Raw genomic sequence first — 144,179 nt, forward strand, 5'->3', positions numbered from 1 at the left:
ACCAAGTCAATTTTAGAAAAAATCGAGGTGCCGGCGAGGTGGGCGGAAAAATCCTGTATGTGGGGAATGGGGTAACGGTCGTTCTCCGTGACATTATTTAAACGGCGAAAATCCCCACACGGCCGCCACCGACTGTCGGACTTGGGCACCATGTGTAGCGGAGAGGCCCAGGCACTATTCGAGCGCTGCACAATGCCGAGGCGCTCCATAGCAGCAAACTCTTCCCGAGCGACGGAGAGTTTCGCGGGGTCGAGGCGGCACCGACCGTCGGAATATAATGTTCAACCCCGTGCTTCGTTGCCGTGTTTGAGAAATTAGGAACAGTCAGTGAAGGGAACTCAGAGAGCAAACGCTGAAAAACATTCCCAGAAGTCACCAAATTAGCCAGATTCAGGGGCTTGATGGCGCGAGTGAAACAGGGCACTGAAGAAAAAGACTGGGCGTCGATTAACCGTCTGTTAACGACATCGACCAGCAGTCCGTGAGCACAAAGAAAATCAGCGCCCAAAATAGGTACAGAGCTAGCGGCAACAACAAAGGTCCATTGGAAATCCCGACCATGAAAACAAACAGTCACGAACCTTTCCCCGAACGTTGCGATGGGAGAGCCATTAGCCGCAATAAGCTGCGGTCTGCAGCCCGCTGCTAAACTGTCGGCGCCGGACGGGGGAAGGAGGCTCTTCTGGGAGCCGGAGTCGACCAGGAAACGTCTCCCGGAGCGCAAGTCTTCTATGAAGAGCAGTTTTTCTTTGTCGCCAGCGGTCGCAGCCGCTACAGCGCGCTGTCGGGGCCCGTGTCCCAGGGTCGGAAAAGCACAAGGCAGCAAGCAGCGGCGCGCTCTGGGGCCAAAACGCTGATGGTAGAAACAGAGGTCCCGTCCGCGGTGTCGCGGTGCCGCGACCTTTGCCGCCAGCGAAGGAGCGGACACGTCGGGGCAGGTCAGCTGGGAAGTAGAAGGCGCCGCCGGCGAGGCTGGAACTAGGTCGTGATCGTGGAAAGCGCGGGTAGCCAAGAGAATACGATCCGCGTCCTCAACCAGGGAGCGATAATCCTTCGTGCCCAGAAGCGGAGAGTTGGCGAGGCCGGCTCTCACGGCCGCCGGCAGCTGTCGGAGGAAGATGTGGGCGAACAGGAATCCCCCGTCGTCCGGACAGAGAAAGGACAGCATGCGCTCCATCAGTTCGAGAGCCGTACCGCCACCCAGGCCCGAGAGGGAGAGGAGCTTCTCGGCTCGCTCTGCGTCGGAGAAGGCATAGCGCCGAAGAAGCAGCTCCTTAAGGGCGGCGTACTTCCCTCGGGCGGGTGGGTCCCGGAGGAGAGTCAACGCACGACGGCTGGCTAGCGGGTCAAGAGAGGCCACCACCTGGTGATATTTCGTGTCGTCAACCGAGATGCCACGAAGGGCGAACTGAGCCTCCACGTGCACGAACCACGACGGGGGATCGTGAAGCCAAAAGTCCGGCAGCTCGAGTGGCACAGCAAACGCAGCTGCAGCCGGAGGCAGAGGGCTGGCGGCTGCTGATGCATCCAGAACGGAGTCGGTGCCACCATCGGACTGCAGCATGTTTGAGTCAGGGGTCACCAATGTGGAGGTAAACACAGACGACACGAGAGCTCTCGATTAACACTCCTCGTTTATTCCTCATCACAACACAACTGAACACTTTTCCCTCCAAAACATAGCAACAACACTTCCTGAGAACTGGGTGTGAGTGGAGGCCTCCAGTGGTCCACCACAGACCAATCAAAATGATAAGTAGTATATATACGGTATATATTTTTATCGGTTGTTAAGAGACGTTGTAATGTTGTTTGTGCACTGTTCCGTAAAAAAACCATAAGCAACGTAATTTGTGTGTTACCGATACGTACGTATACTTAAAGGTAGCCGTGTTACAGGCGCTGTTCGAGGAAAAAAAGCATTTGCAGTATGTATTTTTGTATGCTACCATAACATTTATGTTACCATGTTTATGTTACCTTACGGATTAAATTAAACGTTAAAAATCCTCACGTGTAATATTTCTGTGTAAATATCTCATATTACAAGTGAAACACATACGGCTTAAAATCCGGTGCGGCCTGTACAAGTACAAAATTGATTTTCTTTCTACAATTAGAGCATGCAGCTCTTAATCAGGTGCGCTCTGTAGTCCGGGATTTATGGTAGTTTTTCTGTATATATCCAGACGAGTGCACTTGACATGAAGTACAATATTCTTTATTTGTTGGACGAATATTATGTGAAGGTTTCTTGTTGTGTTAACAGATTTACTTCTTTTATTTCTTATTTAGCTTTACCATGCTTTTTATTTGTTTGAGAAGGTAAGTAAGCAAAAATGGTTACATGTATTTGACAATTTTAGTACAACTGAAATCAAGTATAATCTGAAAAAGTCTACCTATATACACACACACACACACACACACACACACACACACATATATACAGGGTGGGCCATTTATATGGATACACCGTAATAAAATGGGAATGGTTGGTGATATTAAAGTCCTGTTTGTGGCACATTAGTATATGTGAGGGGGCAAACTCCTCAAGATGGGTGGTGACCTTGGTGGCCATTTAGAAGTCGGCCATCTTGGATACAACTTTTGTTTTTTCAATAGGAAGAGGGCCATGTGACACATCAAACTTATTGGTAATGTCACAAGAAAAACAATGGTGTGCTTGGTTTCAACGTAACTTTATTCTTTCATGAGTTATTTACAAGTTTCTGACCACTTATAAAATGTGTTCAATGTGCTGCCCATTGTGTTGGATTGTCAATGCAACCCTCTTCTCCCACTCTTCACACACTGATAGCAACACCGCAGGAGAAATGCCAGCACAGGCATCCAGTATCCGTAGTTTCAGGTGCTGCACATCTCGTATCTTCACACCATAGACAATTGCCTTCAGATGACCCCAAAGATAAAAGTCTAAGGGGTCAGATCGGGAGACCTTGAGGGGCCATTCAACTGGCCCACGACGACCAATCCACTTTCCAGGAAACTGTTCATCTAGGAATGCTCGGACCTGGCACCCATAATGTGGTGGTGTACCATCTTGCTGGAAAAACTCAGGGAACGTGCCAGCTTCAGTGCATAAAGAGGGAAACACATCATCATGTAGCAATTTCAAATATCCAGTGGCCTTGAGGTTTCCATTGATGAAGAATGGACCCACTATCGTTGTACCCCATATACCACACCGAACCATCACTTTTGTTGTTCCAACAGTCTTGGAGGATCCATCCAATGTGGGTTAGTGTCAGACCAATAGCGGTGGTTTTGTTTGTTAACTTCACCATTCACATAAAAGTTTGCCTCATCACTGAACAAAATCTTCTGCGTGAACTGAGGGTCCTGTTCCAATTTTTGTTTTGCCCATTCTGCAAATTCTGTGCGCCGATCTGGGTCATCCTCGTTGAGATGCTGCAGTAGCTGGAGTTTGTAAGGGTGCCATTTGTGAGTAGCTAATATCCGCCGAAGGGATGTTCGACTAATGCCACTCTCCAGTGACATGCGGTGAGTGCTACGCTGTGGGCTCTTGCTGAATGAAGCTAGGACAGCCACTGATGTTTCTTCATTAGTGACAGTTTTCTTGCGTCCACATTTTGGCAAATCCAACACTGAACCAGTTTCACGGAACTTAGCAAGCAGTTTGCTAACTGTAGCATGGGAGATGGGTGGTCTCGTAGGGTGTCTTGCATTGAAATCTGCTGCAATGACCCGGTTACTGCGTTCACCAGATATCAACACAATTTCGATCCGCTCCTCACGTGTTAACCTCTACAACATGTCAATGGCTGTGAACAAAGAGAAACTTGTAAATAACTCATGAAAGAATAAAGTTACGTTGAAACCAAGCACACCATTGTTTTTCTTGTGACATTACCAATAAGTTTGATGTGTCACATGGCCCTCTTCCTATTGAAAAAACAAAAGTTGTATCCAAGATGGCCGACTTCTAAATGGCCACCAAGGTCACCACCCATCTTGAGTAGTTTGCCCCCTCACATATACTAATGTGCCACAAACAGGACTTTAATATCACCAACCATTCCCATGTTATTACGGTGTATCCATATAAATGGCCCACCCTGTATATATACAGTGGCTTGCAAAAGTATTCGGCCCCCTTGAACGTTTCCACATTTTGTCACATTACAGCCACAAACATGAATCAATTTTATTGGAATTCCACGTGAAAGACCAATACAAAGTGGTGTACACGTGAGAAGTGGAATGAAAATCATACATGATTCCAAACATTTTTTACAAATAAACAACTGCAAAGTGGGGTGTGTGTAATTATTCAGCCCCCTTTGGTCTGAGTGCAGCCAGTTGCCCATAGACACTGCCTGATAAGTGCTAATGACTAAATAGAGTGCACCTGTGTGTAATCTAATGTCAGTACAAATACAGCTGCTCTGTGACGACCTCAGAGGTTGTCTAAGAGAATATTGGGAGCAACAACACCATGAAGTCCAAAGAACACACCAGACAGGTCAGGGATAAAGTTATTGAGAAATTTAAAGCAGGCTCAGGCTACAAAAAGATTTCCCAAGCCTTGAACATCCCACGGAGCACTGTTCAAGCCATCATTCAGAAATGGAAGGAGTATGGCACAACTGTAAACCTACCAAGACAAGGCCGTCCACCTAAACTCACAGGCCGAACAAGGAGAGCGCTGATCAGAAATGCAGCCAAGAGGCCCATGGTGACTCTGGACGAGCTGCAGAGATCTACAGCTCAGGTGGGGAATCTGTCCATAGGACAACTATTAGTCGTGCACTGCACAAAGTTGGCCTTTATGGAAGAGTGGCAAGAAGAAAGCCATTGTTAACAGAAAACCATAAGAAGTCCCGTTTGCAGTTTGCCACAAGCCATGTGGGGACACAGCAAACATGTGGAAGAAGGTGCTCTGGTCAGATGAGACCAAAATGCAAAGCGCTATGTGTGGCGGAAAACTAACACTGCACATCACTCTGAACACACCATCCCCACTGTCACATATGGTGGTGGCAGCATCATGCTCTGGGGTGCTTCTCTTCAGCAGGGACAGGAAGCTGGTCAGAGTTGATGGGAAGATGGATGGAGCCAAATACAGGGCAATCTTGGAAGAAAACCTCTTGGAGTCTGCAAAGACTTGAGACTGGGGCGGAGGTTCACCTTCCAGCAGGACAACGACCCTAAACATAAAGCCAGGGCAACAATGGAACGGTTTAAAACAAAACATATCCATGTGTTAGAATGGCCCAGTCAAAGTCCAGATCTAAATCCAATCGAGAATCTGTGGCAAGATCTGAAAACTGCTGTTCACAAACGCTGTCCATCTAATCTGACTGAGCTGGAGCTGTTTTGCAAAGAAGAATGGGCAAGAATCAGTCTGTAGATGTGCAAAGCTGGTAGAGACATACCCTAAAAGACTGGCAGCTGGAATTGCAGCAAAAGGTGGTTCTACAAAGTATTGACTCAGGGGCTGAATAATTACACACACCCCACTTTGCAGTTATTTATTTGTAAAAATGTTTGGAATCATGTATGATTTTCGTTCCACTTCTCACGTGTGCACCACTTTGTATTGGTCTTTCACCTGGAATTCCAATAACATTGATTCATGTTTGTGGCTGTAATGTGACAAAATGTGGAAAAGTTCAAGGGGGCCGAATACTTTTGCAAGCCACTGTATATATATAGAGATATATATAGATATATCTCTATATATATATGTGTGTGTGTGTGTATGAAAAATAACTGACTGATGACAAACAAAAAGAAGATCAAATTTTAAAAACTGACATGTCGTAATACGAGGAAAATGAAAGTAAAAACCCACCAGTCATGTGACTCTTACAAGATCAGCATATTTATCACACTTGATTATAGATGAAAGGCATGCAGCCCCAAAATCTATTTCTCATTATGGAGATGGTTTATACTGGTGACACCAGTCTCCTGTGAGTGGCCTTGAACTCATAGCTGCCAATGTCAGCTGTAAATATATGTGGCCTCTGAGTTGGACACGTGTCACATGATCCCAGACAATCATCATACAGCAGATCCTCGTCCCATACTTCAACATACACATAAATAGCATATAGGATTTAATATACTGCTGACCTACTGATAATATGCTCGAGATTTTGCACTATAAACAATAGAGACAATGGTAATTCAATTCCAATTTCTTACTTAAAATAAGGGGGAAATGTGCAAGATTTGCATTCAGTGCTTTATTACAGACGTTGACATTATTAAAGCATTCATATTAACCCAAGTCATTACCTTAAAATTTTAAATATACCTGATTACAATGATTAACATACAATTAGTTCCACCTAAACCTAACCAAATAGAAATAAATAACCTCAGTTTAAAAACAGTTAAAGTTAACTGTATATTAAAGATGTAAGTAGTGCCAAGTTCTAAAAATTGAAGTCAGTACATCAAACCTGCAGTCTGTCTGTTGCTAGAATGGTATTAAAATTCCTTAATTATGGCCTTTGACCTTACATGTAGTCTGGGTTCACTGACCTGTCCAAGATTAAAATAAGCATTCCACCCGGGATAATTTGATTCAATCAAATGAGTCTGCTGATTGATGGAAATGGCCCTCAGTTTAGCATAGCCGTGACTAGGAGAAAGACACAAAGAACATTAATATTGTGGATTGTATATACTATCTCTAAATCCTAATCCCTGACCATGCTCTTCTCACCTGTCAGTTGGGCCAACATGATCTCCTTTCAGAGTCCAGGCTCGGATGATTTCCACAGTTAGCTTCCCCCTCCAGGCGTGTTGAGGACAGTAGTTGGAATCCTGGTTAGGATTCACTGTGTGATTTACTCACGTCGTTATCCACTATGTACTGCTCTATGGCAGCCTTCATTCCTGCCTTCTTTGTGCCTTTCGGCATCAGCTGATACATTGGGCGAGGAAAGTAGGAAGCAACATCTGGATGATCCTTCAGGCTGTTCAGCCAGTTTTTAAAACCCAGAGAGTCATCATATGCAAGCGAAAACTCTCCCAACCAGCCATTACCTCCTGCCACATTCGTGTAGTGTTGGTGGAGGCCAAAGCTGTACTTAGTGGCAATGTCCCGGTTTTCCAGGATGTTTTTGCAACATTCTCAAACAAAAGATGTATTCAGCTTTCCCATGCCAATGGAGACACCCATCGACAGGCAGGAGTGGAACTAGAAGACAAAACATAAGATGCTCAGTGGAATTTCGATTAAAAAGGAACATATGCCAAGAGAAGAGCTTGTGATGGTAGGCCTACATGTCATAAAACTTGTGAACCTGTGAAGTGTATATTAATTCAGGGGTTATTGAAAATTTCCTGCAAAATGTCCTAGGGTGTAGACCAGGGGTCGGCAACCTTTCTGATGATGAGTGCCATGTAAAATTTCCTCAGAAGTCAGTGTGCCATATGATTGCATTAGCAATACATTTCTCTATCTATATGAACAGTTACACATTATATAGAACCACTTTATAGAATTATATTTGTTCGCAGATGTTGGCAGCTATCAGCGAATAGTTATAAGCTATTTTGAAACAAAAAAAGACACTTTTTATTCATAACAAGAACTCCATAACAGCAAATGAACTGTACAACAGAAAATGCAAATGCTATTTATGGTCTCCTCACAACAATGATAAGAAAAATAAACTGGGCCAATATGGTATGTTTGTTAATACAGAGATACTAATGTTAATGTGATCTCTGGTCTCCCACTCAGAGACACAGGTCTCCGAGTGTCCAGCATTCAGACGGCTACCTGAGGACACTCATGTGAGAGAAAATCTGCTCACACAGATATGTAGAGCCAAATACTGTCAATAAGGCCTCTGCAATGTTCTGAAGACAGTTAAACTTGTCAGGTAGTGATGTCCAGCAGGTGACAATGAAAGCTCCATGAGCACGCACAGCTGTGGATTCCAGCTGCCTCTGTAGTTCTGCAAACTTTGACCCCCACAGAGTCGAGCTTTTCAGTTCAATCAGCTGCATTTCAATGTCGCATTAACTCAGCCAGTTAATACGAGACAAACCCAGCTGCTCATTAAAGCTTTCTGGTTTGATCAGAAAAGAAAACATTGGTCCATACACCTGAAAGTCCCGAAAGTGCATTGTGAATTCTGTCTCGAGTCTACAGATCCTGAAGTATTTGCAGTGTCGGAATGTGGAAATTTCAACATCGCTTGAAAAAAACTGCCAGCGAGCAACGTCCCTCTCACCGGTAGGCTAAGTTATTTTTAGCCAGTTACAAGTTGAATCTGGTAGTTGGGGTTGTTAGCTAAGATACCGTCATTAAGAAGCGGCACAACTAATGTGTCTATGCGAGCTGATTTGCCATGTGCACTGCTGGCCCGGCCATTTATTTTTTAATGCACCTTCTCAGATTAATTCACTGCGTGTCGTGCCCAGGGCTGGACTGGGACAAAAAATCGGCCCCGGCATTTTGACTAGAGACCGGCCCACCAGGTATTATAGGAAAAAGCCATAAAGCCATTGAATGAAAACAGACGCTGCTGTGGCAGTGATGTACGCTATCTTATTGGTATATGTATAGGTATATGATTTCTATACATTTTACATCAGATAAAAACTTTGGTTGTAAGATTCAGATGATTATTTATTAAAGCGAGACATTTTAAATGAGAATAATAAAGAAAAGTATTTCTTTGTGCCCCCCTTTCCCTGTTAATGCCCTACCTGCCCCCCTGGCAAAACTTTGCTAGACCCGCCCCTGCACAGTTACCAGCTGTCAGCTACATAGAAAAGGATGCTGGTGTTATTTGTCTCTCAGAAACAGCTCATAACTTCCCTTCAACTCATCCATGTCACCTAAAAGGTAAACCTGTTTCTCCATCAGCTGTTCAGCTCTGATGATTCAGTAAGGACATCTCCTGGTTTCATCTTCATGTTTCCCTCTCACCAGATAACCAAACCGATATCATGACCAGCAGCTTCACAGCTGTGGCTCCAGCAAACATCAGCTGATACTAGCAATTAATATTAAATAAATTCTAACAACAGCTGATCAAGCTTAAACGTGCTGCTGTTGGTTCGCGTGACATCCGCTGGTTTCCTCTTTCTGGCGCAAAGTGGGCGATAAACAAACGAGAGAAAAGCCGATCAGCTGATCATTGATCAGTTTCATGATTGAAGTAGCAACAGAAGAGGGAGGGGGAGAGAATGAGAGAAGAAGAGGCAGCTGACGGTGTAAAGACACAGAATAACTCCAGCTTTGTGTCTTTTTCCATTCTAGCTGAAGTCCGGGAGAAACTGTTCCTTTTCAGCTCAATAAAAAACGCGTCATATTTTCTCTGAATACGAGACGATTTCGTTTTTTACGGAACGGTTGGCAACTCTACTAACTAACCGTATGAACAAAATAAAGTTCAACATCAGTAACATCATAGCACCCACCCAGCTGTATAGAAACTCCGTCATGCTAGCTAGCACGCAGTACGAAAATGTCAGCATACCGAAAATAAACTCCACCTAAACTTGGTTTATATCTGACCCAGATAGACTGCAGGTCATAACTTCTTACCTGAAGTTCAGTTCACCTGACACTCGGACCGGCGGCCGCCTCGGGTCTCTCCTCCTCCTGCCTCCCCCTTTCCCTCATCCACCTGCTGGCCTCAGTGGAAGCTCCGCCATAGCCACCACCAAACAACTGAGTTATTTTTACACATCGGCCAGCATCTGGCCAATCCACCACCTCTCAAAAAAAAAACAAAAAACAACCCACCATCAGCCCATAAAAAAACAAAAAATCACTATCGGCCATACCGATGACTGGAAAATAACTAAATAACTATGAAAACTGTGACAGGAGACATGGACATGAAGCTGACCAGGTACATGCGACTGTGGATTATGACAGAAAACCCAACAAGACAATGAACCTGATCAGTACAATGATATCTGTGACATGACATGGCTAGACGTGAAACAAAACAAAGAACTGACAAAGACTAAAGAAAACACATAGACTAAATACACACAGGAGGTGATCAGGGGAAGTAGAAACACATGAGGAAACAGCTGACACAAATAAACATAATGGCTGTGTCGGCCTCTCTCGGTTTTTATTACCGCTAATCATTTTAAAGCTCAGTTTTTCAACCCTTACAATGTAACTACAGCCCAGCCCATGCAGCAGTATATTAATCACTAACCTGGTATTGTGGATGGATTATCTCAGTTGTTCTCCTGACTGAAGTTTGGTCCGTTTACAGCATCCTGCCATGCGATTGCATTTGTCTCTAACCATCGGGAACCCTCACGTTAACTTTGATCGAGTGGAAAAAAGTTAGCGTTCATCCTCCAGCTTCACTGTGCTAATGTTATGCTAACATAGCTGTGTCGCCAGCGATCATATAGCACATCATTATATAGCAGCTAGCCCAACTTCAGTAACCCTACAAACGTCACTGCTGTTTAGTTTTCTGTCTTCATTTATGTTGGAAGTGATAGCAGAGCTGTACGTTTGAATGTTTCAGAAATCTCTCAGTCAGAACATGCTATATCATGTTTAGGTGGAAGCTAGCGAGCTAGTATGTAATATATCTATATCACGGCTAAAGCACTTTCTGGATGGATGCAAACTGCATTTCGTTGCCCTGTACCTGTACATGTGCAATGACAATAAAGTTGAATTCTATTCTATTCTATTCTAACTTCCTGCTAACTTCTAACTCAGGTAAATTTAATAAATTCTGTTTTCATGGATGCCTGGATGTTAAACTTAATCGTTACACTTGGTAACCCAGCAACGCTGATCATTTTATTAAAGATGAAGGAATTTAGACAGTTTTTAACTCTCAGTGATGCCGCAGTGTTCGTTTGACTTAGGGACCTGCAGCGGAGTTTGGGCCCAGACGCAGCTAATGACGTCAGACGTAAAGACTGGATTGGACAGTCTTCTAACCCAGAGGCTCCCAAAGTGTGGGGCCCGCCCCCTAGGGGGGGCGCAGAGCCATTGCAGGGGGGGCGCGGTATGAAAAGAAAAAAAAAAAGAGCGCTTGGACACTGTGGACAGGTTTTTGACGGGGCTCCCACACAAACGCAAAGCAGGAGATGAAGCATCGCCAAATATGTTTGCAAACCAACTTCCTTCGAAGCCAAAGACTAGAAAATATGGTGAAGCATATCTTCCCTTTGGCTTCACCTGCACAAGTGCCAAGGTAGGTCTCCCCTGCAAAATTAGTTTCCCTGCGTCGGGAGCAGCGCTGGGCTCTCCAAATCACGGACAAACAGGATCCCAAATTCTTGATTTTTAGTTCACAAACACTTCTTGTAATAACTAACTACTCCTGACATTTTGGACATGTTAGCTCTTTATGCAGTAAAGTTACAGCGGGATACAAATAATATCAGGCTGATCCTGCCGTAATTTGTTCCTCCGGTTCAAATCAGGGACAAACAGTATCCCACAGCTGTTTATGTGTTTGAACCCATTTTGCACAGAGAGACATTTTTTGAAAAATGTATTGACAGCAATGTTGAATATTATTACACAGGAAAAAAACAACTACACGTAAAATAATTACACCGTGACGCCTCTGCCTTTCTAAATGGAGGGACAGTAACTGCGTGTGTATATGTAAGCATGTAAAACCTGCAGATAGTCAGATTAACAGTATTTTGTCTCTATCTGCCATTCTGCAATTCATCTCATGTAAACAATAACGTGGCGCACAGCGTGACGTGAAAAGAGGCACATACCTTTGACATTGCGTGACGAACTCTGTAATCCTCGCCCACACGTAAACGCAAAAAGGAGTTTTAAATAATCTCCGCTGTGAATCGCAACACCGTTTATGTGTTGACGAAAGACCCAAACGCATAGAAACAGCTGAGTTTTCAAAAATACCCGTGTAGGTGTGGACGCAGCGTAAAAGAGTTAGTAGTGTATTTTATTACTACCTGTAATTTATTGCCGTTTACTTGTATTTGCTTAATTGTTTACTAAATGTTCGAGGTGTGAAATAAACCGCAATGGAGTTTGTAAATAAAATATGGGTGTGTGTGTTTGGAGGATGTGTTTGTGGGGGGGGGGGCGCGAACATTTTTCTTGTAAAAAAGGGGGGCCTGGCAAAAAAAGTTTGGGAACCACTGTTCTAACCTTATTTCAAGTCTGCCCTTACTTCCGTGTTTTTCCAGTCGCTACCGCCACAGCGCAAAAACTTTAAAATGGACCCAGAAATGTCTCTCAGTTTTTTTGGTACATTTTTAATTCTCGAGGAGCTAGAAAAACTTTATCGTCGTCGCCGGCATGTTTTGCACCTTAGGCTCATCAGAGACTATCATATCCAGGTAAAATAGTTTACTTTAATCTACATGCATTTTGGAATTACTATAAGGAATTACAGTACTTGTCTGACTGCATTTTGCCAAGTGTAAAGTTCGGGGGAGGGAGCATTATGGTGTGGGGTTGTTCTTCAGGAGTTGGGCTCGGCCCCTTAGTCCCAGTGAAAGGAACTCTTGATGCTTCAGCATACTAAGGTACTTTGGACAGTTTATGCTCCCAATTTTGTGGGAACAGTTTGGAAATGGCCCCTTCCTGTTTTAACATGACTGACCACCAGTGCAGACAGCAAGATCCATAAAGACATGGATGAGTGAGTTTGGTGTGGAAAGCAAATGCTTCGAGAAGCTGGTCAGGGACTTCATCTGCTCCGCACTACCCGACTCACTGGACCCTCTACAGTTCGCATACCGCCACAACAGGTCCACTGATGATGCCATAGCCCTGACACTCCATGCTGCCCTGTCACACCTGGAGAAGAGAGACGCGTATGTGAGAATGCTGTTTGTAGATTACAGCTCAGCATTCAACACCATCGTTCCCTCGAAGCTGGACAGGAAACTGCAGGATCTAGGACTGAGCAGCTCCCTCTGCAGCTGGATCCTTAACTTCCTGTCTGACAGACGCCAAGTGGTCAGACTGGGCAGCACCACCTCATCCCCCATCACACTGAACACTGGTGCTCCACAGGGGTGTGTACTGAGCCCTCTCCTGTACTCACTCTACACCTACGACTGCACGGCCACTAGAAACTCCAACATCATTGTGAAGTTTGCGGATGACACTACAGTGGTGGGTCTTATCACCAATGGTGATGAGACGGCCTACAGGGAGGAGGTCAGCGCCCTGACCCACTGGTGTCAAGACAACCATCTCACCCTCAACATCGCAAAGACAAAGGAGTTGATAGTGGACTTCCGGAGGTGCAGGTAAGTACACACCCCCATCACCATCAACGGCGCCGCTGTGGAGAGAGTGAGCAGCTACCGCTTCCTTGGTGTACATCTGGCTGAGGATCTTACGTGGTCAGTACACATAGACAAAACAGTGAAGAAGGCGCAGCAGCGCCTCTTCTTTCTCAGGAGACTGAAAAGATTCGGCATGAGCCCCCGCATCCTCAGGACCTTCTATCGCTGTGCCATTGAGAGCATCCTCACTGGATGCATCACCACCTGGTATGGCAACAGCACCGCCTACAACCGCAAAGCTCTCCAGAGAGTAGTGCGGTGTGCTGAACGGATAATTGGAGGTGAGCTTCCTCCTCCAGGACATCTACAGGAAGCGGTGCCTGAGGAAAGCGGGAGGATCATCAAGGACCCAGTCACCCCAGCCATAAACTCTTCAGACTGCTTCCATCAGGAAGGAGGTTCTGCAGCATCCGGTCCCGTACCAGCAGACTGAGAGACAGCTTTTTCCACCAGGCCATCAGACTGATGAACACGTCATAGACACCTCACCCTCACTACTGGAACTTCAACATTATGCACTCCATACTGCACATTAATGCCACTGTTTTGCACATACCTATCTCTGTATATTTTATATTTTATATATCTTATTTTATTGTTTACTTTATTTCATTTGTAAAACATGTATATACACACTCACACACACACACACACACACACACACACACACACGCAGAAAAACATATTTAGTACACACTTTCAGTAATGTGTATACCTTTATATATTGTACATATATTTATTACTTTTTAGATTAGCCATTTTTATATTTTGCTTGTTTTACGTTATTGTATTTTTGCACAACTCTGTTGCTTGTGAAGCTCGCACACAAGAATTTCACTCACATGTACTGTACCAGTGTACCTGCACATGTGACGTGACAATAAAAGTGATTTGATTTGATTTGATTTGATTTGGAAGAACTTGACTGGCTTACACAGTGTGTCCTGACCTCACCCTGACAGAACCTTTGCAATGAATTAGAGCAGAGACTTCTCATCTAATATCAGTGTCTGACCTCACAAATGTGCTTCTGGAAGAATGATCAAAAATTCCCATTAACACACTCCTAAAGCTTGTAGAAAGCCTTACCTATAGAGTTCTAGCCATTAGAGCTGCAAAAGGTGGGCTGACATGATATATATTTTTTTATAATTCAAGTATTTATTAGATTTTGTATTTTATAACAACAAATGCAAAAATACAACAACCAAAAACAAGAAGCAAACAAACAAAAATCAAAGAAAAACAAGAAAAAAACCAAAAAAACTGAGGTTTTAACATCTGTGGCATTAAGCTCAAATGTCCAAGTCAGGCAGACATGTAGGTGCAAAAATTGTCCCAGTGTTCAAACGAAACTTCAGTCACATGACGTAACCTTCCCAATATCTTTTCACAAGCAACGTTCCCAATCATTCTTTCTTTCCACATTTTAAGCGTTGGAGTATGGGAGTCAAGGTGACATGATAATAAACTCTATGGATTAAGAATGGGACGTCACTGAAACTAATATGCATATGAAGGCAGACAAGGAAACACTTTTGACAAAATATGTGTTAGTGCTCTCTTGTTTATTGTTGTTGATGATGATGGAAATGGCAGCGACAAAAGCTAGAAGTTTTTCAGCACAGCAGAGAGAGCTCCTGATGGACTGTGAGCCAATAACAGAGATATGGTACAATGGTTTCTTTCACTTTGGTCAGTAGAACAACTGAGACAATATCTTTTGGGAGGGAGTAAGCTCATTGCATTTATATACAAATGTAATAAGATTGATGTCGCTATTCAGTTGTCAGCAAAAAATGTTAATTAACATCACTTATGTTCTTATTCAATTCAATTCAATTCAATTTTATTTATATAGCGCCAAAGCACAACAAAAGTCGCCTCAAGGCGCTTTATATTGTACAGTAGATCGCACAATAATACATACAGAAAAACCCAACAATCATATGACCCCTATGAGCAAGCACTTTGGCGACAGTGGGAAGGAAAAACTCCCTTTAACAGGAAGAAACCTCCGACAGAACCAGGCTCAGGAGGGCGGGGCCATCTGCTGCGACCGGTTGGGGTGAGAGAAGGAAAACAGGATAAAGACATGCTGTGGAAGAGAGCCAGAGATTAATAACAGATATGATTCGATGCAGAGAGGTCTATTAACACATAGTGAGTGAGAAAGGTGACTGGAAAGGAAAAACTCAATGCATCATGGGAATCCCCGGCAGCCTCACGTCTATTGCAGCATAACTAAGGGAGGATTCAGGGTCACCTGGTCCAGCCCTAACTATATGCTTTAGCAAAAGGAAAGTTTGAAGCCTAATCTTGAAAGTAGAGATAGTGTCTGTCTCCCGAATCCAAACTGGAAGCTGGTTCCACAGAAGAGGGGCCTGAAAACTAAAGGCTCTGCCTCCCATTCTACTTTTAAATACTCTAGGAACAACAAGTAGGCCTGCAGTGTGAGAGCGAAGTGCTCTAATAGGGTGATATGGTACTACAAGGTCATTAAGATAAGATGGGGCCTGATTATTTAAGACCTTGTATGTGAGGAGCAGGATTTTGAATTCAATTCTGGATTTAACAGGAAGCCAATGAAGGAAGCCAAAACAGGAGAAATATGTCTCTCTTTCTAGTCCCTGTCAGGACTCTTGCTGCAGCATTTTGGATCAGCTGAAGGCTTTTCAGGGAGTTTTTAGGACATGCTGATAATAAAGAATTACAGTAGTCCAGCCTGGAAGTAATAAATGCATGAACTCCTTTTTCAGCGTCACTCTGAGACAGGATATTTCTAATTTTAGAGATGTTGCACAAGTGGAAGAAAGCAGTCTTACATATTTGTTTAATATGTGCATTGAAGGACATGTCCTGGTCAAAATGACCAAGGTTCCTCACAGCATTACTGGAGGCCAAGGTAATGCCATCCAGAGTAAGAATCTGGTTAGATACCATATTTCTAAGATTTTCAGGGCCGAGTACAATAACCTCAGTTTGATCTGAATTAAGAAGCAGAAAGTTAGCGGCCATCCAGGTCTTTATGTCTTTAAGACATTCCTGCAGTTTAACTAATTGGTGTGTGTTATCTGGCTTCATGGATAGATAGAGCTGCGTGTCATCTGGATAGCAGTGAAAATTTATGCTATGTCTTCTAATGATGCTGCCTAAGGGAAGCATGTATAATGTAAATAGAATTGGTCCTAGCACTGAACCCTGTGGAACACCATAATTGACCTTAGTGTGTGAAGAGGACTCTCCATTTACATGAACAAATTGGAGTCTATTAGATAGATATGATACAAACCACTGCAGTGCAGTACCTGTAATACCTACAGCATGTTCTAATCGCTCTAATAGGATATTATGGTCGACAGTATCAAACGCAGCACTAAGGTCTAGCAGGACAAGCACAGAGATGAGTCCACTGTCAGAGGCCATAAGAAGATCATTTGTAACCTTCACTAAAGCTGTTTCTGTGCTGTGATGAGCTCTGAAACCTGACTGAAACTCTTCAAATAAGCCATTCCTCTGCAGATGATCTGTTAGCTGTTTGACAACTACTCTTTCAAGGATGTTTGATATGAAAGGAAGGTTGGAGATTGGCCTATAATTAGCTAAGACAGCTGGGTCTAGAGATGCTTTTTGAGTAAAGGTTTAACTACAGCCAGCTTGAAGGCCTGTGGTACATAGCCGATTATTAGAGATAGGTTGATCATATTTAAGATCGAAGCATTAATTAATGGCAGGACTTCTTTGAGCAGTTTTGTAGGAATGGGGTCTAAAAGACACGTTGATGGTTTGGAGGAATTAATTATTGAAGTTAACTCAGAAAGATCAATTGGAGAAAAGAGTCTAACTTAACATCGATGGTACTAAAAGTAGCTGTAGATAATATTACATCTGTGGGATGATTATTGGTAATTTTTTCTCTAATGATAAGAATTTTATTTGTGAAGAAGTTCATGAAGTCATTACTAGTTAACGTTAAAGGGATGGTTGGCTCAGCAGAGCTCTGACTGTTTGTCAGCCTGGCTACAGTGCTGAAGAGAAACCTGGGGTTGTTCTTATTTTCTTCAATCAGTGACGAATAGTAAGATGATATTGATATGGAGTAGAAATATGCAGTGTGGTGACTGTGTGCAGGCAAATGTTCTTTATGTACCTCATCTGAGGAGAATCTGATCAGTCTGGATAAATGGGTTCCCACAGCTGTGAGTCGTCTAAGGCGACCACCAAGATGAACTTTTAATGTAGTGCAACGTTTTAATAAAAAGTGTTTTTACTACTGAAATAGTCTAATTAACAGCGTGTGTGTTTTCACCTGGCGAATGTAATGTGTGCCATAGGCATCTATGACCTCGCTGTACTGAGCTCTGGTGGAGGAATTATAGTGACTTGGTAAACTGGCCACATCCCTGCTGAACTCAGGGCTAAGAGTCGGAGTGCTTGTTACACAGTAAATAGACAGAAAGACACTTATTAGTAAATTATTAGAAACTGAAGTAATGTAATAATAACGGATTGCATTTATATAGCGGTTTTCTAGGCACCCCAGCGCTTTACAATTCCACTATTCATTCACTCTCACATTCACACACTGGTGGAGGCAAGCTACAGTTGTAGCCACAGCTGCCCAGGGGCAGACTAACAGAAGCGAGGCTGCCATATCGCACCATCGGCCCCTCTGGCCAACACCAGTAGGCGGTAGGGTAAAGTGTCTTGCCCAAGGACACAACAACCAGGACAGAGAGATCAGGGGGATCGAACCGGCAACTTTCCGGTTACAGATGAGCTTCCCAATCCCCTGAGCCACGGTCGCCCCAAATGTTAATCTAAACTTGAGGTAAACTTGTGGTAATGCCAGGATGTTCACAGCTAACTGATAATGGCTACAGGTGACCATGTGTGTGCTGAAGGAGTAGTGGTCCTCTCTGGTCCTTTTTGTAGCAAACATATATACAAACTCATTTGTACTTATTCCATCCTGAACTTTCAACCTGTTCTATATTTCCAGTTTCATGTTTAGCTGTTTCCAGTTTAGGGCTTTGTTAGTTCTTCTTCTGTTCCCCTTGGCTGGTTGCTTTTGTAGAGTTTTCATACAGCCACAAATAAAGGCTTGTTTTCAGTTTAAAGCATTCTCCTGCATCATTGTCTGCGCTTGGGTCCACTCTCTCATCTCCACATGGTTTGCCTAGCAAACCTTGACACTTGTTCTTTGATGTGTTCAGCTCGGGAGGTTGAATGACTAATTGGAAAAGTGACGCGGGTTTAGCTCAGTGGGTGAGATCGTGTGCCGTATGCAGTAGGTCCGGTTCGAGTCTGACCCTTGGCCCTTTGCTGCATGTCTTCCCCTCTCTCTCTCCCCCTGCTTTGATAAGATAATTTTAAAAAGTATCTTAAGCACTTTTGCAAAATTTGCTTTTGGATATCATCTGTTTCATAATGTCTAATAAGCTTCATACAGTTAAGCACAATCACTTCAAGTGTTGCTGGAGTCTTCATATCATCAGATCTTTGTTTTCTCCGTGCACCGTGAAAGTAGGTGAAATTGTGCCTGAAAAATTGCTGTCAATTGTTGCTATCAATTTTTATGTTGCTAACACTGCTTGCACCTGCAGACACCATGCTAACGCTAAGCTAGCCAAGAACCCCCAGTGACGCTAAAGTTGAGGAACTGCTGACCCAAGCCCAGGACCGTGAAGTGAAGTGAGCCATCATCTGCAGCGAAGCCAGCCGCTGCTGAACTTCCATAGGTAACAAACTGATGACCAGTCAAGCTGCAGCCTCTGTTTCTATCTGTTCATGTTTCTACTGTAGAATCACCATGACGACCAGTTTCAAGTCTCTTTGTGCTGGTTTTCATCTTTGATTTGTGTTCATACCTAAGTACTAAGAGAAACATCACGTGTGTCCTCATTAGGATAGGGATTTGTGTTGATGTGTGGGCCTGTAGCCTGTAGCTTTATATTGCTAACTGGTAATTATGAGACAGTGTTCAGATCATTTTAATATGTAAGTAACATGAGAGTAACGTAACAAGTAGTATAACAAATGTCTTTCTTCAACCTAGAGGACACGGAGGATGGGGAGGAGGATGACGCCACCTTTCCTCCCCTGCAGTCCAGGCCAGCGAGTGGGGCTGAAGTGGCACTCCTGGTGGACAGCAATTTGTATGAGGTCTCACCTCACGGCATCTATTTATCAAAGGATGTACAAATATGCTGCACAGTCAGTATGCTCGCTTAATGCAGTCACACTGCTATCAGCATATCAGGCAGAAATTCTGGAAGACATGGGCTCGTGTTCCCCAAACTCAGCCCTCTGGGATGAAATCTGCATGGTTAATGATCTCATTCTTCGCTCCTCCAGGGGAGCAGTCCAAGAGTGTGGGCATGTAATGGGCCTTGCGGTCTCGGGTAAGAGAGCCTTGTGGCTAAACCTGTCAGGCTTAGGTGATGCTCAGAAGGCTGAGGTCATGGATGCAGCCTGTGACCCGACCAAGGGTCTCTTTGGCCCAGCCCTGGAGAGAATGAGAGAGACAAGCACCCGCAGAAAGCAGGAGAGAGAAGCATTCAATCTCTGCTTACTAAGAAAACCTAAACCACACCCCCAGCAGGTGTCAAGAGCTGGCTTGACAGCAGCAGCTGTGAGAGGGAGACAGAGTGGGGTCAGAATGCAGAGAGGAATGGGAGGCTCTGCCATCTGCCCAACAGGTCAAAGTAGAAAACCAAAAACCTTGGGGCAAGCCGTCACAACCCAGAGAGGGGAAAAAGAAACCTACAGCCTCGCACACTGGCAACATTCTGTGTCACCCCTCTCTTCTCACCCAAAAAGAAGGAAGGTGTTGGAAGGGGCAACCAAATCACTCCAAGGTTCAGGGTCTCCAGAAGTTTCCAGTTCACCAGGAGCACCCTCTCAGTCTCCTCCTCCAGTTCAGGGAGGACAGACGTGTGGACAAATGGCGCAGTGTCACCAGGCACTTCTAAGCACTTCTGTCTGTGTCACCAAGCACTGCCCAGAGTCACCAGGCACTTCACTGTGTTTTGGGGTTAACAAAAGAAATAAAATGTGCATTTCTGCAGTCAGGCAGTTTGCCGAGGGCAGAATGTCTCCCCAGTTTCATGATAAAAAAACAAAAGAAAATCACTGCTATTTCTCTTTGTCCCCACTCTTCCTGAGGGGGACAGCCCCAACTCCTTCCGGGAGACAGGGGTGATGTCATACTACCCCGTCTTCAGGGACCCTCTCTTAGCTCGGCTGAAGTGGTGGTGCACATCCGCAGTTCATCCCTCGGTCTTGTCAACCGTTTCCCATTGTTACAGTGTTACAGTTTGCGGTAAAACCATCGAGATTCAGCGGAGTGTTAACTTCAGTGGCCAGTGGCGATTCAGCAAATGTCCTGGAGGACGAAATATCCTCCCTGTTACACAAACAGGTGATCAGAGCGGTCCCAAGCGAAGACGCTCAGCAGGGCTTTTACTCCCGCTATTTCCTCATCCTGAAAAAGGACGGAACATCGCGCCGTCCTATCCTGGAACTGCGTGTGTTAAACAAGCATTTGAGAAAGTACATGTTCAGAATGCTCACACACAAAATGCTCTGTCGCTCAATTTACTGAGGCGATAGGTTTGTTACAATTGACCTCTCAGACGCATATTTTCACATCGCCATTTATCCTCCACACAGGAAATATCTCATTATCAGAGCATAGCGTATGAGTTTCAAACTATCCCATTCGGGCTATCCTTAGCTCCGAGGGTGTTCAGCGAATGTGTGGAGTAATCAGAGTGAGAGATCGGGGCTGTCATTGTTTTTAATAGCTCCACGGTGGCCATCCAAACACAGAATGGCAGAAATCAGCCAGCTTCTGGTGGACGAGCTATCCGCAGGGACCTTCTCAGGCACGTGGGGAGATACACTATCCTCACCCTGACCAGGTCGCTCTCTGGGCCTGGCCCGTGAAAGGTGGAATTTAAATGCGGCAGGCATGCCTTCGAAGGTTATTGAAACCATTCAGAATGCTAGAGCCTCCTCCACCCGTTCCATTTACAACAGTAAATGGTGGGTTTTTAAAGGGTGGTGCCATGAAAAGCGGGTAATCCCTTTTTAGTGTTCAGTAGTGGAGCTGTTGTGTTTCCTTCAGGACTTGCTGGACAAAAGGAGAGTTAACAACAAGACCAAGTGTAACGCGGTCAACTCAGTGATGAACTCCAATAACAACTCGTTCAACGCTGCAACAAACTTCACTACTAGCAATGTGTTCCACTCTGCAAGCATGCAAAGAACTGCAAACACCTGTTTGACGCCTCGACAAAGAATAACAAGGCCACAATAGCAACAGGAAATGCGAGACCACGACAGGTGCAACAACTCCTGAGATGTTCGTGTCCAAGAACAGGGCCATATCTTGGTCTTCAATCATGTACAGAGGACAAGAGGGGCCCATAGCGGCAGCAGCAACAATAATGGCATCCCATTGTCGTTCACTGTCCCAGCCCATCCCAGCCCCAGTCCCAAACATAATCTCAAACTCAAAGTCAGTCACTGAGGGGAAGCCCCACAAATTACGCAGCGGCACGGATCACGGAGTCCACGTTCCGCCAGTTCCTCACTCGGGATATCCTAGACGTAATTCTCGAGCACACAAACACAGAGGGCCTCCGAAGATACGGATGGGAACACTGAAAAAGTGGAGGACGACTAGGATGAGGACAAGAAATATTGATGAAAGGGATGACTGATACGACAACCGATGAGAGGATGAGAGGGATGGGTGAGACAGAGCTGCTCACCTACTTGAGCCTGCTGATCTTGGCTGGTGTTTACAAGTCTCAAGGAGAGGTTGCCACCAGCCTGTGGGACACGGAGAGCGGCACGTTGATGTTTAGGTCCACGATGTAGCTCAAAACGTTCTCAATTCAATTCATTTCAATTTTATTTATATAGCGCCAAATCACAACAACAGTCGCTTCAAGGCGACACCCTGGCTTTCAGATCTGCAAATAGGCTACATTTCTTACAAGTATGGTTACTAAAGGAGGCTGAAGAGTAGGTAAACACGTCTTAATCTAAACATTTTTAATTAAAGTTATGGCACATGGCCCCCCAGTGCAGTAAGGTCATCTTGTACCCATCCATCCTTCCATTCTCTTTGGCTTATCCTTATCAGGGTCACGGGGTGCCTGGAGCCTTGTGAGCAGCAGGGTACACTCTGGACTAGTGGTGTGTGCATTGATACTGATATATCGATATCACAGAATATGACGAGGACTTTATGATGAGACGAAATGAAGAGGAGGACAGGAACTGGTGCTGCTAGGGTGAAACAGCCATTGCTTGTGGAGCCCTTTGGTGGTGCAGGAAAGCACTGTCCAGGTAAAGAGAGAGAAGTATGTAGCACTGTTGGTGAATTTTGGAAAGGGGCTAATGTCTAGTTTTAGGTTTTTGTGTCGTAAAACTACAGAATTTAAATTAATAAAGATGTTTATGTAGTAAGGGGCATGAAAAAACATTAAGAAACAGTTTACATTAGATTTATATTTAACATATGACAAAATGCTGAGCAGCAAAATAGCAGCAAAATTATATTATGTCTAAAGTTTAAACATTTATTTCTGCCTGCACAGAGTGGATAGTCTAACAAATTAAATCATCATAAATACATTATTTTATAGTTAATGCTTTATTTTTTATTCTCATTACTTTTTATTATAGCACTAGGAATAAATAATAATAAGGGTAGGATTCTGGATCAGCACCACAATACAAACTTGTGGCCATAGTATATTAGAGATGGACCGATCCGATATTACGTATCGGTATCGGTCCGATACTGACCTAAATTACTGGATCGGATATCGGCCAGAAATAAAAAATGTAATCCGATCCATTAAATATCAAAAAAACACCTCACAAAACTTGCGACACGGCGTAACTCGGCTCATAACCGTAGCAGTCGGAGCAGTGTGCGTCACGTGATAGAGCGGCTGTGTGTATTTGTAGCCTTGCTACCAAACCAGCATTTCATCTCCGAGGAAGTTATCCCAGAGAGAAGTAAAGCAAGTGTGTAAGTTCATCTCTGAATGTTTGTAAAGCGTTCCCATGTTAAGCTTAACAACCGATATATGGAGCGACTGCCTCTCTCTCTCCCTCTCCTGCTGCTACTTCAATCATGAAACTGATCAATGATCAGCTGATCGGCTTTTCTGTCGCGAGTCCGTCTCTCTTCTTTGTTTTTGGCCCACTTTGCACCAGAAAGAGGAAACCAGCGGCTGAACAACAGCAGCACGTTTAAGCTTGATAAGCTGTTGTTAGAATGTATTTAATATTACTTTCCACACCAGGATCCTTTTCACGTAGCTGACGGCTGGTAACTGTGCAGGGGCGGATCTAGCAAAGTGTAGCCAGGGGGCCGATAGGGCATGAACAGGGAAAAGGGGCACAAAGACATACTTTTCTTTCTTATTCTTGTTTAAAATGTCTAGCTTTTAATAAATAATTATCTGAATCTTACACCCAAAGTTTTAATCTGATGTAAAATGTATAGAAGTCCATTACTGTATATAGTAACTGTTAAGTCTAATATACCCTAGTAAGCTATAGTACTTTTTCCTTTGGGAAGGTACCATCTGTGCAGTCTGCAATTCTGTTGAAGAAAGATGTTGAATCTATTTAATTATTCTTGAAAAATAATTTATTTCTGTGCATTTTTTTTCACCCTGCATCAAATTAAAGTTGATTACATCGATTAAGCATCATGAGGTGGAGGGTGGGGGGGGTTCCCTATTTTTTTTTTTTTTGCTGGGAGTTTGAACCCTATTAGTTAGGTTGCTTAATATTTCTGCTAAATACTCTTTAAAATACCAGAATAGGGAGGATGGAGCAGGTTTAAGTTTATTAGATTGATCAGTGTTGCTGAACTATGAAATATTTTGGGTGCAGTGTGTTTTTTACATACAGGTATAACAGAATAGCTTTAGTGTTGTTGTTTATTTAAACTTGAGTATGAACTTATACAAAATGCAGCAAGATATTAAAAAACAGTTTTATTGATTAAAAAAAACACTATATCGGATTCATATCGGTATCGACAGATATCCAAATTTATGATATCGGTATCGGACATAAAAAAGTGGTATCGTGCCATCTCTATAGTATATACAGTATTCTAGAGAAGGTCTAAAATGTCACTGTATGTGTGTTTGTGTTTTATGTGTATAGACGTTTAAAAAAAAAATATTACTGATGATATAACATTGTCCAGGCATGCTCTGTAAGGACATGAGTTGGGAGTTCTCCTTGTAATCGGAAAGTTGCTGGTTTGAGCCCCGGCTTGGACAGTCTCGGTCGTTGTGTCCTTGGGCAAGACACTTCACCCGTGGCCTACTGGTGGTGGTCAGAGGGCCCGGTGGCGCCAGTGTCTGGCAGCCTCGCCTCTGTCAGTGCGCCCCAGGGTGGCTGTGGCTACAATGTAGCTTGCCATCACACGTGTGTTAATGGGTGGATGACTGGTTGTGTAAAGCGCTTTGGGGTCCTTAGGGACTAGTAAAGCGCTATACAAATACAGGCCATTTACCATTTGCATTTTATTATTATCTCATAACACTTAATCACACTTTAATCAGCTACCATCTCTCCTGTGGACTCTTTAATGTCTACAGGCTCAAATCAGCACAGCCCTGCCCTCCAGCACTATCAGCAGCAGGAGCAGCAACTCTTCAACAGCAACATTGTACCCATCAGGTAAAACATAGGCTACATTTGCTTTGCATTGTCCCCACCTGGTGACAATGATATAGTATGATGTGATTCCATATTTGATTCTTGATGAATGTGGGTTGTTGTTATTCAGCCTGGGTCTATGTGCCCCATTTTAACTTTCAAACATCTCTGCACAGCCCTGCTCTCGATCCTTTAGTAAAATCAAAACCTTTAGAAGTCTTTATTCAGGATTGTACTCCAGTAATTGGTACATCCTGCTCCAGTCTGAAGTCACACAAAATAAAGACTCACAGAGATTATGAATGCACAAATCACACAAATGTGTTTCACTTTTCCAAGGTATATTGTTTTAATGTAATTAAGGTGTAAAACTTACCAAACATTACTATATTTAATGAATTAAGTCACAATTATATTGCTATGCTTTATCTTAAAAAAGAAACATTATTCTTGTAAAACCTGATATGCTATGCCTTTTCACGTTCTTTTCTTTTGGTTGTCTTGTTAGCAGACCCATTATACTGACACAAACAGTAAAAGAGACTCAAAAAATTACAGAAATACTAAGTAAACACTAAAACTGCACATCTCATACAATAAGGCTTTGAAAGAATGGAATATTGACAAAACATAGGTGCACATCACACAATGTTCCTGACACCTGTAAAACAGGAAGGCATAAAAGTTATTACAAATGAACAGCTGGATTTGAAAATAACCCAAAGAAACATTAGCTCACACAGGTTGTCTCACAAACATTTGAGACAACCTGTGGCTACATCCAGGGTGACGATTCTTTAGTGGTCTACTAGTTTGCAGAAAGCACATTAACTAAACAAACAAAAAAAAAGTCTTTTGACAAGTTTGTAAGCTCTGCAACTGAATCTTACCTCTTATTCTGATGAGTCTGTGTTCACAGAATGATGCAAAGTCTCCTTCAGCTGAAACACAGGATACACAATCTACAGTAAAAAAGCGAGATCACATTCATGTAAATATTGTAAATCATTATGTCAGTTTTCTAGGATTCAAGAAAATGTCACTAGTTCAGACACTTCTAATGTCAAACTCCGGTGCACCATCTTAAATTAAAAAATGCCTCATAAGCTGAGAAGTGCATGTAAAATGTGGATTTTCTGAAAAGTTTACATTAGTTTAAGACTCATATTTTAATTTGTCAACTTATAATTAGTCACATGGACAGTTTAGAAACATCTTCTATTTCACAATCAGGTTAAATTTAAGTAGTGAGCTCGTAGTGCAGGCAGCCGAAGATACAGAACCCATGATTTTTGTCACAGTTCGGCTGTGTGGCAGGCAGGATTTATCGACACATAAGAAGATAAAAATGGGATTTTTTTCTTACTCTCTGCAAGAAGCCTACTATATCTAGCTTGTCTGCTTTGGTGGGAGAACCGCCCTGACCATCACAGATGCTCTCAGACCCAGGAACTGACTGTCTGTTGGAATCCAGTCCAGGTTTCAGAGTCTTCCAGCCTTTCCAATCAGAAATGTGGCTACTCTGTATGTCAGCTGCGGTGAGCAAGGGTAGCAAAGAGCACTGAGTGGCTACTGTCCTGTTGGGCATGGGGTTAGATGATGATGTGGGGACTGTTCCAGGTAGAAAGACTTTAAGTTGAGAGCAGAGGAGAGATTGTTCATCCAACAATCTGTGCATCTTCTACTCCAAAACACAGAATCAGAAAACATAAAGTTAAAAAAAACAAAATTATATCGGCCTGCCTATCTGTCTCAGGAGATGAATTTTGTTTTCATTAAATATGTTACCATTTTCAAGCTTTCATCATACTCATAGGCCAGTTCTTTTAACTGCCTCTCCAGCTCCCCAGCCTCTTGTTTTACTGCACGTCTCAGCTCTTCGATGTCCCGAATCTTCTCTCTAAACACGCACAACACACACACACACACACATTTATTGTTGGGTGCATGAAACTGTATGGTAATTATCACCATGCTAATGCTCAAAGTTGGTTATCATGCGGACCAAAAACCAGTGAGTGTTTTTTAAGTGTACACTCATAGTTACACTCCAATGGATGCATCTGGGGCAATTCGGGGTTCAGTATATTGGCCAAGGATCCAGAAAATGCTCAAATAAATAAATACTGGTGAGCATTTAAAACTGCTAAATTACAACCTATGCTAATGAACTCCCAGGGTCTATAACTTGAAAAAAATAGTTTGAAGATAAAATATACTACATATACCATGTGTAAAAAGAACAATCTGATTCTGAGGTGGGCAGACGGTCAGAATTTTATTAGCACCTCACTCACTGATTCTATGAGAAAGCTGTACGTCTACTGCATCCTCTGTGAAACTAAATAGAGAAATTCCAAGAGAGTGACAGCGTACTCAAAGAATTCTACAACAGTAGAAACGTAACTACCATGTGTGGAAAAAGCTTTTAGGACCTCACTTTTTTGCAAGGTCTGGGACCCTTACTAATGTTTTTGCCAGATTTGACTTTGATTCTATACGTGCAGTTTTCATAATAAATTAAGGTTCAAAAATGAATACTTTAAATAACAAAATATATTATTATTCCTAGACGGGGACTGCTAACTGATAAAACCTGTTTCTGAAAGGACTTTGGTTGCGCCTGTAGCCAGAACACATTAGATTCCAAATAGAAATGTATAAAATATTCTTGTACCTGTCCTGGTCAGAGAGACAACTGTACACAGCAGCCTGGTCTTCAGAGAGTTGCTCCTCCATGTTACTTAGCACAGACCAAAACTGCTGCAGACACAGCAACATCTCCTCCAGCTCATCCAGAGAGTACTATAGAGAACAAAGACACAGTTACCATTAAAAAAGAAAACATCTATCTGTCGAAGACATTTCACCTCTCCAATAAGCTTCTTCAGTTCTAACAACAAATGGTAGAAAGTCCCAGGTGTTTAGGCCCTAGTGAGAATTGTCACTAAAGAGGGTTGTTGACCTACTATTGATCATAGTCTCATCACATGAGCCATGGAAACTGTATTCCCTGGATACTATGGTCTCTTGGTCTCTTTCAGCTGAATAATGTGCCCTGCTACAAAGCAAAAATGGTTCAGCAATGGTTTGACGAGCACAAAAACGAGTTTGAGGTGTTGACTTGGCCTCCAAATCATCCAATCTCAGTCCAATCAAGCATATGTGGGCCTCCATGGATAAGACTTCTTTGGCAATAGATGGGACCAAGAAGTCTGATCCAGCAAAGAGGCCCCACCTTGTAACCTACAGAATTTAAAGAATTTGTTGCTAACATCTCGCTGCCAGATACCACAACACACCTTCACACAGCTTAAGGTTGGTTTGTTTTATAAAACACATTATACCTTTGATGGATATGTTATCAAATATGTTACTAAATATTAATTATAGTCTGTTAGTAATAATCCAGTTGCACAAGTGACACAGCAGAGAGCATTATTTCTTAACAAGACATAAGTATATATGGATATTTGCATGGCTCAAGTGTCTCTTTAGTGTTGTATTTTTGTCTGTTTCATAATTTGGATTTCTCTCTCTTTGGCTACACTACAGTTGGCAGAAAAAGCTTTTCTTGTGTAATAGCTAGCTAATTACTCACTGGTGTATACACAGTAGACCTTTCCAGGACTGGACTTCTAATCTGGCATACCGAGCAGTTGCCCAGTGGGCTGATGCAAACTTGTGGGCCGAGATTAGAGATTAGATTCATGCAGATTAGATTCATGCAGATTAGATTCATGCTCTGTGGTCAAATGGTTCTGCATGTGGGGTCGTTACTAAAAAACATATTACAAAGAACACTTTTGTTAAAAGTAAAACAATATGTTACTCAATTACTCCAAGGAGAAAGTAATTTAATATACTACTCATTACATAACTTTTAATGTTACTCACTAAAATAGCTGACCAAAATAACTGTCTCAAAATTACCATTTAACAGTTTAAACCTGAGGCTACCGCCCCACACACCAACACAAATCCCTATCCTAATGAAGACGCACATATAATCTTTATCTCAGTATTTGGGTCTATCATTTTATAATTTTGCTCTCCATTGCGTCCATCGGAGTGTGAATGTGTGTGAATGTTGGTTAGATTGCACTTGAGTATAGAAGTGCTTGTATGAGTAGGTGTGAATAGGTGAATGAGGCATGTTGTATACAGTGTTTTGAGTCCTCAGAGAGAGTAGAAAAGCACTATATAAGAATCAGTCCGTTTATATAAGAATCAGTCCATTTACACGAGTCCAACACCACAAAGCAAAAGCTTAGCGTTAGCATGCCATCTTGCTATCTTAGCATTAGCATGCTGTCTGTGCAGATGCTTGCAAAAAGCCAAAGTTATGTTAGCAGCATAATGCAGCTGTTTCTGTCGTGGAGGCAGCTTCCGCTTTACCATCGCTCACATCCTTTTGTGCAATAAAAATAAAAGTTGTCCATATACACTAGCATTTTCCTCCTCTGACAAATGAAGTCAAATCAGCTAGTTGTAGTGGAACCAATAAGCAAGATTGATAGGCAAACAGCCTAACAATTCCAAGGAATTGTGCTTCTGGAACCGGTTCTTGATTTCCATCCCTAATAAACAGTGCTGGTTATCCGGCATACCGGGTATTTTCCCAGTGGGCTGACCCACTTTTAGGCCAATGAGTTGAATGCATTGGGCCAATGAAAGATGTGCAACATCGGGCGCTGACAGCAGCCCATTTGTTCATTTTCATTACTGACACTCTTTTGCCCAATCCGATCTCATAACGCAACCTGGCGCTCCCCTATCCTCGCTGTGTGCTCACGCACCTTGTAGAACAGATTTTAGTGTGAAAGAACGGCCAAAAAGGTGGAGCTGTTGGTGATGTTGCACTGTCAACAGTAGTAACAGCAACAACTAGTAACCAGCCCTCACGGTCACAGGAGGCTGCTGTTTTTAGCACCAGATGTGGAGAAGTGTAGGAGGAGTGAAGCAGTATGGGTTTTTTTTGTTTGTTTGTGTTTAGTTTTGATTTTTTGAGCAAACACGAAGGGCTGCCTGAAACAAAATTACCAGTCCCATTCTAGCCGTGCAAATAAATAAATAGGTTTCGCTTAGATTGCAGGGTTGCTGCACACCAGCCCCACAAGCACTGACAGCAGCCCATTCTTGCCCAATCAAATTTCTTAATGCAACCATCCCTGCTCCTACCTTCCCTGTGTGCCCAGTGCACCTTATTGAACAGTTTAATGTGGAAGAACTGGTTGATACAGACAAACTCACAGTCATAAGAACCTTCTGTTGGTAGTACCAGCTGCGGGGAAGTGCTGGATGAGGGACAGCAGTCCCAGTAACTTTAGTCCTCGGGCCCTAAAAGTTCAGCTCTGATTGGAACTCAAATTCTAAACTACTTCCATCAGTCACTGCCTATCGGCCTTGGTCTGAACCTGAAAAACTGTAAGACTATAGACATAAAATAAAACCAAACCTTACTCACTGTGGTGCTTAAATACATGTAGTCCAGCAACTGAAGTTATAAGTAAAAGGGTGTGTATTTTTTTATGAAGGTATCAACATGAATCTATTTGGCTAAATACACAAAATAAAGTTAGGATACACTAGACAGTGTGGTATTACTCACAGGACTGTTTCCGAAAGTGTGTTCCTTGTTGTTACTCTTGTGAATACAGCAGGTATGGTCACAGGAGCAGCAGCATGCCATGGTGTCTTGCTGATTGCCCTCCCAAAGTTTCTTCTGAGTTTCATTTCCATTTCTGTTCATGTCTTCTTCCTGCTCATCCGGCCACAATCCTGTATCTACAGATACTGACTCTGTCTTACAATTTATAGCCATCTCAGGGATAGTCTCCTGTGATTTCCAATTGTTAGACAGGTGAAAGAAAGAAGGAGATGAAGAGAAGAGCTCTTGATGTGCTGGTTTTTGTGTCATTCCTGGGCAACTCATGGACAAATTCGTTTTGTTTGGAACAGCATGAAGAGCCCCATATGATAAATTCTTGGTCAGAGTATTGCGCTGAATTTGCAGGTCTGTCCATGACTGGACAGCACGAAAGGGGCTGGAGGTGTCCAAAGGTAGAATGATAGGGAGACGAGTGCTTTTTGACTCAGGAGTGTATGGAACATCCTTTCTGTGGACAATATGAGAAGACAGATATGACGGCATTTGAACTGAAACAGAACGATTTGATGGTCTGACATTCAGGATTGCAGACTGGGATGTGGATGTCAATGAGGAAGGTACATCCAAGGAGCCATTTGCAGCTCTTGAGGTCTGGCCTCTGTCTGTGTTTGCTGAGTATGACAACAGTAAAGGGATGGCATTGCCTGTGGAAGAAAATGAATCTACAGGAAGATTTCCAGGAGATCCGTCTGAGGCTTCAAAGCTTCCTGACGCTTCAGGGGTTGGATTGGACAACTGGATGGGTTCTGCCCAATAGACTCGCCCTTCAGTATCAAGCTGCTGAAAAAAGTCATCTAAATCTATATTCTCATTATCAGAGTCATCTACTGAGGTTTCAAATACCAGATCTAAGTTCTCAATCGCAATGAGATTATTGGGTTTTACTTCATCTCCGCTGTGTGCCTGTGCAACTTGATCGTGTAAACATATGTAACTCCCGGGTGATTCACTTTCTTTACCAGCAACGTGTTTTTGATAGAGTTTTCTAATATCGTTTTGTTTTGTCTTTGCTGACATGTCATCATGCACAATAGAGGAGTTGACCAGTGTATCCATTTCTGACTGGCTTTCTACTTCAGAAGGTGAAGGTGCAGAACCTTCTGATAGATTAGCGGGAGTTTCTGTGTCTGAGATGTAAACGACAGCTTCTTGAGAAACTTGGGGACCATGTCCCTCACTTTCTTCCTGTTGTTTTTCATTCCTCTGAAATTTTTCCAACAGTATATCATTCATCTTGGCATTTGTACCATTTTGGATCTGACAGGATAGAGCAAGATCATTGTTATCATTGTGAGAATGCTGTCTGTTCTTTGGGGGTAAGACTGTACTATGCTGTTCAGAGACAACCTGCTCTGACTGGTCTGAAATTTTTCCTGAAGCTGGGTCTATGAGATCATTTTGATGATGTGATTGTGATGACACATCAGGCTGACAAACTGGGATGTAAAGTTTATAAGAAAGGGAGGAAGGTGTGGGAAAACCTTCCTCTAATTTTGAGAAGTCCAAAACAGGTGGTGCTGATGGATTAGCTTTGTCCAAATGAAAAGAGAGCAAAGGGAGACTTTCATCCTCTTCCTTTTGTGTACCAGCAGTTGACTTTGAAAAACTTATTCCATCAGAATCTGGAAGAAAAGATTTGTTTTTGTTGCTTTCGGGAGTTTGTGAGATTAACTTGATTAATTTGGGAGAGACCAACGTGGGTGGAGAACAGATTTCACTATTAGCAGAGTGAGGTAAATGAGGAGAAGTGGGAAGCTGAGACGATATGGCACCAGAAGAAGAACTTTGTATTGAAGCGGGTGGAGACTGATCCTGATTTGGTGCTCTTTCAGTGTTTGCAATTTGCAGGTCACAACTTGAGAGAGGCAGTGAGGCAGAAGCTATGGACGAGCTCGATTCTATAGTAGAATCTGGTGAAGGACAGGGTGAGGAAGGGAGATATTTATTAACACCACAAGAGGTCATTGTTGAGGCAGGGATGGGAGATTTGTCAGTATGAGGAGAAAAAGCAGAAGACTCTGGTTTCTCACTGCCCTGATTGTCGGCACTCCTTTCTGAAAACCCTGAACGAGCCTGAAATCAAACAGGAAATACAGTCAAACATCTAAACGTTCAAATGCTCTAAATATACTAAATAGCAACTTAGTATACTCTATGATCTAGTGTCAGTGTTATGAATTAGGGTAGTGCCCTGCATTTCAATAAACTTGAAAGACTGTGAGAAAAGTGAGACTGCATTGACAAGAGAGGAGACCTTGATGATTTCAGATCCTGGTGATGCCAAATGAGGGACCAGTGGTATAAAGGGTTCTTCTAGAAAGCCACTGCTGTCTGACTGGCAGCTGTTGGTCCGCATTAAACCTCTCACTGCTCAAACATATGAAGGAGGAATGAGAAGACAAAGAGAAAGAGGACATGGAAATATATCCACAACTTATCAAAATCTCTGGTATTTGTCTCAACACTGGAATTTAAAAAGTTTTAAAAACAATGTTAAACCATTGTGGAAAATGTACTTTTTATTCCAAACTTTCTTCAGTTCTATTGTTCCCAGGCCAGCTAATAGAAACAATCTCTCCAGCATGTCCAGTGCCTACCCCAGGCTCAGACACCCTTCAGAGAAAGAAATTTGCATATATAGTCTCATTCTTTTCATCAGCACCCACAGCTCGAGGTCATAGAATGAACCGAGATCAGTCTGCATATGGTTTTTGTTTGCAGTGACCACAACACATGACCACAACACATGCTAGTTGAATTGCTGCGATAATTGTATGGAGCTGAATATAATGGATTTAATTGTTTTTAACCCTTGTTCATTGTAGCTTTTTGTGTGTTTTTTTCTGTGCACTGTTTTTTATAAGATTGTGACCTCACAAACTTTGAGTTTCTTTGCAGGTTTACTCCAGATTGGTCGAATCCATGTATATCCATGACACTTGGTACTATGAACATATGGGCATGTCAAAAATCCCGGTCCCCAACAGCTTTTCCCTTGCAGCAAATGACAGCAGCAACATTATTCTCTTGTTCCTTGTGGAGAGACCCTTAGCTTTGCTTGGCCTTGTGTCTGTTAGCTGGTTTGTTGCTAGTAGTCCTTGTAAATAGCTTAATTTTCTCATTGTGTATATATACAGATCACTGAAACGTAAGAGGTGAACTGCTTTTTTGCTCTGAACACTTGTTCTCCTGTTGCTCATTTAGGGAGTTAGGTTTAGCATATGCCTTCTGTTTGTTTAGTTTTTTCCTTATTTTTTTGTCACATAGGAATAAGGTAGCACAGCTCCTTGAAAGGTAGCCGCTTTTGTTTGTTGTTTTGGCATTGGTTCATCCTGGAGTCAGTTACTGGTATTGCTTGTGACCAACTATGTGTTAATAAACAATGTCTTTGACAGAAAATTACTGGTTAGACTCCACCTCGTTTTGTGACCACAGTAGGGACTCCCTTTGAAGTTTATACATTCCCAGTAATGTGCAAGATGTCCTACTTATCCTTGGTCTTTGCTTCCTTCCAGGAAGGCATTTTGGAGATTCTCAAAGTACTCCCTTCACTGCCCTACTTTATATAAATGCCCTTAAGCTAAACATAATGTTTATTATAGACAAACTGAAAGAATCACAAAGGTTCAGTAATAGAGACGAGACTCTGTACGCTCAGGATTTAGATTAGGCAAGCTGTTCCTCCCAATCACATCCCTCCAGTTGTCATCACACCGAAGTCCCCCAGTTTGACAATGGATGCCCCAGACCACTTTGATCTTGTAGTAGAATTGTAGTAGAAAATGAAAAACAGAAACGTTTCTGTCATTTAATTGTTTATTGCTTAATTACGTTGTGTAGTATGAATGGCCATAGGGTAGATTTTTATCAGCAGGAAATGCTGTAAAACTTAGCAGATCAAACAAGTTAAGAAATAGTATCATCATTATTATTATTATTATTATTATTATTATTATTATTAATGCTCAATACTGAACTGAGACTTATTTTTATGCATTTACTACTAAGCTTAAATCCAAGCTCTCCCACCTATCCTGCTCTCAAACGTTTGCTGTTGTAGTCGGATGTAGTCCAGTTTATTGTCCAGTGATCAGACCACACAGCGGGAATTTAGAGACTGCTGCATCTTTGTTTTTACAGAAGCATGGCTCAGTGACAGAGCTCCAGACACCACCATTCAGCTACACGGGCTCATCTCATTTCGTGCAGACAGAAATGCAGCTCTGTGCGGTAAGACTCCTAGTGGTGGCTTGTGTGTCTACATGAACTTGGAATGGTGCAAGAACTCTGTGCTCGTTTCTTATTACTGCTCATTGCTGGTAGAGTTTATGACTGTTAGATGCAGACCTTTTTAACTTTCCTCGGGAATTCACTGCTGTGTTCATTACAGCAGTGTAAATGCCACCCAGCACTAGCGCTAAGGGGGGCAATCAGCGAGCTGCAGAACTCACACCCGATGGACTGTTTATTATCACCAGAGATTTCAACCACGCAAATCTCAAGTCACTGCTTCTGAAATTGCATCAACACGTGGACTTTGCGATGAGGGGAAAAAATGGGCTCGATGTTGTTTATACAAAAATTTCAGCATGTAGAGATCAAAGTCTCGCCCCCACCTCAGATACTCAGACCACTTGTTATGCTAATTCCAGCATGCAGACCGCTTGTCAGACGCTGGAAACCGGTTCTGAGAAAGGTGAGAACTTGGCCTGCAGGAGCTCTCTCTGCTCGTCAGGACTGTTTTGAGCACAGTGACTGGGACATGTTCAGGGAAGCTGCAAGAAATGGCGACTGCACCAACTTGGAGGAGAACACATCATCTGTGACCAGCACACAGGCAAGTGCATCGATGACGTCACTGACTCCAAGACTATCATAGCACGCTCCAACCAGAAACCGTGGATGACTGCAGAAGTGCGTGACCTGCTAAAGACTCGAGACTCAGAGCAGGCAACAAGGCGGCCCTGAGAACAGCGAGGGCCAAACTGTCTCAAGCCATCAGAGCAGTGAAGCATGCGCATGGCAGAAGAATCCACAGCCACTTCCAGGCCATCACCAACTACAGGAAGCAACACCTAATAATAATAACAATAACAATAATAATAATAATAATAATAACATTTCTTCACACCGCCCTACTAGATGTGCTGAACAACGTCTATGCAAGGTTTGACGCTCAGAATGATGTGTTGGTGAGGAAGTCCCCCCCCCCCCCCTCACAACAACCAGGTTCTGTCGCTGACCTCTGCTGAATGAGGAAAACTCTTCGCAGAGTTAGCCCACAGAAAGCTGCTGATCCAGATAACATCCCTGGGAGAGTGCTCAGGGAATGTGCAGACCAGCTGATGTCCTCACTGACATCTTCAACCTCTTCCTGAGCACTGCTGTTGTCCCAATGTGCTTCAAGGCGAACACCATCGTTCCTGTGCCAAAGTCCCCAGTGTCCTGCCTCAACGAATGCTGTTCATAGACTTCAGTTCAGCATTCAACACAATCATTCCTCAGCACCTGATTGGAAAACTGAGCCTACTGGGCCTGAACACCTCCATCTGCAACTGGATCCTGGACTGTATGACAGAGAGGCCTCAGACAGTCCGGAATGGTAACATCATCTCCAACACCAGCACACTAAGCACTGGAGCCCCTCAGGGATGTGTGCTCAGCCCACTGCTGTTCACTCTACTGACTCACGACTGTGCAGCAATGCACAGTTCGAACCACATCATTAAGTTCGCTGATGACACGGCTGTGGTGGGTCTCATCAGCAAGAATGACGAGTCAGCATTCAGAGAGGAGCTGCAGCAGCTAACGGACTGGTGTAGAGTCAACAACCTGTCTCTGAATGTGTACAAAACAAAAGAGATGATTGTTGACTTCAGGATAGCACAGAGAGATCACTGTCCACTGAACATCGATGGATCCTCTGTGGAGGTCGTCAAGAGCACCAAATTCCTTGGTGTCCACCTGGTGGAGAACCTCTCCTGGTCCCTCAACACCAGCTGCATGACTAAGAAGGCCCAACAGCATCTCTACTTCCTACAGAAGCTGAGAAAAGCCCATCTCCCTCCATCTATTCTCACCACGTTCTACAGAGGGACTATCGAGAGCGTCCTGAGCAGCTGCATCACTGTCTGTATGGTAACTGCACCGTATCGGATCGCAATACCCTACAACGGATAGTGAGCGCAGCTGAGAAGATCATTGGAGCCTCTCTTCCCTCCATCACAGACACTTATGGCACCCACTGCATCTGCACAGCCACCAGCATTGTGGAGGACCCCACACACCCCTCACATACACTCTTCATCTTGCTACCTTCAGGCAAGAGGTACCGGACCATTTGGGCCCTCACTGCCAGACTGTGAAACAGTTTCTTCCCCTAAGCCGTCAGACTCCTGAACACTCTGGGCCGACACACACACACCTTCATACTCCAAGTTACCTTCGGAGCGGGAGTCACAAGTTCGATTCCCACCCAGTATCCAGTAAGGGTCCTGGCTAGACCCCTCATGCTAAAAACAAAGCCCTGGAATGGCGCGGCTATGTCTGCAGCCTGTCCGCAGCTCGGACACAAGAGTTTCACTACATGTTGTACTCTGTATAATTGTGTATGTGACAAATAAAGGTTGTTTGTTGTTGTTGTTGTTGTACTTTTTACACAATACTCAGTCTTTTTGCACATTTCTATTGCACTGGGGGGGGGTTTGCACTTTGTTTTTTTGCAATTTTTGCACATTGCACTTTATGTTCTCCTGTGTTGATATGTAGCACCATGGTCTTGGAGGAATGTTGTCTCTGTACTGTACCACTACACATGGTTGGAATGACAATAAAGCCACTTGACTTGACTTAATGGGAGAACACACATGAGGTTTAAGCCTTGGACAAGTTTGAAACCTTATGTCCTCCACAATAAAAATGGCTGAAAATAAACACAGGTATGACTTCATCCGGTTCCTAATTTTATAAATTCTGCACCCCGCTTTGCAGTCTCCAGTATCATTGAAATGCAGCCAGATGCTGCTCATTTTACATTTTTCTCTCAGTTCCCCACTTTTTTCCTGACATGCTTGCATTTAAATCCGCCTCCCCGTCTTTCTGTGTACCTGGCCTGTACCACTACACTTGCTGTCTTCGGAAGGTCTGCCTTGGCATATGAAATTATCTCGTGGGCCAGATATGATTGTATCACAGATAAAGCAGGTCAAGTCCAAGACAGATACATTTTTTTGGGTTGTGCGAAGATCTTGTAGAAGTTCCTCTGAGTGCTGCTTAGTGCTTGTTTAATCTTTAGACCAATGAAAATGTAAGTGTAATAGCTTTTCCAGGAACAAAAAAAACATGAAAGTTAAGTTGGAAACTTAAGTGGTTTGAGTGCTTTGAGAGAATAGAAAGCTGCTATATAAAAAACAACCCATTTAGCATTTACCATATAGGTCTATAATTGGATAACATCTCAAGCTCTTCAGTGTAGGTTCAAGTATAAGTCAAGTGTATTTGAAGTATAGTATGGTCAAGTGTATGCTTTTTAAGCAAAAGCTTAATTAGATGTACCTAAAACACAACTGTGTAAATATTAAACATGCTCTGGTCTCTGCACTTGAGGGTGGAAGAGAGCAAAGCAATAAAATTCCCTCTATCACATATTAATGCTGCAATTACAACATGATGACGATTGATGTGATACTTGGTTTGACAGCAATGATCCAAATATGAAAATGACCAAAGCCTGTAACAACTTTGCATATCTGGATCATGGTAGACTCTTCCATGATGGTAAAACTGCATGCAAATAATGTATTTGTGCTCTGTTTATGTCCATGAATTACATACCTACAAAGAATCCCAGATGTTTCATGTATGAGGAAGTTTTTATCCTTTTATAATTGGGACTGAATAAAAAATAGTGAGTGAATAAAAAACAGCACTGCGGAAAAGAATGAGAAGGTATGCAGAGATTTAACAGATCATGTAGCACCTGAATGAAGCATCCACTTTGTCCTCTTTCCATGTTACTTCTATGAAGAGAAAACTTTGCTGATATTTCTTTAATTGCTACAGTCTTGTTACTTTGTAATTGTACAGTTTTACTAACCAAAGTTTTCTGCTCCTCCCACGTAGCTCACTGCGACACTGCTTTCATCAAAGCTCTGTATCTAGAATGAGATATGAAATATAACATGTGTATGATTAGTAAAACTCACAGGAAGTCAACACAGAAGGAAAAATATTAGATATACAACATAGACCCTTAAGAGTTAATAGATTGTTGCATTTTAATATCTGCAGGAATTATATATATATATATATATATTTATAATTATATTCAGTTACTGTTTTAAAATAAATTCCAATGTATGAAATCATTTGGAGGGAGTGGTTGTTCTAGTGTAATGGGAGTGTCATATTCTTCCCTTTGCATATCAGCTCCTTTATCAGTCCTGTCTCACACCAAGTTAGGGATTGAACCTTCCATTTAGTAGATGATCAATTCTGTCTGTTGAACCACAGCTGGTGGCTGTGGCACTAAAATAATTTTGTCTTTACTTTGACATTTCTCTATATAATCATGTAATGAACAAAGGTAATCATTTGAAGGCTAGACTCAAGGTTCCACTTATCTAATTCAGGGTTGTGGGCAGGCTGGAGCCTATGGCAGCAGTGAAAATAATGGTCTCTTAACGAACAACCCCTTAATGCCGATTGTATCATATTTGATAGATACAGTTTTTTGTGAGTTTTTGAGACTTCTACATCCTGAGTGTTTTTTCCCTCTGAAAAACCTAATTAAATTGCACAACACATTGTTAAGCAATTATTTAAAAAAATACCAGATGTAGCATAAATGATACAAATTAAAAGTCATATATGGAAATTAATATGTAATTAATTTTGTAAACAAAATTGTCAGATAGTTCACTAAACTCTCTGTTTAAAAAAACTGTCAATTTTTTCATATTTCAGGTTTTAAGGGGTTCTCTGTTCTATAACAGACTTAGTGTTGCCTTCAACTTGCCTCCTCCATTTCAAATGATTCCCTGATCTGTCCTTGGCTCTTCTTCCTCTGTAAAAAAGATTTAGCTGCCAAGGGGTGACCTTCTCTCAGGGGTGCAGATTTGAACGCTCCCTCCTGGGATAGTAAATAAACCAAGGGATGTTGGGATTGAAGGTCTGGATCATTTCCTTGTTCCTCTGCCAAAGGACTCAGAGACGCAGTCTCTAGAGAGCCTGCTTTAACTCTTTTTAAGCAGACGTTTTTGTCTCTAGGGCTGGGTGTGGGTTGTTGTGACTCAGATGCAGGAACACAGTTGGCAGCAGGTATAGTCAGGCCATGGGTTTTATTCCTGTGTATTTGGCCAAGTGACTTTTTTGATGCTCGTCTGAACAGCATTCCCATGCGCCTTCTCCTCTCCTGGGCCTCAGGGGGCAGGTCTTTTCCTTGTGTTGCTTTCATTGGAGAGGAGGAAGATCCTATAAAGCTGGAGAATGCTGTAGTGACCTGCTGTAGAACCTCAAGTTGTCTAAACCGATCTGAGATAGGAAGAAAAAAGCAAGAAAGTATTGTTGTCAGAAATATGGACTTGATTGTACAACGTATAGCGTCACAAAAACAATGTCCCTCCATTGGTTTTTGTATTTGTACAAAGCACAAATTTAGTATTCCTTGTGTGCACTGAAGTCTGATGCCTTCAAAATACTTTTGAAAACAGGGTTTTGTTTGTTTTTTCACTTCTATCAAAAATTTGAGTTTGATGGGGGCTTGACTGTGAACCAGATCTCATCAGCCTCCATTAGTGTGGACCTCACTGATGCTCTTGTGACAGTATGAAAGCAAATACTTGAGACCAAATTTCAATATTTTATATAAGAAAAAAGGAATCAGTTGGACTCACTGCTGACGTCTGGGTTCTCCAGGTCCAGACGGTTTTTCTGAGCCTCTAGAAACACTTGGAGATTTATTCCTCTTGCCTGAGACTGATAATTAATGAATCGTGCCGGAATGCGTCCAGAGAGGTCAGGTTCATCACAGCCAAAGCCCAGGTCCAAGAGAATCTCTTCTGGGTCGTCGTTCCATAGGTTAAGTACATCCATCACACTGCAAGTATGAGAAGGTATAATTGCTCAGAACCGATTAAAATAGTTCCAGTTGTATAGTTCTGTTGTGTGTCGGTCAGTGTTTAACCTGAGTGGTCCAGAGTGACCTGAAGTTGCTGAGCTGAAGCTGTTCCACCTACTAAGGGCTGGACCTGAGCTACTCCACCTGTATGATACAATCAAAGCATGAGGTTTTATTTGATTTAATACATTTATATATAAATTGAGGATACTTAACAGTATTTTAAAATATTAGATTTGAACTGATAAACTAGTTTCATGATTTCAATTTGTCATGAAACGGCTGTGTGCAGGCAGGAGAGAACCAAACGCAAATTCACTGAGGCAGAAACGCAGCTTTATTTGCGGACACAAGGAAATACAAAACTAAACTAGATTGGGTAGCTCTAAGAAATAATGCATACGAGGAAACACTGGGAACACACAGCATGAGGGAGGGCACGACAGAGGACTGAGGGAGACGCTGACCTAAATACATAGAGGGATAACAAGGAAGTGAGAACACACGAGGAACACAGCTGACATGAAAAACCATAACGAGACAGGGGAGGCTGGACTGAACAGAATGAAATGAAAACACAGGACCTTCACAATAAAATAGGAAACATGATGTGGGAGTGGAAAGCATGAGGGAGAGCACGGACATGACGCGCTGGGGAAACATGGAAAACATGACAGAGTAAAACACGAAACACGACACAAAAACTCACACCACAACAAAAACACAGACACACAGGGAGACACAGAGGGTGGAGACGCAATCCAACAAACTAAACTGAACAACCTCAGAACCGTAGAATAAATAATGAAATAACAAAATGCAAAACCACAAGACAACTAAGAACGCTGGATCAAAATGACCCAGGACCATGACACAATTTGCCTTCAAAAGTAACATATCAAGTCAAGTTATTTACTATAGGAAAACTGTTCTTTATTGAATCAAAATGTTGTTGTTTTTTTAATCATCGCTGTGTCCTCAGTTCAAAAGCCACCATTTGTGTCGAATCTTTACTTTGAACATGTTAAAATAGTATAACAAGAACAACAAGAGAGAAAAAAGTGACAAACAAACAAAGCAAAACAAAAGGAAAACAAAAAATTATAATAAATAACTTACATGTTCAAAATGTAGTAGGAAGAAGGCCAGGCTTATTTAATCCCACCCCCCTTTCCACTATAACTCATAGTCTGCACTTTGTCTTCCTGTTTATGCTCGGTCCATCACAAATTCTTCATTACAATTTCTTACATGTATTCTTTCTTTATTTATTATTCTTATTTTTATAACCCCAGTAACACGTTAAAAAATGTACAAATTTATATATATATATATATATATATATATATATATATACTTATATAAACACACCCACAAACACACATATACACATCGCTATTGTGAAAATGGTGATCACAGCCCTGCCTCCTCCTTGTGCTTTGCAAAAACCACATTCAGGTACTGTTGGGACGTCGCTTCAGTTCTTCACATAGTCTGTTCCACAGCTTCACTCCACACACAGAGGTGCAATCACTTTTTAGTGTTGTACGGATACAGGGATGTTTTAAATTTAATCCCCCCTTCCCTTTTAGAAAACAGAGTATTGTCAGGAAGTAGGTTGTTTATTGCTTTATACATAATTTGTGCCATGAGAAAATGAACCAGATCTGTAAATTTTAGCATTTTTGATTTTAAGAATAGGGGATTTGTATCATCTCTGTAACCAGTTTTATGGATTATCCTTATGGCCCTTTTTTGCAATATTAAGGTTGATGATAGCGAACATTTATTAGTTTTGCCCCAAACCTCTGCACAGTAATGCAGAGATGGTGAAATCAATGAACAATAGAGAATCTGGAGTGACTTGTGGTGCAGAATGTGTCTTACTTTACTTAATATTGAAACTTTGTTATGTAAATTATTTATATGAGACTTCCATCTTATTTTATCATCTATTATCACACCAAGAAACTTGTATTTAAGAACTCTTTCAATCTCCACACCATGAATCAGCAGTTTTACAGATTTAGTGACACTTTGTTTATCTCAAACCACTTTTTAATTTTGCACATTTCTGAGCCGATCATATCCAGCAGCTCCTTTAGATTCCCCCCCGAACAAAAAATACTTGCGTCGTCTGCAAATAATGCTAATTTTAATATATCAGATACCTTACAAATATAATTTATATAGATAATAAACAATTTTTGACCCAGATGTCCAAGCATGATGAAGAATAGTCACCCAGCTTCACAAATTGTTTCCTATCACTTAAATAATTTTTCACCCAGTGCAGTACAACCCCCCTTATCCCGTACCATTTACCGTTTATTGATTAATATGTCATGACTGATTGTGTCAATCCAGCTGCATACTGTTTCTGATCTATAGCATTTGTAATCTCCTCGATTGACTCCGTTAATGCCAGTGATGTTGATCTTTTCGACCTGAATCCGTACCAACTGTCAGAGTAATTTATATTTATCTAAGAATCATCACTGATGATTAGTGGATTAGTGGATCTGTGAAAGCCCTATTAACACACTATAATAAACATGGATTTTAGAGCAGCGTATATTAAATAGACAGACACACCACTTAATCTTTGAATTCAGGTGTTTCCTCTCCCATTGCCATGGGTCTATAAATCCAACCACCATGCTATGCAGTGTGCCTTTAAAACATTTGTGACAGAATGACTTATTCGAAAGAGCTCACTGAATTTTCTCCATCCTAGACATTCAACAACTAACTGGTAACAAAGTGTTTAGGAACCACATCAGCTCAGCCAGTTAGTTATAGTGAGGAGTCTCCAAGTCGGCCTGCACTTGGCGACTCCTCACTTGCAGAATTCCAGATCTCCTTTAGCATTAGCATTGGAATAAAAGTTCTGTGCCCAGAGCTCCATGGCATGGGTTTCCATGGATCCTGCAGGTTCCCCCAATGCTTTTGTTCATATAATGTCACTGGACTGTTTTACAGGGGAAGCCTTCCTTATTTCAGCAAGACAGACAATATCAAGCCACATGATTGTGTAGTGCTAAATTAATCCTGACACACTGACAATATTGGAATTGGCATTAGGAAAAGAAAAACACATTTAAGGAGGCTATTAAGTCTTAAGTACCTTATAACTTAAATCGATCAAGAATGGTAAAAAAAAATAAAAAAATCTATGGTTTCCAAAACTATGGCAATGAATTTGCTCAGCTGATAACATAAGAAAACTGCAGAAATAAATCAAAAAATAATATCGAACAAGTGCACTAATATGTCTCGATCAGCTAACGACCGGAATCCTCTGATTTTTTAGCATAAAAGTGGGGAGGAGATAGCTCAGTAGGTAGACCGTTCACACCATGATCAACAGCCACCCTGAGGTACCCCTGAGCAAGGCACCGTCCCTACAAACTGCTCCCCGGGGGCTGGATTGGTGGCTGCCCACTGCCTCACTGAGTGAATGGGTTAAATGCAGAGAGTAATTTCCCTACAGGGGATTAATAAAGTATACAAAAAATTAAAATAAAATAGAAGTACAGCAGAGCACTGTATGTGAGATAAGATACTGTAACTTATTGCAGTTTGAAAGAGAGTACAAAGTTTAATAACTCATTTTATTATGAAACCTTCTTCTGTTGAAGAAAAGTGAGGTTTTATTTGCATATGCTGTCAGTTATACCTTTTAGAAAGGAAATCAGAATCTGCAAAACTTGATTTGGCAGGTTCAAATCTGAATTAGCGACGATGGTGCAGCTCTAGTTTAAAAACATTTCCTTAAAAAGCTTTTATAGATGAAGTCACTCAGTTACATATTCATGATTAACCAGGTGGTAACCACGAGACAATGACACCTGATGATACACAATACATCAACTAGTCACACAGTAAATCGCAAGATGTGTGGATTATTGCATTATATTTTTTAAAGGCTCAAACTTTATGATAGATACCTACATTTAGTTATATTTTATTTATTATGCTTATTTGGAAACATTCAAGTCACATTAGAGTACAGTGTTTGGGTATTTCAACCATATTAGGTCTGATTAATATTTTAAGCTGCCAAAAGCAACAATCCCAAACTCTCAAAGTCCAGACCTGCTAATCATACTGTTTGCCAAGACTAAAAAAGAGAAAGAAAAGAGAAAAAACACCTTTAATTGTGCACTCACATCTTCTGCTGGTCTTTCGTGATCACTACCCGATTTAGCCTGTTGTCTTTGATCCCTTTGCTCTTGGCTGATATTTATTGTACAGCTGTCAAGCATTCTAATAGCTTTTCCATGATCCTTTTACTTTCCATGCAAACTATGTGCTTTGCAGAGGGGGAGGGTAAGCTTATTTGCCTAGTAAATATTACTTGTAGTTGTCCAACTATATTTGTAGTTTTAGACGCTGGTATCACTGCCTGAATATGTTTTTTTTTTTACTTTATGCACAGAAAACAGACAATATCACTGTAACATGTTTTATTAATTCTAATGAAGCACAGTTTTGAAGTGGCACTCACTGACCACTTAGCATTAGCTCTACTTAATATAATGATATATAATATCTTATAGTCTGCTTCAACTGAAAGTTATGTAATATGTGTTTGTAGCAGCCTCTCTCTGGCACTGAGTTAAACCGTGAAAGTCTTTGCTTTTATTAAAAAAAAATTCCTAGTTTTATAGTTTTTAGCAGGTTATAGTTCCATCCATCCATTCTCCTTGTCAGGGCTGAGGGGGGGGCTGGAGCCTGTCCCAGCTAGCATTGGGCGAGAGGCGGGGTACACCCTGGACAGGCTGACAGCCTGACGCAGGCCTAACACAACGAGACAGACAACCATGCACACCTATGGGCAATTTAGGTTCAGCACTGCATGTCTTTGGACTGTAGGAGGGAGCCGGAGTACCCACAGCCATGGGGATAACATGCAAACTCCACACAGAAACAGCCGGACTCACAACCTTCTTGCTGTGAGACAACAGAGCTAATTACCATGCCACCGGGCCGGTTATAGTCAGATTTGGAAACTCCTTAGCTCTGAACTATAATAAACATCTTACTATTGCTATTGTGCACCCTAAAATATTGTTCATGGAGAAATTAAACTTTGGCACATACCTCAATTAGTTTCCACCTTAAATTTCACCATATTAAATTTGATCCAACCTCTAAAAGCATCATCAATAGTTAGTCTTTGATTTAAAAAGATCAAAACTTTCATATTCAAATCACCTTCACTGATAACATAACAACAGACTCATCCGTCTATGCTGGCTGATTATGACGTATTCTTCTGTAAATACATTTTAAATGTAGCACTGTGCTGTGTCACAACAGACTCCATCTCTACTGCTGTCTGTGTGGTTCTGTATGACTGACAGAAAAATGATCAAGAGCCATCTCCTTACCGCAAAAACTCCTGGACCGTCTTCACTCCTTGTTTGGCATATAAAGACGCTGCAGGGAAGAAAGGTCATGTTAGCCAAACAGCAAAGCAAATGGAGCATGTGGAGCTATAAATGACATAAACACAGACAGAAACATCAGGAAGGCAGAAACAACACATCTCCATTTGCTGCTCGTTGAAAGTCGGTACAACCTGTAAAGGTCTGCTGTCAAAAGTCCCTGAGCTATATTAGGAAAGTGTTTCTCTCTGTCCCTCACCCTCCCACCTTTTTTTCTTCTGGAGGATGTTTAAGTTTTGGCACTTGCCCCTGCCTCCCTCTCCCAGACTAGGAGTCCATTTCACTCTGGCATGGTGTCAGAAACAGTCATTTCCATGTGTTGTAATGCTCAGTCCAAAGGTGGTCTGTAGCTCTTTGATCATTATATCCTCAGCTTCCTTGCTTTGAAACCTCAGTAAAGCCGTTTATGATGATTTTATGAGCTTAGTTGTTTGTTTAATGTTATACTGAATAAACCATGTTGATGATAATAATTATACGAGTAAGCCAACTTCCTGACTTTTGATTGACAGGTCATTAGCAAATGAGCCGCAGATCAAGACAACAGTGCAAACACACATAATAAAAAGAAAGTACAGGACATGGTTTTAATAATCAGTCTGTAATAGAAAATCATGTGTGCGGTCTTACCTCAGATGGGCAACAACACACTACATATTTCACCGTGCCATTGTTTATTTAACACACATGAAGCCAAAATGCAAACGCAGAGTGTGAAAAAAGTCAATACACCATTACACTGATATGATGATGATGTCCTTCTTATAGCTTCTCTGAGGTTACCTCATTTTAAGACTTGGCAGTGAATAAATGACCCTTTTTTATATCCTGGTACACCAAATGTCAGATTTTTTTTATGATGACTGTAGTTCATGTTTGTGACTAAACTTCTAACTTGAAAATGGTGAAATCTGTACTCAAGGAAGTCTGTCTTGATTTCTATGAGCTAAACACTGAGATAGTTGTGGTGAAGTGTGAACTTGCACACCACAGCAACTCTGTGTCTCTCAGTATAAATACACAAGATATTCTGGCAACTTTCTGCTGGTGTTGAAAGATATACACTGAAAGATTAATCAATGACTTAGTTTCCTAAACTGCAAGCTCTGTTTGCGGAAGTGTGCTTGTAAGGAATCCCTGCTGATAATGTTGCCTTACAAGTCCAGGAAATGACACTATTTACCTTCTACACCCAGCGCCAAGTCATCGTCACTGCTGGGGTTCCTCTGCAGAGGCCCTAAAGGGGAAATGGGATACAGCATTATGAGAACCAGAAAATACTATGGCAATGTGCATCAACAGTGTCAGGGCCTGTTGTGTGTAAGAGTTACAGACAACCCCAAGAGAAAATGAATGTTATACAAGCATCCACTTTGGCTTCCTCCCACAGTCCAAAGACATGCATGTAAGGTTAATTGGTGATTTTTAATTGGCCATTAATGGGAGGTAGATTAGGTGTTTACAGTAAGAATGTCTTTGAATGGTCATTTAGACATTTAGAAAAGTGCAAAAAGTGTAAATGCAGTTTCCATTTTCTATTTCAGCCATGCAGCCAAAGCAAATACACTTAGATAAAAGTATACCGTTTCACTGATTGGAACATGAAATCACAAAAATGTCTACATCTCTACAGTAAGTATTTTCACAGGGCCGGGTCGAAATGGAAAAAATCTCACAATTAAATGTTTTCCATGTTGCAATATGAATCAAATCATTATTTCTGTCAAGCTCAAAGGTTCATTTTTCCTCCTGAATATAGGAGGTTAATTGTCATTTAAATATAACTTATTTTTTGTTTAAAATTGAACATGGTACATGTAAATGTACTGTACAACTGAACTGTAAACTATGTTACAGTCATCAGGCATAACATCATGACCATCTCCCTAATATTGGGTTGGTCCCCCTTTAGCCGCTAACACAGACCTGACCCAGTGAGGCATGGACTCCACTAGACCCCTGAAGGTGTGCAGAGGTATCTGATACTAACATGTTAGCAACAGATCCTTTCAGTCCTGTGAATTGTGGGCTGTAGCCTCCATGGACATTTATGCTTTGTGGAAGATAAGATAAGATAAGATAACCTTTATTAGTCCCACGCGTGGGAAATTTGCACAATGACCTGCTGAAAGTGGCTACAGCCATCAGGGAATACGGTTTCCATGGAATAGTGCAACAATGTTTAGGTAAGTGGTACATGGCAAAGAAACCTCCACATGGATGGCTGAAGCCAAGGACTCCCAGCCATACATAAACATCACACTGACTCCACCAGCTTGTTTTCTTCCCATAGTGCATCCTGGTGCCATGTCTTTTACAAACATTCATTTCATTCGATTCATTTCCACGTGAAGTAAAAGAAAATGTGATTCATCAGATGAGGTCACCTTCTTTCTTTCATCAGTTTGAGCTGCTATAGTAACTTGTCAGTTGTATACGGACCAGCCTTTGCTCTTTAATTAGCCTTGGCCACTCATGACCCTTTCGCTTGTTCACCACTGTTCCTTCCTTGGAACACTTTTGACCAGTACTTAAGAAAAAGTATCACAGTGTGCGCAGTATCTTTGTGTTCCTAGGACAGAGATGTCAGATGTCATTCCTGAGATCTGCTTGAGCCACTCACCCAGTTTGGGGGTCACTGCCCAGAGTGCTCTGATTACTACAGGGACCACTGTTGCCACTGTTACTCTCAACCTCTTCTCAAGCTCCTCTCTCAGACCTTGGTATTTCTTGAGTTTCTAGTCTTCCTTCTTCCTGATCTTGCTATCGCCATGTATAGCTACATCTATGATTACGACCTTCCTTCTCTGCTTGTCGGCCACCACTATGTCTGGTTGGTTAGCCATTAGCACTTTGTCCGTCTGTATCTGAAAGTCCCATGGGAGATTAGCCTCTTAAGCCCCAAAGGGGTTTCTGAGCTTCCTGCTCAAAAATGCAATGCCCAAGTTTAATTGATTATTTCTCTGCAATTACAAACTAAGTAGATTTTATCCTTGCCTAATTTTTTTTTTTAAATTTTTACCATATAACCCTTTTAAAAATATGCCTCAGTTCACATTTCATTACAGAAATTCAGTAACCAACATATAAACATCATCTGTGCAAAGATTTATGTTTGTAAAGTGAAACAGTGAAAAATTACAGCCCTGTCAATACATGAATATCCAGACGTTGTACAAAAATGTCCAATTTTGGCACACAATTGGACACCACGCCAGTTGAATTTTTTAGGTATTTAAGAGCAGAAATTGATTAATTTTATTAACAGGCCTAAAAATGCTTTTTTTTTTTAAATATATTTTTTGAAGAATTAACCACACATTTACATGGCAATGGCCCTTTTCTGCCGTGCGCATGGAGCTTTTAATTGGCCTCTGGCCCTTTAAAATCTGAGGGGCTGTAACTTTGGTTTCTTTTGGCTAATTTGCATGATTGACACCTCTTTTTAATCGTTTGAGCCAATAGAATCACAGTAACGATGCCACGTTCACGTTACTTCAACCAATCAGACGTTGCAAGGGCAAAACCCACGTGGGCCCAGATTTACTGCATGTCACGTCTGTCCAGTCATGTGTCTGTAGGTGCGTCTAAAATGGAGGTTGTTGACGAAAACGGCTCTGATGCGGCTAGGTAGGCGTGGTAACTGCTGATAATCACGTGGCTACCGGCTACCAGCAAAAATAACGGAGGAAATCGGGACGGTAAGCCAATTTCTGTCTTAGCGCATTTGCGCCGCTGTGTGTTTCTATGGTCTTCTTTTGAGGCTTATTTAGTGAATTTTAGTCGTAGTGTGGTGAAACTTGGTGTTTGGAATCGGTGATAGCTCTGGAAGATAACCAGCCTTTCTTTAGCCGGTTACATGAAGTCTGGAGGATTTCTGGTTCAGTTTTGTTTGTTTAGCAGACTTGTGCACATTTACGTAACTGCTCGTTTAATCATGGCTTGTTTTCGTTGTTGTTTTTTTAGCTGTAGAAATGGTTTATATGACATTTTAGCTGAGATTCAGAGGTTTCTGTTGTTATGATCCAGTGTTGTATTTGTTTTATGTGTGACTCCTCCCACCAGAGGATGGCTGTGGGTTTCTTCCCCTTTTCTCTCTCAGGTGGTGGACACCTGGGCGTGCCTGCTGAGTAGCTGGGTGGAGTCTCTGCCTATCCTCGGATTGGATAATTGGTTGATCACCTCCAGTATTTAACCACCAGATGACAGCCACCTGGCCCCTTCTCTCTCCTAACCTCCACCATCCAACAAAGAACCTGTGTTTGTGATTCGTTGCTGTGTAGAGTGTCTTTGCCAAATTGCTTTGCAAGTATAACCTCATGTGTGTGTCTGGCATTAGTACCTCAATTTTGTAAATAGTTGTAAATAGTTTTGTCAAGTAGCAATCGTGTATTTTGTTCACCTTGTTCATATTCTTCACTGCAGCAGCCTAGTAGGTGTGAGAAGCCATTTTTGTTGATTAAGTTTTCTCCTGTTTTTCGTTAGAAAGTTAGGTAAGTGAATTGTCTTTTGGTTGGTTTTTATTTTGTGTAGGAAAGCATAGGGACCATTAGGGAGTCGGGCTGTGAGTTGAAAAGCTACAGCCGGCTGTGTGGGTAAACCAACCATGTGTGAAAAGTGGTCCATAACGTAATGCTTCAAAGCGTGTTCATGCAAACATTGTCGGGTCTGCCGTGGTACAATGGGACTTCTGCTCATGAACCTGTGTGCACAGCGTCTGCAAATCGGCGCTGTACGAAGTAACTTCATCTTTACACAAAACTGTAAGCTGTCATCTGTGAGGCGTGAGCAGTGTTTGTTTTCACCATAGTTCATGGTGGAGAATGGGTGCTCTGCTGAGTATTGCTCTCTGTAGCCGTATGAATGGCAAACTACACTGATTAGCAGCGGCATAGGCACACTTGAAATTTCTTCTGAAATTTTCGCTTTCTAGTTCATGATTGTTGTATAATAATGGAACGAATGACCAGTCACCAGTGTTTTTTATTCTCTTAAAGTTATATTTTCTTCTCTAAGTATTGTAGCCCAAACTCATCATTCTGCAAAATCCACAGAATCACTGTGGTCTGAGTGACTTTTTATAGTCAAAAATAGTGTGAGGTTCTTTTGATTTAAACACATGTAACAAAAAAACAACAGTGCCTTGAATTACAGACACAATAGCCAGCTGGGATGTTTTTCTTCAGGGCGAGGAGCCGGAGTGGGAAAGAGGCATAAGGACCATTTGTTGTTCCCATGGTGTTTTCAACCACTATTTGCATGCTGTTTGAATAGGCTTGCCTCAGGATGGGGTGGGGCAAGAAGCGTATGGCTTACATAATTCATACTACTCCACAACAACATGCATAAAAGTATGCATGTTGTAGGTACAGCTTTTAATTTCCAAGGCACCAAATTTTCAGTTTTAGTTCAAATGTAGTTATACATTTAGTCTTCAGTAAAAAGCATAATGATGACTGTGGCAACCGTTTTGTATAAAAAACTCATTAAAACATTAAACAGCAAAGGATGTTTTAGACTGGATCATCTAAAATAGACTGGATAAAAAACATACGACAGCAGGAACAACATCTATTGATCAGACAGCTTCGTCTATGTAGGATTTGCAGTGTATACTCTACAGGATAGAATAACCAACATTTTCTGCTCGTATTTGCAGGCGGAGCGCTCTGCCTCATTTAAAAGGTCTCTAGATGACTACAGAAACAATCTAAACCAAACAGACAAAGTACTCACCACTCTGTAACACAAAGTCACACAAAGAATAAAACAATATACAGCTGAGCCAGAGTGAAGGCGTGAAATAGCTTACAACCAAAAGAGAAACAGAAGGATTCCCATTGTTCGTACCTGCGTCTTCCTGCAGTGGCTCTTGCTTTGCATCTTCCCTGCAAACACAGGTCACATTTTATGAGAAGGAGGAACAGAGTACTCACACACAGAGGTAAGTTTCCATCACTTCTGAGAACATTACACTGAGTCGGTTTGGGTTGGGGATACGTTTACTATCACCACCTACCATATTCTAAAAATGCTCTTAAAATAACCCTGCAGCTCGTCTTCATGCTAAAAATAAACTATTTATATTTTTATTTCATTCATAAAATAAAGCCAAGTCGCTACATCATAAGTAGTCCACTTAAGCACACATAATGTGGGCAGTATACGGTAATATTGTCCTGGGCACCATCCTTTATAAACATTGGGTGTGTCTGAAGGGTGGCAACAGTATGCTCCATCTTCATCTTCAATCTCCTCCAAAAATATGACAAAAATGAGGTAAATTATACAAGTATTTAATATTTCTTTAAATAGTAAATACCTGTATAGTAGTAATAGTAAATCGTTTTATTTAAAATTATTTTGCTCGTGTTTTACTCCACTTTAGTCAAGAGTTTGAGTACACCTGAGGATGTGGATGTTTCTCATGATCAAATAATTAAATAAAAACTATGACGCACAAAATGAAACTCTGACTACCATCCACAGGAAACATTTGTGTTTATTTCCTTAGAACTGTAAAGTATTCCGGAAAATTGAACTTTCTTAAAATGTGCTCTTAGCATAACAGAACAACAATGATGTTAGGAGGTGACATCTTGAAATCATATTGATCAGTGTGACTTAGTTCATCTTTTGTCCTTGTTTAATTCACATTTTTGCGCAGTGCCCCAATGAAAACTCGTTATCTCTTAAAAAACAGTCCTCAGACCTGACCAGCTGTCTGTACTGTCTGGAAGAACACATAAAACTGTTGGTGTTGTTGGCAACTTACAGGTTGCAATGATCACCTTTCCTCTTGCATTAGTATGAAGCCAAGTAAATCAGTAAAGTGGGTCTTCACATACATTCTCCCATAAAAGGATTTATTTCATATTTCAACATTATACAAAAATGTTACATTTCTCTTGAGAGAAGAGCTGACCAAGTCCAGGATACTTTCTGTGAATCATTACAAACCACCCGAGGGTGTGACCAGGTAAACACACGTTTTCTGGGTAATTGGGATTTGATTTAAAAAGAAAAAAATATTTTTCATTCACTATTTGGTAAAATTTAGACTCCAAAATGTTTTATTTGAACCCTTAATTTTGCTGCCTAGCTTAGTCACTCATTAGATGAGTAATTTTTAAAAAAAATAATTGTATTTTGGGCTTAACAGTTCCCAACTAGGCGTGTGAAAAATTCACCGCAAAGTACGTGGTGCAGCCCGATATCACGGCGAAGCGTGTAATAGGCACGCCGTGCCTCTTCTAAACATGAAATGGACACACTTGCAGAAGTTGCAGTATGTTGCCAGCAGAGGGAGATATGTTTTTTCAAGCCAACATGAACATAATAATGGGAACGCATTATTACATTTTTATTACAGACATTATTATCACATTTACATGTATGTACATATCAGTCCCTTAGCTTAATGGTTTCTGACAATGAGGACCCCTTCATATGCTTTTGTTCACTACTGACTTCTTGGCTTTAAATATATCATCTCTCCCTGCTGGTAATGCAACTTCTGCAGGCATGTACATTTCGTGTTTTGAAGAGGCGTGAAATGCTGTGTTTATTATACATTTTTCTATGATATTGGGTTGCGTGGTAAGTTAAAATGTGACAAAACTACAAATAAGTGAAGTGGCATTTTGTAATCTTAGAGGTTGATTGCTAACTGTTTACAATGACAAAGCAGTCTATATTCATGCCTTGATACTCACTGGGTGACATTGGTGCTGAGCCACTTCCCAATACTGTCCTGACTTGGATTTCCTGTGGTGGACAAGCAAATTATAAAGGAACCACTGACAATCAACCACTAACAGTAAACACAATGAGACAGCAGCAGGAAGCTTCCACTAACAGATTGCACCATAACAGTAACAGTTGAACTGACATGGTCATTTTAAATTTACACTTTAACAGTAAAGACATAGTTTCTAATACAATAAAAAGCATGTGGCGATTTCTGGAAACAACTTGGTCGTATTGTGGGTTACATGTCAGAAAAGTAAAGCATAATCTGGAAAACTATTATTCTAATTCATCTTTAGTTATCTTTATATTAGCAACATGAGATTTAAGGCAAACAAGAATAAAACTGGCAAACAACTAGTATTCTTTAATTTTGGTATGTAAAGTGCATCTACTTAGTTTCCATACCGTGAGTGTCCTGGTCTATAATGGAAACACATAGGCCCGTGTTTCCCCAGTGGACCCTGGATGCAATGAGTTTGGCCCTTTTGGCCGCAGCTCCTTCAAACGCCATGAAAGGAAGGTAGGACGGAGACAACTGCAGAGAGAAACTTCAAAACATCAGTATGAAGTATACAAAATTATAGACTGATGTACACATGACTTACCAGTGTGAATTTCAGGCTTCACATTGTTGTGGAACCAGCACCAAGACAGTTCAGCCTATAACTGGATCAGCACAGAGAGCAGTTTTCATTGCGCTCTCTTCCCACACTGTAAACATGACTGAGCAAAGGAGGGACATGCAAATGACTTGGTTAGACTTGTCAGCCCTACAAGGAAATACTGTTTTCTGGTTGAGCGGTTAATGCCTTTGAATACTTCCTGCTCTTATTTTATCAGTGTGTGCCTGCGTACATCCACATGAAAATTTAAGAAAATGTCTTTGTACTCCTCCCCAAGATATGTCGTAAAGCTTTATTCTAAGAGCGTTACAAAAAATATATAATTGTGCAAAACGTGCAGTTGTGTGAAACGATCTCGCTCTCATCAGTGTTTTGTTTATTTTTTAATTAATTGTTACTTCCTCTGCTGGTTACATAGTTTATGTCCTAATAGAATAGAATAATCCTTTAATTGTCCCACAAGGGGAAATTTGGTTGTAACAGCAGCCAAAAAGACACATATACAAACAAACAAACAAACAAACAGTAGACAGGACACAGAACAGAAACATACACAATTTTTCTTTCATATTTATAATAAAAATAGAAGTTTTTACAAAATGTTTCTGAATGTTTCTGATTTTCCTGCTGATAGGAAGTTGAAATATTGTTGTGTTTTTTGGGGGGGCGGTAAAGAAAAGTTTTGGTAAAGTAAAGTAGCATGTCGGGTTGTCTCTGCAAAGTGGCTTTCCTATCAGGGACACTTTGCATGAACATTAATGGCAGCAGGCCTCAGCAGGCAGGAAGAGCTGATAGGCTGACTTTAAAATGCAAAGTGATTTTCTTTTATGAGCAGTTTTATGAGTAATGTGTGCCCTAAAGTTAGAAAGAGGAAATGGGAATTAAAAGGCACAATGCATGCAGTCCAAAAATGTACCTTTCCTGATAACCGTGAAGAGAAGAGAAGCACAGAAAATCCATGTGCACAGCAGACGCCTTCAAAACAGAGAATGATACTGATGTGGGTCTGCTGTGGTAACAGTAGAGTCCTGAAGATTATTGTGCTTTTTTAAGCACGTCATAAAAAAGAAAACTATCAGGGAAAACTATATCTTCATTATATCCTGTTAACATAGTAATCAGGAATAAATAGTGAAAATGTTTGTTATACTGACATAATCCCGCATATATTCCCTCTTCCTGGTGGAGAGGTTATCTTGTGTAACTCCTGCCTTTCATAAAGCCAGATTAAATGTTCACAGCCTGCTTTTGAATATCATCACATTATGGTGTGAAACGGAAAAAAATGACAATTACAGACAGTATCACTCGAAACTGTTTCATTTTTTATATTTCTTTCCCTTTCATAAAAACAATGTTGAGTGTGTCCTACGGTGATGACAGTAAAGAACAAAGTAACTCTTATTATGACTGTTACAGATAGTTCCAGGTGCCTTTACTCAGTTTAGAAACCTTTGATAGCACCCTAAGTTAATGTCTTTCTTTTTTTTAATTTTTACCACTAGGTGTCACCAAAACGTCTAAAATCACACATAATTCTTGAACTAACAAGACACCTGCAGGACTGAATGAAGCTACCTTCCACAAAACACAGCATGTAAACTGTCTCAGGGTAACTAAAGTAATCTGTAAATTAATCTCTGTCTATTTCCTAATGAAGGATACTTTTTACAGGGTTCTACTACAGAGTAGTAGCTACAGAATACCCGTATGGCTTCATTTACTCTAATTTCAGCAGTTGGGGTAAGTGGTCACGAGACCTGTTACCTAACGAGTCAGCCCAGGGTTTCCTGGTCTGTCTGTGCACATTCACACATACTGGTAGCATCAGACCGGTCATTAGCAGCAAAACAACTGATTTTACAAACTACAATATGTTAAGAGAGAGAAAACACAAAACACGAACCACCAACACAGCCAAATGAATGGTGTGTTTGAGAGAAAAACTATGCTCTATAAGACAGTTTAAGTTCTTATTCTTTCAGCTTTTTAACCCACTGCTGTTTAACCCAGGGAGAGCAGGTTAAGTTCAGTCAGAAATGTAAAAAAACAAACAAATCAAACAAAGCTGATGTGCAAGGGTCCAAAGTTACGTGAGGCTTTACAAAAATTACAAAATATACAATCAAAACATTACAAAATGAAAGAAAAATAAGAAATGAAAACAAAAATGATGCACTGATACCACCTGGTGGGTCATATCAAAGCACTCAACCGCTGCTGAGTCAATTTAACCATGTGAGCTCTGAGTTATCGCAGCTGGTTAACCTATATTTTGAAGAGAAGCAACCAATTTTTTTTGGAAAACAATTTAATTTTTGTTATTTATGTTTTTATGTGTGTCGGTGGTTATTGGGGGAAAGCTGCTCAGAAAAGGCTGCCATGTGCCCAGCTTGTAAGTGGGTGGCACGTACAAGACACCCAAGGGAGTTGGTATAGGCAGTGGGAAGGATACAGTGGACTGTATCCATTACTAATCAGCACCCTGAGAAGGCTGCCAGATGGGCCTTTTGGATCATCTGTGGCCCAAAGACAAAGCTAGCGGCCAACCAATCAGATCAAAGATTGACAGAAGGAAAAGTGTGCACACCATTTTGTTGTTACACAATTTTTTGGCTGTGAAACAACATGATATTTTATTAAAAAAATAACAAAATCATTATGATATCATCAAGATGATATCAGGGGTTTTGTATGTGCAACTACTTTAAAAGGCTTTTCAAGGCCCTTAAAAAGGCCTCCTGGCAAATGTAAGTGCACTAGTTCACTATCATGGTATATATTACTGTTGTTGTTGCTATTACTAATAACATTATTATATTGTTATTATTCTTAAATATTACAGTTTACGTTTGTTACTAACATTATTACTGAAAGTTAGTTATAGTCAAACAAAATGAAGTTTATTTGTACAACACCTTTGTTGTCCATTAATGTTTGGGGTGGTGTGTGCATGCAGAGGGGTGGGGAGTGGGAGCGGGCTAGAGGTGGCTCTGAATTTACTTATGCTGAGTGACATCGTTCAAAGCTGAAAAACAGTTACACATTGTAAAGCTGAATAAACAGAAGGACATGATATTATTAGGAGCCGGATTATTGTTGTGTGCTGTTTTTGTCTTTGTCTGGTTTTGTGTCTCCTTTTTTGGCACAGGTAGGTGGGCGGCGGTTCACTGAGCCTCTGGCACACCTGTTATTTATCAGAAGCGTTCTTAAGGAGCTGCGGACACATGTCTAGTGTCTGAGTATTGTCCTTTCAGGTGTGCCTGTGTACCTGCTCGCCTGCCTACTACAGCCTGTGGAGATCATATTTATTGGGGCTGAACCGAGTTTTAGTTTACATCCCAGCATCCCACCTCTCGCACTCTCCGTGCCGCCCAGTCTGGCTTCTAATAACTTCCCGGAATTCATATTGTCAGATTGTACCAAATCCAGTGCGCCACCAGTGTGGGTTTTTCCTGCTCGTCCCAGCTCTGCGTTTCTATACACATCCTGCCTTGTAAATACACTGTGCCTGTAAATAGCTCTTCACTGTTAATACGTTTCCTCATTGCAAACCCTCGTGTCTCCGTGTGTTCTGCTCTCTGAGACTCTCTGAGTCCAGCCGTAGTTACACATAACAGATATCTTCTGAAAGAGCCCAAAATAAGGAGCATTCTGCCCGATGAGGGTTTCTGTTGTTCTTGTTAGGTATTACCTCGCTGTGGATCATTGATTGTCTTCAGCTACCTCGATCTTGTACTATGTCCTTTTGTTTTTACAAAGATTTTACACACTGACAGCTCTCACAGGCTCATATGTTAAATGAGTCCCACGTTCATTATTACTACTGTGTTAGCTTAGTGGGACCTCTGCTGTCATTAATGCCAGACAGTGTTAACTCAGCCACATGCTGTGACAGCCACTAGGTCACTTACACAGTGGTCTTCTTTTGTGTACTTTGTGTGTAAGAGCAGCAAATGTGATAATTATCTGTGAAAGAGTTGTAGAGGCTCAAAGCTGCCACAGCCTTGAGTTTCATTACCTCTTGCTTTCTGTGATATGTAACACTCAAATATTTCAGACCATCAAACAAATTTAAATTTTAGACAAAGATAAAACAAATAAACACAAACAGCACTTCCTACAGAATGTTCTGGTAGCACCACACTTCTGGCTACCTTCCCCATCCGTCATCAGACAGGTCTCCAGTGTAGCTCCTCCACAGGCGCTGTAGCGGGCTTTTCAGTAAACTGCTGAATGAACCCTCCACAAAGGTGGTGTTATCCCCATGTGAACAACTGGTTGTACATGGGGCCATCTACAGTATACTTCATTTATGTATCTCCTTGGAGGTGGAAGCCTTTGGCCTGATGTGAACTTTAAACCCTTTACTACCTGCTACCTGTGATAAACAGAATTGTCATGGGCCGTGCGATTTCCGTGAGTCATCTCGCCTCGAGGAGATCGGGCTTTTGTTGTGACTGCTCCGAAACTGTGGAATAGTCTGCCTTTACATATCAGGACCTCTCCATCACTTTTAAAACTCGTTTAAACACCCATTTTTACTCCTTAGCTTTTAATTCTGTATGAGTCTGTCATTATTTTATTCTCATTATTTGCTTATCTTTCATTTTACTTTCCTTTTAAATTTTATCTGATTATTTTATTGTTCAGTACTTTGGTCAACAGTTGTTGTTTTTAAAAGTGCTATATAAATAAAATTGATTGATTGATTGATTGATTGATTGATTGATTGATTGATTGATTGAATACTGCGTTGCAGTTGCTGCTAATCTATTGAGTAGTTCGAAATATCAGGAAACGATGTTCTTGACAAGACCTGGTGCTGTATCTGATCCCAGACCATGGAGGAGTGGGTTGATTGATATTACTTCAAACACTCTTCAAATTAGATAAAGTGGAATACTAAAAGCCAGGCTCTTACTCCCCTGTAGTTCAAATACTGCTGGATTGGCATCCTAATCCATGATAAACAAAGACAAAGCAAACTTTTTTTCCCCTTTTTTGGATAAATATTTAAGTTGTTATAACAAAAAAAAAAAGCTTAGCTTTTCTAAGACAAAGACACAAGATTAAGATTGTATCACGCTTTTCCATTGCTTAAAATTGAAAAGTTAAAACAGAAGTGAAGAATGATGACATGAATGCATGGATGGGTGGATGTGTGATGGAAGCTGGAAGTAGTTTAAATTTATAATAGTAACAGTGCCCCAGTGTTTCTCTAAACCTTTACAGGATTCCACACGACAATCCTGCCAAAACAAAATGTGGGACAGTGCCAACTACAGAAACAGGATGACTTCTTCTGGGTGCAGAGGGAGGAGAATTCATCCCAAAGTGACTCGGATATAAAATGCAAATCACCTGTTGACTGACTGTTAACATGGTGCAACTTGCTGCAGCCACATCCCATGAGGGCCTCTGTGTTCAGAGGTTTAGCATCTTGAACCATCTAAATAAAATTAAAATCCCTACATTGAGCTTCACAGTAACTCTCTTATCCAAAAGCTGATCATTAGGAATTTCCTAGAGGATATTCAGTGTCTGATTTTGTCTGTGATCCTCAATTTGTGGCAAAAATCTTAAATGCTAAAAGAAGAAGCGAACACTGAGTCTGCACACATTTGTCTATCTGTGAACTTGCTTGTTACACGGGACTATAAAGGAAAGCAAATGATTCTTCAAAGACGGGTTAAGAGAATCTTTGTAGCTTTCTCTCACAGTCTCATGTGGACTGTAAATTTCCTATCTGCCACTGTTGGAATTTATCAGTTCAAAAAAACTGTCTCTTGTGGCCACAAAGAGTGAGCATCTACCTGCTGGAATAATACACAAAAAAATCTTTTAGTTAAACATTTATTTGTCCTTCTGTTTGGTCTGTTCAGTGGAAACTACACTTTACCATGGAAACAAGTACTGAATACTAGCAAATCGATACATTTAGGAAACAATTGACATCTGTTATATTGCGCTTGGTTTTAGTTGAATCACTTGATTACATTGAAGCTCTACTACACAGCTCCTATAATGAGCTGTGTAGTAGAGCTCTTCCTGTCAGTCTTCCCTCTATAGATGGAACATTTAAAAATTGCAGGAAGAGGAAATTGTTCATTAAATGTATTGAGCATGTGAACAGCTGGGAAGAAGTTTATCGTCAATGTTTAGTGCATGACCACTGTAAAATCTGACATTAGTCACATACTGCTTTAAATGCAATTCATTATGATATGTGAGTTTTATTAACATAACACCAGTTAACAATTATATTTCACTCAAAGTGCTGACCTTGCATGTAAATCTTCCCTTTGACCACTAGAGCCAAATCTGCCAAATGTCTGCATCTGCAGAATTTAAGAATCAAGACTTCAAATATAATTGTTAATGCTAAGCTCAAGTAAACAGTAACTATTGTTATTACATTTATTTGGGTCAAATTAATTTAATTTTAACACAGTGCCAAATCACAACATCAATCACAAGGAACATAATAAGACTTTAAATGATAGTAAATAGTACACATAGTTCAACATAGTATACACGTCCATATACACAGTGTATACCTGCTTCAAGTCAAAAGGCTGGCTGTGAAAAGCTGCTGAAACACTGACACTTTCATCGTTGTGTAACACACTGAATCCAAACATTATTAATGGAACACTCATAAAGACTTGTTGTCATCAGCAGAATATTATTTCTTATCATGTATTTGTCAGTGAAAACAAAGCTGTGACAAATGTGGTAAAGATGTAGTGCAGAACAACAGCTCACCATCAAATATTCACCCAGTAGATGCTAAAAACAAACAAAATGGAGTTACAGAAACACAGCCTACAAAAGGCATTTGACATCCTTATAATAATTTACAACGTAAAGCAAAACAGAGAGGAATGGGAGCAGCAGCAAACATGAGGATTACGATATCACACCACATTTCTTCTGTTCGTCCAACATGACAGCTGCAGGAAAAACAGCATAGAAATGGCTGTGTATTCAATTTAAATGTAGTTTCAGGGAGCAAAGTTCTGGATAAATGCCCTGATATTTTAAAAGTATTCATGTGTTTTGGATAAAACCTTCAGCGATTTGGCCCACAAGAAGAAAAAATCATTATGCAGCTAACACAGATTATTATTATTATTGTTATTATTAGTATTATTATTAGTATTATTATGGGACTCTGCATGTTTTCCTTGTGTGTGTGTGTTTGTCTGTGTCTGTCACATTACAGGTTGTTGTCCCCAGACAGTTCAATGAAGATGACTTACTGCTTTCTCATCATGCGGCCCTAGTTGTTTTTTTCCCGTTATTGTTGCCAGTACTGACTTTCTTAACACATCCATTTATATGCTGTTTATTAATTATGGAAAGGCTTGTTTAATTCCCCCTGCACCTGGTAAAACTGTCCCCGGAGTTGGATGTCATAGGGACCAAGGTCTGAGCTGCAGCCCTGATTGATGGGACAATAGCGGAGACCATTGTGACAACTTCGGTAGTCAACCGGTTCCTCGTGTTTGAGGGTGAAAAGCCCACTGAAGTTGAAGGGTGGGCTGAGAGTCCCCATATCCAGAGACTCAGAACTTTCTGGAGAGGAACTGTCGTTTAGAGACTCAAAGGGGCTGCAGAAAGAGCCAAAGGGCCGCAGAGACCTACCGCTACCCGCTGTAGCGGAGCCCCCAGCCTCGGGTCCAGGATGGTGATGATAGGCTGCGTACAGAGACAATGACTCCTCGTCGGGTTGTGAGATGACGCTGCAGGTGTTGAGCTGGAGACAGCCAGCGACAAGGTTAGCGGTTGGCTGAGAGAGACCTTTGCACAGAGTCTGGACGAATGTGAGCAAGTCCAGCCTTTTGCCAGTGCTCAGGATCTCACTGAGAACCCAAATGTAGTTCTTGGCCAAGCGGAGGGTTTCTATTTTGGACAGCTTTTGTGTCTTGGAATAACAGGGGACCACCTTTCTCAGGCTGTCCAATGCATTGTTAAGTCCATGCATGCGGTGTCTTTCCCGCGCATTCGCTTCAATCCGTCGTAGTCGAACCCGGTCCAGGCGAGAGTGGCTCAGTTTCTTTTTTTGAGAAGCCCTTCTTCTGAGCCAAGCTGGATCTCCTGCTTCACTTTCCTCCTCCTTCACTTCAGCATTCCTCAGTTCATCCTCCCTCCTGGTCTCAAGGCTTTCCTCTAGGGCTCTGTCAATCTCTGGCTTAATCAATTTGACTAATTTGTTAGAGGTCCAACTCATCCTTAATGAACTGATGGTTTGATTGGAGGACTGTTCATCAAATGGCAAAGTCAGCATGCTGTCCTGCACATTAATGGTGGGGAAAGAAAAATTAGATACAAGGCTTTAAACCTTAGAGGATAAAAATCCCCGAATTAGAACAAAACTTTGGATTTTTAGCAGAAAATTTGACTGTACACATAAGAACCATCATAATATCATTGTGCAAGATATCACAACAATTAGGAAAAACTGGGATATAACAAAAGTCCTTATCATGCGAAAATAACAGTTGTGATAGATACAGCTAAAATTAATTACCCGGCTTACCTATTTTTATTATTAGGCTATTATTATTTTTCAGTGCCGCACTAAATAACTTGGCTCACCCAGCTCTGTTGTTAAATTTTAAAAGGTATCGTCCTGAAGCCTCCAAATATCTCGACAGGCAGTGAACAGCAAACACGTTCTCCTCCCTCTTTCCCCTGCTACCGTCTTCTTCTTCTTGCAGCCTTACAGACACTGATGCCATCTGCTGATGTCCTAGTCCTCACTCTCTCTCTCCCTCACACACACACACAAACTAGCTTCGTATCCCTCTTTTCTCTCTGCATCACTCTGCCTGTGCCTCTTTCCCTGTGCTCCTAACACAGTGGATACTGATCTGAGTTTTTAGAGTTCACATTGAGCTGCTATAGTCACACAATCAGCTGAAGTTAGTCGTGCACTTGTTCATGTCAGCTGTCTAGCTTACACCTTGCAACGTGCTGTCACATACATATAACCAGTGGTGGACTGGCCATCAGAGGACTGGTAGCCTAAGGGTCGTTTTGGCCTGCTGTGAATTTTCAACTTGATCTGCACATAGTTTTTGGACCGCAGAGAATCCATGCATCAGGTGCAACTCTCGACACAGACGAGAGCCGTAGTTGTGCCAGAAAGTGATGTCTGATGTGCCAATATCTTTACTGTATTGGTAAAAAGACTGTGGTGAGCAGAATTTAGTAACAGGGTATATATTTATGTACTCATTATAAATAAAAGTGCAAATTCTTTGGAAATGTTTTAGAAATCTTTATCTTAGTGCATCCTCAAATTGGACAGAGAGTATTTTACCAACTGAATTGTCATCCATGACCTATTCCTATTCCATACTACAATCAGTGTAACAGATTCAAATACTCATTATGCCTTTTTGGTTAGAGACAGCATTTAGATTGGCCCTCCAACATGACAGGCCTGAACTACAACGTGTATTTGATGAATGCAATGCTCATCTATCTGGAAGCCCATTAGGAAAGAAAGAACTGGATATTAAATATGTATGAACTGATACTCTCTGCACAAAGTAGATGACATTTGTCTCTTCTTAACTTTGGATAACCAGAAACTATTTGGAGTGGCCTGTCATGCCATCCAGGCCATTTATAATGACAGTAACTAACTCTTAATAAAAAGTCCCTCCTAACCACATTAGTTTCTTCTTCCACATTCAATGTGAAACATGGTAAGGTAGACCCTACAATGATGCAGCACAGTGCAACAGTACCCAAATTCAATATACGACACAGGGTACTGTTATCATTTTTCCTGAATACTATACAAATAAGTCTTCTAAAAACAGCACGCCCAGGCACTCCAGGCCTCCAAGCAAAAAAAAAATCTTATTTGATGGAGAACACCTGATTGTTCTGTAAAAAGTTTGGAAAAAAAAACCCCCGCCTTGGCTGCATTTTTAGGTAATAGCTGCATGTGACTGTGTTGTTTTAAAACTTGTGCATAGTTTTTTAAAATGTACAGTTTCTATTTGTATTTCAAGTTATGAGTCATTAAACATGTTTGTGGTTTTTACAGTAAAAAGTATAACTTGTTTCTACTCTGATTTTATGTTTTTTTTGACTGATTTTAGATCAATTGTGCTAATACAACATATCAAAATAAAAAAAACAACAACCGTAAATTCAGTCATGTGAGGTTGTACTGAAAAGAATGATACCAAACAGGCGAGGAAAACAGTTTTTAAAGACAGCCCTGGACCCCAGAGGGTTCAAATCATCTCAAAATGCTTCCCTCTATTATATCTCCAGGACAAACTGTTTTTATCATATGAAGACGTGGATTCTTTGAATGTTGTCCTCAGCTCTCTCTGTGCAGCCAGAGATTATACTGTGTGTTGATGCAGAGAAAGCCTTTGACCAAGTAAATGAGATGAAGTGACGTGGATGATCTGATATCGTCGTGTTGGTGTTGTTCCCAGATCATCATGAAAATGTTGTTCCAGGTTCAACATTGCAAGTGACCAATCACATTGTTGTGACGTTATTCTTTTGCGCGCCAAGCCATTCGTGCATTTATGAAATTCCAATGTTGCAAGGACAATATCAATTCTGCTTACCGTTAGGGTCAGGGTCAGGGTGCGTTGATCGATGGACAGAGGCGGTTTCTCGCAGCTTAAGTACAGTTTCTCGTTTTATGGTGGTTTTTCCCAAAGTCGCAAAAGTATGATGTCACAACATCCTGATTGGTCACTTGCAATGTTGATCCTGGAACAACATTTAGTATGATGATCTGGGAACAACACCAACACGACGATATCAGATCGTGCAAGTGACGTATGCTGAACAACAGGCCCACACCACGATGTTCCTACCTCCAGACTTCACTGTTAATATCGTGTTTATGGGTGATATGCAGTGTCTTTTCACCTTTTGTATTGTGGCATCAAAAGAGTTCAGTTTTGGACTAAATGTTGTTTAACAAGCTTTCAGCACTACAACACACCTTTTCTTCAGCTACTGAGCACTGCGTGGTGAGCGTGCATACAGGCCATGGCACTTGAACACATCACTTGTTGTTTTCTTGGAAACGGTTGTACTGGCTCAGGTCTTTCTCTAGCTTGAAGATTGTGATCCCAACAGTGCTCACTGGGAACTGGTTCTTCTGTAACCAGTGCAATCAGGTTGTTTTGCTGCAATAAGGCTGTGAAGCTCTTGAGAAAGCTCTTTAGTTTTTTTTTTATGTAGTTTTCTCTGGTCCCCTCCCCAATCAGACCAGGAGTGACATGTTTAGCCGCATGTTCTCCTTAAATTGCTGGCTGTCTGAGTGGTGTCCCAGAAACGATGTGGGCTTCATAGATAATTGGCAAACCTTCTGGAGGAAACCTGGTCTTGTTAGGAGAGACGGCATCCATCCCACTTTGGATGGAGCAGCTCTCATTTCTAGAAATATGGACCAATTTATTAAACCCGCCAAAATATGAGTATCCAGAGTTGGGACCAGGAAGCAGAGTTGCAGTCTTACACACCTCTCTGCAGCTTCTCTCCTCCTGCTACCCCCCCAAAAACCCATCTCCATTGAGACTGTGTCAGCTCCCAAACAGACAAAAACAAACCAAAAACCAGCAATAAACAACTTAAACATAAAAATCACAAAGAAAGAACAATACAGTATCCACATCTGAACCAAAGAGTAAAACAGTGAAATGTGGATTATTAAATATTAGGTCTCTCTCCTCCAAGTCTCTGTTAGTACATGACTTAATAATTGATCAACAAATCGATTTACTCTGCCTTACAGAAACCTGGTTGCAGCAGGATGATTATGTTAGTTTAAATGAATCAACACCCCGAGTCATTCTAACTACCAGAAACCTCAAGCACAGGCCGAGGGGGCGGTGTGGCAGCAATTTTTCACACCAGCCTATTAATCAACCAAAGACCCAGACAGACTTTTAATTCATTTGAAAGCCTGATGCTTAGCCTCGTCCACCCCAGCTGTAAAACTCAGAAACCAGTCTTACTTGTTATCATCTATCGTCCACCTGGGCCTTACACAGGTTTTCTCTCTGATTTCTCAGACTTTTATCTGATTTAGTGCTCAGCTCAGATAAAATAATTATTGTGGGTGATTTTAACATCCATGTAGATGCTAAAATGACAGCCTCAACATGGCATTTAATCTGTTATTAGACTCAATTGGCTTCTCTCAAAATGTAAAAGAACCCACCCACCACTTTAATCACACTCTAGATCTTGTTTTAACATATGGCATAGAAACTGAACATTTAACAGTGTTTCCTGAAAACCCTCTGCTGTCTGATCATTTCCTGATAACATTTACATTTACAATAATTGATTACACAGCAGTGGAGAGTAGACTTTATCACAGTAGATGTCTTTCTGAAAGTGCTGTAACTAAGTTTAAGAATATAATCCACCCACTGTTATCATCTTCAATGCCCTGTACCAACATAGAGCAGAGCAGCTATCTGAACGCTACTCCAACAGAGGTCGATTATCTTGTTAATAATTTTACCTCCTCACTACGCACGACTCTGGATACTGTAGCTCCTGTGAAAACTAAGGCCTCAAATCAGAAGTACCTGACTCCGTGGTATAATTCTCAAACACGTAGCCTAAAGCAGATAACCCGTAAGCTGGAGAGGAAATGACGTGTCACAAATTTAGAGGATCATCATTTAGCCTGGAGAAATAGTTTGCTGCTTTATAAGAAAGCCCTCCGCAAAGCCAGAACATCTTACTATTCGTCACTGATTGAAGAAAATAAGAACAACCCCAGGTTTCTCTTCAGCACTGTAGCCAGGCTGACAAACAGTCAGAGCTCTACTGAGCCAACAATCCCTTTAACGTTAACTAGTAATGACTTCATGAACTTCTTCACAAATAAAATTTTTATCATTAGAGAAAAATTACCAATAATCATCCCACAGATGTAATATTATCTACAGCTACTTTTAGTACCATCAATGTTAAGTTAGACTCTTTTTCTCCAATTGATCTTTCTGAGTTAACTTCAATAATTAATTCCTCCAAACCATCAACGTGTCTTTTAGACCCCATTCCTACAAAACTGCTCAAAGAAGTCCTGCCATTAATTAATTCTTCGATCTTAAATATGATCAACCTATCTCTAATAATCGGCTATGTACCACAGGCCTTCAAGGTGGCTGTAGTTAAACCTTTACTTAAAAAGCATCTCTAGACCCAGCTGTCTTAGCTAATTATAGGCCAATCTCCAACCTTCCTTTCATATCAAGAGAGAGAGCAGATTTCTCCTGTTTTGGCTTCCCTTCATTGGCTTCCTGTTAAATCCAGAATTCAAAATCCTGCTCCTCACATACAAGGTCTTAAATAATCAGGCCCCATCTTATCTTAATGACCTTGTAGTACCATATCACCCTATTAGAGCACTTTGCTCTCACACTGCAGGCCTACTTGTTGTTCCTAGAGTATTTAAAAGTAGAATGGGAGGCAGAGCCTTCAGTTTTCAGGCCCCTCTTCTGTGGAACCAGCTTCCAGTTTGGATTCGGGAGACAGACACTATCTCTACTTTCAAGATTAGGCTTCAAACTTTCCTTTTTGCTAAAGCATATAGTTAGGGCTGGACCAGGTGACCCTGAATCCTCCCTTAGTTATGCTGCAATAGACGTAGGCTGCCGGGGATTCCCATGATGCATTGAGTGTTTCCTTTCCAGTCACCTTTCTCACTCACTATGTGTTAATAGACCTCTCTGCATCGAATCATATCTGTTATTAATCTCTGTCTCTCTTCCACAGCATGTCTTTATCCTGTTTTCCTTCTCTCACCCCAACCGGTCACAGCAGATGGCCCCGCCCCTCCCTGAGCCTGGTTCTGTCGGAGGTTTCTTCCTGTTAAAAGGGAGTTTTTCCTTCCCACTGTCGCCAAAGTGCTTGCTCATAGGGGATCATATGATTGTTGGGTTTTTCTCTGTATGTATTATTGTGCGATCTACTGTACAATATAAAGCGCCTTGAGGCGACTTTTGTTGTGATTTGGCGCTATATAAATAAAATTGAATTGAATTGAATTGAATCCATCGTGGGTGTTTCTTTTGTGACACGTTAGTAATGAGAGTAATGTCATGCATTTTGAACACTGGATTTGATGACGATGAAATTCCATGAACAGATTAAATCCAACAGCGACTGAAGAATTGTGGTGTTGTATATTTCCCTGAGGAATCAAAACTAATTCAAATTGAGTTTTTAATTTAACCTGCTTGTTTTTGAGTACTGCCTTTGCATTTCTCTCATTTCTCACTCCATGACAGAACATTAAAAAGGTAATAATTCAGGGAACAGTGTGCCAGTGATGTGCGTGGTGCTGGTCTGTGCGTAGTCCCACTAAAGGATGCTTGGACATCATGCTACGCTCATAAAATCTTTATTTGACAGTTTGGTGGGTGTCATTTTATGGGACTTGCCACATTTGTTCAGTTCCCCTTCCTCTTCCAACACAGGGACAACAACCCTTCACATTCTTGTGTAATCACCAGTTAATCTAATCCCACTAACTACATGTCTTTGGACTGTGGGAAGAACCTGGAGTACCCAGAAAGAACCCACACAGAGAGCTTTGCGTGAGTATTTTACAGTGTAGGCACTAAGGCCTGCAAACAGACTGAGCTGTGACGGTCCCTCTCCTGTGGAGTTCACCACATATGAGAGTGGGCCTGGAAAAGAATTTACATTGGATTTCAGTATTCGTTAGCAGTTTTCTTCAGTTTGCTTCAGTCAGTCTTAATGAGCTTTGGCTCAGAGAAGACAGCAGTGTTTGTGGAGCACAGTCACATGGCTTTTCCTTTACTCTGTTTGCAGACAGTGATTTCAGCAGCCCATGCTGTAACAGCCATGACAGACTCATGCCTGTTTTTGATGCAGTGTCAGCTGAGGCCCAAAAGAAAAGCCAATACTGATTTTCAGCCTTGTCCTCTGTCTACAGATACTTCTCCAGATTCTTCTTTTGATGATATTATGTACCGTAAATGATGAGATATTAAACATCTGTCCATCTCGCCGTTTGGGAAGCTCTGCCTCGCTAAGATGCTCTTTTACATCCAGCTGTGTTACTGACCTCTGGACAATCAACCTCATCAGTTTCCTCCATCTCAACTTTTCTGAGTTGTGTAGCTGCTGAAATTTAAAATGAGTTAATATTTTTGAGGAAATAATACAATGACTCAGTTTGAATATACAATGTTTTCTGTGTTTGATGGTGAAATAAACATGGGTATATGAGATTTTAAAATCATTATGTTTTGTTTTATTTACACTTTACACATAATCCCACCTCTTTTTGGAATTTGGGTTATATTCCTTTCTCCAGTTTCAAGGTAAAGCACAGAGTAAAATACAGGCCGCCCTGATTCACATTTGAGTGTAAAGAAAACAAGTTGGAAACAAAAGCTGTTCATGGTGGTAAATGGACTGACTCTTATATAGCGCTGTCCTGCTCTCCCAGAGCACTGTATTCAACAAGCCATTACTTTCTGCTGTTGTGTTTATTAACTAACATTCACACTGCAGATGAATGTGATGGATGCGTGGAGACTCGGGGTTAATGTCTTGGCCAAAGATATTTGGTATGCAGGCTGGAGGAGCCAGGGATGAACCACCAACCTTCTGATCAGCAGATGACCCGCTCTACCTCCTGAACAAGAGCCACCCTACCAAAGTGGTAAAAATATATAGTTGGTAAAAGGTTTAAAAATGTCATATGTTTAGTTACCCAGGTACTTTATTTACAGTTAAGAGTTCAATAAATAAAGGATGTCATGATCTAATGTTCATTTATTGTTCAGGATCAATATGTTGGGCTGTAACCCTAATCTGTTTACCAATCTAATGTTAAAGCATGCTGACGCTAAATCGTCACGTGTGTGTGTGTGTGTGTGTGTGTGTGTGTGTGTGTGTGTGTGTGTGTGGTTTTAAATACCTGACAGGGTGGTGCTGTGCGGGTCCTTATTAATCTAATTAGAAGGGATTGGCATTAATATACGGCAGTACAACAAACCCAGGCCCAGTCTCATTGTACTATGCACTCTAGCTTTCACCATAGCTACGTAGGACCTGGGTTACACCACGTTATCCTGTCTTTATCTACAAATGGTAGATGAAGACATGTTGAAAAGGACATCCTTATTACAGCAGCATTTATCGAGGTCCTGCTGGAGGGACTACAGTGACTTGAAGGATGTGCATGCTAATTTGTTAATTAACTTAATTATTCTGCTGAAAATTCATTGTCTTGCTGAGACAGTCTCTTCTGCAATGTCTTTAACATGTTTTGTTCATTAGTCACATGTGATGCTATTTAAAAACACTTCATTTTTTTCCCCAGGAGGAAAAAAAAGTAAAGTTTGACTGGCCAAGGGAGAAAAGAGTGGTCCTTCACAGTGAGCTGTCCAGTAGATCACCTCTACTGAAGGACATTAATATTGTGTTACTGACATAAAAGAGGATATGACTGAAAGTCACATATGTGTTGCAACCACAGGTTTAAAGGATGCAGGTTTCAGGCCTGTCCACATACGCTTCACTTTTCAGAACCCCAGTGATTTCTACTCTGTGTGTGAAAGGTGCCAATCAGTGAGAAAACACCCACGAAAGGAGTCAGGGTCATTAGCAATGTGCAGCCTTCACAGCAAAATCTCCAGTGTTAAATTAACACTACAGAGTGTTTATATGTGTCCACACTGTTGAGTGTTAAATGAACACTTTTGACAGTGTTGTATTTTTAAAAGTAACCTAGTCAGTTTTCAAGAGTTACAATGACTAACACAGAGCAGTGCTGATTTTCTAACACTGGAATATTTCTAACATTTTGAGTTATTTTCCAGTGTTCAGAAAATCAGCACTGCTCTGTTTTATTCATTGTAAATCTTGAAAACTGACTAGGTTACTTTTAAAAATACAACACTGTCAAAAGTGTTCATTTAACACTCAACAGTGTGGACACATATAAACACTCTGTAGTGTTAATTTAACACTGGAGATTTTGCTGTGTTGTTTTTATAAAAATTGCATTGTGGGAATTTCCCCTAGTCTGTTCTACATATCCTTTTTTGTTCTAGTAAATTTGATCCAAAGGTGGAAACAAAATCTATACATCCCAGTGATTAGATCTGCAGTTTGATTAGTCAAGAGTAAAAAGAGTAAAATAAAACATATCAGCAGCATATATTCATATTCAGAGTTAGCAGAGCCAGCCAGATCTCAGAGTGTCGAAGGGATTTAACTGTGGAAAAAGTCAAATGACTTGAAATGGACTTTTTGTATTGCTACATGTGGTTATATCCCTCTGTCTGTAAGAAAAGCAAAATCTGAGAATATTGCATAAAATACAATACATTGAAGTTGAAATAAAAAAAGATTTGTGGTTAAAAACCCTTTAGATGAATTTCAAAACACCAGTGAATCTCGAAAAATTAAATATCGCCATTTTTTTGTTGTTTGATTTTGTTTAAATCATGTATTCTGTATTTATCATGGAGGGAAATGTTTCAGCCATTTTAATTGTGATGACTCAAACCTGAGTATTCTTGGGACAGAGACACTACAGGCTTTCTTTAAATAACAAAGTGAGAGGTGAGGAGATCAGTATCCGTTTGGAATTTAAAATATGTTTTACCAATCAGTTTTAAAATAGTTCTCGGACTCCTTTTTATTTCATAGTGCTCTAAATGTTTTCAATGAGCAAACCAGTTTAGCCTTCAGATTTTGTTACTGTGAGCCAGGCCTGGGCTGCTAATCTGGCATTCTGACAGCGTTCGTTCATTTTCATTACTGACACTAGAGTGCCAATCAAATCTCTCAGTGCAACCAGCCCCGCCTCTAACCTACCATGTGCACTAATGCACCTTGGAGACCAGATTTTAGTGGGAAGATGCTATTGATAAAGATGGACAAACAAGAGCAAAAAGTTGGAGCTGAAAAGCTAAGAGAGAAAAGTAGATACAGATGCAGCAAAATGTGTCAAATGAACCAACGTGTTTAGCAGCTGCACCATCAATAGTAGCACTAGCATACTAGCAACAAGCCGTCAGGAAGTTTAATTAACGTGATGAGGAAATAGATGGAAAACGTGCATTACGCCAGCTGTTGATTTGCATGTAAGACCTCATCTTTCTGAAATGATTCATTTAAACTTCTCATCTGAAAGTAACTTAGTATTGTAATTTTTTAATATTGTTTAAGGATGTTCAGCACATTAGAATGAATTATGTTCAAATGAAACAAAGTGTCACGGTTCTGGGTCAGTATTGACCCAGCATTCTGAGTTCTGGTCTATTTTTGAATGAACATTTTGTTTCTCTGGTGTTTTGTTGTTGATGATGATGATAATTATTATTGTTTGAGTTCTATGTGTTATATTCGGTCTGCCTCTCAGTCTGCGTCTTTGTTTAGTGGTTTCTTGTTTCCTGTTTTCTTGTGAAGGTCTGTGTCTTATGTGAGTGTGCTCAGTTTACGTTTCCCCTGTCTCGTCAGCTGTGATTTCTCCCAGGTGTGTTCCCCTCCTGTCTCTCATCCCTTGATTACTGCCGTGTGTATATAAGCCCTGTGTTTCCTTTGTTCTCTGTTGCGTCGTTAACGTCTTCTACCCTCACGTTATCTGTGTGTTCTGCCTGCCCAGGTTATTTTTGTATTCTCAGTTTAGTTTAGTTTCTGTTCTGTTGCCCCAAAAATAAAGCTGTGTATTTTGAGTTCACGTCTGCCTCCGAGTCCTGCATTTTGGGTCCTATCTCCCTGCCTGCCCGCACACAACCAAGACACAAAGTAGTCATGTTTTCTCAGAAAGCTCCTCTTCCTGGAACGGACTGCACCCTCCGCCATTTTGGGCCTTGGAAACTGGGAGGTTGGAGGTCTACACTTTGAAGATAAAAACTTAAAGCTACAATAGCACAAGTATGTGGGCTGGTTCCAGTTAGCTCATGTTAACTGATATTTAATGATGTGACGATCGGTTAGTAATAGTAATAGAGTAATAGAGTTGGGATGTTTACTTTTCTATACATTTAGTTTTTATTCTTCTTCTAAAAATGATTTGATTGTTATAGTAATGACCATGGCCATCCTTTTGTTTGTGGGACAATAAACAGCATGCACAGCATATAGATGCTGCTCACTTCCTGCTGGTTGACCAGCAATAACAGTGAGTTCGTTACAATAAATACCCTGCTAGTGACAGCTTAGAGTCACTGTTGTTCATGAAGCATGACTTGGTTTTGCTGACATTCCTAATATGGAGAACATTGCTTGCCTGTCGGGTGCAGACTGTGTAGAAGTGGACCCAAAAGCAGGCACGTGGAAACAAAATGAAGTAACTGGGGGTGAGCTGTTTGTTCAAAACCTGGAGAGAAATACAAGACAAAGGGTAGGAGGAAACTAAGGCAAAACTAACACTAAACACTGGAACATGAAGCCTGGACATGGAACACATGAATACCTGAATATGACACATGAGAGCAAAGAAAAACTCACACATTAAATACACAGAGGTGTGACAAGGGAAGCCAAACACATGGGAACCCAGCTGGGGGCGAATAGATGTAACAGCACAGGGGAAGCCAAACACTGAACCGGAGACGAGACTGTCAAAATAAAACAGGAAACACTAAGACATGGTCACTAGAGAGGAACGCACATGAGAACATGATCGACTGGGGAGACAGAGGAAGGAGACACAAAGAGGGAAACATAGAAATAGTCAAGGGAGACGAGACATGGAGGGAGGGATGTAAACACAGACGACATGACAGACACATACTGGCGACACAGAGGAGAGACCCAACGGCAACCTCACAGACAAGAAGCTACACAAGGAATATAAGAAACTCAAAATGCTGGCTCAAATGACCCAGAACCATGACCATGTTCCTCCAGACTGACTTCTACTGGGATTTAGGTGCTCTACCCCCCTCCCCCAAAATTCCTCAGAGGATAAATCTTTTTTAATCTTTTAGAGAGATCAGAGATGCAGTGATGGCTGCAGAGTGGTCCTAGTGGTCCTAGAAGACACGTGCTGTCAAAGATGGACTTCTTCGATCTGTTACAGAAAGACACACAAAGACAGTGCAGCCTTAACACCAACATCAAGCTTCAGTTCATGGACACCCTTTTTGGGTGTGGATGGAGTCCTGTGGGTGTGTCACTGCTACTTCCATACTGACTCCCCTAGACTCTGACAGCTCATCCAGCTGAAGGAGATTTTGGCCAAGAATCTTGCATTTTCCTCCTCCAAACACAGATGCCCATGACAAACACGGGAACATCAGGACTATCTGTACTAACATTATTAAAATAATACAGGCTTTGTAAATAAACCCTGAGCAAAGGTATAAGACCTTTCAGAGTCTTATATTCTATCTCCTCTCCTTTTTGTTGTATTTATAGACCCTCCAGGCCACTAAAAGGCTGGAGACATTGTGATGGTAGGATGTGAGCAGTTGGTGATGTTTGCTGATGATGTTCCTGGAGGAGCTTTGCAAATCATTTGAAGTGTTAATGAACATAATATATGACTATGGCAAATTTTCAGTATACAAAATTAATATATCAAAAACACAGGGGATGACTTCAGATTTTACTGTCCCAAGATGTACGTCAGGACAAGTACAGCCTCTGATAGGGAGGCGACCATAAAGACACAATTACAACCCCTTGTCCTCTAAGATAAAATTATATTTGCACCGATGGCACACTAGGATAAGGACAGTGAAGATGAAAACTCCAAATGTCGATCTGCGGGACCAGCACCCCATTTCCATTTCAATTTGACACACAGTATATTTAAGATGGGCGATGTTCTGCAGATGACAAAAACAGCTTCTAAAAAGGTAGTCAACATGCTGATTTCTCACAGTGGGGAAACTAAACATGAGAGTGGGCCAAGATTTTTAGTTACTGTGTTAGGTGCACAGATCAGAACTTTAAATCAGAGAGACTTTTTTGTATTCAAAGAGAGAAAATATCCTTTTTTTATAACATGAATGCAGTCTTGAAGTATAGATAATGTGGCTACATTCTGGGGTTTGAAGGGCATGTACATCTGAATATCATCTGCATAACAACGATATGAGAAGATGCTGAACTTGTGCCCAAGTGAGAGCATGGATAGGTCCCGGGGCTGAAAAACTCCTGTGAGAGAGATTGGAAGAAAAACAGTCAAGACCTACAAATGGCCACCCAAGTCAATCCGAACACCATGAACAACAGTGTTAAAGGCAGCAGAGAGATCAAAAAGTACAAGGACGAAATATTCACCTACATAAGAAAATGGCCTAAAATTCTCAAGGAGGGAGAGGTCAGCATTGAGGGACACATTCAGAGGTGAAAGAATTATTCATCACCTTAAGAACAAGTGGTGCATTGGTGTGTGAGACCTTTTTGAACAGTCAAGTTGGTAAAGTGTCAAGTGGGCAAAAGAATGCCTTCATTTTATCAACCAAACTGACGAGACTGTTCAGAGAGATTGGTGCAAAGAGTGATGACCAGCTAATATTTGCTTGATATTATGGGTCTTATTAACACAGAAAGTTTTCACACTCTTTATTTGACTGAACAGTTGGAGCAGGACGTTCAGACGTGACAATGTTTCTGATTGTGTCAAGTAAAACTTTTGAATTCTCTTGGCGGTTTTAGATAAAATTTGAAAAATATGTAGCCTTCACATTTTTGGATATTATTAAAAGAATGTAAGAGCTCTTTAGATCACAAAGATGCAAATTTATTCTTTGATTGTTTTTTCTGTTGGGAACAAAACATTTTTACAACAATTTTGTTGTTCTATAAGGATCGTGGTCGTTGATGGACCTACACTGACCTCATATCAAATTTGTAGATAGATTTAGCCTATGTTTCTATGTTTAGTTTCAAACCCTTTAAGCTGAGAGAACATTTTTATTTACAGCTTGTTTTAAGTGTGATAGAGACTCAGTCCTGGGGGGAATACCCTTTATATGTGCAGGTTAAGTCTACAGAACTAAAACCGCTGAGTGAAACTGCATGCATTGCATTGTCACAGAAACATGCACAGTTCAGATTAGATTAGATTAGATTAGATGAAACTTTATTAATCCCTCGGGTGGGTTCCTCCGGGAAATTCAGTTTCCAGTAGCAAAGCATCGAAAGAAGTTGCATGTTACAGATACAATAAGGGGAATGAGAGTAAGGATATTAGCATAAATACACCATATATACACATATACAAATATATAGAAACAGAATATACAAAGGATTGCTCATTTGAGTGAGTATATTGCACCGTGATTATTGCACAGTCGAATATAAGAAAAAAAATATATATATATATATATATATATATTGCAAATATTGCACAGTGTAAAAAAGCACCTACAGCTCAGTTGTTCCCCGCCTCCCTTGTCCCCCTGTTTCCCTCCTCTCCCCTCCAGAGAGGAGTTAAACAGTCTGATGGCCTGTGGGACAAAGGTTTTTAAGTCTGCTGGTTCTTGACTCTGGGAGAAGCAACCTGTCACTGAATAGGCTCCGTTGATTGTTTACGACCATGTGCAGAGGATGCCCAGCATTGTCCATAATGTCCAGGAGTTTCTTTAGTGTCCTTTTCTCTGTCACTGACACCAGAGTGTCCAGCTTCACAGACCACAGAGCCAGCCTTCCTGATTAGTTTCTCCAGCCTGGATGAGTCCTTCTTTGCTTCTTTGCTTCCTGTTACTTTGTAGAGAATTCCATATTTCCTTTATTAGACTGCGGGACAGAAACCCCAGGGGAAACCGTGGGTTAGCTTACCAAGTTGATAACAAGCTTTGTGTGACTGGCAGTCCCCCGGCACAGATTAGTAATACACTATTAGAGTAGTAATACACCAGTAAGTGCCAGGATGATTGTCATGTTTTATACATTAAGGAAACCAAACAACCTCTGGCTAAGCACATGGCTTAAGGCAGAAGAGCTACCTCATTATCACCATCGTTGATTATTATGTCTAAAGCAGGGTTAGATCTTAAACTAATTGAGCTAATTTAAGTTATAATTTAACTTATATATAAAAAACTTTACAGGTACTTTAAAATGAAAAAAACACAAAAAAACATATGCTATTGTAAAGTAAGTGCAGCTTTTATTTAATATTACACTTCGTTCACATGCTTATTTTTTGCATAGTTATTTAGATATGATAGATATTTGTGTTTTTTTTTGGATGTACATTTATTCACTGACTCTGTTTTCGTGTTTACATTCATTGTTACTGATCTCTTTGGCAATTCATTCATTCGTATATGCATTTGTACTTGACGTGTCAAAGTAAAAATAGATACATAATAATAATGACAATTTACTATTATTATTAGTAGTAGTAGTAGTAGTATTGTAGCCACAGGTAGGTGGCAGTAATGCATCTCTATACTTGTTGTCAGCCGCCGATGAGGAAGAAGAAGCCGAAGCACAAGAAAACGAAGAAGAAGCAGAAGACTTCGACCGAAAGACCGTGGGGAGCAGGCCGGTCGTTGTGTCCCAGTCATGGCGGGTTTCAGTAAATATCTGACAGCTAGGAACTCCTCCATAGCGGGCAGCATTTTGTTTGTGTTAGTCCTGCTGAAGCACAGGAAGCGGACCAAGTCAAATAGGTAAGCGGCTGCTGTTATGTGTCGCTCAGTAGCTGGTTGTCAGCAGTTTGCGACGACTGTCATGCTACTTAGGAGCGGCTAGCAGCTCATGCTGACAGGTGACTGCGACCTGCCGCTGCCTCGGTGCTCCCGAGTCTCCCTCAGGTTTTCTAAGCAGGCACGTTTTCTGTGTGCACTTTGGGGCCCTCTTGTTTCGGTCGGCATACATCCCAACACAAACAGAAGTAACGTGTGTTCCTGACACACTGTCGTAAACCCATGACTGGGCTGACTGGGAAACGACTTAGTTGTCAAATCTGTGGCTTGGTGTCTTCTACTATATCTTTCTAAGAAATGTCGTACTGTCAGCCAAAGTTGTGTGTGTATAATTTAATAAGGTAGTGTGTGTAGTTATCTGTCAGCCACAACAACATTAAACCCGCTGGCAGGTGAAGTGAGTAATGTTAATTGTGGGAAAGCTTATAGAAGTAACACTGCTCTGAGGCGGTGAAGGCGGAGGTTGTAGTCCCTGTGTGAATCCTGTAAATGGGCCTCATGCTACAGTATGGCAGGGGAGGCCACTGTTAACAGCGTGTTTCTGATAATCGTTCAACCCCGTCTTTTTCAGAGGAAGCTCAGATCTGGTGCTGAACACGCAGGTATGTTGAAACACCCTGACCTGAATGTTTAAAGTGTCCAAAGTCTACATAATACTTAGTTTGGTGCAGTCGCTTTAATTCTTGTCTGTACCTCTTCATGTAGAAGGATGGCAAAAAAGATCGGGCAGCTGTGGACAAAGTTTTCTTTCTCCGGATCCTCCGGATTCTCCGGGTCTTGGTGCCTCGCGTTTTCTGCATGGAGGTAAGATGTGAAGACAAGCGAGTAGACTTGAACCAAGCTGTTACACTGCCTGCACTCACTGCTCTCTTATTTATTCATATATGTGCTTTTGTTAGATTCCAGGGCAGTGGACAGTTCTTTCATCACGCCAGTGTAGACATGCTGTACATTTCTTCTGACCGCTGTTAAATGATTATCAGGGGGAAAAACACACTGCATCCTTTATTCTAAAAAAATAGCAGAAAAGCCAGTACAGTGTAAAAAACAAGCCTTGACTGCTTTGTGAGCACATCCTGGTTCCTTCTTTCTAAGGACCGGAGACTGAAGAGCCATTACCCTACCAGGGCTCGGTGCCCATCTTATCTGCCGTGAGCTGAGATCACAGCTTCCAATATGTAGTTGGTGACTTGGTGTTTTCACACCTATAGTTCTTTTACTCTGGTCTGTATCAGTTGCTGCATGTGTAGCTGGTCCCCATAGTTTGGTTTGTTTTCACACAGAAAAATCCAAATCTGTCTGCAGTGGGAGCAACAAAGGTTAGTTCAGGACGATGGTGTTGTGTTCTCAACTATAGGAGAACATGGAGAATTTCACAGCTTGCTTGCTAGCCCATACAGACCCTCACATATCTATAGTACCTTGCCGGATCCCACAATACACAACGTCCATGGCTCCGGCTTTGGTTCGTGTCACAGTGAGGTTACTGTGTTCACATCTTCACATATTTTTAAGTGAAATAAACACAGCAGGTGTGGACAGCATGTGTATAAATATGATACTTGGACAGTAATTACCTGATAATAAGATCGTAGTGATACCAACACTTCATCTTTGCTTCCTTCTGGTCAGCATTAATGTTGAAGACACATGTTGCCAGTCCTCCCATTTAAAAGTACTTGTGCCTGTGTTTCCCTCCCCGTGGTGTTAGATTGGCTGCTCTCTGACATTTTCATGGTTATTGGTATTACATTTGAAATTCTAGTTTTGTGACAGCCCTAATTACTGAGGTCCATTTGCCTTTCACCTATTTGACCAGTGATGACTGGGCCAACCATAAAACATTGGTATCTGGTAATGGTTCAAAGATACTTGGAAACTGTTTCCAAACCGTTACTCTGATTGCGTGTGCAGCAGAGCCCTTTGACACAGAAACAATAACTCCACAAGTCAAGGTCGCAGCCACATGGCTGCTCCTGGTTTCTTCTCGTCTTATCTCATCAGTTCATTAGATATGAGCAGAGTCAAAGGTAGGATAATAAACAACTGTGATTGACTGCAGTCTTTTACACACTCCACTAACTGTGGGCGCTGTTTCCCCTCTCCTCCACAGGCTGGCTACCTTATTTTTATTGCTGCCATGTTGGTGGCCAGAACCTACTGTGATGTGTGGATGATCCAGAATGGGACCATGATCGAAAGGTCAGGCTTCAGTGTTTAAGATAAGATGTTTGTTTTTGTTACAAAAGTAAATCAGACGACACAACAAAGATGATAAATCTATGTATGGGGGGTGGGGTAGTGTATATCACTGATGCTGATGCCCTACCAAGAGCATGTGGCGTTCCCGGGTTTCTCTGCTGCTAGTCACAGAATGAAAGTTTGAAAATGTAACGTTGATTTTGCTTTGCTGTCTTTACAGGAATTGATGAACTTTGTTTTGATTCTTCACAGTGGTATTATAAGCAGAGACAGCTCTCTATTCAACAGGCACTTTTTTTCCTACATATCAGTCATACCAGGGGTAACTGTCAACAAGTGCTTGTATTAGAAGTGGGGAAGCCATTAACATGGTAGTTTTAACATCTGCTTTGGAGTTGTTGTGCTTTGTGTGAGGTCTGCTTTCCTTTTGAGGTAAAACACTGACCTGTGGTCATCATGGTAATGTGTAACATCTTGGCATAGATTAACTGGAATGCTATTCAGTGTGTGCTTGTGCCTTGTTACTCCTGGTTTGGAAGCAGCCTGTGTCAGTCTGATTGTACATGTCAGAGTAATGAGCAGCACAGCCGGCTGGCTCTGAATCAGCAGGCTCGGCCTGCAGCTGATCAGACATGACGTGTAGTATGAACTTGTTCTGCTTCAGATACTGTGTGCGTTCAGAAGGGCCGTTTCATGTATCATGTGACCCTAGCACACAAAGCGCTGCGTACGAGTGCCGCCGGTCACAGATTGTATCTGATGAGAAACTGCTGGCTGAGAACATCTTTTTAGGAGCAGTGAAAGCCGTCGCACGCTGCATTGTTAAGAAGCGACTGAAGCTGAGAATTATTCAAATGCAGACTTGTTCTATGTACACTCTGCAAATGTGAGAAACCCCAGGAGAGCGAGCTGGGCCTGATGCTTCTAAGCAAGAAAAGACCGAGACTGTGGTTCGATCCATTTCTTCATGGTGGCAGCAGCAGGGAGAGTGTCATGGTTTGATCCAGGAGTCACTGAGGAGTTTTCAGAGAGCCAACTGACCAAGAGCATCGTCTAGCTGTTTGACTGAAGTACTGTTGCTTATAGATTTGATATTGGTGCAGATTTTGAATTACGAGCACACACACACTGCACTTGGGTATGGGTTGCGATATTTTTTTTAATTTTTTTTGTGCGATTAGGTGGATCTGACAAATATTTGTAATGTATGTAACAAATCCAATTTAATGCCACTAGCCACTGTACGTCAGCCGTGGTACAGTAAAGCCTTTGGAGTCGGTGGCCCTCTATAGTCCAGTGCACAGCAGCTAATAACATGGAAATGCATAGATTGAATAGTGTTGCTCCGTGTCAGGATCCCACCGTCCTTCTGTTTGTGTCGTATCACATCATAAATTGCACACAGCAAGCTTCAGTGTTTGTCTCTGACCTTGGCTTTGTTTGCTCATCTTTGTTCTTGTTGTGGTTTGCAGTGCAATTATTGGTCGTTCGACTAAAGATTTCAAGATCTGCTTGTTGAAGTTTATTGAATTCATGCCAATTGTAAGTGTGAACTCTGAACTCCTGAGGTTTGTGACACTCCAACGTTGATTTCATGTCCATCTGTAGTTTATGCTCCCACATCTTTGTTGGAATGACAAATAATTCCATTTAAAACCAAAAACACACACTACCATGATTCTGCTTCGCTAACAGTGTGAATGAATGCCTGTGCAGCTGTGTGACTGACTGCTTTTCATGGTTGAGCTCTATGGCACAGAAATTGGTGTAATTATCATACTGACATAAACTGAGCATTGACTCTTCCCAGGCTGATTGTGTTGTTTAGTTTGCATGGCTTTCATGAAATCATGCTAGTTTGCTCCGTAGCCTTTGCCAGTAACTGTGGGTGGTCACCATAGCAGCTCTAGCTTTGTTATTGCCACGCTGTTCTCCTGGGAGCTTTCTTTTAATGTGTGACTGGCTGTTTCCAGATATCCTTGGTGAACAACTTCCTAAAGTTTGGTCTGAATGAGCTGAAGCTGAGGTTTCGTGAGAGGCTAACCCACCATCTCTACAACCAGTACCTGCAGTAAGTACACCAGTAATACTGTGCTCATCATGTCCAGAGGGTTTCACCTTCAGTGCCTGTGAGACAGGTGCATTGAGAGCAGCATGGTTAGGCTGGTGTATTTCAAGTTGAACTACAATTTCAAATGAAACGAGTGGCTTTGTTTGCTAAATCTGAGAAACAAATGTGAGACGGTGTCAGTTTTGGCTGTTGTGTTGAAGCCTCTCTGTCTCCCTGTGGTCACTGACACCAACACCTGGGACATGCATGTAAGCTGTGCCTGTGTGGGTGCAGCTAGGGCTGCTCGATTATGGCAAAAATGATAATCACGATTATTTTCACTGAAATTGAGATCTGGATTATTTGACGATATTTATTTAACAATAACAATGTATTGAATAATGGCTTTAAAGATTGTCAAAAAATAATATAAAATAGTCTGCAAATACTGATTACAGTGCAAATGTTTGCAATATAAAAAATAAATGAAAAATGTAAACATCTATGTTTAGTGAACTTCAAAATACTGCACAATATTTGATCCACGTCTGACTCCGCGAACCCATAATGTTTCCACCAATGTTCCCTCAAATGTTTCATGTGTCTGAGCGAACACACAAAGTCCCTGAGCGTCCCTTGGACCACTGTGAGCGACATCAGACGTGTGCACTGTGGTCACGCCAGCATCTAATCCATCCAAGTTACATGGTTTATTAAAATAATCAAATTACAGCATTTACATTTATGTTAGACTACTTTTAAACTGCTTTAGCCCACTTGCAATGAAAATGTAAAATAAATCCTGTTCATGACCTGTGTAGTATGTTAACACTATTGGAAGTAAAAATAACTTGAACTCCAATTTTGAAAACACAACTTTCTTTCTTTTCTTTTTTTCCATAAAGCTCTGACTTGTATTATGAGTCTGTGGTCTGGGAGAGAGTCTGTAACTCTGTCTGCAAAATACAGTATATAATGACCAATGTTGGCCAATTAATTACATAGTTACTTCTTCAAAAAAGTAACTCAGTTTGGCAAACAACAAAGTTTTTTGCAGCTATTTATTTTTTTTAATGCAGCCAAGGCGTTTTTAAATAAACATTTCAAACTATTTACAGAACAATCAGCTGTTCTGCATCAAATCTGATGCCACACAAATTATTTGTGCCACTCCAAAAAATAATTTCTGTCCCCTATGAGATAAAGGAGAACAACAGCCTGATACCTGCAGGCCTGACAACAGGAGATGTATCACTGCTGTAACACCTGTAACATTCAGCAGCCGCCTCATTGTTGTGACACACACAACAAAACTATTGACTACACTACACACTAACTACACACTAACTACACAAGATTTGCGCTAAACGTCTCAAATCTCTCACATCTCAGAACACCGCCGTCACTCCTAAAACTTCCCCCCGTTTCTTAACAACTAGATGCCACGTTGCCATATCATTATTTGATTGGTCGACACAGTACTTTTTTCGACCAATAGGAAAGGGTGGGAGGGGTTTTTGGTTTTGTTTTTGCTCACAGGCTTTCGAGCGTTTTCCTTATAAAACGCCGTTTTTACCGTTTCTTCCCGCAGTGAATATAAACAACGACAGTATTCAGGAAGAAAACCAAACATTGCAGATATTTTCATCATAACTCTGGTTTTACGTGGCCGATCAACACAATTTAAAAACTGGTATAAAGTCCACACTTTTTCCATCAGTTGTTCCGTCTGTCCTGCTCACATCTCCAATGGTTGGACATGTTGTCATTAACGTGGCTTCACTCCACATCAGCCACGCCGCTTTGCTCGCTAAAACACCGGTGTCGGCACATAAGGACGCTGTCATAGCCTGTCAGCGACGTTGATTGGCTGCGTATATACGAATGTGAATCGCATCATTGGCTGGACTACAGGATAAGGTGGCATCGTTCTAATCCCATACAGGAGCAGCCAGTCACTCACTGACTAACACTGCAAAACAGAATTGTTAAAGTTTTAATTTTAATTTCAATTCAGGTTAGATTTTTTTTGTGCGCAACGCAGATTTTCTGTGCGCAGAGACCGTGCCAGCAGTGCGCAATTAGGCACGTGCGCAGCTTAGAGGGAACATTGGTTTCCACACCACTGAAGTCGTTTCACCTCTTTTCAACCAACGGCATTCTTTCTTCAGCAGCCATTATCCTCTCCTCTCCAAATAACTTCTGCTTAGCTTTCCGAGCTTCCCTCGGGTCCTCTTAATTGTTGTGACGCGTGTTCGAAACGCAGAGAGGTGCGCTCGATTTGCCACAAGGAGCAGCGCGAGAGTAAAGCACGAGGGAGGTGGTAATAATCGGCTCAGTCATTTTTGATGATCGTTGAAAACCCAGATCGTAATCGAGATTAAACTTCGATTAAATGAGCAGCCCTAGGTGCAACTTTTTCTTTTTTTGCTACTATCAGCTCGTCACTACTGAACTTTGACCCTGCAGATGTAACACTTCAAAGGAGAGCCAAAGCAAACAGTATCAACCCTTTTTTCCATCACAGGGACTCTAACCCAACTCTTAGTGAATTAGATCTGTTGTGTGATTGGGACATGTGTTGGTTGCTTCACTCTGTTTCCTGCTTCTTTAGAGGTTACACTTACTACAAAATGGGAAACTTGGACAACCGTGTAGCCAACGCAGACCAGCTGCTGACACAGGATGTGGAGAAATTCTGCAACAGCGTGGTGGATCTGTACTCCAACGTCAGCAAGGTACTCCTATACATGTTAATGATAAATCAGATCAGTCAGTATACTGACACACAGCTGCACTCCCCCATCATGCAGGTGTAATTCGGCCAGAGTGGGATGTAAATACACTGTACACATCAGAGTATCATCACCCCGTGGGGCGGGTGGATGGAGAACAAGGCGACACAGGAGAGTCAAATTGATATTATGGATATGTGCTAAAAACCTCTGACTGCAATAATTTAACAAGATCGTCACCTAGGTTTTTAAATCAATAGCAGAGGTGTGCCTACCAGGAGGCTGAGGGTGCAGCAGTGTGGTGGGTAGGGCTGGGCCATATCATACCATTCACCGTAATACTGGTATAATGTGCAGAACTGGCTGAGTTTTTCTCCCTCAGATACACACCAAAGCGTTTTTTTGTAGAACATGCAAGCGTGCCGTCGTTATTACCGTTTGTTTTCACAAAATAAAGCACACTTAAAATCAATCCTTTGATTTTCTCAAAAATCGACAGTGCGCCTTACGTATGAATTCTGGTTGTGCTTACTGACCTTGAACTGATGTTATGTGCTACACGGTGCTCAGAAATGCGTCAAAATATTTTAGTCCGACTTTGGTAAGCTATGAAGCCGCACGGCATGATGGATTGTCGGAGCATTACGGCTGCCATAGTCAGGAGCCTGGCGGAGTGATACGTACTGTGCTTCAATGTGATATTACAGGTGTGTGTGTGTGTGTGTGTGTGTGTGTGTGTAACAAGCCCAAAATGGCTCCTGTTAAGAGACATGCGTATGAAGTGGATTTTAAACTCTATCAGTGGCGCAGTACAACACGGGAATAGAGCAGCTGTGAGAGAATTCAACATTAATGAATCAATGGTACAAAGTGCAGGAAGCAAGAAGACTGAGTAAAGTTTGACTTCTCTGACTGTTTGGTTTTATAATCCCGTGCACCTCATGGTCTGAAAAATACGTATTTGACTTTTTTATTTGGCACACTGCAGTTTCATGTTGCAAAGCACCTCTTTTTAACTTCAGTGATATTATACATGGTTATGCTCAGGATATGTCAGCTCATTTCTACTGGAAATGCCTTTTGGTTAAACTGTCAGCGAGGAATTTGCATTTGCACTGTTACATTGTTGTACAGCTTTAATGCACATAAAAAACAGCTGCTTGTTTAAGTGAAAAAAGTATTTTGTCTCGCGTCAGTTATATCGTTATCGCAAATTTTCAAATATATCGTGATAAATATTTTTGGCCATATCGCCCTGCCCTAGTGTTGGGGGCAGCACTCCACCACGTGGGCGGGGCCTTTCTGTGCTGGACATGTTTGTGCGTCTGTAACTACAGCTGTTACCTTCTGTTTGGTGTCTCTGTTAAAACCACAGCAGCTCTGGACTCGTGAGGCCTCCTGTGGTGTTTCCCTGTTTTTAACTCTGGTTTTCCTGTTTGTGTCCTGCAGCCTCTGTTAGATATTGGCCTTTACATCTTCAAACTGACAAGTGCCATTGGTGCCCAGGTAAGCAAGTTGATTCATCAGTTTCCAAGAAATATCTTTTTATTTTGGGATGGAACAAGTACAATGAGTACTTTCCAGATGGACTGCGTGTCCACTAATGATTCCTGTTGGTTCTCAGGAGATCTCTGTGATCAGCACTGTCAGCTGTAGGCTTGACTCCTGAGTCAGCAGAAATCACTTTCCTCCTCATCATGAAACGCTTCCCTTTCTTTCTGCTATCCCTCTGCTACAAATCACCCCACCCTGACATCTCCATCTCCTCCATCAACCTGTCCAACAAGAGAATCAGAGCTGATGCTTGAACCCATCTGTGTACATGTGTGCTGGACCAGCCTCACACAGCTTTCTTCCACAGTTTGACTCTGTTGTGCGTTACCACAGCTCCCATTATGTGCTTCCACAAAGACACGCTTCAACTCTTTCTGACCTTCCCTTCTTTAGGCGTCTGTCAATGTGTATGTTTCTTTAATATGTGCATTGGAGGACAGAGCTTGGTCAAAAGCCTGGGATGGCTGAAGGTCGGTGGGTGGATCGCTGTCTGGTCCAACATAAACACCTAAAGTTCTCCCTCTGAATTCAAACAATCCCGAGGTTATGCTACTGTGTTGTACCAGTCTTTAGAAAAAACGTGTCTAACCAGACTTCAGGTGGCATTACCTTGGCCTCCAATAGTACTAAAGTAAGTCATTTTTGACCAGGATATTTCCTTCAGTGAGGGTGTGGGTCCACCTCCTTACTACATCTGTTAAGTCTTCTCATTGTTTGACGCGGGCACATCTTAAGCTCGGGTGTACTGGTGTCTCTTTATTCATCATCACCTAGGGTCCAGCCACCATGATGGTCTACCTGCTGATCTCAGGTCTGTTCCTGACCAGATTAAGGAGGCCAGTAGGCAAGATGACCGTGACTGAGCAGCGTTACGAGGGAGAGTACCGCTATGTGAACTCTCGCCTCATCACCAACAGGTAAACCTGTCAGTAACTCCTCTGTTACTGTGTAGGTTTGGTGTGTTTGTTAATGATTTATTTTCTCATTAGTGAGGAGATTGCCTTCTACAATGGAAACAAGAGGGAAAAACAGACCATTCATAGCATTTTCCAGAAACTGGTGAGTACCATTTTTAGGTAACCCTGGGTTTAGCCCAGGCTGAGGGACTGTGTGCTTGACCTCAGTAAGTACTCATGTAGAGAAACTTAGAAGATGCAAACATTTTGTTTTTGAAGGATGAAACCAGTAAAGCAGGAAAAATCTCCAGTTCCTGGTAACTATGAGTGAATATGGAAGTGTAATCCAGACTGTATCAAAGGTGCATGTCTTCTTCCAGGTGAACCACCTGCATGACTTCATCTTCTTCCGGTTCTCTATGGGCGTCGTGGACAGTATCATTGCTAAGTGTAAGTAGTTGTTGTTTTGCTGACGTCCTCCTCGTCCAATCCTCCAACAAGCATCAGTAACAGTCTGTAACTGACAGAAGGAAGCCATTTTCATCAAATTCAACCCAAGAACATAAAGTGTGTCCTGTGTGTGCACATGCTGTTCCTTTGCAGATCTGGCCACCGTGGTGGGATATCTGGTGGTTAGCCGGCCGTTCCTGAACCTTTCCCATCCACGGCACACACACAGCACACACTCAGAGCTGCTGGAGGTGAGCGGTGTGTGGAGAGCTGTACTGTAACTTAACATGTGTTTGAAAGAATACTTCATAAATCCATGCTGACATTTGTTAAAGCTGTGATGAATCTAGATTACAAATATATTCTATTAATGTAATAATGAACTGTGTTTGTGAAACCAGGGCTTCTGTCAGCATCGCTCTAAGAACCTTGACTTTTCCAGCTGGTGGGCTTTAATGTCCTCTAATATTACTCTGGCAGCAGGAGGTACAGGTACAGTCTGAGGTGTAACCTGGCAGCATCAGACGGAACGAACAGCTGTTACATTGAGTTTGGGTCAGGTGATCGTGGGAACCAGTCAGTGGTATTGGTTCCTTTGTTCTCCAGGAACTGCCTGCATACATGAGGTCTGTCATAATCGGGCACCAGAAGTTCTGACAGCAGCAATCAGACGATGGGCGTCATCCTAATACCAAATGGCAGTCGAGGTCTGTGCGTACCTGATGGTCTCCTCCCACCATCACTCACCCACCAACAAGCGTTGTCATGCTGAGCCTAGCATCCTCCACAGCTCCAGATCCTTCATTTCTGTCACATATGCTCAGGGTGAACATGCTGTCACCTGTGAAAACTCCACGGTGCCAGTGGACCTGTCAGTTTTGGTATTCTGTGGCAAATGCCAGTCAGGCTCCACACAGCCCACTAGAAGATGCTGTGGCTTCCCAGTAGATGAATTCCTTGGAGTTGTTAGTCTGCCTGTCTATTGCTCATCGGTTCCACTTGCACTTGTGCTGCAACTGATTTCAGTTCAAGTGCCACGAGGAGCAGAATCGTGCTGCAGTCTGCAGCGTGGATGTGAACATGACTTTCTTGCTTTTGTGCAACAAAGATAAGAGAGTGATGGTAAAGGGCAAACTGCATCCAGGACAGGGACAAATATACATTCTGCTGCTAACACAACTTCAGCTCTTTACAAGCACCTGCACAGACAGCATGCTAATGCTAACACCAACCTAGCTGTTGGGCTGGGGTTGACATGCACCTGGCTAACTGAGCGACTGCAGACCTGAGCCGAACAGCCAGACCCTGAACTTTCACAGGTAACAAACTGATGAGCAGTCGGGCTGCAGCCTGTTTCTGCTCACGTGTGTCCTGATGGAGGTTTGTTGGTGTGTGGCACTGCAGACCTGTGGGTTTATATTCAATGGTAACTATGAAAGGATGCGTTTCAGGTCATTTTGCCATATGTAACAAACAGGACTACTTTAAAGTAAGCACGTCTGTGCAATATGTGTGATGCATTACACTTTAGAGCACCAACTCTAACACTGATCACAGCAAAGGGGGGAAATACAGAATGCAATTATATTCCACACTATGCTGCGATGCTGTTGACTCTCAGAGCGGAGCCAATGAGAGAGGCATTGAATTGATAAGTGATATGGATCATGGAATGGGAATTCCCACTGGTGTGTCCAGCCTCCTACGGCAACAGTGTGGAGTATCTGGAGGATGAATGGCTCCGTGATCTGACCTAAATCAGAACATCGCTGGGATGTTTCAGTCTGTCTGCTGCTGCCAGGCTCCGCCTCCGACTGTCCAGGAGCTCCGTGACGACTGATTCCAGATCTGTGAAAGGGTCCATGATTGATTCCAAGCCCTGATTTTTCAGGGTGTCTTTGAACTCGGCCCTCTGTAGGCTGATCATTTTCATTTCCATCCAACAATGTGGCGTCCCTTCAGTCCTCATGTTAGGCGTCCAGCATAATTAGTTTTCACACATAGATTTAATGCTTTTTTTTTTAAAAGTGTATGTTTATGCTGCAGTACAGCAGGAAAACCGCTTTAACCATGATGAACTTACAAAATACTGTAATGCTGTAGTAATGTTTGGGCTTTGAGGTTTGACTGATTGGTGTTCGTAGGACTACTACCAGAGCGGCAGGATGCTGCTGAGAATGTCCCAGGCCCTGGGCAGGATTGTTCTGGCTGGCCGAGAGATGAGCCGGCTCTCAGGGTGAGTGTTGCAGAAGGAGAGCTGTGGGGACTGGCAGGCTGTGCTTTGAGCCAGTATTTCTTTAGAGCTTAGATTTGACTGCTCATCTTTAAATGGATAATAATGGGAATGTCCTACATTTGCTTTCTTTCCAGTCTGTTCTTAGTTTCTAGTTCTGACCTGACACTTTCTTTACTAATGAAAATAAGCTAAACTCTGGCAGGCCAGTGATTTCAGGGCCTGGCTGTAGCTGCTTGTTACTGGTGGCCCAACAGTCTGCTGTCAGCATTAGCTTGATGAGCTCTGGCTGTCTGGGTTGTGTAGTGTGTTTCCAGTTGTAGAACAAAGCACAGCTGGTGTGCTGTTCACTTAGGATCTGTTGAATTGACGTGTGCCCCCGACAGGTTCACGGCTCGTATCGTTGAACTGATGAAGGTGCTCAAGGACCTTAATGCTGGCAAATACGAGCGCACCATGGTGTCCCAGCAGGAGAAGGGTACGCATGATTCCTGATTGTACTATGAAGTGGATTTCCGACAGCTGCCATCATCATTTGTTTTTTCCGCTGTGTTTAGAAGCAGATGCTGCAGAGAAACTGGTTCTGGTCCCGGGCAGTGGTCAAATTATTAACAAAGACAACCTAATCAAGTATGTGCTGGATTTGTTTGTGTGGTTTCACTTTGTGCTTCGTCAGTACGATATCGAGTGTGATTTATGTTTTCCTCTCCTTTGCAGATTTGAGAATACTCCCCTAGCAACACCCAATGGAGACCTCTTGATCAGAAATCTTACGTTTGAAGTAAAGTGTACTTTACATTACCTCATCTCCATCGAGTACTAAGACATGTTTTAGGCTCAAATACTTGTTTCACTCAGTGGTGTGCAGATACAGTTCAAACTTTCATGTCCAGCATCGAGCTGGATGTATGTGTGATACTGTCTACTGTGACATGAGATCAGCCTGGGCTCAGATAGCTTTGTCCCCTGTGTTTTGATGTTTAATGAGACTTTGTGTAGATGCTGTTCTCTCTTTTCTGAAGGTGAAGTCTGGCACTAATGTTCTTGTGTGTGGACCCAATGGCTGTGGGAAGAGCTCCCTGTTCAGAGTGCTGGGAGAGGTAGGGCTGCACCATCAGTAATCAGTTTCATCTCAAGCTGAGTTTACTTTTATAATGTGGATTTGTTTCATTGTGTTTTAGCTGTGGCCTCTGTTTGGTGGGCATCTGACAAAACCTGAGAGAGGGAAGCTTTTCTATGTCCCACAGGTGAGAATCTTCAGGATCACCTCCTGAAGAGGTGACCTCAGTAAGTACTCATGTGTACTCATGTGTTAGCCTAACCCAGAGCTTTGGTCTGGGTTAGGCTAACTCTAACTCTGATTCAGGTTGAGGAAGATGGTCTCTAAAAATGAGACGGGATAAAACACAAGACTGTCACAGAGTTTATGTATAGAGTACTCCAGAGTCTCGCCGGCTTCCTGCACTTTTCACAACCTCCCTGTTCACCAGGAGCACGTTAGTTTGTTAAAGCCTCCTGTATCTAAACAGAGCTCTGAGCGATCCTTCAGTAGAAGCTCATTTCATGCCCAAATACTGCTTTGTAGTGTAGGTCTCTGCTGAGATGTTACCCACGACACATGTTTCAGGATCAGCTTGGAAAACACAAGCACAGGCATTAATGCATCCCTTTAGAAATTCAAGTCCTCCTCTGTTTCTGTCCAGAGACCCTACATGACTCTGGGTTCTCTGAGGGACCAAGTCATTTACCCCGACACCCATGAAGAACAAAAAAGAAAAGGCATCTCTGATCAGGTACGACACAGCAGACTTCCTCCACACTGTCACTGTGTATGTGTGTATGACTCTATATTTGTGTACAGGTGCTGAAGGAATACCTGGATAATGTTCAGCTGGGTCACATCCTGGACCGGGAGGGCAGCTGGGATACTGTCCAGGACTGGATGGATGTTCTCAGTGGAGGGGAAAAACAGAGAATGGCTGTAAGGACTCACTCACACCAGCCTATTTATGCTGAACAGCCATAGACATGTGTTAAACTCTTCAGGCCTTTCTTTATTTATAGCCATTCCCTCACTGCAGTATGCTGGCAGTGAGGGAATGGCTCATCTATTGTGGGTCCATCAGACTGACACATTGCCTCCATGTCTCAAAGTGATCATGTCCGAGGAAGCATGTGTTTAAAAATGAACTGTACGCTGCAGCCAGTGTGGTTCCCTCATTCACTGTCACCTCTACTGTCGCTCCTTTGTTTTTCTGGCCCAACCAGTCATGGTTTGGCAGATGCATGAAGTTTGGGCTTTCACCCTCTGCGGGGTCGTGTCTGCGGGGTCGGGTCTGCGGGGTCGGGTCTGCTTGCTAACAGACACATTTGAAGGAGCGCTTTATTCTCACACCTAAACCTGCAGTGTGATGCTGAAGTTGCTCTGTGGCTGCTGATTTGAGTATCCTTTTCAGTGAAATGGTCAACTTTTGGAACAGCAGTGACTAACTTCCCTAACACATCTATTTCTTTACATAGATGGCCAGACTGTTCTACCACAAGCCCCAGTTTGCTATCCTGGATGAGTGCACCAGTGCAGTGAGTGTGGATGTTGAGGATTACATCTACACCCATTGCAGGACGGTATGTCTTTGAATATACATAAATATAGCACATGAGCACATTTGTTTACATCTGGTTCCACATTTGTTGGGGGGGCTCTGGGTTTTCAGTTCTAGAAAACTTTCTGCTGAACTGGGGCCAGTTATAGAGTGACTAATTATGTGAACCTGCTCACTGGCACGACTCCTCCCGTCCAGTTTAATCTGTCTGTTGCTCATTTCTTCATTCAGTCATATCAAAGTGCATCTTGGAATTCATTCGTTTCTAGAAGTTTCCCTGTTTACAGAAACTGAACAGTTAAATATTTGACTTCTCAGTGATGTCAGGGACTGACCTTGATCTGAGTTCATTGCTTTCAGAATAACAACTGTTGTCAGTCTAAAATGAAGCTGTCAAGTCCCTGAATCCAGAACGACCTCCTCAGAGGGCTCAGCCAGTTCTGAGCATGCAGCTTCACCTCAGCTCTTAACTTTTAATTAACAAGCACAACACAGGTTGTCAAGGACAACTCCACCTAATATATTTATCTTCATTTCCCAAAGAATCAGCTGTCAGGGGGTCGCTACATAAAATCAAACCATCCAACATCCACAATGGTACGTTCCTCTGAAAGGTCCAGGGATGAGGGAAAGTAACAAAAGCACAGGGAGGCAAAATGGTTTTATTAATGTTTCTACTACTAACTAAACTCAAAGAGACACAGAAGCTGCTATCGCCTTTAAAGAAAGAGAGCAACAAAACTGAGGTGTTGGTCAAAAAACTGAAAAGTCCAAAGGGTTAGGTAGTTAATCAACCACCACACAGGTCACTGCAACCCAACAAGGCTCTCTGGCACTAGAGCTCACCTTTCTCTGGCCTTAAGTACCTTTAAATGCTGATGGGAGTCAGCTGTATGAAAAGGTCCATTTGAAAGGAGGCCCTGCTGGGGCCGTAACACACTATGAGCTTTTGCAGCAGGGTTGGAGATGATGTGGCGAAATCTCACCATGGTATTCTTTAAAAGGGGGTTTGTTTTTTATCTCAACAGGTGGGCATCACCTTGTTCACTGTGTCTCACAGGAAATCCCTGTGGAAACATCATGAGGTAGGACTGGATGTTCTGTTCTTATGATTCAAAGTGCAGATCCTGTTATTGTTTCAGCGCTCTGCTTCATTGGTTGAGGCTGAGCAGACCACTCATAGTGTTTGTGTAGATTTGGGACCAGTGAGTCTGTGCACAGTTCAGACTGACACTTCTGTTATGTTCAGTGATTAAGGCTTCAAACAAACTGTATTCAGGGTGGTTTGTTGTTTCAGGGGCACCAAAGCTTCACCCCTCATCCACTCACTATGATTAAAAGCAGAGTCATTAAGATTTTCAGTGTTGATAAACTGTAGAGAGTAAGAAAGAACTGGTACCAGATGATGTGCCACACACTGTAAAGTTGGCCGCTGAGTCTCTTGATCTTATTGGTCGCGATCATGAAGGGAGGAATCCTATTGGTTGAAGCTGGGCTCGGGTCCTTTCTGTCCCCGTTATGCTAACGTCAGTGAAACGGTCAATGCTACGATGTGCTGGTGCTGTCATCTATTTTTGTGCTTTTATGACTGTAGCCACTAAGTGGGGCGTAAGATGACTTTGTCCTTGTGAGCCTCCTTGATGTCTCATTGGATTACTACTCATTCGTTTGTGCAGTATAGTCAACCAATGAAAACTAAGCCTTTGTGTCTGTGAATAGTGAAGGACATCCCAGTTCTTCTTCATGTGTGTTCAGAAACATGCTGATCTTAGTGCTTACTGTTACCTAGAACTAACCATTTGACACTTGGTTACATTTGTAACTGATCTCTTTGCTGTTGTAAACGACATCTCTTTGTATTGGTAAATGTTACTGTTTTAACCAATTGGTCTCTTCATTTCTCTCCTTCCCACACTCACTCTGTGTTTCTGAATCTGTCCTGTAGTATTATCTGCACATGGATGGAAGAGGAAACTACGAGTTCAAGCCCATCACAGAAGAAACAGTCGAGTTTGGTTCATAACTACCAGCTGCTGACACCGGCACAAATTTCCTGTTGATTTAGAAACCCGTCCTGTTTTCTCTCTGTGTAGTGTTTTTGTTTGGTGGGTGGGTTGCACTGGTGGCAGCAGTTAAAACTACTCACTGTTAAATCCTTATCACTGTTGTCCTGTCGAAATAATAATTTGTTCACTGCGAAACGTCGGTTTCCAGCCTTTAGGCTATTTTACACTAAAAGGTAGACACGTGCTACTGTGTCATCACTGCAGTCATGGATCATAACAATACCAGGTTTCCTTGTAATGATGAGCACGATGCTGTGCTGTTCGTCATGTGAGTGTGATGCTCCTTACATGTGTCTGTCTGGGAGCTTCTGACTGAAGATTAGAGCTGAGTTGACCTTTGGACGGTCCTTCACTCATAATTAATGTTTTAATGAGCTAATTTATGGAAGCATTTGTGAGGAGGCAGATCCTGTGACATCACAAACCCCACAGACTTCACACAGGAGATCACATCTTGTTGCATCTCACTCTGGATTTCCCTCGCTCTCTGGTAACCTTTAGCTAAACTTGGTTTAGGTTCAGATTCACAATGACGGCTTATTTGTTTTTGTTTTTTTTCAATTGTGGTACCAAGGTGACATCTTGCACTCCACCTACACGTGACGACGCCAGCAAGCATTTCATCGTTCACATGTAGCTGTGGGTCTGTAGGTTATAACGACTACCTGTGGGGGAGTTTGTGGGGAAGGACCCTTTTTCTCATGGCATAAATGTGCTTGCTTGCTGCTTCTGTCATTACTGGTTGTTTCCCCTCCTCTCTCCAAGCCGAAGGATAAAGGCCGTCTAAATGTGTCATAAAGTTAAAGCAAGTTTGCTCAATGACTTTTTCTGTGGCTGTGGGACAAAGTTATCGAGGCCTGTGGTTGTGTTATGTTAAACACATGCTGTCACAAACGGCAGCCTGTAGTTTTCCATAACTTTGCTCTTGTTTATAAAGCTGGTCTGAATGAATATCTTGACTCTGTGATCAGACAAACAAACAATGGAGAGAGAGGGAGAAGCAAAATGCAGCTCATGAAGTTCAGTGCAGCGTTTTTTATTTATGAAAAACTGTAATGTTGGTAACAGTACGAGCTGTGGTTCTGGAGCTCAGACCAGAGTCATTTGAACCTGATGGTTGTCAAGCTGCACTTTCTCCTGTTTTTAGTCAGTGATGATAAAACTGGTCCACACTCGAACAGCAAATAATGACTTTGAGCATTTCCCTTCTCCAAGTGTCATTACTCATTTTCATGAATGAAATGTAGATTCTGTGGGTGGTGGGACTGAAACCTGTGTTTGTTTTGGGGGGGTTTGTACCTTATACTAATGTTTTAAAAATGTAAAGGGGAGCCTTAACTGTGTTGGTATTTTCTATAATTAATGTTATCTCACTTCAGATTAATGAAATAAAGAGTTTTAGAAACTATTTTTGTGTGTGTACATCCACAGAGAGCTGGAGATCTGTTTGTACATGCGTAGATGCATACCAGGCAAACGTTTCCAGTTATTCGTCCAATGAATAGCTTGAAATGGTACAAAGGTAAGTGTTGAACTGCCACAGGTTAAAAATAATGTACATTTCAGAATTCTACAAAAAGACTTTTTTGGGGAACACAACATGGGTAACAAAAGCTGCTTTGCAGTGATGGAGGTTGATCAAGCCTTGAAAGCGATCCTCTTGCCAGCACGTACCTCCACCTCTCCTGGCTCTCTACTCTCACTGCAGCTCACATTTCATCTGTGAGCATCAACCTGTCATTGTGAACGAGGAGATTCAGAGCTGATCTCTGGTGTGATCCATCTGCCTCGCCTATGACACGCCTCACCACCGTCTCGCTGTGCTTACATGTGTGCTGGTCCAGGTTCCTTTCATTGCTTCTTCTGCTCATGAATCCATACTGCTGCTTGCTGATCACCACCTCTCTCTTTAACCTAGTTTCAGGCGCTGTTTTACAACCTTGCATATCAACCTTGTTCCAAATCTCTACCTCAGCTCAGTTAAACATGGAAAAATGTGATTCTATAAACTGGGTGAGAACCAGTCCGTTTACCAAAATATCTGAAAATATCTGAACCTGAATATGCATATTAAATAAATGTGTACGACTGCTTTTCTTCATACGTTTATTACTTCTATCTATAATCGCTGTCAACAGGATGTCCTAAAAACTCCCTGAAAAGCTTTCAGTTGATCCAAAATGTTACAGTGAGAGTACTGACAGGGAGCAGAGGGAGCAGACTTCTCCTGTACTGGCTTCCTTTTAAATTCTCCCAGTTTGGATTCAGGACACTGACACCCTCTCTATTTTTAAGGAACTTAAAAACATTGCTTTTCATAAAATTACCACTAAAGAACTTAACTTTGTGTTGGTTGATTTTATTTCTGTTGTAACAATGTTTCTCTTATTTGCCCATAAATAGTAACACAATTGTAAGGACAATGCATTTGTGAATTGTGCAGCATCCATGAAAAACTTACCAATTTTTTTTCTACCACTGTCACATATCTTATTCTGCTATTGATACTTTGGTGTTGCTTATCAGAGTGGATGACTGAAGTATGAAGAAACTATTTGGCACTATATCAGTGAAAGTGAATTCACTCCGCCCTATTGGAACAAGCATGGTTATCTTGGAGGATGGACGGTCCCCGGCTGTATGGGATTGTTGCAGAATATCATCACTATCTCTCTGCATTGACGAGCCTCCGGTGATGACGAGGCTTGCTTTTCCACTGAGGGTGACAACATCACACTGCTGTGACTCTGTCAGTGCACCAGTCAGCATAGCACTCTCTGCACATCCTGTATTTAGTTAAATGGTTCAAATCTGCATGTTTTTTGGCTACAAGTCCAGAATATGACATTTCCAAATTAAATCTTATTTAGAGATGTAACAATATTCTAAATTACTCTAATTTAGGAATTACTTTCATCGTTAGCCTTGAATGATAGTATTATAAAAGTTACACACTGTAACCACAGGAAACACCCACACAGGTGTTTAATCTCATTATGTTTTTGCTTTTTTCAGAGAGGTTTGTTCATCTTCAGAGCTTCCTTTAAAATCATTTAAATGTCAGTCAGTAAGACTTCATGCAGAGCAGAAAATACTGCAAGATCTGTATGAAGGTCTGCACTTCTTTTACTCGCTGCAGTGTGTCATGTTTACAATATGTCTGCTTAGAGCAACTGCAGTCAGTTTGTACTTTGACCTGCTGATCAGCTGATATCCTGTTTTTCTCGCCCGGCCTGATGCAGGAAGTTTCAGGTTTGTTTCAGTTTTAAACAGGGGAGCACAGTGAAGCCATGGACAGGCTCATGTGTATAGTGTTGATTCTAAGCTTTCATAACTTGTGGAATGGCCTCGACGCTGTGGAACAAGGTAGGCTACTGCCTATGTTAGTCAGTCAATGTTAGGATTGATTTACAGTGTGTTGACCGGTCAGTGTACACAGGAAGTACATGAAGAGTCATGATTATGGACTGTCTGATTATTACAGGTTCGTGCCTTATATTTGAGCTTATATATATATATATATTATTATTTTATGTTTCCTTGTTGTGACAGGCTGCTGATAAAGTGCCCAAAGTTACAAAACAGGGTATTTACCAAGTTGTGTGTTTAGTGTAGTTGCATCATTGGTTCATCCCTTGAGTTGGGTACCTTTATAAGGCTTGAATGACTGATAGGTCAGCGTTGGCACCTTACAACACAAAATAACAAGAACAGTTTTAGAAGATAGGAATACTAAAAAGTTAAGGATGATTAAAGTTGACATGCAAATGAAAACCGTTAAGTTTTGAGCTGTCAGAGTCGAGCTGCTGAAGGTGTAGTGGTAAAGAATTTCAAAGTCAAGGTGCAGCGCAGCAAAAGACTCAGACACCAGAAGTCTCCAGTTTGAAGTGAGGAGCAGCTGAAGCTGAGCAGAGGAAGGAGTCTAAGGCTGAAGGAGCTCAGAGTCAAAGAACCAAAATATTGTACTGAATACAAAGTGGATAGGGAGCTAGTGAAGCTGAGAATGGGTGCAATAGTCATTGGTGCAGATTTGTGTAGATGTACCATCTGTACCATTTGAAGCAAACTGAGAAGTTTGTTTTTGAGGAGAGCAAAGAGAACGGCATTACAATCTCCCAAACGTGAGGTGGGCAGGCCATGAGCCAGCACACGAGTGCTGTGTTGAAAAAGAAAAATGCAAAGTCTGGCAAAAATCTGACTCCTTGGAAGCAAAATATAAAGGAATAAGATGTCTTGAGACTTTCGCACAGCATTTAAATAAAAAAAATAACATCAAAATATGTGTTTTTATTAGTGCTGTCAGCGTTGATCTCCTTAAAATGACCTTAACACCATATCTGCAATAACGCAGCAAATCTCTGTTAGCAAGTTAGCGTGGATTGCCCAGTGCGTGGGGCTGCACGGCATCAACGAGTTAGCGCGGTTAGCTTGTTAACGCATTAGCTGTAGCGTTATTTAGGTCAGTCATTCTCAAACTGTGGTACGCGTACCCCTGGTGGTACTTGGGCTCTCTCTGCTGGTACGCAGGAAATCTCCATTTTTTTTTTTTTAGATTAAATAATATACCATTGTGGAGGTACGCAAAGACGACATGAGACTTCTCAAGACTCTTCTGGGACCGGAGTCAACCAGAAACCGTCTCCCTGAGCATGAGTTCTCTATAAAGAGCAACCTTTCCATATCGCCAGCAGTCGCGGCCGCTACAGAGCGCTGGCGGGCTCATTTCCCTGGGCCTTAAAACTGCAAAGGCGGCAGACAGCGCCGTGCTGTAGTGCCAAAATGCTGATGGTAAAAACACAGCCGTTTTCCGCAGTGCTGCGGTGCCACAATCCCAGCCACCATCGATGAGTCAGAGGCCCCCGGGAGAATCGGTGGGGGGGCAGGAGATGCTGTCGAAACTTTCACCTGGATGCCAAAGCTCCCAGTAGCCAGAAGAATATGATCTGGTTCTTCTGCGAGTGAGCGGTGATCCTCCAAGGCCAGCAGCGGGGAGTTGGCGAGGCCAGCTGGCACTGGTGCCAGCAACTGTCGGAGGAAGATGTGAGTGAAGAGAAATCCGCCATCATCCATTCCTAGCAAGGACAGAGTGCTCTCCATGAGCTCGAGAGCGGTACCATCACCCAGGCCTGAGAGAGATAGGAGTTTCTTGGCCCGCTCTGCATCAGAGAGGGAGTAGCGGCGCAGCAGCAGCGCCTTGGGAGCGGTGCATTTCCCGTGGGTGGGGGTATCCCAGAAAAGCAGATCCAGCGAGGCCACCACATGATGGTATTTCGTTTCTGAAATGCCACGAAGATCAAACTGAGGTTCGACGTCCACGGACCACGAAGAGTTGTGAAGCCAAAAATCCAGCAGCTTAACTGCCACAGCAAAAAGTAAAGAGTACAGCTCTGCTATCACTTCCAACTTAAATGAAGACAGGAAACTAAACAGCAGTGACGTTTGTAGGGTTACTGAAGTTGGGCTAGCTGCTATATAATGATGTGCTATGTGATCGCTAGCAACACAGCTATGTTAGCATAATATAAACAGTGAAGCTGGAGGATGAACGCTAACTTTTTTCCACTCGATAAAAGTTAACGTGAGGGTTCCCGATGGTTAGAGACAAATGCAATCGCCATCGGCGTAACTTTGTGTTGAACATTGGGGAGATCAAGATCTCTGTCTAAATAAATAAACAGGGGTTCACAAAAGTGGTCCGCAGGTGCGCATTCGCTGTCAAAATAAAAGACGCACACCAGAAAAGAAGTTGCAACGCGCGTTTGCGTACATATAAAAGGCACTGTTTTTGTCCGCCAGAGTGGGATTTTCACGCATGCGCACCTGCGGACCACTTTTGTGCACCCCTGTAAATAAATAAATCTGGGTAAATTCCCAAATGATTAAACATGCAACTATTTTGCTGGTAATAACTGAAATGAGTAAAGAAAATCAGCCTATTTATGCAAGATAATTCATCATTTTATTGGGGGGGTTATATTGGTTGGGTTTGATTAATGGGGGGGTCATAACCCCCCTAACCCCTCTGGAAATTACGCCCCTGGCAGTCGCATGGCATTATCCTGTAAACGGACCAAACAGGAGAACAACTGCAATATAAGGTTAGTCATTAATATAGTGCTGCATGGGCTGGGCTCTAGGTACATTGTAAGGGTTTAAAAACGGAGCTTTAAAATGAACAGTGGTAATAAAAACCAAGAGAGGCCGACAGTGATCACTGACTGTTTTTAAGGGCTTGTTCAGATTAAACAGAACAAGATACAAAGCATTAAAACATGTTAAAAACACAACAGCCTTAATAAATGCAGAGTAATTTGGACTGAAGCAGGGTTCATCAGGTCATCACTTAAAGATTGGATATTCCACCTGCTGTGAATGTTTTAATGCAGTACAGTTGTTATTATTATCACTTGTCACATCCTGTTTATGACAGTTAAAATAAATAACATTCATATAAGAAATAAAACTGTCTGTGTAAACTGTGTGTATTGTTAAATAGGCCTATACTACTGTACTTTAATGTCGGTCATAAGGGTGGTACTTTAAGAGCCATATATTTTGTGAGGTGGTACTCATTGTGAAACGGTTGAGAACCACTGATTTAGGTCATATGGCACCACTGGAGGGCAGCATGGGGCCACAATATTTAGTGCTGTTGTTGACCAGCCAAAGTAATAAAGAAGAAGGTTGTGGGTTTGAATCCACCATCTGGCCAGGGCACTTTCTGTTTGTATGTTCACCATTTGTTTTCATTAAGGCATTTCACACATAGTTTTTAAACCACAAAACCATTCACATGTATGCATCTGTCTGTGGAGGGTGCACATGTGTTGAGAAAAGTGTTTTCATTGTCTGTAGGTGCCCTGAACTTTGTGGTGCTTGCAGACTGGGGTGGGCTGCCTTTGCCTCCTTACTACACTGCTCAAGAGAAAGCTATTGCTGCAGAGATGGATAGACTGGCCCAATCCGAGGGGGTGGACTTTGTCCTCAGCCTCGGAGATCACTTCTATTTTAGCGGCGTCAAGGATGAGGAAGACCCACGCTTCAAGGTATATCATATCAGGACCCATGCATTAACAGCTGTTAATATATTCTGTTGAGCTCTTCTTGTAGCCGCAGACTTTGCGATGAATAGCATCTCTTCAGAGTTTAGTCTACCCTAAAGGAATATGCAGAGTGATGTCATTTCCTTGGCTAAAAACTAAAATGTTACAAATCAAAAATATAGTTTTAGATTTGTAGTCAGCACTTCTCACTAGTCTTGCTTCACTCTTTTTATAGTGAATATCAGCAGGGATAATTTATTCACTGACAGTTTCTATGTGAACTTCACAATAGGTAAGAGAACCAAACGAAACCCATAGCAACAGGAAGCTTGTCCATGTTTTTCTCTATTGGACTCCAGAAAGCTGCAAAATGTGCCTTGAGATTTCCAAAGAAACACACAATCACCATATTCCCTGCAAAGACTGGAGCGACAGTACTGGTACCGTGTTGGGAAGGTTACTTTTAAAATGTATTCCACTACAGATTACAGAATACATGCCCCAAAATGTAGTTTGTAACGTATTCTGTTAAGTTACTCTATGTCAGTAAGGGATTCTGAATACTTTGGATTACTATTGTCATGCTTTTTACAACTACATTAATGTACTATTGCTATGTGATTTATTACTATTACTGAGGCTACTCGCCACCGAGCTGGATGAGGTGAGGTCATAGTCTGCTTTCAGAACTGCACATGATTATTTGCAGCTAGCAGTTGTTAATGCTATCCATCAAGTCTAACAGACCGCAGTCTAAGAGTTGTTGACCCACTACTGATCACGTGCCTCATCACATGAATCGAGGTGTGATAAAAGAACTGAGTCATGATAAGTAGAGGTTTCAGGTGGAACACTGACATCCTCGAAAGAGTGACCTTTGTCCTTGAGATGCAGATGTTCTGGTAAACTGGTAAACTTCAGTGTTGAGGTTTCCGTTCACCTCCATGCGCACGGCACAGTCCAGAAACAGTGAACAGTTATCCTTTGTGTCTGCCCTGGTGTGTTTCTGAGTTCATGTGAGCAGTGAAGGCTTCTACTTCTTGGGTTCTGATTTTGACCCAGGTGTCATCCACGTATCTGTGCCAGTGGCTAAGTGCTTTATTTTCCACTTCTTCCATGTAAAGGTTGGCTATAATGGGTGACACTGGGGAGCCCATGGCACACTCATGTTTGTGTCTGTAGAAATCCATAGTGGGTCAGTGACTCCCTTCAGGGGCGACTCCCACTTGGGTTTAAATACCTAAGGTTTTAGAATTGCAGAAGCTTCTTTGATGACAGGTGAAACATCTTCTAGAAACTTTAAGAAGTCCAGTACTTTCAAAGCTTCTTAGACTGCCATGAGCTGGACGACTGACATAAACTGTGAGGTATTTCTCCTCCACAGAACACATTTGAAGGTGTCTTCTCTCAGCCATCTCTACTGGATATACAGTGGTACCTAACTGCTGGAAACCACGACCATATTGGCAACATCTCAGCACAAATGGCTTACTCTAACATATCCCACCGATGGTAAATATCAAGCAATACAGACAAGGTTTAGGCAAAACATTCTTAGATATGAGTGAGAAGGTCAGTCTTCTTACACCAACCTGCAGCTTTGACCTTTGACCTTTGACCTAGTTATTATGTGACTATTGCCTTGCATTAAAATCGTGTTTCAGACGTTGCTAAAACGTGCTCTGATGTTTTGAATACGTACACCCATTTCTGTGATAACAGTGATGATTCAAGTTTCCAGACCTCAGTGTTGCTTAGATGTTATGATGTGTTATTTCTGTAGGAATTACCCAGCTCTTTATTACGATCTTCAGTTTACTGTTCCACACACAAACGTATCAGTGAGCATCCTGATGATTGATACGGTGGTGCTCTGTGGAAACACGAATGACCAAGTCCAGCCTGTGGGACCAGAGGACTCCATGGCAGCAGAAAACCAGTGGAACTGGATCAGTGCTAAACTGGCCAGCAGCAGGTGATTCAAACACAGATTTGTTTGAGTAGTTATGTGCACAAATGTCACTCAATACAACCAAAGATACATTTATGATTTATTAAATTGATTTATTGAAAATTGATTTATTGTCCTTATCTTCAACGTTATGCTGCTCTGTTGTATGTTATTTGCCCCTTGGGGATAAATAAAGTCTTCTGATTCTGATTCTGATGAAAGGTTTGATATACAATTGTGTGACAAATAATAGGCCACACTATAACATGAGTCTTGTCACTAGCAGTATGAGGATTTAAATAAATATACGGTGTACAGAATACCAAATAGAGAAGATCATCAAAGAGACATACACCCAACAGTTTAAACCAGTTAGCTCTGCTGGTGCTGCTGGTCCCTCTGTGTGTGAGTTTAAAGGCTGTCTGACTTCTGCAGGTCTGACTATGTGGTGGTGGCTGGTCATTATCCTGTGTGGTCTATTGGCAATCATGGACCTACAGCCTGTCTAGTCGACAAACTACGGCCCCTACTGAAGAAGTACGGAGTCACAGTTTACCTGTGTGGCCATGATCATGATCTGCAGGTATGTTCACATAAAGAATATCACTTTCACCAGTTAAAACAAGGAAATGAAGTGTCTCCACCCATTCATTGTTCCATTGCACCCATTATATTCAGTCCATCGCACTGAACTGCTGGGACAACCAGTAAGTCGTAAGCTATGAAGTGTTGACCAAGTGTTTCCTTATTGCTGATCAGTTTACATTTCTGTGCCCCAAACCAGATGATATCATATTAATGTTAAAAACAAGAGATACTAGTTTCTGATCTTTGTGTAGAAAGTGTGAAAATCCAACCCATCAAAAGAAGACACTGTTTCTCTGTTCTCTCCTCCAACAGTTTATCAGAGAGGATGATGGGAGCTCATATGTTGTCAGCGGGAGTGGGATGGTCAGTGACCATTCCACTCGTCACATCAGGAGTGTCCCTCCGTCCTGGCAGCTCTTTTCCAGTCCTGTCAATCACACAGCAGGAGGCCTGGCTTTCTTCCAAGTGACTGAGCGTCAGATGACAGTCAGTTACATGCAAACAGATGGGAAATGTGTTTACCAGGCTGAGCTGCCAAAACGCAAAGTGTGAGGCCGCTCATCGCTGCAGAGATCTGTAACCGTCACAGTCAGGCAGCAGCCATGTTTGTTCATGTCCTGTACAGCTTTGTGTAATCTACATTGGCATTCTGTAAAATATTAAACCTTTATTTTAATTACAACTTTTTTATGTTTTACATTTAATTATTATGAAATTAAACAGCTGTTTGGTCAATAATAGTTTCAAATGTAATGCTTTTCATTTCTTTATGAATAGATCAGCGTGTATGAATGCATACATATTCATACTTGCATATGAATATGTAGGGAAACTGTGGTTATTAGTTTGTAGTTCACTACATACATATATGTAGATATATATATGATGCCACATCACAACAGCAGTCGCTTCAAGGCACTTTATATTGTAAGTTAAATACTACAGTGACAGTTACTTTGTTAGAGTACTGTTGCTTTGGTTACAGAAAAGCAGCCTGTGTGAAGAATAACATACTGGTGACTATTTTGTAACCATCAGCATTGTTTTATTTGCTTAGTTAAACAAATTTAATATAAATTCACAGTTTCACATTCATAGTCACAGACGGTTTAAAAATAATTAAGCACCGATCAGCTCCTGATCAGTTATCGATCAGATGCTGTGATTGATGATGATGATGGTGATAATCATCTATAATAATGTGATAAACTTCAGAGTGTGCATCAAAAAAATATCAGTGATCTCAGACGGTACCTGACTGTGACTGATGTCAAAGTGTGACTTTAATCCAACATTTGAAGCTTTGTTCTTTAGAACATGTACAACGTTCCCTCTGGAATCAATATATTACCACAAAGTAATAGAAACACTTGTTTTCTTGAAATACACTTTCAACTTTTTTCTCAAAATGATTGACAATATTTTTTTCTTAATGTGTCCCTAATACTTCTTTGGAATATATAAAGTCCAGTCGCACCGATGAGTATTTGCAGTCGTCCTTTTCCTTGGAAAAATCACATCTCTGTGCAGCCTCGTCTTCCTCCTGTTACACTTACTCAGAATTACATTTGTCAGATTACAAGATCAGAAAATTCATTTGACCAAGACGTTTACAAAACTTTAAAGAACTTTTCATTTTGGTGGTGACAAATCTTGATTTCGACACATGAATTAAAGGGTTAGTTACAGCTTTTCCAGGTTACCCTGCTGTGCAAAGGGACGTCGTGTATATGTAAATTTTGGACCCCTGGTGATTTTGGTCCACTGAAGCAGCTGTTTTGTAACACCAGGCGACGTCTACTGAACGTCTAGTGTTCACAGCCGTAGCACCTCTGTGTGCGGCTATTTACAGTCCCTATGTGGTCATTGTGGACGTCTTTTAAACGTCAAACTTGGACTCATATTAGACGTGGCTTCTATAGGCTCTGATGTCTCCAGAGGGTGGAGGACATGTTGTCTATGAACTACCAGGTCATTTTTCTGTAGCTTTGTTTATCTCCAGTTATCATCTGTGGCTGAGACAGTCAAATGGAACAGTATGGAGCCTTGTGAAATGCACTAGATCATAACAGTTGAGTGAAGGAGTCATCAGTGGACACGTTCAGGATGGTGCAGGCTCTTGATGCTCAAACAAGAGTGAGCAGCTGCTCGGTGGATGCTTCTCAGAGACAGCGACTGACCAAGACGAGCAGATAGTCCAGCTCATACAGAATTACACACTTGGACAAACATCTCATACTTTCCTCACAGCTTGTCTCAGCAACTGATCACAAACAGATTCACTTCCTCTTACAATCATGAGCTTTTCACAATAAAACAGGATGCTGGTCAAAATGGACCATATATAATGTAAATGCTCTTTAAAACTTGTTAAACATATTCCAAGAAATTCCACTATCTGTCTAAATCCTTTAACCATCATTATTTTACATTTTAACATGAATTGTAACATTTTAACGAATGGCAGTTTTAACCTGGTGAAGAAATGAATAAACCAGTTAAAGAAAAATCGGAAAATGTAAAATAACAAAAAACAAACAAACACATGTACTGAGTAAATCAACACATAATGAAGGTGTTTGCTTATAAATTATCTGTATTCATGTTGATAACAACATTGTTTTATTTGTAAATAAAAAACGTGACATCTCCACATCGTCAGAGCTGAGAAATCCAAAACTGTTGCAGCAAATGTATTAAACTGATGGTCTGACCTAACCGCTGGGTTACATCCTGCATCGGCTCACCTTATACAGGGTCCAGCAAAACGTTTATCTCTGAATGTTGTTGTTGTGTTGTTAATGATCACCAAAGCCCACAGATGCTCTGCTGTTACCAGTAAAATGCATAAACGTATGAAGTAACATATTTATCTTTAATATCAGTTAAACAGAATAAAATAAATACATCAGATACAAAAATATACATCCTACATTTTGATTCCACAAAAATGTGTTTCAAGATAAAATCCCCACCACAGTATAAGAATGATTTACATTTACACAGCAGACTGTAAAATTAAATAAAAGAAATAAACTGTTATATTTTAACTATAGTAGTCAGAGGTACCACTCACCAGGAAAAGAAATGCAGTATTTGCAGTATCAGAAGTACATACTGTAGCAGAGCTTTAACAGTGCTTTCCCGTGTTCCCAGTGCCTCTAAAAAGGTTGTTTCACAGAAACTAAATCAAATTCCAGTGTTTGGCTGAGGAATGCTGAGCTACATATGTCCATGCGTCCAGTTCAACGTACCATGAGAGATGCATGTGTAGTGAAGCACATACTTTATACTACGTCCTTCTTGTCATCAGCTTTTTTCTTCCTTTTGCAGCACACCACTGTGACGGTGATGATGATCCCGGTGAGCAGTAGGATCAGGATGATGGCAGAAATGATCACTGCAGGAGAATACACTGTGGAAAACAGAACACAGTCTGTCACACCAAAGGTTTACTGCTCATTTCTAAGCAGTAACCCACATGGGATTACGGATGGACTGGCATTTATTCAGTACTTTGTAGTCCTAAGTACTCAGAGTACTTTAGACTACAGTGCAAGCCACATTGAACCTTTTCACACAAGTTCACAGGCAGACTCTCTGTGTGGTGTAAACTAGTTTGTACCGTGTACCACAGTAACACGCATGTCGTGTGAGCAGAATCATCTGCAGCTCAACGTGACAAAGACCAAAGAATTGATTGTGGACTTTAGGAGGACCAAGAAACCTGTGACCTGTTTCAGTCCAGGGGGTGGATGTGGACATCGTGGAGGAACATAAATACCTCAGAGGACACACAGAAAACCAACTGGACTGGGTTAAAAGCACCACCGCCCTCTACAGGACAGGCCAGAGTCGTCTCTGAGGTCCTTCAACATCTGTCAGACATTGCTCAGGATGTTCTATGAGTCTGCTGTGGGCAGTGCCGTCCTCTGTGGAGGGTCACAGATGCCAACAGACTCAACAAACTGATCCATAAACTATAAATATTCCAGTAATTAGAGCTATTTTGTTATATTTTGTAACTGTGTAAAATATTGTATTATTTATTTAGTCACTGTTCTTACTGTTGTGGAGACACTGTGACCACATAGGATTAATAACGTATTCTGACACTTGGTTTAACTTTAGGAATTAATTAACATACTGCATTACTTTGAAAAACAAAACAAAGTGATGAGTAATGTGATTACTTTCACTGTTTGCTAATTTAGAATAACATCTGTAGACAGACGTCCCGTCCACAGTGATCTCTCTATGGCTCCATGTGTGGGGTTATTGCCTGTTACTGTAGCAGCTTCCTGAAGGGGGCGCTGTTGGATTTCTACTAAGAATCCGTGCAACCACAGCACACACTGACTGCAGCTGTACGTTCATCACAAATACCTTCGAAGTAATAAATGCAGAAGTGTTTTTTTCTGTGCACACAGGTTTTACAGTCTGATGGAAAAACATCCTGATGTCCTTGTTTTTGTTTGAATTACTAACTCTACAAATGATCACTTTAACACGTTTGTGTTATTGTTCACATATAAAGGACATTGAGGTCATATGTCTTGTATAAATAAAACTGAATTAAAAGTAGATTTAATGTTGTTTTAGACGACCACCTGTTTCACTAAGATAATAAATAAACATGCTGTGAATTTATAGTCCAAATATTTACTGACGGATGTACACATGTTCTGGACCCACTTCCGCACGAGGCCGTGGGAAGTGGATGTGCTGGGGTCCTGGAGCGCCCCTGGCCCAAAAGGCAGACATCACAGCACCACAGCATTGTGTGTAAGGTCTGATATTTTGGTACCCACTCTGCACACTTCAGTACGCCCCGCCCTCCCCACCACTCTGATTCTGTAGACTGAACTGTAATGGAGTCACAGTCATGTAATGAACACTGTCTATCATCAGATCCAGGCACTATTTACTGCCTCACCTCTATTTCCCAGCTCCTTCACACCCACACAGACACACACCAGTATGTCGTGTGTTCAAATATTTTAGAGAGCCATACTTTTTCAACCTTTATCTTTAAAAACTTTGTGTGTCCTCCGTATCAAAAATAAACACATTGAGTAATATTTTCACAAACTCTATTTTCACCTCACAAAATGATAAGTTACTCATCAAGTTAACTGGCTTTTGCAGTCTGACGATTTTTTGGTCTACAAATAAATCACACATATTGCTGTAATGCTACTGTGTCAGCAGCTCGCGGTCAGTACTGTGCTGAAATATAAGAGCTCACCATCTAAGATGGACTGGTTCTCGACTTCTGAGCACTGAGCGTGACTCAGGTCTCCGAACTGCTTGCCATAAGTGCGGCTGGGGATGTAGACTTGGACCTGGAAGCAGTAGCTCTCCCCTTGATCCAGACCAGTCACCTCTATCATACTTGTTTGAGAGTCGGATGTTTTCTGTGGACAACAGAAGGAAAAGGCCCGGTGATGTCATTCACGTAAGTTAAAGACTGCTGTTGTGATGCCAGTCTGTGGTGGGTGTTCCTCACTTTGCCAGTGCTCCTATTCTTCCAGTAGGTGACTTTATAGTGCAGCTGCTCAGAGAAGATGTCCCTTAAAGTCTGCAGGTGTTGACCGTTGAAGATGGCAGTGGGTGAGTCTCTCACATTCAGGGTGGCTTTGCCTTTACTGACCTCCAGCGTGAACTTAGGCCTGTCGATTTCAGCTGTGGAGGAGAAGTTTGTATTTTTTAAACTGGCGGATATGTGCGCATGTATGTTTGTGATCACACTTGTGATCAAGTCTTTGTTGAACTTCCAATAGCTAAAAATCCATATTACACTGAACTAAATGAGAAATGACAGCTTAAAAAAACCCCAGCTTATTTCTCAATGTGTTGACATAAAATGATCAACAATCTGTTCTTTGAGTTTGCTGAATGATCACATAAATAATCATATTACATCATTTTTGCTTTCTGGACCTTTAGACAGAACAAAAGGGACACTTAAAGACAGGGCTGTCACACTGTGGGCCACTGCTGACACTGTCGTCTCATTGGAGGACACTTCAGTGTTCAAGAAGAACAAAACAAGAAAACAGTAGTGTTTGTTTGTTTGTTTACATTTCAAATATTGTATAACAAGACTAAACTTTTTTTCCTCCCTCTTAACTAAGTGAAGCCTTTCATTGAACGACTAAATGAACACATGGGTCCTCTCTGTCTGACACGTGGCAGCACTGCTGCTGTCATTGTGTTCGTCTTTAAATCAAAGTGCAGAGATAAGTGTGCACATGAGTTTGTGACTCTGTCACTGCACTAACACAGCCTCAGCATGTTTGTGCTCTCTGCTCATAAAGAACTTATTTTAACATTGAACTCAACAACAACAAAAAAATCCCCCCTAACAAAAAAACTGCATTAGGTTTCTTCACGTCAGTGTACGGACCGGAGGTCAGGCTGACGGGGCCACTCGAGTTTGAGACCCCTGCCTAATGACATCCGACCTGACACAGAGAAACTGTGACGGGCATTTATTTGTTGGATGGACAACAACTTTGTGAAATTCTACAGATTCAGGGACCGATGATTGAAACAACCCAGACTGTGAATGTGACGGTGAGACTTCTTTGTAAATGCACCATCCTCACTGAGGGTTCAGCAGCTGACGAGCCTTGACAGCGATCATGAGAGCAGGGTGTGTTACGAACATGTTAAAACTGTTCCTACGCTGGCTTCATGTGCTCTGCCCGAGCATGCTTTCATTTCTATGTTCTGTTCCACAACAGAAACATTACATTTTACTGATTTATAAAAAAAATTATCAAAGGGTCTTACTGTCATCATATGGGCAGAATTTTGGCGAGGTTTTGTGGGGAAACTCGGAGAGTTCAGGGATCACCCCCTGTGGGGGCTGAGATAGGACATCAGCTACATAGCAGGCTTTGGGGTCAGTCATGACGGTGGACAGATCGCACATCGTTTGTGACGACTGGATACAGTTAGGGATTTTCTGTGCGTTCCCACCAACCCTGCAACATATGACATGTTACACATAGACGTGACTGATGGGTGTATCTGAAACATCCACATACATGAAAACATGCTGCCGTAAGTGAACTGATGGTACTTACGGAGACAGTTCCACTGTGTAAGAGTAATTAGCTGATGGTTTGGGTTCCCAGACCAGAACCGTTTTAAAATTGGTGGATTTCCAGATGACGTTCTTTGCTTGGGGATACAAGCCTGCAAACAAGGAGTGGATCAGTCACATTATGAAAACCATACATTACTGATTCCTACTGAATGACTGAAGATCTTTAACACAGTGTTGCACATCCTTATACACCAAAAGCATAACGACCCAAACTGTGCTCAGATTCATCATTTCATTAGGTTCACATGGTGATGCGGCTGAGCTCTTATCAGGGTGGAGAAAAAGGTCCCCACTCATGTAGTTTTACGGACGGACTGTTCGAGCAGCACTTTGCTTTGTGACCACAGTAAGTGTGCCACCCACAGAGCAGACCACAGCTTCTCCCCTCTTACACTGAGGATCGCAAACCTGTCTGAAATATTGTCGCTTGTTTGCAACAGCAGACCTCAGGAGTCGTAAGTACCTCCTCCCTCTTTAGCTGGGGGCAAAGAGTGCAACTGTCTCACTCCTTTCGCAAGTCACAATTAAGTGAGGCCAAATGAAAAAAAAATAGACGTGTTCTGATAGTACCTCTAATAATAACAATAATAATATTAATAACAATAAGAAGAAGAGTTTCAATCGTTGCATCCACAATAAGAGAATGCGCCGGACTCACCTGAGGCAGACAGCAGCATGGGAAAAAAAGAAAAATAAAGAAAATAAAATCCTGCTTCTATTCTTGTGGTCGCCATGGTACCCTCAGGAAGTGTAGTCCAGATCAGACAGCGGCTGTCCGTGTGCAGTCCCGGAGCCTCCTTCCACACTAGGATACTTTTCGTTTCTGCTCAGGCGGGCTAAAAAACTCTGCTCATAGCAGTCCAACATGACCAAATAAGGAGTGTCCGGCTCCTCCGTCATCACACTGGGAGCGCTGCGGTATGCGCTGCGTGCCTGTCCCGCTTAAGTCATTGAGCGGATATAGCGGCTCAATGGCTTCTTCGAACTCAACCAATTATTATTACTGTCATTATTACATCATATGAACTACTCCGGACACATGCGGATTCTGATCATCGGGACAGAATCAGTTTTGGGGGATTTGCTTACCTGGATGATGGATAGATGGTTTTCATCTTATTTTACTTTCTTTATTTTCAGTGAATCGCTGAAAGTGTTTTAAATTGAAACTCAGAACAGTTTATTTAGATTACAGGTTTGATGTGAAATCACAAGAACACCTTCATTTATGCCCTCACTCTGGTTTCTGTCGTGCTACAGATACACTGTTGTGATTCTGCAGGCAGACCTGTGTCGGTCCTGGTTCACAGAGTGGAGGATGCTGTGCGCGCTCATGCTGACTTCATGACTTTCTAGAGAAAAACATGAATGAACGCTGAGTCGGATCTGACTACAATGACCGCATCGTGGACCTTACAGTCACTGCAGTCACTGCAGCTCACTGAGTCAAGACATTTCGTCACCACGCGGCTCCATTTATAGATCTGATAACTTCGACGTATGCTAAATTTCCAGACACACTCATGTGGATGGAGAGGTTGTTCCAAAATGTTGGATGATGGAATTCTTTAGTCCAGTCATTTTCAAAGTGCCTGACTTGTAGAACAATGTAACGCAATAACAGTTTAGCATGCTTTGTTAATGATATCGATCTAAAGAAAGCTGAAGCTGATTTTTTTGTGAATCATTTAAGGCTGTTATTCTGGCTGTTTCAGCCTTTTAATGGAGCTGACCGGGAATATCTGCCTGGACTTTGGCAGTCCTGGTCCCCTCGTCCTCCTTCTCCTGAGAGGGCGGAGCAGAGATAATGAGAGGCCCGACTGCCGTAGGGTACAGTGTGGCTTTGAATACCGAGCAAGTCTCAAACAGGAAGAGTTGAATACACAAGCAGGAGTCCAACAGTTCCTCTGAAGAAAAGCGGAGTGAGAGTGCAGCTTCTAATGGCTGTTTCCTGCTTTTTCTTAACGTTTGCAATTCAGCTGTTTGAAATTTAACCTGAGAAATGATGTAAGGCGCACTGATCATTACTGATAATGAATTACTAAGTGTGCATTTTCTGTTTTCCCCGGTTCTACTGAGGAAAGGCTTCACGTGGTCAAGGTCCAGAACATTTATTTACCTCTTCCCCAAGAGTTATCTCTGTCACCATATCTCAAGGCATTTCCTAACATAGCTACTGTTCTAAGAGGCCTATTATGTTATGTAGAAATACACCATGGTGTGGGAGCACACTGCATGCAGGGTTAGTCGCCCCGTGCCCTCCCTTCTGCCTTAATTACTTTCTCAGGCTCATTCCTGAAAGGAAGGAAGGGAGCAGCAGTATATCACTGACTAACCAGCGCTAACACTGCACTGTTTACTGTATTTAGCAAGGAACTGGTGACCAGTAACAAGCACAAGAGCTGTTTTCTTGGCATGTTAGGACATTGAAGTTGGAGCTGGATCTTAATCATCTTTTCTAGATCTTAATCTTCAGACTCAAGTTGTCGAGGCAGACAGTACAGTCCCAGCGTTCTGCTTATTATGTCTGTTTTTGAAATCCATGCAGTTTCTGGAAAACACATTAAAAACAAATGAGGATTAATGATTCACTGATGTTGATCAGAAGTGACTTACAGTATGTTTCTGAGGAGCCTGTTACTCACCGGTGTCATCGTGAACAACGTTTAGCTGAAAAAGTTTGAATTAGACGTACATTTCAGCAGCTCCACTGTAAGACTTTACAGCATCCAGTGATTACCAGATTACTGCTGTGACTGCCAAGCAGTGCAGGACATTAACTGTGATCATTAATAATCAGTTGTAATGTGACTTATAGTTTGTCTGTGAGCAAACGTGTGGCTCGTTGAAACATGTCTGCCACAACCCCAAAAACCATGATTCTGTTCATCTGGGTGGTTTCAGTGAAACTAAGAAGTCACCTGGATGAGTGAGGAAAGGTTTCTCCCTCTGAAAACATGCAGATGAACAGAGTCAGCGTTTGAGGATTTCCTCATCTGGATGACTGAGCATGCATCAACACATGTCTGCAGCACATTTAGAGAAATTCAGATTCTATCAGCGGTAAATAGACTCGTTCTTATATTTGTGCTCTAAGTGCTTTTACAACAAGCCTCACTGACCAGTTCAAACATGCTTTTCTATCCAACTTTCACACGTTCACAGTCACACAGATGCATTGGTGGGTGACCTGTTCTACGTCCTCAGCTACACCAATCAGGCTGAGGTTTTTTCTGTTAACGACTCTTCACTCTGGATGAGCACGTAACCACAGCTCTGTAAAAGCGCACACTGATAGGCTGATTTATGATGCTGTGTGTTTTTGATTTATTGTGATGCAGGTGGGGCAGTGCTGACTCTGCTGGTCGTAGAAACTGTGCTCCTTTTCACGGATTCACAAACACATTTTATATCAAATCTCCTGATAACTTTAGACGTTAGGTCATCGATAAGCACTTAAAAGCTTCGGCATGTTTGAATCAAACATGGGCTTTTACAGAAGAGTCCACGTCAACTTTTATTTGGCACAAATGTCACAAACTGTGTTCTGCTTTTCTAGATCTATCATTCTGATTGTGTTTGCAGCATGAGCTGGATCAAGCACCAGAAAACTTAAATCTAGAGAGACTGGGAGGCTGTCCAAGAAAACCTGTTCCTGGTAGCATTATCCTGCTTAACCTGCACAGTCTGGTGAACAGGCTTTAACAGCTTCCAGCAAACAGGTTTTAGAGGTGATCCAAAACAACAGCCTGTTTCTGCAAAGGTGGAACTTCCACAGTGAGAGAGAGTGAGATTATTAACCAGAGCTCTGCTGGCAACCACAGAATCATAACTCAGCATCATCATCTCTCCAAGCTGCTGTGTTCAAACTGCACATGGAGTAACTGTATTAAGGATGCACATGTGTGGGCGATCGTGGCTCAAGAGTTGGGAGTTCTCCTTGTAATCGGAAGGTTGCCGGTTCGATCCCCGGCTCGGACAGTCTCGGTTGTTGTGTCCTTGGCCAAGACACTTCACCCGTTGCCTACTGGTGGTGGTCAGAGGGCCCGGTGGCGCCAGTGTCCGGCAGCCTCGCCTCTGTCAGTGCGCCCCAGGGTGGCTGTGGCTACAATGTAGCTTGCCATCACCAGTGTGTGAATGGGTGGATGACTGGTTGTGTAAAGCGCTTTGGGGTCCTTAGGGACTAGTAAAGCGCTATATAAATACAGGCCATTTACCATTTACCATGATGTTCTACTCTGAGGTCAAAGACTGGTGCACAGTTTGCTCTTGTAGGCAGAGTTGGGAACACAGCAAAGCGATTTCCACTCCCAGCAGAAGGATTGGTGCAACGCGCAGGAATGCAGAGACGAATGCTTGGTGCGTTGGTATGCAGGTTTCAGGGAGATTAGAGAACAGAGGTGGATTTTCACCTGTTGGAACATGACTGTCTGTGGCTCATGATGAAAACAGGAAAGAGATCAGACACACAGATATACATGTTTGTCAGGACTTTTTCCTGTGGGGAATAATGGGGACGAAGCAGCCTGTATGTACACGAGCCTTTTAAGGAGACCAGGGCACAGTCTAGACTCTGAGCATGCTACTCTGAGCTCAGATCACATGAGCTGATAAGCAATAAGCTGTTTTATTAGAAAACAGAACAGGACGAGGCAAAGGAAAAAAAATAGTCGCATGAAAAAAGCAACGAGAGCTGAAACATTCAAAAGATCCAAGACTTTTACATGTGTGCTGAATGTTGCACAGCTTTCATTCCTGTACACACATCACACACACACACGCACACACACACACATATATATATAACAACTTTAGACCATGAGGAGGAAGAACCCTACTTTAACAGGATGTTGGGGGACAAAAGGAAAGACGAACGAGAGCGCAGGGGAAATGTAATGACACGCAGTAGTGGCACTTACATGCATAGCATCAGGTCACATTTCACACTCTGTGGGCTTGTTTTGTGTGAGATGTAAAGACACATTTTCTGTCATGGTCTGTGTGACCCAAAACTCAAAGGGCAGCTTTATTGCTGGACACGAGAAAGAACTAAACTGGAATACAAGAATAAACTAGACAGGCTTTGCAGGCAGAACACACAGACACGTATGAAGGAGATCACGACACTGACAAAGAGAAACACGGGGCTTAAATACACCGAGGGATAGCGAGGAGAATGAGACACAGGAGGAGAGCACAGCTGGGAGTAATCTTAAAGGTTTAATTGATATTTTGACCTTTGCTTGTCCTTCTTTTTGCTGGGTAGGACTGTTTGGTGTTGACCAGGAGCAGTGTTACATCCCTGATAAAGACTTCTCTTCATAAATGCTTTGTGTGTACTGTGTGGGTGTGTTTGCCTCCTCCATGTAAACTCCTGAACCAGTAAACCCTTTTCCTATTTCTCTCTCTGGGTTGGGTCCAACACTGCGTGCAATAACCAGTTACCTTTGTCCAGGTTTTTAAATAAACAATGAAGTTTGTATCTGCATTTTTTACATCTCCTGTCAACTACTGTTTTGGACCTGTGAAGCCTCCGGCTCTTACACTGGTCAAGCCCTTCATGTCCTTGTGGTGAAATTGTCACAACTAAATTATTCTTTGCTGTCACTGCAGAGCATGAGAAGTGCTCAGTGTACGGTGGGAGGTTAGCCTCCTCAGCAGCATGACTCAGGAATGGTCACCTGGTCCAGCCTGACTATAAAACTGTAAAGAGAAAAGTGTATTGTTCTGATGCATTTTGTAGTATTTTTGGTGTCAAACACATGGTGCACCTTCACTGTGTTATCCTGTACTAACTCTACTCAGCTGACATGTATGTGTCGAGTAATGGGAGCTGGACGGGTTTGAGTTGAAGCATCAAACGCTCTTGGATATTTGTGCATGGGTCCACCTTAAATTAGGCCTCATATTACCTTTGCGTAATACTTTGACCCCCCATCTGAGTGCAGTCATCAGGGTGAGGAGTATCACAGGCTGTACTGTCTCCTGAACCTGTATAAATGAACTGTGTGCTCTAACTGAAGTACGTGAATGACATATTTGGACTCTGACCTGGCTGAAGTGCTTTGCCTTCTTAGTGAAGGCGTCTGCATATAAACAAAAAGCTCTTTGTTCAGACTTGACTGCACACACACTGTATATGAAGGTACACACAACAGTCTGGAAATGAATGAAGACACAATAAAAATGCGATGAGTCTCTGAGTATGTGGACACAGACAGTGCTTATAACCTTTGCTGTGGGTGTGTCGTTTGTGTTTATCGGCTCTTTAAATCTGTTACCTTGGCTTCACCGTGAAACACCGCTGCCAGCTCTCAGTGTGTGTGACTAAGGTTTGTGTGTGGGAAGTAAAACAGAATGATAACTGACTCATTTTGCCTTAAAAAAGGTATTAGCTTCCATGTGTAATATGCATTTACACACAATGAGATGTCTTTTATTTTCCCAGCCTCAGTGACTAAACTCACTCGTCATCCTTCCCAGAATTTCATCATTTTTGTGTTCTCGTGGTATTAATCATGTTGTGCTACTGAAGATTTTAAACACTGTGTTTATCATACAGATAAAACACAAACTTTGACTGCCAACAGCACCACAAAGTCTACTTTCGGACGGTTTAATGAAGGTTCATAAACCACCAGCAATGGAAAAACTCCATGTATCAGTAAAAGTACTTGAGCTACACGCTGGAGCTACAGATGGAAAATGTGTTATATAAGTGAGACTGGTACAGAGCGGGGTCTCTTTGAGGGATCCTTTACATACTCAGACAGTGACATAAAGCAAGGTTTTCTGCTATAAACATGTCAAAGTGCTGCCACTGAAATCCTTCGGTCGAACCATTATTCTTTTTACTGATGGCAAAGATGAGACAGAGCAGACGAACTTCCATAAACTTTGTTATTAGATTTGTTTTGCTGCTGCTGTAAGATCAGTGTTCACTAACTGAAATGCTTCATAACTTTTGCACTGTCCACTTCCTGCTGTGACAAAACAAATTTCCCACGTGTGGGACTAATAAAGGTTATCTTATCTTATCTTAAAACAGAAATGTGAACACACACGTACGGCTTACATGGTAACAGCTGACACTCACTGAACCTCAGAGAATGCAAAAATACTTCCACCTGTATTTGGAGTATACTTAAATATCCATGTACAGTATAACCTGGTCAGACACCCGTTAATTTACCGTGTTTTCCTGTGAACTTGAAATAACGTCACTGATATTTCGCTGTTTTATGCCAGCAGACTTGTACGATAGGAGGTAAACGACCCTGGCTTCAACGCTCTGAAACAGCCAGGTACGCCCTGAGTTCATTTTATCTTACTGGTTTGTTATCAGCTCCTGTTCTCCAGGTTTTCAGAAAATTCCTTAACTCTTCTCAGGTAACCTCAGCATCCAACCTTTTCCCACACTTACCACACAACTAACTATTTACTGAACTCTTAAATGGAAATAGGAAACATTACAATTCAACAAGATCTTCAAGGACTCAGCTGGCGGCGTGTTAGCAGCACGCAGCGGCCACTCCGCTTTCCTTTTCATCGTGACTTCTGAGCCACATGGACACCAGAACAAGAGGTGTTTGTGTTTACCAATGGCAAACACTTCTAAATTACAAGCATCATATAAAAACTGACCAGGAACTACTGGAAGCGCTGTGCATCCTCGGGTTGCTACGGAAACCAGGCCTCCAGTCCATTGCCTGATGGCGGTGGCCGGGGGACGGGTCGCTGAAGGGTTGTGCGAGGAAGTGGAATGGCGTCAGGGCGAGCAAATCCAAGCCGGCCCTGCTATCCATGCTGCTCTCAAACGTTTGCTCACTGGACAATAAACTGGACTACATCTGACTCTTACACAGCGGGAATTTAGGGACTGCTGCGTCTTTGTTTTCACAGACGCATGGCTCAGTGACTGAGCTCCAGACACCACCATTCAGCTACACGGGCTCATCTCATTTCTGCCAACAGAAATGCAGCTCTGTGTGGTAAGACTCATGGCACCATATAGCACTTTTCTACTCTCCTGGAGTACTCAAGGCACTCTATACAACACGCCGCAATCACCCCATACACACCCATTCACACAAGCACTATTAACTATACTTGAGTGCTTTCTAACTATCATTCATACTCCAATGGATGCATTGAAGAGCATGTCGGGTTAGTATCTTCCCCAAGGATTTGGCATGCAAAATGGGGGAGCCAGGGATCGAACCACCAACCAATCTACCTACCAATCTACCTCCTGAGCCACAGACACCCCAAAGGTACAAGAACTGTGCTAGTTTCTAAAACTGCTCATCGCTGGTAGGGTTTATGACTGTTAGATGCAGACCTTTTTATCTACCTCGGGAATTCAGTGCTGTGCAAACTGGTTCTGAGAAAGGTGAGAACTTGGCCTGCAGGAGCTCTCTCTGCTCGTCAGGACTGTTTTGAGCACAGTGACTGGGACATGTTCAGGGAAGCTGCAAGAAATGGCGACTGCACCAACTTGGAGGAGAACACATCATCTGTGACCAGCACACAGGCAAGTGCATCGATGATGTCACTGACTCCAAGACTACACGCTCCAACCAGAAACCATGGATGACTGCAGAAGTGCATGACCTGCTAAAGACTCGAGACTCCGCCTTCAAAGCAGGCAACAAGGCGGCCTGTACAGTTCTTGCTGTAATTTGCAGAGTCCGCCATTAGAGCTAACGCCATTAGCATATTCAGCTAGCTGCTAACTGGTTTTCTGGGTAGAGATACAAAGCTAGTCCGAGCTGCACTAACTCATACTCTCCCTTACTCCGTTCCTTGGCATTAGATGCGGGATGGGTTATCCTGACCGTCCTTCACAAGTGTCCTAGTTGTTGCTAGCTGCATCCAACCACACGCTCTTCCATCTCACTCTCTTTGTACCCACTCTCTGCTTCCTCTTCCACTTGACCTCTTCCTCCAAAATAAAAGCACTTTAACAACAACCTAATTTCCACTAATATGGATTTACAAAAATGAACAAATAGAACTATTCATACATCAGAAGTAAAGCGTAGCCCCTGTAAATATCTCCGGGCTACATAAGCATAAGAAACCACTACAGGAACATTTTAGCATGTTAGCATTCATAAGGTTTAAGGAGGCTTTATAAGATGATAAGATCAAGATGAGCCACCTTGTTTCCACTGCAGTCTGCAGAATACCAGCTTTGAAGCACAGAGCTGTATTTATACGACATGTTTGGAAATTTCATGCAAATTTAAAAAAGAAACTGTAGTGCTCAATCCTGGTTTAAGCAGCAACTGCACACATCGTTGTGCCTCCGCGTAATCATCTGGGATTACAAAAATGCTGTTCAAGTTTAAATAAATCTATGTGTTTGTTTTGTCTGGTTCCTCTTGGAACACAGATGTCTGAGTCCAGCTGTGAGGGTCATCGAGTCATTGTGCACGGCCCAGCATGCAAGTACAGAAAACACTGTTCAGCCTGTTATAGCAGGTTCCAGATGTGCAAATATTGATCGAGTAAAGAAGCCTGACAGTATACAGACACCCGTCTTTCTTGTTCGTCTTCATCGACACAGGTTGTGTTTGAGTTAATAAAGTTAAGGCTGGTGAGATATTGGACATTAAATTAGAGAAGAAAAGGTGACTGAAATGGATTATTTGCTGTGAGCTGTTTAAACATAAACAAGCATTAATATAATCCCATACATTATATGGGACCAGTCTCTATTAAACCAGAACACTCAATAGGTTTTAACTTAAGAAGTCACTCTGGTCTGTTATGTAAAAACAAATAAGCTATAAAATGATCACATGATCCACATCTGTTCAGTTTTACACATTTCCCTTTTTCCATGTATAGGCACATGTATTTAGTGATTTTGGTCATCTATCCACCCAAGGGCTCTGCCAACAACAGACCTTTGTCTGCATTGAAGGGCCTCTCATCCAAAGAGTCAATAAACGTTATTAAATATTTGCAAACAGTCTGTAGAAGCTGTCAGCAGGATGCTCTTAGCTACACAGCAGCACACTGCCAGGCTCCGAAACATTTCCTGCAGTGTGGCGTAGCAGGGTTTGTTGTTTCACATGCTTGATATGCCTGAGTTTGGACTCAGGTTAAACCTTTTCTGAATTGTTGAGGTTTGTTTGTTGATTGTTTGGAGAGGAAGCAGATGCAAAAATGACCCAGCATTTATGTTACCATTGTCAAACTTTGAGTTAAATCCATACAGTTAAGCACTTTACCACTGCAGATAAATGCAGATCAATTTGCATCTCAAAACCAGAAATTTTTTGTTTGTTCAGGAAGTTGCTAGGAAGGATCCTTCCTACTAGGTTTCTTTTTTAGTCCAAACACTTCCTGTTCGACAGGAGCAAAACAACGTGAAGGAGAAGGCCAAACCAAAGGGACTTCCCCGGGGAGTACGTGAAACAGGCGTGTCCTCAAGCTCACCTAGAGGCCATTCACAGCAGATGTTCTGCAGGGACTGATTTGGCCTCATGTCCTCTTTGTGAAAGAGGAGAGTTAGAAATCACAGTGATCTCTGTCTATTCTGCAGAAATGCAAACGGCTCATTTTGCATTAGTGTGAAATGTAACGGCATTCAATTCAATCTTCATTTTTATTTTTATAGCACCAAATCTCAACAACACTCGCCTCAAGGCGCTTTATATTGTAAGGTCCAGACCCTGCAATAATTCAACAAAAACAGAGAAAACCACAACAGTCATATGACCTGAGGGACCCAAGAGCAAGCACTTTGGTGACAGTGGGAAGGAAAAACTCCCTTTTGACAGGAAGAACCCTCGGGCAGAAGAAGCGTGATGGGTTGGGGTGGGGGTGTATACCATTCAGAACTGTCACCAATTGCCTTTTGCGATTTTAAGTTTGTTGTTAACAGTTACAGATGCTGAGTTTGATGGTCACACATATAGATCCCTACAAATATTTGAAGATGAAAATTCACAGCAATTTAACAAATGTTCCCATTTTCTAGCACATCCTCTGCTTCCATCAGGTGGAGGGAACTACAAAGCAGCTCTGTAGTCACGGCAGTAATCTGGGCTTGGTGACAACACTGCTGCATTCTCTGAAGACCTGCTGACTGGACCTAAGCAACAAAACCAGTTAGCTGCCAGCAGCAGAGCAGCTCTAAGGAGAGTCTCACAAAAGCTTTTGGTTGTGACGCTTTAAACCAGGAATGATTCGAGCTGAGATATTGTCATGGGAACCTAGCTCTTTCAGTGACATGTTTTACATGTTTTAATTATTATTCTGTTGTTATGACCCATGACCCACTTCAAATGTCCCATGAATACACTGGTCTGCTTGGTTTGTCATGGTTTTGTGAAAAGCAGCCCTTTATTTTGTGCTGAGCTAAGAATTAAGAGCTGAAGTGTTTGAAGTGCACCCATTCGTCTGTGCTGCTGCCTCCTTTTATGGTCATGTGGAGCACGGGGCTGTCATGGACCCCAGAGTGGACACTTACTGCTTTACTCCAGCATTCATGTTATACAACACATGGTATGAATTGGTTGATTTGTTTTCTTTGTGTGTGTGTGATCATCTTTCAGAGCTATTGCATTAATGCATTTCTTAAATGCATGAACTAAATCTGTCATTTAGTTCCTCTTTTGCTCTCTTTGAATTACTGAAGAAGTTGTAAATATAGTTATTTCCACTCTTGCATCACATTACAAACAATAAGGCTGGAAAATCCCTTTAAAGATGCATGCTTATTTCAAACACATGACGCGTTCATGCAGATTCACAAGAAAAAAGTTACTCCAATGGAGAATTCTGGAAAATGGTGCCGCCATTAATGCTAAAGATGGTAGCATTAAATATGTCTGAATTACTACATAATTATACAAAATAATAATAACAGTTATTATTCTATGGTTCAAATTTACAGTCAAGTAACTTAATAAAATGTGTAGAAAAACAACAAAAACAGTCGAAGCTTTAGAAAATCGAGGTCATCTCATTCGTTAGATTAAATCAATGAAGCTGGACAAAGAGGCCAACGTGACACCTGGAGATACCTGAACCCTGCAGAGGCTGCACAGGTACAAGGTACGTAATCCATCAGCATGACCAGTATGAGGAAAATGACCTCCAGCAGGCAAACAGAAACAGAGGATCACCCCAGGGCCCAACGTCCTCTAGTGGGTCCACTGTGGAGCGCATACAATGCTAAAATTGGCAGATCCACGAAAGGTGGCCTGAGTTTTTCACAATTCAATTAAATGTTATTTATGCAGCACCAAATCACAACAACAGTCACCTCAAGGCGCTTCATATTGTAAAGACCTACAAACTGACACATGAACACGTGTGACCGGCGTGGCAAAGCTGCCTGTAACACGCTTCACCATGACCATTATTTCTCACTCCCCGGCCTCACGCGGTGAGAGTATGTGATAGGTTTGTAGCTTGAACCTATTCGCTGGAACGTTGAAGACAATGTAATTACACAGCAAAGCAAGACACGAGTAGGCAATGTCCTTTATGTTTCACGTGCACGGGAGAGAACTGAACAAACACCGTTCCTTCGCTTGACCCCAGTTGCTCTCGTCTGCTCCCCTGTAACACTGCTCTTTTATTGAGGTCACATGAATATACATAGGTTCATTAACATATAACATCTTACATAGGTATACATGTGAACAAAGAATACCTTGTGTGTGTGTGTGTGTGTGTGTGGGGGTCAAGATGTGACCCCATGAAGACTCCCCAAAGCTGGTGCCAGGAGTCTAGCGGTCCATCTAAACAAAAGGCTCTTATGCTTAACCAGATACATAGTAGGTGTCCTCCTATACCATAAAACAATAAGACAATAAGACAAGGCACGGCCTCTCCCATGCTCCCAGAATGTGGGGGGTGAATGCCAGAGAGCTCTGGAATGCACACAAAGCCTTTTACAGCCTACTGAAGATCACACATCCTATCACTACACAATCGATTATACACCTCTAAGTATATGGCATAAATATTTCTAAGCATAAATGACAATCACAATACAAAAACCTAACAGTATGCAGGCAGTCCCTTAAGGATGAAGAAGTCCACTGACTGTCCCCACACTCACTAACCTAAATCCAACAGAATAGTGTCATGTCCCAGGGGTTTCTGGGACATTACCCTCAGTAACGCCCTGGCCCGTATCTGCGAGGACATCTCCCAGGACACCGGACATCGTTTCACTGAGAGCACGCCCTGACAGGTTGGGACTGTGTAAACTGTGGAGTACCATTTAAATTTACGCCCATTGAATGATCCTTACACAATAGTCAGTCTTTAATGAAGTCTGATGTGATTTCAAAGTCTTCACTTGATTTTCATGAGCAGGTTATATCAAAAGTGTTTCACACGTGTGAAAGTGACAAAATAACCTAACAAGTGAAATCGTTGCTGTCAGTGTTTTCACATTAGTATGACTCACTATTATTCACTAAATATGTCTCCCTGTTTTGCAGTTAGGGACTATAAAATGTTTGTTTTCATAAACAACAGGATAAAAATGCCAGTGGCTGCATATTTTCTCAGGCTTGGGCCAACACAGTGTGTAGATTTGAGCTGGTTCTTTGAAACAGACTGGAGTGACCTTACAGAAATACTCCAGAGAGAAGGAAAGATGGACTGTTACACTGTTGATTATTAAAGAAACAACCGTGCTGGAACAAACAGCCGTCTCCTGCTTTAAAGGCCACTGTTTTATCTACACTTTGGGGTGATTGTAGCTCAGGAGGTACAGCAGCTCATCCAGAGGTTTGATCCCTGGCTGTTCCAGTCTGCATCCAGTGTCCTCAGGCAAGACAACCCCAAGCAGCTCTGTGATGCCTCCATGGGAGTATGAATGTGTCTGAATGTCAGACAGAGCGCACTCGTGTGAATCCATCTTTGTGCCTCTGGATCAGCAGACTGAACAGAACTTTACTGCATAGATTATTATGGAGAGAAGACACATGGTATGATCCATGAGCATAAACTAAGATTTACACGTGTGTGTCATTTTTTAGGACTCACAAACTTTATACTCACAAAATGACCATCCATCCATCCAAACCTGAAAAAACGGTGATTATTTATGTTCAGTGACTCATGGTTTGACCTTCATAAACATCTCTCTCGCTCAGTAACAAAACCTTAAATGCGCGTGCACCAGTTGCCTGATATGCACAGAGCACATCCACGTGGGCTTTTGGTTCATGCTGCCAGCTTTGCACGGATCCACAAATGTAAGTTGTATTCATGCAAGTCCCTGTATAAAACTGGGACATCTGGTTGTCCTCTGTATTCCTGCGGGGGGTTGTTTTTTAAACAGAACAGCTAATCTACGAGGAACATCCCTGCTAGGAAAAGTCGCTCAGTGTGCAGCTGCAGAGAGAGGGGACACATGCAGAGGAGTGAATATATGCAAACTAATCTCTGCATATTTTGAATATAGTTATATGATTGTTGGGTTTTTCTCTGTATCTGCTGTACAATATAAAGCGCCTTGAGGCGACTGCTGTTGTGATTTGGCGCTATATAAATAAAATTGAATTGAATTAATCCAGGTAATCTGGAACAGCACTCTGATAAAGCAGGCTAACACTGATGCCGGCTTAATGACTAATCCTGAACACCTCACGATATAGAAACAGTTCATTTAAACCATATATTAACCTTCATAGGCTATTTTGTAATGCCTTTAATTGTTAAACCTGTGTGTTTTATTAGAGCTGTGACAAGCTGTTGTGTTTATTTAGAAGATGTCAGGACTCTGTGTGCGGGCAGGCGGAGGTGAGGATCCAAACGCAGGACTCTGAGACTGAGTTGAAACTGAAAACCTTAGCTTTATTGCTGGTGATACACAAAAACATGAACTGAGCAATGATACTGACAACTGCAACACAGGCATAATTCTGAGGGTACGACACGACACCGGGCACGGGAAAACACAGGGCTTATATACACAGGGTGGTAATCAGGGAATGGCCAACAGGAGGGAGACACAGCTGGGAGAGATCAGGGCTAACGAGACAGGGGAAGCAAAGCCGCACACACTAACATAAGACATAGACTTTCACAATAAAACAGGAAACAAGAAACCACTAAACAAAGACGCAGACACGACACAGAGAGACAGACTAGACACTGAACTGAAACTGCAATAAACATGAGAACCCAAAATCTAAGAACTAATCCCTAAACCAGAATAACTGAAACACAAATTCATCATAGAACCCAACAAAGCACCAGAGAAACATAAAGAACAATCCATCATACAAAATTAAACCAAAACCATAACAACTCAAAATACTGGGTCCAACGGACCCAGAACCGTGACAGAAGAAACCCCTATTTTGTTAAAAATACAGCAAAAGAAGAGATGTTCCAGTGTTAGACGGGGACATGAAGGCAGCTTACGTTTGTGGATGTGAGCGTATCAGGCGAGTGGATGTTTCACGTAGTTTGACACATTTTTGGAAGTGAAAATGATGTAACTGGTGAACGTAATGATCTGTGTGCACATAATCACCATTTACTCAGGTTTGGATATTCCCATGTGTAAAATAAATACACACGTGGTCAAACACGTGATTTGTGAGTCCTCAGAGGTTGCACACAAATCACTGCACACATTTGTAAATCATACTTTATGCACACTTTTGTTGCCACAGATTATCGTGGCTTCAATAATAATAATTTCCTGTCTCTGAAGTTCATTGTGTTTCTGAAAACAACGTAATGGATTTATAAAACTATAAAAGGAAACTGTTTCAAATATTTAGTTGTTTTCTTGGATAAAACGTTCAGGCACGTGTTAGTTAAGAGTAGTACACCACAGTGTATTTATCCACAGTGTGTGTACGCTGTCACGGCTTGTATAGACGGTGTGTGGTTCTTACTGGGTAAACTCAGCAGCAGAGCAGCTTTGAATGAAGTGGAACCGAAGTGACTGTGAAAATGTTTCTTGACATTATTACATTTATTTAATTATCAACAGCACGTAGACTGTACGTGCCTTCATCATAAATCAGTGAGTCACGTCATGCGTGTAGGAGCAAAAAGAGCCCGTTTGTTTTCACAGCAGCACAACGGACAACACAGCTCGGCCTCACAGGCAGTGACACGTCCCACAGCACCGACGCGTGGGTGCGTGGATCGAGCACAGAAAGCGAAACCCCGTAACGGTGCGTGTTCCGCTTTAGGAAAAACCACGTGACCGGCCCGTAAACTGTGTTTCGTCCTGTGAGCGTAGAGTGGGTTTGATGACGTAGCGCTGTGGCACAATGTTCCTCGTGGGTCACAAGGAGAAATGAGGTCCGTGTTTTTTTAGCTCTGGAAGCTGTAATCTCCACATTTATGCTTAAAATGATGTTTTTATTAATGTGGCGCGAAAACTGCACGTCACTGTCTGAGTTTGTTTGCTGTTTAATCCAGCAGGTGTCGCTCTCCACGAGGCGCCACGGAGATGACGGCTGGTTTTTGGAGGTCTTTTTTCTGCCAGTAGAGGGCAGTGAGCGTCATGGGCTAAACAGGGACATTTCCAGGGACAAACGACGAAGCAGCAAAGAAAATGGGCGCACAGAAACAAAGCTGTGAACAGACCCAGCAGTGTCACTACTCGCTGTTGTAATGTGTCGCATAAAAACGATGCCACGGAACTGACCCCGCGCGACCCTTTATTGTGGTAAGTAACTTCCGGAATAAATCGGAAATTCGTAGTTCCCAGCCGGACATTTTTTGTGGAACTCTGACCCGGGATGGCGCCACTGAACGTAAACACTACATTACTCCCTCGTGACAACCCACAGTGGGCAGCCGGGTGTAGTGATGGGTGGGTGATAAGTGTGTCGTCATTACGTGGACAGGCTGGATAAAAGGAGCCAGAGAGAAGAAGGCCCACCCACTCTGACCTGTGCACCACAGGGGACTGTTTACATAAGCTCGGGTTACACCGCGCTAACAGCATGACGGGGAATATCGTGCAGTTATTTTGATAATAGCCAAAATAATAAAGCAGCACAGTGTCAATGCAGAATTTACAAAACACATTTATTAAGGGAGTAACGTCAAAAACAGGAATCAAAGTGAAAGATTTGTTTTGGAAAATTGTGAGTGTTTATGTGAGGGGTGAAAGGAAACGATCCCAGACTGAAGACAATGTCATTTTCCTGTGACGTGAACACACAAACAGTCCAAAAGCGGCTCCTCCTTTCAATGCAAACAGTCAAACGTTGTGCTAAACACGACATCTAACATCCACAGTGTCAGCTCTAAAGTCTGTGGTTAGTAAAGGCACTACATCCTTAAAGATTTTCGACTGGACCTGATAACCAACATGAGACAATAACATATTTCATACCTGAAGTAAAGGACGCACTCTTTGAATGGACATTTTTCCAACTAATGATTTTATTAGACTGAAATTTAAGGTGGATGTAAACGGTTGTATAACAATACTAATAATAATAATACATTTTATTTGAAAGCGCCTTTCAAAACACTCAAGGTCACCGTACACAGTGGAGTAAAAAGCAACATAAAAGCAAAGAGTTTACACAATCATAAAAGCATAAGACATAAACAAATTTAAAATAGTCGAATGGAGAGGTTATGTGGGATAAGCTATTTTGAACAAGTGGGTTTTGAGTTGGGACTTAAAGAGAGAGAAGGTAGAGATATTTCTTAAGTCAGGAGGTCGGGAATTCCAGAGTCGAGGAGCAGAGCAGCTGAAAGCCCTGCTCCCCATGGTAACAAGACGGGGGGAGGAGACGGAGAGTGAAAGGGAAGAAGAAGATCTGAGACAACGAGATGGGGCGGTGATGTTAACCAGATCAGAGAGATATGGAGGAGAGAGATGATGAATAGCTTTAAAAAGCTATGTTGTATGTTTTGTGGTAGTAAGTTAGTAAATGTAGAAACAGGGCAGTCCTGGAACAATGTGTGGAGCTTGGTGGGGAGTCTGGACCCACCCCCACTGAAAATAGTCAAATGTGGAATCTGTTCAGTGAATATAAAAGTGTGAGTGCAGACTCTTCACAGCTAAGCCTGACGTGAGTTACTGGACGAATCATCTGAAGCTGTTTATTACGTCTCTGAGGGAAATGGATCAGCCCATTAACTACTCTCATTACTTAATCATCCTAATGTAATATTCTATATATTTAATATTGTGTTCAGTGCTGCTCATTGGCTCTTTATTATCCTTTTTTGTCTTTAATATTTAAAGTGGACATGAAGCACTACATGTACAGACTCACTGACATCACTGAGCCTGCTCTCAGACACAGATGGAACTGTCTGTGACGCTGGATTTAACACTGAAGTGCTTAGAAAAACATGTTTAGCGCCACCTTGTGTCAGTACAGAACATGACATCATCAGGTTGGTTAGAATGACAGAATCAATAACTCTTACAGTGAAACTGGACAGAATATCCTTGATTTGTTACTGTTGCAGCAGTACAGTGACCCCTTAAACTGAGTTATTGGTAAGTCTGCTGACTCCACCAACCAACCACCTATTAACCAGCCAACCTGATGACGTCATGTTCTGTACTGGCACAAGGTGGCGCTAAACATGTTTTTCAAGTTGAACCAGTTATTTGTTAACACAGGCTAATTTATTGGTAGCTTCTCTCTAATGATAACGAGACTCAGCGTGAGCCTGCAGAAGCCACGCCTACTGTCAGTTATTGCCACAGTGCTGCAGTCAGTGACATCAAAATAAGAAATGTCTGTAAACTGTCCATGAAGAACCTCTGTCGAGGCTAACATCCAGAGTTCTTGTTTGCAGGAAAAGATCAGATGTTTTTCTGCACTTTAATGATTTTCCTTGACACAATATAAAATGCATTTATTCAAATCTGTTATTTTTAGCTTTTATTGGTTAGTTTTTTGCTTTGTTATCTGTTTTTTGTTTCACATGCTACTACGAGATCTTTCATACATCACTTCCTTAGGGAATAATATCAGGGATTCGTTTGTTGCAGTGCTAAATCATGAACGAACGGGAGGTTTCATTGATTGGTGTGTGTGTGCGCTGTTATGTTGTAAATAAGCTGGGTGGGTTTCTGACAGGGTTGTGTTCATATGTTGGGAACATTAAACGTGTGTGCGTTGTTTTCATGTTGATAATGAAGAGCACAGCTGCTGAGCTCGGACACAAATACACAATCAGTCATGAATGATTTTCATTCACACAGAAACATTGTTACAGCTCTGATACAGTCAGCTGTCACTGAGTCAGCTGATCACAGCCTCATTAAATCCCTTCTGCCTGCTAACCTTCTTTCTCTGTTTCAGCCCAACTACAGGCTTCTTTGTATAGCTTACTTCTTATAAGTCAAGAGTTGACGTGACTGTTCCCTTTTCCCTTGTATGTCATACACAGGGAGCCCTCTGATACCCCCTGTTGAAGCTCCCCGGATTAAAGACACATCTGCACCTGTGAGGAGCAGAAACCTCAGACTGGAGGAGACGCCTTAGAGAAGGAGGAGGTGCAGGGAGAGCACATCCTGCAGTTTGGGAATTAAAGGATCATCTTTCTTCTGGAGAATGATGCCGTGTGGTGAATGGACGGGTTTTACTCTGCTCCAGCACTCAGAGCACCTTCTACACCCTCGGTGTGTTTAGAGTGTTTTATATCTAAGTTCACACTCAGAGGTCAGAGGTCAGGATCTTGTAAAGTGTACTGTGTATAAAGAGAAGCTTCCTGATGCAAAACACTGTCTTCCTTTCTTATTTCATTCAATTACCACAAGTAAAACTGCTGGTTTTTAAGTGTTATAGGTGCGATGAATAAAGTTATTTTATAGGATTTCTGTGAAACGTTTTCAAAGTCTTGTTGGTGTCTGTCAGATCAGATTAACTGATACATGAAGCTGTTTCAGTCATTTACAAACCCCAGTTTTTACAGTTTTATCTCCTCAGTGTTACATCACAGCTTCAGTGTGTGTGTGTGTGTGTGTGTGTGTGTGTGTGTGTGTGTGTGTGTGTGTGTGTGTGTGTGTGTGTGTGTGTGAGTGACTTTAAAGTTATGCCTCAGGTGTGAAGCAGATTCCCACTGTGGGGTTAAAGGTGTGTTTTCTTTGTTCTTCCTTGTTAATCACTGTTTGTCATCAGTGATTTGGATTTTTGTCTCTGAATGTATGTTTGTAATTAAAATGGTTTTCTGATCACCTTTTTATTCTTCTTTGATATGTTTCTGCACTTAATTAGATGATCTACAAAATAATTCAATAAGGACAGATCATGGGGAAAAACTGAGCATGGTTTATTAAAATAGAGAAATTTAGCCACGTGGCAGTTAACCTAGATGAAGACAGAATCCCAGCAGTGAAAGGAGTCAGGAGACTGAGGAGGTGGGTTTCATGACTGAGTGTCTGAATGACAGAAGACCAGTGAGATGTAAAGCATGACGTCAGAATTAGGTTTGATAGTGCAGGAATAATGGAGCAATGTAAAGAAGAAGCTAGCAGGCGATCAGTGAGGAAGCCTTCAGAGGTTTTAAAGATGGTCCTGATTGAATTCATACACAAGCTCGCATTTCTTCATTCAGCTTTGTTGTGTGTGACTTTGTGTTAGAACTGGGGTCTGTGTGTGTGTGTTTGTGTGTGATTGTTGACATCACAAAAAAGGTTGAACCCTCCCTGGAAACTAACAGAAACCTATTTGAACATAGAAACAACAAACACATAATGAACAATACAGCATCATTAGTTTACTCTGCATCATGTACTCAGTCTAAGCACAGGTGCTGTTACTGTAACACTTCTGTATATAATCATAATTTGCAAATAAACAGGATAATCAAATAAAGTCACTCTGATGGCTCAGTGTAAAAAAAAAAACAGGGTTTTTATTGGCTAAAAAGCTGCAATTTGATTGGCTGTTTCTGCATTACATCCATAGGCAATGGGCCCCTGTGGGGGCAGTTTAGATTCTCCTGTAAATCTGACCCTACGTCTGTGGACTGTGGATGACCCACGGAAACACAGGGAGGCTCCGCCCAGGCACTGGGATCAAACTCATGAAGCTACCAGATAACCAATCATCTGCTGCTTCATGGCAGATTTAAGCATTCATTGAAACTACGCTGACTTTTGGTTTGGAGATTCCTCTGAGGCAAACAGAACGCAGCCTGTAAGCTTCTCAGCCTGGAGAGGATCTGTGGAGACAGTGGAGTAAATCAAAGAATACTGTGAGTGATGTGAGGCAGCCGCTTGCTTCCTGCTTTTTAAATCAGGACACGTCCCACATGCACCCCGTGTTCACAGAGCCTGCTACAAAGTATTTTTCATTCCCTGATCCATCAAACATCTAAATTAGCAACACAAAGCTCAACCAGTCCATGTGGTTGTATATGTCTGTATGTTGTGTGCGTGATTGTTTTATTGCAGTGAATGCAGATGTCAGGTGACTTCCACTGCGAGCAAACTTTCCCACGGGGACAAATAAACTGTCTGTCTTGTTGTTTGTCCTCGGGGACTTCTGATGTCCTCAGCAGTTCTATGTTTGTGGCAAAGTGCAGGTTTGTTCTTATTTTTGTGTGAAACAGAAAACACAAAGTTAAACATGCTTCACCCTAAAAGCCTTTTTAGCTTATTCTCATCTTCTCAGAACACAAGGACAAAGATCCAGACAACCACCGGAGATATCCATGACCTGTGTGTGTGTGTGTGTGTGTGTGTGTGTGTGTGTGTGTGTGTGTGTGTGTGTGTGTGTGTGTGTGTGTCCTTTGAGCCAGACTGGAGGTCTCATCAGAGCAGTCAGCTGTACTCAGCGGGACTGCCAATAGTACACATGATGACAGTACAATTTCATAAAAAGCTGCACACTCCAGGTGTTTGTGTACAAAGCCATCCATGTGTGACACTCATATTAACTGTGTCAGTGCTGTGGTCTGTACATTTATGAATGGAAGTCTTTTGACTGCAGGACAGCATCCGTCTCTGATCACCAGGTCTGTGAACATCTGCCCTTTTTAACAACAGGATCTCGTTCACGCCATCTACATGCTTTGTACAGAGAAACCGCCCAGCGCATCGCCGGAGCACCACTTCCTGCCATAAAGGACATCTACAGGAAGCGGTGTCTGAAAAAGGCTGGGAAAATCATCAGAGACCCCAGTCACCCATCACACGGACTCTTCACCCTCCTGCCCTCTGGGAGGCGCTACAGGAGCCTCCGGACTAAGACCACCACCACAGCTGTCAGACTCCTGAACTCTGCCTCCTGACATCTGACCCACATTAAACTCATGGACTAAACATACACACACTCACAACCACCCATAACTGAACACACACACAATGGACAAAACAAACAAATGGCCAACTGTACCCTAACACACAGTAATAACATGGACTGAACCACAACCACTAGCACTTTATATAACTACTGTATAATTTATCCATATATCTCACTGACCTCAACTGCACTACTGTAAATGCTGTATAGACAATCATACTGTACAATACAATAATCATAGTTCTACAACTGTTTATTAATACTGGCAATTGTATATCTACAATCTGTATAGTTTTCATATTTTTAACCATACGTATATCCTGTTCATAGCTTGTACACTCACTACAGCTACAGCCTGTACATACTTATAATATATTAGATATAGTATATAGTACAGGAGTCTGGTGAGGAACTTTGTCACATGGAGTCACACAAACCACCTGCAACTCAACACCTCAAAGACCAAGGAAGTGGTTGTGGACTTCGGGAGATCCAGACCAGGTCCAGTTCAGGTAGAGGGAGAGGAGGTGGAGGTGGTCAACACATACAAGTACCTCGGGCTGTGGGTGGACAACAAACTGGACTGGTCATGCAACACAGAGCACCTGTATAAAAAAGGCCAAAGCCGACTGTACTTCCTCAGGAGGCTGAGGTCTTTCAACATCTGCAGGAAGCTCCTGAGGATGTTTTACCAGTCGGTGGTTGCTGGAGTAACTTTCTATGCTGTGGTGTGCTGGGGGAGCAGCACAGCAAAGAAGGACTCATCCAGGCTGGAGAAACTGATCAGGAAGGCTGGCTCTGTGGTCTGTGAAGCTGGACACTCTGGTGTCAGTGGCAGAGAAAAGGACACTAAAGAAACTGCTGGACATTATGGACGATGCTGGGCATCCTCTGCACATGGTCATAACCAACCAGAGGAGTCTGTTCAGTGACAGGTTGCTTCTCCCAGAGTCAAGAACCAGCAGACTTAAAAACTCCTTTGTCCCACAGGCCATCAGACTGTTTAACTCCTCTCTGGAGGGGAGAGGGAGGGGAAACAGGGGGACAAGGGAGGGCGGGAACAACTGAGCTGTAGGTGCTTTTTTACACTGTGCAATATTCGCAATATTTTTTCTTATATTCAACTGTGCAATAATCACTGTGCAATATACTCACTCAAATGTGCAATCCTATTTATCCATGTTACATATTCAGTATTTATATATGTGTATATGTGTATATATGGTATATTATGCTTATATCCTTACTCTCATTCCCCTTATTGTATCTGTAACATGCAACTTCTGTCGGTGCTGTGCTGCTGGAAACTGAATTTCCTGGAGGAACCCACCCGAGGGATTAATAAAGTTTCATCTAATCTCTATCTATTCATAACATACCTTCATACCATGTACATTGTAACACATCTGTAATAGATCCATATTCTGTAATATATCTATATTTTTGCTAAAGCACTTTCTGGATGGATGCAAACTGCATTTCAATGCCTTGTAATTGTGACATGTGCAATGACAATGAAGTTGAATTCTATTCTATTCTATTCAAAATTGTATGTGCATGTAAAAGAAACAATAGTAAATGTGCTTGTGTGGCGTTCTTGCCTGTTAAAGTTAAATCATTTTCCATTAAAAGAAAAAAAAGACGTGCCCAGTTCTGTTTTCCTTTGGCCCTAACCCTGTTCTGTAATTCAGAGGTGAATTTGTTGGTTTATTTTAAGCAGAAGGTTTGGCATGTAAAGGGAATTTTTCCCCATCCTAGATCCTCTGACTGGAGAAAAATGAAACCTCTCTCTGCACCCTCTCACCAATTGTTGACTAAAGGATGGCACGTTGCCTCCTGCTGCAGAGATGCATTGAATTACAACCTGAGGCGCTGTGAGAACTTGCATGCTAACGACTTCCAGGCCTTCCAGGACGAGTGTTTCCACAGACACACTGCTTCTACAGCGATGAGCACCCAAAGCACAGCGTATTACACAGAGCAGTGATGATTTCATACAGAATGATAAGGATCTCCTCATCTCCTTTAGTGATGAGCATTCTTTGTCCACAGTTCTTGAGCACAATTCTGCTGTTTTGATAAGAAAACTGTAGATTATTAGTAAAGCATGGCCGGCATGTTCCTGGGGCCCAGCACTATGTGTGCAGCAGGAGCACCAGGATGGTTTGTGCTTGCATCAAGGCAGGCCTGCAGGACTGCTCGTGCCTTTATGTCATGCCTTCTAGGGCCCTCTGCGGTTGCTGCGGTTACCATGTTTTTTTGGACTCGCTCTGTAATTGAGTCTTGCGCTTTCACTCTGGATTCTGCAGCCCTGTACAAAGCAGCGATTATTCCTGAGCAGCAGATGAGTTGGGGAGGCCTGGGGTTAAAAGGGGCTTTGAATGAATGCCATTTGATTCTCATGAAGCTCACTGGCTGCACACTCTTTGTCTTCAGCTTTCTGAAATGCCCCGGGCCTGACTGAGCGCTTAGAACAGACAAGAGCTTGTCTCATCACAATTAGAGGTCTAAATTTAACTAGAAGGACACAGGCTGAATATTTTCATGGCTCTTCAAACAGTCATTATTTCATTATTTATATTGCAGACAGACCATGAAAAACATGAAAGCAATTACAACACTCAAGAAAATTACTTTAACAAGTCTCTGAAGACCCAGCGCATTCATTGTGTTGCCATGCAGAGCAGCTAGCTAAACTCTGCTCCCACAGAGGGTCGTCAACAGTGTTGCATCCTCACTGCTGCCCTGGACACTGTGGCTCTTCTGATAAAGAAAGTCTCAAATCAAAAGTACTTGACTCCTTGGTGGCTGTAGCTCAGGAGGTAGAGCAAGTCACCTGCTGATCAGAGGGTTAGTGGTTCAATCCCTGGCTCCTCCAGTCCATATCTCAAGATATTAACCCCCAGTTGCTCTCCGACACAGCCATTGGAGTATCAATGTAATCAGGAAGCACTCAAAGTTTAGAAGAAAGTGGCGTGCTGTATAGAGCGCTTTGAGTACTCTGGGAGAAGAGAAGGTGCTGTGTAAGGATCAGTCCATTTACCATTGGTGTAACTCACACATGTACTCCTTCAAGCAGACCACCCTTAAGATCTTCATTTAGCATGGAAAACAGTTTGTTGCTCTATTAAAAAAGCCCTGAGGTTTCCTTTTAGCACTGTAGCCAGTCGAGATGAGAGATTGAGCAGGGGCCATCTGTTGGTCACAGTGGACGGCCGCCCCCTCCGTGAGCTTGGTTCTTCTGAGGTTTGGTTTCTTTCTAATATTGTCTTTAGCTAGCAAAGCAAAGCACCGTGACACAACTGCTGTTGTGAACTAGCACTTTATACATAAAACTGAAGCAAACATAACTAGAGGAGCACTTTTACTATAGTCAGAGCCCACATGTATCAATTCAAACTACGCTATCTGTCTGAGTTAAACTGGATATGTGGGAGATATTACAGGATAAGCAGCCATAGAAGCTAATGCTTATTAATTCACAGCCAATTAGACTTAGTTGTTATCACATGAGCTCAGACAAAAAACGATGGGTGCACTAAGAGGAAAAAAAGACTGTTTAAAGATCTTAAATTGATATTATGCCATTTGTCAGTTACTAACTTTCAGAAGTATGACACAATGGTAAAAACAATACAAAGTTAAACAAAGGTAATGGAATACAATTTCAATTTCAATTCAATTCAATTCAATTTTATTTATATAGCGCCAAATCACAACAAAATCGCCTCAAGGCGCTTTATATTGTACAGTAGATAGCACAATAATAAATACAGAGAAAAACCCAACAATCATATGATCCCCTATGAGCAAGCACTTTGGCGACAGTGGGAAGGAAAAACTCCCTTTAACAGGAAGAAACCTCCGACAGAACCAGGCTCAGGGAGGGGCGGGGCCATCTGCTGTGATTGGTTGGGGTGAAAGAAGAAAAACAGGATAAAGACATGCTGTGGAAGAGAGCCAGAGATTAATAACAGATATGATTCGATGCAGAGAGGTCTATTAACACATAGTGAGTGAGAAAGGTGACTGGAAAGGAAAAACTCAATGCATCATGGGAATCCCCGGCAGCCTACGTCTATTGCAGCATAACTAAGGGAGGATTCAGGGTCACCTGGTCCAGCCCTAACTATATGCTTTAGCAAAAAGGAAAGTTTGAAGCCTAATCTTGAATGTAGAGATAGTGTCTGTCTCCCGAATCCAAACTGGAAGCTGGTTCCACAGAAGAGGGGCCTGAAAACTGAAGGCTCTCCCTCCCATTCTACTTTTAAATACTCTAGGAACAACAAGTAGGCCTGCAGTGCAAGAGCGAAGTGCTCTAATAGGGCACTTCGCTAATGGCGAATTTAAAAAAGTGTACCTGCACATAGATGTGTCAGCCTTCTACAAATATGGGTTCAATCACACACTCGTCCAAAAACATCTGTTTTCCAGGCTTTCATCGTGTTACCAGTTGAACACAGGGTTTCTTATATTAGCTGCCATGTTGACATTTTCATGCATCTTGGAATTTTCTGTACTGAAATCTGACCTACTTGTCCTACTTGGCTGTTTTACTGGATTTTTCCTCGTGGAAACTTCTCTTACATGCACCATGAAGAGCCTTTACAGTCTTTTTATTGCACTATGGGAAAAATCTCACTTTTCAAATCCATGTAAATGCATGCATTTGAAAGTTTTCACCCATTCATCTGTCTTCTTAAGCTTCTCCAGTTCCGGATGACAGGGCGGTTTGAGCCACTGTGTACACCTGGAACAGGTCAGCAGTCTGTTGCAGGGCTGGCACATCATCAGTTAACTGAACCCCACGCCTGTCTCACCTGGAGAAACTCCACACAGAAGGATCGTGGCCTGGAGTCAAACCCAGGACCTTCTTGCTGTGCGACATAATGTTAATCATCATTTTTAAGTTTCCTTTGTAGTTATTTATGAGACAAACCTGCACCCTGCAATTTTTTGCAGAAACAGTATCTTACCTAAGAAACAGCAGCTTCCAGTTCAGTTTTATTGCAACAACAGTTGCCTCAGGGTGCTTCATACTGTAAGGCAGACCCTACACACATTAATCCTGACACATCTGTACATTGTGTTGCCTTTACTGCACAAAGGTTCTGGTTTAGAAACATGTCTGGGGTCTTACTGTATCATCTCCCTTTGCCTGAATGACTTTACTGATAACTGGCCATGACTCTGAAAAAGTGCACAGACTAGTGTGTTGGATAAATGTGGGAAATACTCCATATGTAACATAACTGACAATGAGTTTTAACAAAACTATTATACACAGTCTCAACACTGTTAGAGGCGCAAAGGTGACTGGACACTGTCATGCAGATAAAAGACATCCCTCAACAAAACGAAATTAGGGTAAAGCCGTGTGGTCATTATGAATAACAGGAGTCCAGCTAAGTTCCTGCCAAGAGATTAAAAGTTTGAGCGTGCCTGGAAACAGTTTTGGGTTATTCCCAGTTCGTCTTGAGTGGGTGCTTAGATTTCCTGTGCACAAATACAAACTGTAGTAATGTAAGACTGAGTCGCTCCCAGTAGCACATTACACAACAGCGTGGTTGTTGCACACTGACCAGTATACAAGGAGATTCTGCAGATAATCATTGTTTTAAGTAAATTTACAGGATTTTAATTATTCTAAAGTTTTGTTTTCACTGCTTCCTTTCATGTTTGCAACGCTACATTGTTACATAAATGTAGACATGATATACTCCCCAGAGAAAAAAAATAGTAATAAAGTAACATTCCTGTACTGTATAACAGTATCTACTGTACGCTACATCCATTAGCTACACACATTTTTGAGTTCAGGGAGGCTGGAAAGCCTGGATCGGTCATTCCAGCAGGGACAACACATTATTCCTTCAACCTAGCACACGTGTGTTTGTACGGTGAGAGAAAGCAGCCACAGGGGGAACACGTAGGATGAAACCCGGACCTGAAGATGAGGGTACTTTAGTCCTTGTTAGGAATTAGAGAGGCTGTGCTACCAGTCAGGAGGTTGTTGGTTTAATTCCTGGCTTCTCCCACGTAAATGCAACATATAATTTACTGAAGCCCAAAGGGCCTCTGATGAATCAGTGTATGCACGCGAGGTTGAAAATACTTCAGCACAGAATAAAGCATCTGTATGAATGCGTGTGTGATTCAGGCTTGGAATACAAAATAGTGCTTTGATTATTAAAGTATCATACACCGGTCCATTATTGCCATCATACGATTATGATTTAGTTACAATGAATATCTCCTATTAGGATCTATGGATTATTACATTTGGGGTCACACTCTTTTTTTGTCAAAGATGATGCCTGTTAGGACCCGTACCTGTTGGTTTGGCTCTGTGTGGGGGAGTGGTTACAGTGCGACTTTGTCTGTTCTCCAACTATGAGTGCTGATGCCAGCCTCCTATCAGACTGAGTGCTTCCCCTCACAGCTGCACACTTGGAGCGTCTTTCCACTCCACAGATGTGTACATGACCTGATTTCCATGTTAGAATTAGTAGCATGTTATAGGCTGGGATTAGTGCGTGGTCCAGGTTTAATATTAAAGATTTAAAACTTTATTTATAACATGTCATTTTCATTGTGGAACATAGAACAGCACACTGCTTTACTTTGGGACACTGCACATAAATACAGCTCAGGCATACAAGAGGGCACAGAACAAAAAAGGAACAAAGGGAGGCTGGAAATTCAGGACAACTCCAGTCTAGCCATTAGCATAAAACTAATCCCAAACGGGGTATGTGCTCTTGGAGCTGACAAATGGATCAGCAACATTTAAGGAATGCAAAGAGTGGAATTCATCAGATTCATTGGCAGCGTCATCTCTACATGAGCGTTCCATCATTTCTTTTTATAAAAGAGGCTATTAGCTTAGAAAACAGCATCTGTCACTGTATGTGTGTCGTGATTCTATGCTACGTCTTACAAACTTTGGAGCTGAGATCAAAGAGTCTAGGTGAAGACGAAATACAAAGTAACATTTCAGTTTATAGAGAATAAAAAGACTAGCGAGGATAGCAAAAGACTTGCTCTGTTGTAGTGATAAAATACATTTGTTAACAGGTGGAGAGCCTGACTAGCAGTCGATGTTCTGATCGTTGTAATGGTAGTCGTTGTGGTAGCCGGCGTGGTACTCGTCCTCGTGGAATTCAGCCTGATAGTCACTGTCGCTGATGTCAGAACCATTGGTGCCGGTGCCTTGGCTGCCGTTAGTGTGGATGACCGGCTCGGTGGGGGGGGCGCAGTACTTGGGGTCATAAACCTGGCGGCCCAGCCCGTACACACTCATTCCTTTCTGAGACGCCACCTTGTTGGTGCCCATCTGCAGAGAGATGGTGGTGTTGTCCAGCGGCTGCAAGGCCACTTTCTGATCAAAGATGTCTCTGCGAGTACCGGGGGCCGGCATGCCTGCCTACATGAAACGCAACACGGCAAACATCAGCACGACAAACACATTTACACACAGAGATGATTCAAAATGATCACTGAGGAATAACGTACAGAGCTTTAAAGAGTTTCTTCATTTGTCACACGTTTCAGATCAAACTCATGTTATTATTAGACAAAGGTGACTTTTTAAAATGATGGCTTTGCTTAGAAATATTGTATGTAATTGTATGTCATTGTATGTAATTCCATTTTTCAGACTTGGTGTGTATTGTCCTGATGCCCTCTGATGAAACAGTGCCCGACTAGGTTGAGTTAACAGCAGCCGTCCTCTGTGATGCTGAGGAAAGACTTCATCTTTTTATACTTCTGAGTGCACGGTATCTTATTTCAGCTATTTAGCAGGGACAAAGCTAATAAGAATCCCATAATCAAATCACCTGAATTTTATCATAATCAAACTGATCTGTGCTTCATGCTAGTGCTGATTTCTGATAGGGTCTTCAAATGCACGACGCTCCATTGAGACGTTAATGAGGAAAAGAGAAAAATGATCAAACCAGCTCTTAAATCCACAGTGGCTGGGTGGTGGTTGTTTCAAAACTTACTCACAGAAAGGAAAACCCTTCCTAAACATATTTACACTCATTTATTTATGAATGTGAGCCACACACCTGTCAGCGGCTGCAGTACTGGTTGTCCTGTGACAGCCTGCTTCACCTCACTAAACACTCTCAGCAGAACTCACACGTTTACATTTATACGTCCTCATTCATACACTGACTGATTAGCTCCATACCTGACTCTCATCATGTCAGATTCAAGTGGTGCCTCATTTACATTTACATATACTTTATTATAGCTCTCTGTGGCTATGCTGGCGCTGCTCCAGGTCTCCTCCATTTGTGGTTTGAATGAATCCCAAATGGCTTTGTTACCCAAATGCAGACTGACAGAGACTTTATTTTTCACTGATTTGGTTTTCCTCGTGTTGCTTTTTGAAAACTTCAAACTTCATTTACTGCAGGACTGGTCTGGTGTAGCTTGTGAAATCAAAGTTTTCACACAGGGCCCAGTGAGCTTTGAACAGCTTTTTTCCTTTAAGAAATGAAATCTTCAGGTTATCTTTGTCTAATCTTAACATTTGTTTGATGTCCTGAAACACCAAGTGTGGACAATATGCAAAAAAAAATAATCATAACAATGATCAGGGAGTGGTCCAATACTTCTTTCACAGCACGACACACGGTACAGAATAAAGACAGGGCTGGGTTTCACCTGGCTGGCTCCTTTGTTGGTCCCCATCTGTAGGCTGATGGTAGTCTGGTCATAAGGTTTGTCAGTGTGAGTCTTTGGATCGTACAGATGTCGTCTCGTTCCATACGCAGTCATTCCAGCCTGACTTGCACACTTGTTTGTTCCCATCTGAGAAACCAAAGCCAGAGACACGAGCTCACCAAACACAGCTGTCAGTTCAGCTTATGTCAAAGTACTCTACAGTAGGCCTGCTCGATTATGGCAAAAATGATAATCACAATTATTTTCACTGAAATTGAGATCTGGATTATTTGACGATATTTATTTAACAATAACAATGTATTGAATAATGGCTTTAAAGATTGTCAAAAAATAATATAAAATAGTGTGCAAATACTGATTACAGTGCAAATGTTTGCAATATAAAAATAAATGAAAATGTAAACATCTATGTTTAGTGAACTTCAAAATACTGCACAATATTTGATCCACGTCTGACTCCATGAACCCATAATGTTTCCACCAATGTTCCCTCTAATGTTTCATGTGTCTGAGCGAACACACAAACTCCCTGAGCGGACACTTGGACCACTGTGAGCGACATCAGACGTGTGCACTGTGGTCACGCCAGCATCTAATCCATCCAAGTTACATGGTTTATTAAAATAATCAAATTACAGCATTTACATTTATGTTAGACTACTTTTAATTAACTGCTTTAGCCCACTTACAATGAAAATGTAAAATAAATCCTGTTCATGACCTGTGTAGGATGTTAACACTATTGGAAGTAAAAATAACTTGAACTCCAATTTTGAAAACACAACTTTCTTTTTTTCTTTTTTTTCATAAAGCTCTGACTTGTATTATGAGTCTGTGGTCTGGGAGAGAGTCTGTAACTCTGTCTGCAAAATACAGTATATAATGACCAATGTTGGGCAATTAATTATATAGTTACTTCTTCAAAAAAGTAACTCAGTTTGGCAAACAACAAAGTTTTTTTGCAGCTATTTATTTTTTTTAATGCAGCCAAGGCGTTTTTAAATAAACATTTCAAACTATTTACAGAACAATCAGCTGTTCTGCATCAAATCTGATGCCACACAAATTATTTGTGCCACTCCAAAAAATAATTTCTGTCCCCTATGAGATAAAGGAGAACAACAGCCTGATACCTGCAGGCCTGACAACAGGAGATGTATCACTGCTGTAACACCTGTAACATTCAGCAGCCGCCTCATTGTTCTGACACACACAACAAAACTATTGACTACACTACACACTAACTACACACTAACTACACAAGATTTGCGCTAAACGTCTCAAATCTCTCACATCTCAGAACACCGCCGTCACTCCTAAAGCATTCTTTCTTCAGCAGCCATTATCCTCTCCTCTCCAAATAACTTCTGCTTAGCTTTCCGAGCTTCCCTCGGGTCCTCTTAATTGTTGTGACGCGTGTTCGAAACGCAGAGAGATGCGCTCGATTTGCCACA

The 144,179-nt window shown here is 41.9% G+C and overlaps 6 protein-coding genes and 1 long non-coding RNA gene across 11 annotated transcripts in view; 3 read left to right on the forward strand and 4 right to left on the reverse strand.

Annotated features, from left to right (window-relative positions):
* Positions 1-24,873: 24,873 nt before the first annotated feature.
* On the reverse strand, positions 24,874-54,706 carry itprid1 (ITPR interacting domain containing 1). 2 transcript variants are annotated; one of them, XM_031739577.2, is made up of 17 exons: positions 54,604-54,706; positions 54,404-54,533; positions 53,962-54,013; positions 52,097-52,134; positions 47,430-47,483; positions 46,190-46,238; positions 40,860-40,937; positions 40,570-40,772; positions 39,693-40,207; positions 38,772-38,832; positions 32,931-33,043; positions 30,617-32,749; positions 27,683-27,810; positions 26,794-26,905; positions 26,372-26,686; positions 25,896-25,946; positions 24,874-25,666 (listed from the first exon to the last, which is right to left on the reverse strand). In XM_031739577.2, exons 2-16 carry the CDS (start codon positions 54,507-54,509, stop codon positions 25,899-25,901), a joined length of 4,005 nt encoding a protein of 1,334 aa, XP_031595437.2. In that variant the 5' UTR covers positions 54,510-54,533; positions 54,604-54,706; the 3' UTR covers positions 24,874-25,666; positions 25,896-25,898. The 2 variants fall into 2 exon arrangements, with proteins under 2 accessions (XP_031595437.2, XP_039473488.1); XM_039617554.1 differs by lacking the exons at positions 24,874-25,666; positions 25,896-25,946; positions 26,372-26,686; ... (2 more) ...; positions 30,617-32,749; positions 32,931-33,043 and adding exons at positions 37,767-38,568; positions 38,655-38,694.
* Positions 54,707-61,461: 6,755 nt separating this feature from the next.
* On the reverse strand, positions 61,462-63,300 carry LOC116320084 (neurogenic differentiation factor 6-A-like). Of its 2 annotated transcripts, none has more exons than XM_031739599.2 (2): positions 63,226-63,300; positions 61,462-62,920 (listed from the first exon to the last, which is right to left on the reverse strand). In XM_031739599.2, the coding sequence occupies exon 2, from the start codon at positions 62,912-62,914 to the stop codon at positions 61,976-61,978; it is 939 nt and encodes a 312-aa protein (XP_031595459.1). In that variant the 5' UTR covers positions 62,915-62,920; positions 63,226-63,300; the 3' UTR covers positions 61,462-61,975. The 2 variants fall into 2 exon arrangements, with proteins under 2 accessions (XP_031595459.1, XP_039473706.1); XM_039617772.1 differs by having other exon boundaries at positions 63,167-63,294.
* A 14,772-nt stretch (positions 63,301-78,072) lies between these two features.
* Positions 78,073-96,493, forward strand: abcd3a (ATP-binding cassette, sub-family D (ALD), member 3a). The gene is made up of 23 exons (XM_031739594.2): positions 78,073-78,260; positions 78,868-78,898; positions 79,002-79,100; positions 80,410-80,498; positions 81,971-82,040; positions 82,472-82,569; positions 85,163-85,286; positions 86,733-86,789; positions 87,612-87,754; positions 87,827-87,896; positions 88,114-88,183; positions 88,337-88,434; positions 90,328-90,419; positions 90,803-90,894; positions 90,974-91,046; positions 91,134-91,197; positions 91,439-91,516; positions 91,598-91,663; positions 92,120-92,209; positions 92,278-92,397; positions 92,937-93,041; positions 94,048-94,104; positions 94,965-96,493. Exons 1-23 carry the CDS (start codon positions 78,154-78,156, stop codon positions 95,040-95,042), a joined length of 1,971 nt encoding a protein of 656 aa, XP_031595454.1. The 5' UTR covers positions 78,073-78,153; the 3' UTR covers positions 95,043-96,493.
* Positions 96,494-98,295: 1,802 nt separating this feature from the next.
* On the forward strand, positions 98,296-105,407 carry acp5b (acid phosphatase 5b, tartrate resistant). 2 transcript variants are annotated; one of them, XM_031739580.2, is made up of 6 exons: positions 98,296-98,451; positions 101,941-102,131; positions 103,513-103,640; positions 103,912-104,103; positions 104,515-104,662; positions 104,980-105,407. In XM_031739580.2, exons 1-6 carry the CDS (start codon positions 98,376-98,378, stop codon positions 105,217-105,219), a joined length of 975 nt encoding a protein of 324 aa, XP_031595440.1. In that variant the 5' UTR covers positions 98,296-98,375; the 3' UTR covers positions 105,220-105,407. The 2 variants fall into 2 exon arrangements, with proteins under 2 accessions (XP_031595440.1, XP_031595441.1); XM_031739581.2 differs by lacking the exon at positions 98,296-98,451 and adding an exon at positions 98,454-98,569.
* Positions 105,408-107,523: 2,116 nt separating this feature from the next.
* On the reverse strand, positions 107,524-112,602 carry f3a (coagulation factor IIIa). Its single transcript, XM_031739582.2, has 6 exons — positions 112,443-112,602; positions 111,762-111,873; positions 111,466-111,659; positions 110,177-110,352; positions 109,916-110,084; positions 107,524-108,082 (listed from the first exon to the last, which is right to left on the reverse strand). Exons 1-6 carry the CDS (start codon positions 112,516-112,518, stop codon positions 107,955-107,957), a joined length of 855 nt encoding a protein of 284 aa, XP_031595442.1. The 5' UTR covers positions 112,519-112,602; the 3' UTR covers positions 107,524-107,954.
* Positions 112,603-127,874: 15,272 nt separating this feature from the next.
* Positions 127,875-131,954, forward strand: LOC116320079. Of its 2 annotated transcripts, none has more exons than XR_004199432.2 (3): positions 127,875-128,092; positions 128,213-128,462; positions 131,168-131,954. It is a non-coding gene; the product is annotated as an uncharacterized LOC116320079 (long non-coding RNA). The 2 variants fall into 2 exon arrangements; XR_004199431.2 differs by having other exon boundaries at positions 128,216-128,462.
* Positions 131,955-140,571: 8,617 nt separating this feature from the next.
* Positions 140,572-144,179, reverse strand: part of cnn3a (calponin 3, acidic a) — a 22,989-nt gene continuing 19,381 nt past the window's right edge. The window contains exons 6-7 of the mRNA XM_031739591.2: positions 142,705-142,851; positions 140,572-141,451 (exon numbers count right to left, since the gene is read on the reverse strand). Of these exons, the coding sequence (XP_031595451.1) occupies positions 141,116-141,451; positions 142,705-142,851 (483 nt within the window). The 3' untranslated portion in view covers positions 140,572-141,115. The remainder of the gene's footprint in view (positions 141,452-142,704; positions 142,852-144,179) is intronic.

The sequence above is a fragment of the Oreochromis aureus genome, linkage group 9, assembly GCF_013358895.1.
Source record: "Oreochromis aureus strain Israel breed Guangdong linkage group 9, ZZ_aureus, whole genome shotgun sequence".
Taxonomy (NCBI): Eukaryota; Metazoa; Chordata; class Actinopteri; order Cichliformes; family Cichlidae; genus Oreochromis; species Oreochromis aureus.

Bases quoted from the DNA above. Each gene is read 5' to 3' on its own strand.
- abcd3a (XM_031739594.2), top strand. From the start codon at position 78,154: ATGGCGGGTTTCAGTAAATATCTGACAGCTAGGAACTCCTCCATAGCG. The intron at 79,101-80,409 runs GTAAGATGTGAA...TCTCCTCCACAG, and splicing joins CTCGCGTTTTCTGCATGGAG to GCTGGCTACCTTATTTTTAT. The intron at 87,897-88,113 runs GTGAGTACCATT...GTCTTCTTCCAG, and splicing joins ATAGCATTTTCCAGAAACTG to GTGAACCACCTGCATGACTT.
- LOC116320084 (XM_031739599.2), bottom strand. From the start codon at position 62,914: ATGCTGACTTTGCCATTTGATGAACAGTCCTCCAATCAAACCATCAGT.
- f3a (XM_031739582.2), bottom strand. From the start codon at position 112,518: ATGGCGACCACAAGAATAGAAGCAGGATTTTATTTTCTTTATTTTTCT. The intron at 111,874-112,442 runs GTGAGTCCGGCG...CCTTGTTTGCAG, and splicing joins CATGCTGCTGTCTGCCTCAG to GCTTGTATCCCCAAGCAAAG. The intron at 110,085-110,176 runs GTGAGGAACACC...TGTTGTCCACAG, and splicing joins AGAATAGGAGCACTGGCAAA to AAAACATCCGACTCTCAAAC.
- acp5b (XM_031739580.2), top strand. From the start codon at position 98,376: ATGGACAGGCTCATGTGTATAGTGTTGATTCTAAGCTTTCATAACTTG. The intron at 98,452-101,940 runs GTAGGCTACTGC...CATTGTCTGTAG, and splicing joins CCTCGACGCTGTGGAACAAG to GTGCCCTGAACTTTGTGGTG. The intron at 104,104-104,514 runs GTGATTCAAACA...TGACTTCTGCAG, and splicing joins GCTAAACTGGCCAGCAGCAG to GTCTGACTATGTGGTGGTGG.
- itprid1 (XM_031739577.2), bottom strand. From the start codon at position 54,509: ATGGCGTTTGAAGGAGCTGCGGCCAAAAGGGCCAAACTCATTGCATCC. The intron at 40,938-46,189 runs GTAAGGAGATGG...TGTATCATACAG, and splicing joins ACGGTCCAGGAGTTTTTGCG to GTGGAGTAGCTCAGGTCCAG. The intron at 38,833-39,692 runs GCAAGTTGAAGG...ATCTCATTCTAG, and splicing joins AATCATTTGAAATGGAGGAG to ATACAGAGCTTTGATGAAAG.